Source organism: Pipistrellus hanaki, assembly GCF_964339955.1.
Source record: "Pipistrellus hanaki genome assembly, chromosome: 6".
Taxonomy (NCBI): domain Eukaryota; kingdom Metazoa; phylum Chordata; class Mammalia; order Chiroptera; family Vespertilionidae; genus Pipistrellus; species Pipistrellus hanaki.
The window spans coordinates 30,619,540-30,762,195 of record NC_140508.1 but is presented as its reverse complement, the minus strand read 5'-3'; the positions used below and the strand labels follow the sequence as shown (position 1 = coordinate 30,762,195).

The following is a 142,656-nucleotide window of genomic DNA, read 5'->3' as shown; positions in this document are numbered from 1 at the left end:
GTACTTTGTGGTAAAGGGAAGGTGACAAAAGGGGCTATCATATAGAATGAAGAAATGGACAGAGGAAACCCTATTTCAGTGGGGGAAAAAAGTTATACATATTTTGTGTGCATGTATAGTGTATGTGTATGTGTACGTGTGTATATGTGCCTGTATGTGCATGCGTGTGTGTGTGTGTGGGGGGGGGGGTGAGATGAAGGAAGTGAGATGAGGGTAATAATGACAAGGCCTGGAAGGAACAGGAGGAACAGTGAGCAGACAGGTAGGGTGGGTCCACCTCTGAGGAAGTGGCCCTGTCTGAGGTGGGGCTGCAGAGAGGCAGCGTGAGGGTGGAGTCTGTGGATTTTCCAGAGAGAATTTTAAAGGCTGCCAAGAATGCGCAAGAGATAAAAATAGAGGAAGGGAGTGTGGCCTGGAGGGTGGGTGGAGCTTTCTCACAGTGTCTAGAATTGCTGGGAGAGAAGAGGAGGCAGGGCTCTGAGATCAGGGAGGAGAAAAAGAAAGAGAAACTGGGTCTGTTATGGGAAATGGGGCCATGGTTTTGTACTTGGAAGTGCCTGTGTAGGGTCACTATAAACATAGGGTTGGCTGCAGGCTGGGGAAGAATGATATATTTGCAACTTCTATAAAGGCTTTCCATGAATTCATGCAATAAACACTGAGCTGCTGCCAGGTACTGGGCAAAGTTCTCTGTGCTGGAGATACAAGAGTGGGCAAACAAGGGGAGTGAATAGAGTTAGAGAATCAGGTGTGATAAAAAAAAAAAAAAGGACAGGGATATAAAGGAACAAGTGCATGAGTAGATGAGGCAGAAAAGACTTTTCTTGGCAGGGGATAATGGATCTTTGTCACCTGCTGAGAGAGGCTTGCCTAGCTCTTTCCTTCCAGCCCACCTGGCCAGGGGAGCAGCTTTGCAGCATATATTCCCCACTCTTCTCCTCCTTGGAGCTTCTCTATTCTTCATTCCTCCTCCTCTGTTTCCCATCTCCTTGCCAATAAACCCTCTCCCAGCCTCCCTTTGTTACCAGAGAGTGGACCTGGCCTTGAGCGGGTCTGCCTGGGACTTGTCGCTAGTGTGTGAGTTCTTGATTTCATGCAGGAAAAAATTTCACAACAGCAGTCCAGGTAAACTTTAGAGGATGTTTGCTAAAGCTTGGGACAGTGAAATAAGGAAGTGCTGGGGAAATGAGCCTTGGCTGGTCTGCTTCGGCTCACTGAAAAGTCAGAGAAGAGGGGGTCTTGGGGACAGGCTCAAGGGGTTTGCCCAGGATGACCTGCCACTGCCCGTTGCTGTCCTGGTTGCAAGCCTTATGGGGACCCCTTGGAGTTTAGGAGATGCATGCCTGTGGGGGAAGAGGAGAGGGGAGAGAAAGACCTGGATGTACCTCTGGGAGGGAGAGCATGAGCTGGGTCCTTGGTCTTAAGACTTTTATCTCTCTCTTACAGGCAGAATCTTAGGGGAAATCTCAGGGGAAGGTTTCAGCAGAATATTCACCAGTGTTCTAGGTGTGCTCCTTCAGGCTCATGATCTCCACTGATTGGTCAGGGTCAGGGCAGAGGCTCATTAGTCATTGCAGCTGGTCCTGGTGTCGCCCACTTCATTTTGATGCTTTTCTGGGCCTGGAGCTGAAATACAACGGATGTTATCTCTAGGGAGGTGACCTTCTGCATTTGCTGTAAATTGCTCTGTCACTCTGTTCAGCTGTCTGTCTGTTTCCCTAGTCCACTTGCCCTGGCTTACTGGCCTGTCTCACCTTTGTCCTGAGACGTGGGAGGGCCACGCTGGAGGAGACAGTGACTGTGGCTTCCTTCTATGACTTCCTTCCTTCTACAGTTTGGATACTTCCATAGTCATTAGGACTGACTATAGTACTTTCCTATGCTCTGCCCCCAGCCTCCACAGAAAAGTTAGCATCTTAGACAGGGGACCAGTGGTCACACTCACAGAAGGATACACCTTTGGAGAGAGCATGGCCCTGCCGACAGCTTAATCTCAGACTTCTAGCTTCCAGAACTAAGGTGCATGGAGAAGGAAGGAAAAAGCAGCGAAGGAGACAGGTCAGAGAGAATCAGAGAAAACTGTGCAGCCCTCACTCAGAAAGCTGCAGGAAGACATGGGGGCGGGCAGCTGTTTGTGGACTGCTGCACAGTGTTCCACTCTGGACCCAGCCTGATGTCTGGGTCTGGCATTCCAGGACAGAGGGAATAGACTCCTGTTTCATTGGTGGACTTTGTCTCAGCCCCAGCTTTTGAGTAGTAGGCGCTGAAAGATCCCGTCCCCTTCATTCCATCTGTTTATCTCTTTGTTTGGCCATCCCTACTCTCTTTTGCTCCCCACAACTGCCTCTTCCTGTGTCTTCTCCAGCCTCCCCCCTCCTTGGGTCCCCACTGCAAGGCGGACCCACAGTGTAGAGGTTCAGATGAGAAGGCAGCCTGGAGCAGAGAAGGCTCTGGGGACTGAGAGTGGGGCAGGGCCAAGGGTGCCACTCTTTGCTCTCTGCTTTGGCCTGAAAAGCTCCCATGTGTCTCATGAAGGGCAGGCAGCCAAAGGCCCTGGGAGAAGGTAGACTTATTTCCTTATAAATTATGTGGTTATGAAGGCGGGAGTTTCACATGTGGCTTTTTGCATAACCAGGTTGTCAGGTAGGTAGCCATTAGAGGGCTCATAAAGTCTCCAGCTGCGCTGACTCATAGCATGAGACATCAGGAGGTGAGCTGGCAGGGATGAGGCTCTGATGAGGAACCTGCCTTTGTGGTGTCAGCCAGGATACTCTTTGGGGCCCAAGTGTCATAACTAGGGCTTTAGAGTCTGAGTTCAAGTCTTGACCCCACGCCCTTGCCAGGTGTGTGAGCTTGGGCAAGTCACTAACCCTCCCTGAGCTTTTGTTTCCACATTAGGGAAATGGTGATGTTTCAAGGTGGAGGATTGGCCTGGGGAAGTGCAGCTGACTACTCTGACAGATCCTTGAGGAGTGCAGTCCATGGGTGTAGCCACCAATTTCCAGAAACTAGTCCTCAGATTTATCTCAGAAATTTGGAAGTTGGCACTTTGGCAAACAGTTGGACAATATCTAGTGAACTCCATGTATTGGTTTCTTAAAAAAAAAAAAAAAAAAAATATATATATATATATATATATATATATATATATATATATATGTAATTGATTTCAGAGAGAAAGGGAGAGGGGGAGAGAAAGAGAGATAGAAACATCAATGATGAGAGAATCATTGATCACCTGTCCCCTGCACACCCCATATTGGGGATCGAGCCTGCAACCTGGGCATGTGCCATGACTGGAAATCAAACTGTGATCTTCTGGTTCATATGTCGACATTCAACCACTGAACCATGCCGGCCAGGCTATATCGGTTTCCTAGGACTGTCATAACAAAGTACCACAAACTAGGTGGCTTAAAGCAACATAAATTATTCTCACAGTCCTGGTAGTTAGAAGTCTGAAATGAAGGTGTCAGCTGGTCCATGCTTTCTAAGGATGTGTCTTTCTATTGGAGGGCTGCCATTGTCCCCTGAAAAGTGCTAACTTTCTGTAGAGGCCAGAGGCAGTGCACAATAATGCATCTGTCAGTTCTCATCGCAGGAAGAAAGGAGGGAACCTTATAAAGCTTATGCTAATTGGAGAGGATATTTGAGGGTCCTCATCTCCCCTCCTGACCCCCTGAAATAGCCCAAGGTCCTCAGCATCCTGGTGAGAGCACCAGCAGTGGATGGAAACAATGAATTCTGGCAAATGATTTTGTACTTATCAATTTATTTTAATTTATTTTTTTTATTGGTTTCAGAGAGGAAGGGAGAGGGAGAGAGAGACAGAAACATCAATGATGAGAGAGAATCATTGACCTGCTGCCTCCTGTATGCCCCACACTGGGGATTGAGCCCACAGCCCAGGCATGTGCCCTGACTGGAATTGAACTGTGACCTACTGGTTCATAGGTTGACGCTCAACCACGGAGCCACAACTGGCCAGGCAAGTGCTGCTCCTTTTAGATCTCCCTCTCCCTTTTCTGAGGACTCATGCCTCCCCCGTGTCTTTGAGGGGTGAGGTGGGGAGAAGCCGGAGGCAGGGCTGGTGGAGATGCCTGGGGAGTGGTGTGCCTCCCTGAAGAGGTTGCTTGGGGAACTGATGCAGTGGATACCAAGCAGGGCAGAGAGTAGAGTGCCTCTATCTTGATTTCCAAGAATTCAGAAGCATCTTGAAATTCCAACAAATATGACTGCATGGCGATAGGGACATGCCCTCGGGATAGTGTCATTGAGCCTTGGTCTGCCTGCCTCCTGCTCTCCTTTCTGTGTGTGTGTGTGTGTGTGTGTGTGTGTGTGTGTGAGAGAGAGAGAGAGAGAGAGAGAGAGAGAGAGAGAGAGAGAGAGATTGAGATTGATTTTTTTTTGGCTCCTGGCATTTTAAAAAAAATTTTTAATTAAATTATTATCTTTGTACATATACCATTGCCCCCCCCCCCCATACATGCCCTCTCTCCCCAGAGTTTTGGGTCCATTGGTTGTACTTATATGCATGTATACAAGTCCTTCGGTTGATCTCTTATCTACCCCAGATCTCCCTCCCCTCCCTGCTGTAATTCTCATCATTTGCAGCAACCTGGATGGAATTGGAGACCATCATGCTGAGTGAAATAAGCCAGTCAATGAAAGAGAAACACCACATCACCTCACTCATTTATGGATGATAAAGAACATTATAACCTGAGGAACCAAAAGATAGATATAGAGACAGTAGAGCAACAAGAGATTGAGATTGATTTTAAAGAATTGACCCACAATTATAGAAGCTGACAAGTACAAAAATCTACAGAGTGAGCCACCACGAGGCTGGAGACTCAAAGAAGAGCTAATGTTATAACAGAATTTGCTTGCAGGATTTCCTTTTGCTTGGCGGAGGTCAGGCTCTTTCTCTAGTCAGGCCTTCAACTGATTAAATGAGGCCTACCCACAGGAAAGAGAACAACCTGCTTTACACAAACTCCACTGATTTGGATGTACTCTCATCCAAAAACACTCTCACAGCAATACCCAGAATAACGTTTGACCAAATGTCTGGGCACCCATGGCCCAGCCAAGTTGACACACAGAATTAGCCTCCTCACTGAAATGACTTCAACAGCAATAGGAATGGTAGCTTCCCATCACCGAGGACTTACCTTATGTTAGGGGCCTTAGGCTCACTTCCCAACACACCTGTGTGGTAAGTTTTATGCTCATTTTGTAACAGCATAGTAAGAAGCTAGGAAAATTCCTGGGCCAGTGGAATAGGGGAATCAAGACCAGAAAGTTGAATAAGGCCAAACAGTTTGGGCAGCTTGCAGCCAGTTTGCAGCAGCACCTTATCTTCCCTAAGCAGTTTACAGAGGAGTTAGCGGAATCTTGCCCAGTGTGATAGCTGATGTTAGTCCCTACCTGGTCTCTTCCCAGGTGCTGCGGTGTGGTGGTTAAAAGCTGATGCCCTTGTCCAGCAACTTCTGGGAACTTAGTTCCCCCACTTTTTATTCTTCATCCTCTGTTCTCTGAGGGCGGGGGGTGGGGGTGGGGCAGATTACTGAATGATACAGAGGGATGAGATCCTGGCCTGCTTACCTCAAGGGAGAGCACCATAAGGGATCAGGCTGAGGTCAGACTTGACATCCTTGGAGAGCATCTTTCCCCTTCCCTGTCCTGCTTCTTTCTCTCCCTTCTCCCTAAGACAATTTCCTCAGGAAATCATGTGTACATGAATCCCCATCTCTGATTCTAGAAAATGTGATCTAAGACATTGGTTAGTGAGGAATTTAAAGTCAGGTCTTGGTGACTTTAAGGTCAGCCTGATGCCCCCCATGCCTGATGTCCATAGCTTGGTGGCTTTGTCATCCTCTTTTTGGCTTGTGCACCCTTTGCTGCTGCCTAATTCCACAAAGCCAGGCACCAGCAACAAGCTGCTCTGTTAGGCATCTCCACAGGGGCAGGGAGGGGCAAGTTAAAGTGTGTGCTTGTGAGTAGAGAGGCCATGGGTCTGAGAGTCCCATCCCCCAGGCTCCTCAGAGCACAGTTGCTGGCTTTCAGGAGCAGGAGGCCAGATGTGCTGCAACAGGAATGTATTCAAAGTCCTGAGCTGCAGCTTGGGAGAGAGCATGAGCCAAACCCCATAGGCTGGCCGCCTGGTCAGCAGGCTCCAGGCCTAGGCTGTGGTCCGAAGCCCCCATTCACAGCCCCCCTGCCTGTGGGACTGCTGAGTCACCACCCTGGGAGGGCCTCTGCTGGATTTTTCCATAACATGGAGGTTTGGATGTGTCCCAGTCATGCCTGCTCCAGTTAGAATTTCTCCTCTGCTTTCCCAGGCAGCTTCCAGCCCTCTATGAGAGATAGCAGCTCAAGGACAATAAATGTGTGAGAACTAATATTCCCCCTCTAATACTCTCCCTTCCCTGTGGGAATGAGAGTCTGGACCCGAGAAGGTGGAGTCAAAGCCTGGCAGAGGAATGGCTGTATGTGTGTGTGTGTGTGTGTGTGTGTGTGTGTGTGTGTGTGTCTGGGGATGGGGGAAGGGCCCCAAAGAGCCTCTACTCCATCTGACTGGAGAAGACAACAAAGGATGGGAGTACCAGTACACAGAAGACCTCTCTTAAGAAAAAGAGGAATGTTGGGCTGTTCTCTTTGGTTAAAGACCTTTACTTCTATCCTCTCTATGAAAGAATATAGTGTGGGGACTTTGGTGTCACGTAGACCTGATTAAAAACCACTGTTCTATGCCCTGGCTGGTATGAATCAATGGTTGGCATGCCAGCCTGCACACCAAAGGGTTGAAGAAGGGTTGATTCCTGGTCAAGGGCACATACCTGGGTTGTGGGTTCACTCTCCAGCCCCTATTGGGCATGTGCAGGAGGCAACCAGTCAATGTGTCTCTCTTACATAGATGTTTCTCTCCCTCTTTTTCTCCCCCTCCATCCCTCTTTCCCTTCCTTCCACTCGCTCTGAAAAAAGCAATGGGAAAAATATCCTCTGGTGAGGATTAACAAAACAAAAAAACAAACAAACACACACACACACACACACACACACACACACACACAAATCTCTGTTCTGTGAGGCTGGGAAAGTCACTTAATATTTCAGAGCCTTGCCCTAGCCAGTTTGGCTTCATGGATAGAGCGTTGGCCTGTGGACTGAAGGGTCCCGGGTTCGATTCTGGTCAAGGGCACATGCTCAGGTTGCTGACTCGATCCCCAGTAGGGGGCGTGCAGGAGGCAGCCCATCCATGATTCTCTCCACTGATATTTCTATCTCTCTCCCTTTCCCTTTCTGAAATCAATAAAAATATATTTTAAAAAATATTTCGGAGCCTTTGTTTCCTCATTCAGAAAATGGGTGGCCATGCTTAGTGCACAGGCTTGCTGACTGGGATGAGGCAAGTCAGCCGAAGAAAGTAGCTCAGCCAGAGGCAGAGACAGCCTTGGAGGGCTAGGACTGTTAAAGAAACATTTGGCCAACTTCCCCCCGAAGGAGCTAATTTACGTCTAGAGCCAGAGTGGTGACCAGAAGACCATTGCTTACTCATTCCAGTGCTCAAGGCAGACATCAGACATCACTTGGAAAGCATCTTATATCTGCATACTCCACCCCTGGATAGAGCCTCCAGATAGCTTCTACTCAATGATTAGAGGTGGCACTCCAGCTAGAACCACATCCCTCCCCTCAGGTCAACATGGTCTTGACAGTCATCACGGAGGAGTCCCTGAGTCTGTGAAGAGGGATTTAAAGGAGAGAAAGTTTGCCTTTAAGATGTCTCTAGCTTGAGTACCTGGGAATAGGATGGTTTCTGATAGAGCAGCCCCAAGGGTCTCATTTTCAGGCAGTCCGAGCTGCTGAACAGAGGTCAGGCTTGGAGTGACCCTTACAGATGACCACTAATTAGCGTGGCATGGCTGGCCTCACCAGAGGCGGACTCTTAGTCTGCTTCTCCACAGGAGCACATCCTGATCCAAAGATTCAGTGCAAGAAGCTTATTTGTGAAGTCGTCCCAAGATCTCTAGTAGGAGATTCAGTAAATGAGATGGAGAGAAGGAAGCCTATGCAAGATGCATTTCAGCCACTGGGGGTGGCTGGAGCTTAATCCTGCCCAGGAAGTCTGGGAGATGGTGCAGAGCATGCAGCTGAGTTAAGGCATCTGAGGGGCGAGGGAGCTGATGTAGATATACACCTACTCCCAGCAGTTATTAGTTGGGGCAGCATATAACTTCCTGACTACAGATAAACAGAATGGGACCAAGTGGCCAGAGAAAGCTCTCAGGCAAAAGAAATCACAGGTACTGGTGGTTGGAAGTGGTAAAATCCAAAAGCAGTATCAGCTTTCCATGTAGTTCCCAAACTAAGTTTTTTTTTTTATTGAAAGTCCGGGCAGCCTAACCTTTCCCAGTGTGGAGTTCTCTTTATAATGTCAGCAGCCTCACCCTGCCTTGCCCCTAGGGGCTTAGGGTGTGTAGTCCCTGTTCTAGGCAGAATGATTGGGAACCTAATGTTTAAAATAGTAAACACTTATTTCATACTTGCTATTGTAATTGCTTTATAAGCATGATCTCATTTAATGTTCACAACCCTGTGAATATCATCTCTGAAGTTCAGAGAGATTAAGTAGTTTGCCTAAGATCACAGCGACAGAGTCATAGACTGTTTATGTCCCTCTAAAATTCATATGTTGAAATCCTAACCCCTATGAGATGGTATGAGGAGATAGGGTCTTTGGGGATAATTAGCTCATTAGAAGGAGCCCACATGAATGGGATTAGTGACTTTATAAGAAAAGACACAAGAGAAATTCATTGGCCAAAACTGCCCTGACCCTAAGACAGATAGGCTTTGTCAGATTTATTCCTCTGCAGCAGCTAGAAAGAGTGGGAGTGAGGGGAAGAGCTGTGGAAAGCTAGAAGTTGGGGTAATTTGAGAGGGGTTGGATTTGGAGCGTAGGTCCTACCAGGAGGAAGACTAGATGATGAGTCAGGAGGATTGGTGGGAGCTTGGTGTCCAGGAGAGGCTGACAAGAGAGGAGATGGGATGAGAGGTACTAAAATTGTCCCCTGTTCCTTATCTTCTGTGGGTAGGCTCTTGTTGCCAGAAAGGGCATGTCCAGTATCCTAGTTCTTCCTTTCATTTGGCCTTCCTCCTGCCTCATCGTTGCTTGTAGTACCACTCAAAATCTGAGACAGGACTGGCCTCCAGGTCTCCCAGGGGCTTGTCTCCATGTTCCTCCCTGGTCTAAACTTGGGGAGGGAGGGACTTTGCGGAGAAGGGCCAGAAGCTGTTCTTAAAGCAGCCAGTGAGTGGTTAAAGGTTTTGCTTGAAAACCTGGGGTTTGACATATTCTATGCCAGGATTGCCTTTGCCCTATGTAGTAGATGATTTTAAAGAAATGGCCCCAGTTTTCCATCACTCCCTGAATCCACAGCCTTTATGATCTGATCTCATAGCTCATCCCATTGAAAGGAGGAGTCTGTTTCCTGACCCATTAAATCTGGTCTGAACTTGCAGCTTGCTCTGGCTGATGAGAGGTGGTAGAAGCTGTTGAGCCCTTTCTGAGCCTTTCCTGATTCTGCTTGCTCTCTTGAACGCTGCCATGTCCATGTGAACATACTCAGGCTAGCCTACAGGAGGACAAGAGACCACATGGAGCAGAGACAATCTTCCTATTAGGTCTAGTAATAATTAATGTCGTTTTCTAATACTTTTTTAAATCGAATTTATTTAAACAATACAACAAAATTTAATCAACAATATAGTTGCCGTTGTTTTCTACTACTTGTGCCCAACGCTCAGGAAGCATTTTAATCCCTCTGTTGTAAAATTCTTGTGATTTTGATGCAAAAAATTCGGTCCATGCATTTTTGAGGCATTCTTCATTATTAAATTTTTTTCCAAGAAGAAAGTTTTGCAAAGAACGAAACAAATGGTAATCGGAAGGGGCAATATCAGGAGAATATGCAGGTTGAGGGAGAACTTCCCATTCCAACTGGCACAGTTTTTCAGCAGTGATTCTTGCAGTATGCGGTCGTGCGTTATCGTGGTGAAGAATTACGCCCTTCCGATTAATCAGCGCGGGTTCTTTTTCTCTTAAAGCTTGGGCTAACCTTTCCAATTGGGCACTATACACTGCACTTGTAATGGTTTGGTTAGATGGTAAAAGTTCATAATGAAGAATTCCTTTAAAATTCCACCAGACAAACACACAACATCACTTTTTTCGCATGCAAGTCAGGTTTTGGCATGGGCTGTGGAGCCTCATTTTTGTCCAACCATTGAGGCCGCCTTTTCAAATTAACATACAGCACCCATTCTTCATCTCCGGTAACAATTTGCTCTAAAAACGGCAAACGGTTTTGATGAGAGAGGAGCGAACTGCAAATTGTGACTCTTTGATTACGGTTGTTGTCTGTCAACTCATGAGGAACCCATTTTCCAAACTTTTGGACTTTGCCAAGTGCACGCAATTGATTGGAAATTGTTTTTTGTGAACAATTTAAAGTTGTCGCAAGCTCTTGTTGGGTAATTTGAGGATTTTGCACCAAAAGAGCTTGAAGAGCTTCTTTTATTTATTTATTTATTTATTTATTTATTTATTTATTTATTTTTTACATATTTTCTTGATTTTTTTTTATTGCCCCCCTCCCTCCCTCCCACACATCCCCTCCCTCCCCATAGTTTTATGTCCATTGGTTGTACTTATATGCATTTATACAAGTCCTTCGGTTGATCTATTATCTCCCCCTGATATCCCTACCCTCCCCACTGTAATTTGACAGTCTGCCTGTTGCTTTACTTTCTCTATATCTGTCTCTTGGTTCATCAGTTTATAAAGATCTTTATCATCCACCGATGTGTGAGGTCATGTGGTGTTTCTCTTTCGTTGATTGGATTATTTCACTCAGCATGATGCTCTCCAATTCCATCCAGGTTGCTGCAAATGATGAGAATTCCTTCTTCTTTATGGCAGCATAGTATTCCATTGTGTAGATGTACCATAGTTTTTGGATCCAATCATCTGCTGACGGGCACCTAGGCTGTTTCCAAATTCTGGCTATTGTAGATTGTGCTGCTATGAACATAGGGGTGCATATATCCTTTCTGATTGGTGTTTCTAGTTTCTTGGGATATATTCCTAGAAGTGGGATTACTGGGTCAAATGGGAGTTCCATTTTCAGTTTTTTGAGGAAACTCCACACTGTTCTCCACAGTGGTTGCACCAGTCTGCATTCCCACCAGCAGTGCACGAGGGTTCCTTTTTCTCCGCAACCTCGCCAACACTTGTCGTTTGTTGATTTGTTGATGTTGGCCATTCTGACAGGTGTGAGATGGTACCACATTGTTGTTTTGATTTGCACCTCTCGGATAATTAGTGACTTTGAGCATGTTTTCATGTGCCTTTTGGCCTTCCTTCTGTCTTCTTTTGAAAATATTCTGTTTAGGTCCATTGCCCATTTTTTAATTGGATCATTCATCTTCCTTTTATTTAGTTGTATAAGCTGTCTGTAAATGTTGGAGATTAAACCTTTATCAGTGGTAATATTTGCAAATATGATCTCCCACACCGTGGGCTTTCTTGTTGTTTTATTGATGGTTTCTTTTGCTGTAAAAAAGCTTTTTATTTTGAAGTAGTCCCATTTGTTTATTTTCTCTTTAGCTTCCATTGCCCTAGGGGCAGTATCAGTGAAGAAGTTATTTTGGCATACGTCTGAGATTTTGCTACCTGTGGATGCTTCTAGTATTTTTATGGTTTCCCGTCTGATGTTTAAGTCCTGTATCCATTTTGAGTTTATCCTTGTGAATGGTGTAAGTTGGTGATCTAGTTTCATTCTTTTGCATGTGTCTGTCCAATTTTCCCAACACCATTTATTGAAGAGACTGTCTTGACTCCATTGTATATTCGTGCCTCCTTTGTCAAATATTAATTGAGCATAGTGATTTGGGTTGATATCTGGGTTCTCAATTCTATTCCATTGATCTATTTGTCTGTTCTTGTGCCAGTACCAGGCTGTTTTGAGAACAGTGGCTTTGTAGTATAGTTTGAAGTCTGGTATTGAGATCCCTCCTACTTTACTCTTCTTTCTCATAATCGCTGTGGCTATTCGGGGTCTTTTATTGTTCCAAATGAACTTTTGGAGAGTTCTTTCTAGGTCAGTGAAATATGTCGTTGGTATTTTAATGGGGAGTGCATTGAACCTATAGATTGCTTTAGGAAGTATGGACATTTTGATGATGTTGATTCTACCAATCCATGAACATGGTATGTTCTTCCATCTCCTTACATCTTCCTCTATCTCTTTTTTCAGTGTCGTGTAGTTTTCCACAAATAGGTCCTTTATTTCTTTAGTTAAATTTATTCCTAGGTATCTTAATTTTTTTGGTGCGATGGTGAATGGAATTGCTTTTTTAGCCTCTGTTTCTGTAGTTTCACTGTTGGTGTATAGAAATGCCATGGATTTCTTGGCATTAATTTTATATCCTGCTACGTTGCCAAATTCATTTATTAAGTCAATTAGTTTTTTAATGGAGTCTTTTGGGTTTTTTATGTACAATATCATGTCATCTGCAAATAAGGATAACTTTACTTCTTCTTTTCCAATTTGGATGCCTTTTATTTCCTCCTCTTGTCTAATTGCAATGGCTAGTACTTCCAGAACTATGTCAAACAGGAGTGGCGAGAGTGGGCATCCCTGTCTTGTTCCTGTTCTTAGAGGGAATGGTTTTAGTTTTTGCCCATTGAGTATAATGTTGGCTGTGGGTTTATCATATATAGCTTTTATTATGTTGAGGTATGATCCTTGTACTCCCACCTTTTTAAGAGTTTTTAACAGGAAAGGGTGTTGGATTTTGTCAAATGCTTTTTCTGCGTCAATTGATATGACTATATGATTTTTATCTTTCAATTTGTTTATGTGATGTATCACGTTTATTGATTTGCGGATATTGTACCATCCTTGCATTCCTGGAATAAATCCTACTTGGTCATGGTGTATGATCTTTGTGATGTTCTTCTGGAGTCGATTTGCTAGAATTTTGTTGAGGATTTTGGCATCTATGTTCATGAGGGATATTGGCCTGTAATTCTCTTTCATTGAGTTGTCTTTATCTGGTTTTGGTATTAGGGTGATGTTGGCTTCATAGAAGGAGTTCGGAAGTGTTCCTTCCTCTTGGATTTTTTGGAATAGTCTGAGGAGGATAGGTTTTAGTTCTTCCTTGAATGTTTGGTAAAACTCTCCTGTGAAGCCATCTGGCCCTGGGCTTTTGTTTGCTGGAAGCTTTTTGATGACGGTTTCAATTTCTTCCCACGTCACTGGTCTATTGAGATTTTTAGATTCTTCCTGATTGAGTTTTGGCAGTTTGTATTTTTCTAGGAATATGTCCATTTCCTCCAGGTTGTTTAGTTTGTTGGAGTAGAGTTGTTCGTAGTATTTTGTAACAATCTGTTGTATTTCGGTGGGGTCTGTTGTTATTTCACCTCTTTCATTTCTGATTTTGTTTATTTGGGTCCTCTCTCTTTGTTTCTTGGTTAGCCTGGCTAGAGGTCCATCAATCTTGTTTATCCTTTCGAAGAACCAGCTCTTGGTTTTGTTGATCTTATGTATTGTTTCTTTGGTCTCTATGTCATTTATCTGTGCTCTGATTTTTGTTATTTCCTTCCTTCTGCTTACACTGGGCTTTTCTTGTTGCTCTTTTTCTAACTCTTTGAGTTGTAGAGTTAGTTCATCTGTTACCATTTTTTCTAGTTTTTTGCAATAGGCTTGTAAGGATATGAACTTCCCTCTCAAAACTGCTTTTGCTGTGTCCCATAAATTTTGGATTGTTGTGTTTTCATTGTCATTTGTTGCCAGGATGTTTTTAATTTCTTCCTTGATTTCTCTGGTAACCCAGTCCTTGTTTAATAGCATGTTGTTTAGTCTCCATGTATTTGATTTCTTTGGATTATTTTTATTGTAATTAATTTCCAGTTTTATGCCACTATGGTCTGAGAAGATGCTTGATATGATTACTATCTTCTTGAATTTGAATAGACTTTGCCTATGTCCCAAAATGTGGTCTATCTTTGAGAATGTCCCATGTGCACTTGAGAAGAATGTATATTCTGTGGCTTTGGGGTGGAATGTTCTAAAGATGTCAATTAATTCCATCTGGTCTAGTGAGTCGTTTAGGATTGATATTTCTTTGCTGATTTTTTGTTTAGATGATTTGTCGAAGGGTGACAGTGGGGTATTAAAATCTCCTACTATGATTGTATTGCTATTAATCTCTCCCTTAATGTCCTCCAGCAGTTTTTTTTTTATGTATTTGGGTGCTCCTGTATTGGGTGCATATATATTTACCAGGGTTATTTCTTCTTGTTGGATTGTACCCTTTAGTATTATGAAGTGACCTTCATTATCTCTTGTTATGTCCTTCACTCTGAGATCTAATTTGTCAGATATAAGTATTGCTACCCCAGCTTTTCTTTCCTTTCCATTTGCCTGGAACACTTTTTTCCATCCCTTCACCCTCAGTCTGTGTGCATCTTTTTTTCTGAGGTGGGTTTCTTGTAGGCAACAGATGTAAGGGTCTTGTTTTCTTATCCAATCTGACACCCTATGTCTTTTGATTGGAGCATTTAATCCATTTACATTTAAGGTTATTATTGATAGGTACTCATTTGATGGCATTTTTATTCTATACCCATGTTCCTTCTTCAATTCCTATTTCTTTATTTTTACAGTAGACCCTTTAGCATTTCTTGCATTGCTGGTTTGGTGGAGATAAATTCCTTCAGTCTTTTTTTGTCTGTGAAGCTCCTGATTTCCCCTTCAATTTTGATTGATAGTCTTGCTGGGTACAGTATTCTTGGATTCAAACCCTTCCTTTGCATGACTTTGTATATTTCATCCCATTCCCTTCTGGCCTGATATGTTTCTGTTGAGAAATCAGTTGCTAGTCTGATGGGGGTTCCTTTGTAAGTAACTTTCTGTCTCTCTCTGGCTGCTTTTAAGATTCTTACTTTGTCGTTGTTGTTTGCCACTTTAATTATAATGTGCCTTGGCGTCTGTCTTCTGGGATTCATTTTGCTTGGGACTCTGCGAGCATCTTGGATTTGTGTGGGTTTTTTCTTCTCTATCTCAGGAAAGTTTTCTGTCATTATTTCTTGAAATACTTTTTCCACGTCTACCTCAGTTTCCTTTCCTTCTGGAACCCCTATTATTCGAATATTATTTTGTTTTGTAATGTCCCAAAGCTCCCGTAGGCTCTCCTCCTGCTTTTTAATCTTTTTTTCTAGAAGCTGCTCTAATTGGGTATTTTTTTCCATCTTGTCTTCTAGCTCACTGATGCGGTCTTCCGCTTCATCTAGTCTACTCTTGATGCTTTCTATTGAGTTCTTCATGGTAGCGATGTCATTTTTCATTTCTTCTTGGTTCTTCCTCAATTCCTGATGGTTCTTCCTCATTTCTTCTTGGTTATTGTCAAATTTCTCTTCCATTCTTTTTAGCCAACCAATAATCATTATTCTGAACTCTTGCTCTGGTAGGCTGCTTGCCTCTGGCTCGTTTACTTCCTTTTCTGGTGATGCCTGCTTTTCTTTCATTTGTGGGGTGTTTCTTTGTCTTCCCATGGTATCTCTTTTCAGGATGTCTGGTTATGTGGTGTTCTTTCTCTTGCGTTAATTTATAGGTGCAAAATACAACACTACCATGTACAACACGAGAGGCACTTAACAGGAATGTATTTACAATATTAATAACCTCTAATAAAGGTAACCCCTAGCGATAGGCAAATTAGGGTATAGGAGAGAAGGAAGGAAGGAAAGTAAAAATAAAATAAAGAAAAATTAAAAAAAAAAAAAGTCAAAGAAGAAATAAAGTAATGACAAAATGCAGTTAGAAAACAGGGAGAAAAAGAAGAGAGAGAGAGAAAGAGAGAGAGAGAGAGAGAGAGAGAGAGAAGAAGCAAACTAAAAAAATGGGAAACAAACTATATATATGTGGAGAAAATTGCCATAGATCAACCACTGAGCCCAGCCAATGCCGGTAACAATACTTGGAGATTAATACAAACTACAATACAATATCCACTATTATTAAGTAAGGTTATGATATACAGAAGTCAAAGAAACAAACAAAAACAGAGGATTTAAAAAAAAATACAAAGCAACAATAACAACACTGGAATAAGCATAACAATTTCACTGAAAAGCACCAATATTCACAATAATCAACCTTCACTCAAACAATGAGAAAAGGATAGAAAGTAGAACCGTTTTTTTGTGTGTTTTTTTTTTTTTTTTTTTTTTAACTAGTTAATATAGTGCAGAGAGTGATATTTATACACTTGTATCAGGGGTTGGAACTTAGGTCTATGAGTATAGTGAGAGCTTTAGCAGGGGGTATACAGAAAGAATAGAGGAAAAACTAAAGCCGGAAAGGGATAGGATAAACTGGAGACTAAAAGGTTAAAGTTTAGTAAGAGAGTGATGGGGTAAAGGTCGAATTGAAATAGGGTTGAATGATGCTATAGTAGAGATTAAAATAGAATGAAGGTTACTCCCAATGTAAAATAAAGACGAAGTAAAATGGTACTAGGGAGGAAAAGAAAAAGAGAAAAAAAAAATTGCAAAATAGCAGTAGTAATAGTGAAGATAGAGATTGAAAAATGTAATAATTGAAAAGGTAAAATCAAGTAAGGAAAAAAGAAAAAAAATCGTTTCTGAAGTAAAAGATGTAAAAAATGAAAATTAAATAAAAAATGTAAAAAATGAAAATAAAATAAAGAATAGTATAATTAGCATAAAATTGTCCAGTAGAGTTCAATCACTTCCTCTGTTATTGTATTTGGTATGCCTGGTTCTTGGATCAGAGAGACTTGCAGTTCCCAGCTTTCCACTGCACCTCAGTTTTGTAAGGTAGTCCTTAATTTTAGGTAGGCTATATCTTAGTTATTTGTGTCCATTTATTTTTGATTAATTAAAAGAAAAAGAAAAAGAAAAAAGAAAAAAAAAAAAAAAAAAAAAAAAGGCAGTTTGTAGTTCAGCCCTTAGGTGTCAGTGTTACCGGTTTGACCTCCCAGACTTTGGTTGCTCTGGCCTTCTTTCTCTCTGGAGGCGGGCCCTCGCAGCTCTCCTGGGCTACAATATGGGCGGGGCCGCGGCCGCACTGGGGGCGGGGCCTCGCAGCGCTCCGGGGCGCAGCGCTCAGGGCCGCACTGGGGGCAGGGCCTCACGGCGCTCAGGGGCGCAGCGCTCAGGGCCGCACTGGGGGCGGGGCCTCGCTGCGCTCCGGGGGCCGTGGAGCTCAGGGCCGCACTGGGGGCGGGGCCTCGCTGCGCTCCGGGGCCGTGGAGCTCAGGGCCGCTCTGGGGGCGGGGCCTTGCGGCGCTCCTGGTGTCGCGCTCAGGGCCGCTCTGGGGGCGGGGCCTCGCTGGAGCAATGGCGCTATCGCAGCCTGAACTCTCAGCCTAGCCACGCAAACTCTGACCTTTCTGTGTGTGGTTGAAGAGCTTCCTTGAATCCACCCGCTTGCTCCGATCGGGGCGCCACAGGTGCTCGATGGACTCCTCGGCTGTGGGTTTTCCAGGCCTCAGAGAAGCTGCTCCCTTCCTGGTAGGGTGGCGCCGCCTTTGCGCTGAGCCCGGAGCTCCGGGAGAAGTCGGGAGTGCTGGCCGCTTGGTCAGGAAAAATTGTCCAGCGGACACTTCCTTACCTTCCTAGAGTGATCCGCTGCCCCTTAGCTGCTAATCAACATTCCCTGAGCGACTCAGATGTTGCTTCTATCTGTTTTGGGACCGGGGTCAGAACAAGTCCATCTGTTCGGTCGCCATCTTCAAGCTCCGCCTCGAAAACATTTTCTATATACTGGTAGGTAGGTTGGTAATCCTGTTGGCTTTCTCCATTTTTAACATATGAAGGTTGCCCCAAAATTAGAAGTGGCCCAGGCCTTGCTTACTTCCGAAAAGGTCCTGCTTAGGATGGCTCTGAGGAGCTACTCTACATCTGGACAGGGTGGGTGCTGCCAACACAACCTTAACTCCTTATTGCCGACCATCCATGAGCTGCCAAATTCATCAGAATTATTCCACTGAGGTGGAGGCTGTGGTCAACCGTCTGGCCAACTGCATCTGCAGGCCTCCCACCTTGAAGAGCTTCTTGATCAAAATTGGACACACGGCCTCGACCACTCTTGTCATCTAACGAAAAATTTCCCTCGCGAAATTTCTCAAACCAACGCTGGCATTTTCTGGCGCTAACTGCATCTTGACCAAGAGCACTACAGATGTTTTTTGCAGCCTCACTTGCTTTTCTTCCTAATTGGAACTTGTAAAGCATGCAGTGCAGAATATGCTCTTCATCCGCCATCTTCTTAGCCCTAGTTCTGCAACAAAAACCAAACCAAACACAAACTTTTTCAAGCAAAACTTGTTAATTGCACTTCACACGTTCTGTAGATACCACGTGTTTGAAGGTTATGTCAATACAAGTCAACGCCAAGCAAGATTTTAAACAAATGTTAAAAAATGACATTAATTATTACTAGACCCGATAGCTGAGGCCATCTTACACCAGCCACTAGCTGGCACCCAAATGCCCAGCCAGGGTCAGCAAAGACACCTACTTGACCCATAGTTGACCAGAGACACAAAAGTGATTCTGGTCAATACAAGACTGCCTAGCTGATCCATAGACTCATGAATAATAACAAATGTTTTTATTTTCAACCTCCAAATTATATATATATTATTGATTTTTTACAGGGAGGTAGGGAGAGAGATAGAGAGCTAGAAACATTGATGAGAGAGAGTCATCGATCAGCTGCCTCTTGCACAACCCCCACTGGGGATATGCCCGCAACCAAGGTACATGCCCCTGACCGGAATCGAACCTGGGACCCTTCAGTCCGCAGGCTGACGCTCTATCCACTGAGCCAAACCAGTTTCGGCTCAACCACCAAGTTTTGGAGAAATCTGTTACTCTACACTAGCTAGTCGATACACTAAAATCTTAGTGGTCAATCCTCCTTCCCTTGCCTCAGGTGGACACTCAGTCTGGCCCAAAACATAGCAGCCTCCAACCTAGATCAAGGCATCCACAGAAGCTGCCTTGTGGCCACAGCCAGCTCTCTCTTTGGTTCCTCGTCAGTGGAACTGCACTGGAATTCTCCCATCTTTTTTCTTGTGTTCCTCTTTGAGGGAGCTAATCCGTATGTGCATGATGTATGTGGTGTGTGTGTGTGTGTGTGTGTGTGTGTGAACATATGCATTTGTACATGTGCACCTGTGAGCTATAAAGCACATTCCACACCTCGTGTTCAGTCTCTTTTCCTGGCTGAGGACTCCCTGAAGTCCAGGCTGTCTTCAGCCCTAGAAGACATTCCCTACACAGGGACCTCATTCCTGGAAAGCTGCTCCTGCCTAGCGCTCAGCCTAGGTCAGTGGTCGGCAAACTCATTAGTCAACAGAGCCAACAGTACAATGATTGAAATTTCTTTTGAGAGTCAAAAATTTTAAACTTAAACTTCTCCTAACGTCACTTCTTCAAAATAGACTCACCCAGGCTGTGGTATTTTGTGGAAGAGCCGCACTCAAGGGGCCAAAGAGCCATATGTGGCTTGAGAGCCGCAGTTTGTCGACCTCGGGCCTAGGTTGTGAGGATCCACCTCTGTGGGTTTAGGTCAATTCCATGAACTTCCCTACCCTGCTATTAAGTCCAGCAAGGCTGGTTTGCCACAACTCCCACCTACCCAGCTGAAATTAGATCCCTGGCTGGGTTGGCTTGCCCTGCAGCTGCCCTCAACAGCTCTTCTCATCCTTCCAAAGGCTCTTCCTGCCTCATTGCTTTTCCTTGTGAACTGGGCTGGTCATGGGACAAGCTCCCTCAGGCTGTCTAATCACCGATGTGGTGAGACTTGATGAACCAGAGTGACTTAGGACACTGTCCAGGTCTCTCTGACACTGAGTCCCGGGCTCTTTCCACACAGTGTTTACCAGCCAGGGAGTTTGGTTTCAACCATAGAAATGGCTCTGAGAGGCCTAAGCAGAGAAGGGATTTATTAGGAGATTACAGGATGATTGATGGGATTGATTAGAAGGACTGGCCACGGGAGGAATGTGGCTGGGCACTACTGCTGCTGGCATCATTGTCTCTGACTGTGGCCATGTTCTCAGCTGTCTGCTTTCTGTGGCCTCACCCCAGACTCAGAGTTCTGGGAAGTATTCCCAAGAGGCTGAGCTTGGTTCTGGTCCTGTGTGTATTCCCGGAAGAAAGGACTGTTCTGATGTTAGCTTAGTTCTTCCTGTTCTGGCATGTCACATGAAAGAATCATACAGTTTGCACTCTTTTGTGTAGGTTAAGTTTGCTTAGCATAATACATTGGGGAGTCATCCAGGTTGTTGTGTATATTAGTAGTTTGTTCCTTATTTTACTAAATATTATTTCATTATGTGGATAGACCTTAATTTGCTTATGAATATTTGCTGTTTCTCTTGTTGGTAGACATTTAAGTTGTCTCTAGTTTTCAGTTCTTATGAATAGAACTATGAACATTCATGTACAAGTCTTTCTGTGATCAAGTGTCATTTTCTCCCAGAGTGTTTTTTTTTTTTTTTTTGTGTGTGTGTGTGTGTGTGTGTGTGTGTGTGCTTTGTTTTGTTTTTGGAACAGAAACACTGTTGTTTTATTATTATTGAATTCGCTGTTTATAAAAGTCAGAATAGCTATTACTCTCAAAGTCCTAGAGGAGAGGAACAATTATTATTAGGACTGTGAAGTCTCCCAGAGTTTTGATTTGTTCTCCTGCCCCAATGGAAAACTTTCCTGCCAAGTTAGCCATAAACCTCAGCTAGAAAAACAGATGAGTTGAGTTTTCCCCATGAAGTTTTAATTCATATCCAAGACAGAACTCACCATATTCCTAAACGCTCTCTTTCTGCAGTTTTTCCCATCTCATTGTGTTTCTGGACTAGTTACCTGGAACAGAAACCTTGACACCTCTCTTTGCTCACATCCTTCAACTAAGCCAGTGTTTCCCAAACTTCTCTCATGATGAGAATCACCTGGTGGAGTTGTTAAAACACAGATTCCTGAATCCCAACTAAGAAGTGCTAAACTAGAATTTTTGAGAACATATAGGTAAAATTGCATACCTAACTTAGTGCTCTGTATATAAAATCTGTCTTAGAGCACTAGTTAAGTATACAATTTTACCTATATGTTCCCAAAAATTCTAGTTTAGCACTTCTTAGTTGGGATTCAGGAATCTGTGTTTTAACAACTCCACCAGGTGATTCTCATCATGAGAGAAGTTTGGGAAACACTGAACTAAGCCACCAGCAATCCCATCATATGTACCTCCAAAACACCTGACCACTTATTTCCTCCATGGCTACCAGCTGATCTGGACCACCATCACCTGTGACCTGAATCTTTGCAGCATCCTTTCCTCTGCTCCTACCCTGGTTTCTCTGCCCCTCCAACCTTCCTGCCCCAGTGATTCTCACCACAGCAGCCAGAGTAACCCTTCTGAGGCTAAGTGAGACTGTGTTCTGCCTTTGCTTGAAACCCTCCTATGGCTCCCACCTCCCTCTAAGTAAAAGCCTCAATCCTTAACAATATCTACAAGCCCCAAATGATCTTCCCCTGCTACTTCTCTCCTATCATTTCCCTTCCAGTTCTCTTTCTCTCTTTATTTTTAAATATATTTTTACTGATTTCAGAGAGGAAAGGCGAGGAAGAGAGAGAGAAACATCAATGATGGGAGAGAGAGAATGATTGATCAGCTGCCTACTACATGAGCCCTATTGGGGATCGAGCCCACAACCAGGGCATATGCCCTTGACCGGAATCGAACCCAGGACCCTGCAGTCCGAAGGCTGATGCTCTATCCACTGAGCCAAATCAGCTAGGGCCGGCTCTCCTCTTTGGTCACACTGTTCTATTTTTAAACAAATCTTTATTGTTCAGATTATTACAGTTGTTCCTCTTCCCCCCTCCCCCCAATATCTCCCCTCCACCTGATTCTCACCCCACCCTCTGCCCTTACCCCCTCCCCACCTACTGTCCTCATCCATAGGTGTATGATTTTTGTCCAGTCTCTTCCCACACCCCCAAACCCCTTTCCCCCCGAGAATTGTCAGTCCACTCCCTTTCTATGCCCCTGATTCTATTATATACACCAGTTTATTCTGTTCATCAGATTTTTTTATCACTTGATTATTTTTAGATTCACTTGTTGATAATATGTATTTGTTGTTCATAATTTTTATCTTTTCCTTCTTCTTCCTCTTCTTAAAGAATACCTTTCAGCATTTCAAATAATGTTGATGTGGTGGTGATGAACTCCATTAGCTTTTTCTTGTCTGTGGAGCTCTTTATCTGACCTTCAATTCTGAATGATAGCTTTGCTGGGTAGAATAATCTTGGTTGTAGGTTCTCGCTATTTAAAACTTTGAATATTTCTTGCCTCTAAACTTTGAATATTTTTTGTGTGGGCCATTTCCCTCTGAATAGAGAGATCCACGTGACTTCTTCCTTTACGTTCTGTCAAGCCTATAGACTTTACCAGCACTTACCATTATCTGACACAGTCTATTTACCGATTGATGTGTTTGTGGTCTGTCTGTCTGTCTATCTGTCTCCAGCATGATAGCTCCATGAAAGCAGGGATTTTGTTAGTTTGCACTTGTGACCCCAGTGCCAGAATAGCATTGATCATGTGATAGGCACCAAATAGGAGACACAGAGGGCCTATAGCACACTTAACAGGGAGAATCAAGTCTGGTATCTACCATCTTGAGCTTATTATTTAGGTGTTGGATTCTTTAAAAAAATTTTTTTAAATTAAATTTATTCGGTTGACATTAATTAATAGGTGTTGGGTTATTCAGGAGACTGCTAAGAGCATCTCTTGGGCTCTATCTCTCTCTGCCCTGTCAGTAATTTAGCTCACTTTGGCTCAAGTCCCCAATCTCACAGCCTATGTGAGTCCAGTGCAGGTTTGGGGATTGGAAGAGGCTTTGGGAAATGGTGAGGTGGAGCTGGGCCTGGGATGGTAGTTGGAGTTTGGGTAGCAGAGGACAGAAGGGCAGCATATGCCTTCAAAATATCTGACCACTTATTTTCTCCATGGCTACCAGCTTGTCTGGACCACTTAGGTAAGAAACAAGGAGCTCTTATCCCCTGTCAGTCAAGGGAAACCCCACAGACTCTTAGTTTCCCACATTTCTGGGCTGTTCATGCATGAAGGCCAGATAGGCTCCCTTGGGGATCCCACCAGATTGCATTGGAGAAGCCCCAGGAAAGATTGAAGCCTTCCCAGAAAAGCTCAGTCAGTACTGGCTGGAGAAAGGGTTTTTTTGAGATACTGTTCAAAGACTGCCCAACACACTCATTTTTACAATGAGGAGGTCTCCACTCCACAGAGATGGTGCAAGGATTGGGCTGAATTTTAGACCTAGATGCTAAAGGACCTGGGTTTGGGTTTCTGAGGCCCCTGCAAGGGCAAGGGCTTGGCCCCAGAGTGTAGGGCTAAGGGAGGGCCAAGGCCCAGGGAAAGCCTAGAAAGTAGCCAAGCAAAAAGGGCTCTTTGATATTGGTTCATTGAAGCTGGGCAGAGAAGAATAAGCAAGATAGCAGGAAAGATAAAGGGTTCTAAAAGACAAAGAGGAAGGAGCCTGCAGGGATCTCCTAGGTACCTGGAGTGAAAGGAACGGGCTCACAAGGCCTTGCTCTTATGAGAGGAAGAAAATGATGAAGCCACTAAGACAGGGCAGAAAAGATATAATGGAATCCTGACAGTACTCTGCTCAGCCTGGTGTTAGGCACCCTGGAGGTCCTGCATGATAATAGCAGTCATGTTCCTTTATACCATTGTTGATCATCCACTGTGGGTCTAGCCTTGACATTACTAATCAACCATGCAGTGTTTTCATCAGAAAACACTGATGCTTTACAGGCATCTTCTACTGATTGATCTGTGCAGAGATATGAGGTCAAGCGTATTTGCACTTTGTGGTCGATAATGAACTATATGTATCAATGCATTATAAAGCAAGGTAGGATAAAGATATGATTCAGTGCTTCTTTGGCCAGTACAACAAACTAGAACAAAGAGTGAGACTAACAGTGCCAAGGGCATTAGAACAACAACACATACTATCATGGAAGACTCCAAAGTGAGATATTGAAGGAAGGACATAATTTTAAGAGATGGAAGAAGGAGGGTAAAATGGTATTCCAGGTGCAGGGGAGGGACAATGGTGGGAAGGAAGACGGTATAAGCAGAGGTTCAAGGATGGAAAAAGCAAGAAATATCAGAGGACATCATGAAGACTAGGATTTGGAAATTTGTGGTTAAATGAAGCTGAAGTAGCAACTTCTAAGAAGGCTTTAACCACTTGGGATGAGAAGTTTGGTCTGGGAAGTCCCTGACAGTCAGTGAGCAGAGGACAAAGGGGATATCAGTTCACTTTTGCTTTCTGACAAAGAAGAATTTAGTGATTTAAAACCACAATGATTTATTATTTCTCATTAATTTATGAATTGGGTGGTTCTTCTGGTCTGGTCTGGGCTGGCATGACTGAGTATAGTGGCTCCCTCATGCATCTTTGGTCAGTGATGGGTTGGCTGGAGGAAGGTTGACTCAAGATGACCTCATCACATAGTAGATATGTGGCTGGCTACTGGCTGGGCCAACGTGGGTGCCTGGGTCATATGGTTTCCCATCCTTCAGAAGGCAAGCCTAGGCTTGTTTACCTGGTGGCTGGACGGGTTTCCAAAACAAGTGGAAATATATATAGCCTCCTGAAAACCTAGGCTCAGAATTGGCACTTTATCACTTCTATCATATTTTGTTGGCCAAAGTGATTCACCAGGCTAGCACAGATTCTAGGGGTAGGGGAATAGATTCCATTTCTTGATGGGAGGAGATAGGAAGTCATATTGCAAAGGGTGTGGATACAGGAAGAGGAATAACTGTGGCCAGGTTTGCAATTAATCTACCACAGAAGGTTTGAGGGCAGTTGGTGACACATGAATTAGTAAGAGAATGGCATCCAGGATAGGGGGATTGGCTGGGAAGAATCACAGAAGTGATTGGGTAAAGAGGGATAGGCTATTTGTCCAGACTCTAAGATCGGGAGACCTGGGGTCAGAGACAATAGAAGCAATGGGGAGGAAATGAGTCTCTGAATTTGGAGCCTGACAAGGGACTGGCAAGGGGCATAACCATGCACAGAGCTAGGATGTCAATAGGTGGCTGGTGGAGAAAGACCTGTCTGATTTGGAGCCCTGCACTGGAAGGGCCTTGAGGCCTTGGGAGATGGCAGCTTTGAGCCCTGAGGTCTCGACTACTTACAGGCTGGGAGATCTTGTCAAACCCTTTAACATTTCCTGCACTTGGTGTTTGCCTCAGTGGAGTAGGGGTGGGAATTCTAACATCGCAGAGCTGTTAGATGACAAACTGAGGCACAATATGTAGAAGCATTTTGTAAACTCTTTTGGGCTGAACACTTTTTAGAGGTTTTATGGCTTGGCTTTGTTTTTATTTTAAGAGACATTAGCTGCCTAGGGATGGTGGTTAGGAGGCACCTAGGAGGGATAGTGAAGGGGGGAGGGGAGGACTCAGGGTTCTCCTTTCAGGCAAGGGATGCAGTTAGGAGGTGGGAGGAGTAGGAGGGTCCAGGAAGGAGAGAGAGGGCTTGGCCTGTACAGAGTCTTTCCAGCTTGGGGTGGGGGTGAGGCTCAGCAGCGCCACAGTGTGGGGCATTCACTCATGGCTGTTCTGTGTTTCCATGGATGCGATCAGAGAGTTGGGAGACGGAGAGGTGGGCAGCGTGGTGGGACAAGTTTGTCTCCCTGCTTAGTTCTCCAACTTCAAAATCCTGGGTGGTCTGGCCTGAAGTCAGCATAGTCCCCCCTTCTCTCTCTCTCCTCCTTGCTGCTCTAAAAAGCCCCGTGGCATCACGATTCCAGATGTGGCCTCCAGATGTGGCCTGGAGCAATTCCAGGTGGATCAAGGATCCAGAGGCAACAGCCAAGTTCCTAGTGTTTCCTTCTCCCTCCTTCTCCACTGGGGCCTGCCTGATGCTTTCCCTCCCCTGCCTTCCTCCCACCACTAGGTCAGTGTACCAGGTACCCAGAGGCACTGGTGGATGGGTACATACCAGTTATGAATAAACTTGAGGCGGACAGATGTATCTTCTGTATCCATGTTGGAAAGAGCTTATGATTGAGGCAGTGGAGAACTCTCAAATGTTTCCGTTCTAAGCAGTCCCAATGGCTGCAGGAGAAGGAAGTGAGCTGTTTCCTTGGCTGGGGACCCACCAGGGCACTGGGCTCCTGGCCAGCCAGGGCCTGGGAGGAGCTGCCGAAAACCTCCCCCATAATGGGAACAGCCTGGGTTCTGGTGTCTCACCAGGACGGAGTCCCAAATAAGAGGGGGTAAGGGAGGCAATGCAGCTGTTTTATCAGTAGCAGACTGTGAAAACCAGGTGGTGCCACTAAGGAGCCAGTACTCTCGTTGCCCGGACCAGCGAGCATCAAAGTGTACCGAGTGCTTTAAATCCCTAGGACTTTAGTTAACACGCAGATTATGAGTCAGTCCATTTGGGATGGGTGGGGCTTGGGATCCTGTGTTTCTCAGTAGCTCTCAGGTGATCCTATGTTGCCTGTCTGTGGACCACATTTTGAGTAGCAAGATTCTAGCTTGGACATCTAAAACATATCTATACTTTCTGACACTTCTCTATTTTTTTTTCTTCAGTTTTTCTGTGTTGTTGTTATTGTTTTTTTTGTTGTTTGTTTGTTTTAATTAAAAAAGTTCCAAAGGTTAGACAGTGAAAAATCTCCTGTTTTTGTCTGCAGCAACCCAGTGATCGCTTACCCCAACAGACAAATGTTATTAGTTTTTACATATGTCCTCCCAGAGATACTTTATGATTTACAAACAAATATATCTATTCTTTTATTTCCCCCTGCCCTGTTTTGGGTATTATCTTATATCTATTATTTTGCATTTTGCTTTTTTTCACTTAACAACATACCTTGGCCATGGCTCAAGTTCCTTCTTTCTCTCTGAAAGTTACACAGTTTCATTATATACTATAACTCACCGAGCAAATCCTGATGGATACTTACTTGTGTCCAATCTCTTGTTCTTGAGGACAGTGGTGCAATTAATATCTTAACTAGTGGCCCGATGCACGAAGATTTGTGCAAGAATGGGCCTTCCTTCCCCTGGCTGCTGGCACTGCCTTCGCTCCAGCCCAGAGCCACCTTTTCTCCTACCCACGCTGCCCAGAGGCCCGGAGTGGCTGGGGCAGTTGGGAACCATGGCTATGATGCAAGTGTCTTGCCCTGTTCCATCTCAGTGCCTGTGTATGCAAATTAACCCACCATTTTTGTTGGGTTAATTTGCATACTCACTCCTGATTATCTGGTGGGTGTCACGAAGGTATGGTCAATTTGCATCTTACTCTTTTATTAGTGTAGATATCTTATCATTTCCTGTAGGTGTGAGTCTTTCTGAAAGGTAAAAGCCTGCATGAATGGAAATGCATGGTCAAAGGCTACATGCATTTGTAATTTTGATGACAATTGGCAAAGTGACTTTCCTACAGAGATTGTGCAATGTGATAGAGGGCCTATTTCCCTAGTCTCCCAATGCCACATGTTTACAAATTCCTGATCTTTGCCAATTTGAGATGTAAAAAAATGATAACTGCTCTTTTGAAACTCCTCCCTTAGTTTCCATGGTTCTCTTTAACTATTTACTTGTCAGAGAGTCATTCATCTTTTCTGGCAAGCCACCTTTTTTTTTTTTTTTTTTTTTTTAAATATATTTTATTGATTTTCCACAGAGAGGAAGGGAGAGGGTTAGAGAGCTAGAAACATCAATGAGAGAGAAACATCGACCAGCTGCCTCCTACACACCCCCTACCAGGGATGTACCCGCAACCAATGTACATGCCCTTGACCGGAATCGAACCTGGGACCTTTCAATCTGCAGACCAATGCTCTATCCACTGAACCAAACTGGTTTTTGCTGGCCAGCCACCTTATCAGATGCCTGGGATCCAGGGGAAAACAACACATGCTTTCTTCTAGTAGAGAAGACAAACAATTTCTTAGTAATTCCTGATGAGCATAAAGAGTGTTATGATAAGCAGGTTACTTCTTTTTTAAAGAAAACATTATAATGGGTTTGTTTATTTGCTTTTTATTCTTTTAAAAATATATATATTTTATTGATTTTTTACAGAGAAGAAGAGAGAGGGATAGAGAGTTAGAAACATCCATCAGCTGCCTCCTGCACGCCCCCAACTCCCTCCCAACACCCCCCCCCCCCGCCCCCCGGAGATGTGCCTGCAACCAAGGTACATATCCTTGACCAGAATTGAACCTGGGACCATTCAGTCCACAGGCTGATGCTCTATCCACTGAGCAAACCGAATAGGGCAGGTGACTTCTTAAGACAGTGCCTCTCAAACTTCAATGAGGACCTTGTTAAGAGGCAGATTCTGCTTCAGGGGGCTGGTGTGAGGTGTGAGATCTCTGGAGCTCTAACAAGCTCCCAAGTGAAGCTGGGCTGCTGGTCCTGAGACTATATTTTGAGTAACAAGGGCCTACCTAGAGTAGAGGTTGGCAAACTTTTTCTGTAAAGGCCATATGGTAAATATTTGGCTTTGTGGAACACATGGTCTCTGTTGGAGCTACTGAACTCTGCCTTTGAAGGCAGCCATAAACAATAGGTAAATGAGTGGGTGTGGCAGTGTTCCAATAAAGATTTGTTTACAAACTAAGCAGTGGGAGGGATTTGGACAGTAGGTCATGGTTTGCTGACCCCAATGTCACCAGCATCCAATAATTGCTTGTTGAAGTGACTGGGAAGGATGACATTCGAGCAGTTACAGGTGCTGAGCTCACCTAGGTGTCTGGTCACAGTCTTACCAGGAACAGAAACCAGGGTTTAATTACAGGTAATTAAATTCAGGGAATTGGTCACACAGGTAATGGAAGAGCTGTTTTTACTCAGAGGGATTAACAACAGTGAAGAGAAGAAGGGAGGAGGTGGTGTTACTGGTGCTCAGGTCTCCCAGTAGGAGCTGGAACCATGGTCCAGTAGGTGGGTATATCTACTCAGAGCCCTAACCATGGATGAGACCCAGCCATGGTCAGAGACCCTGGGAATAAATACCCTGGAATTTTAGTTCTTTTTGCTCTTTGTCTCCCATCCATTGCCAAACCCAGCTGTGATCCAACCTATTCAGGAACCTGCAGGGAACAGCCTATCATAGAGAGCTGAGCAGGGGAAGTCCACGCATGGCCAACAGGCCAAGCCCAGCCAAAAGGGTATTTAGAATGAGACCTGAAGTACAGGTAGTTGACCAGGCATACGAGGGAGGATGGGTGGGCATTTCAGGCACAGAGAGCAGGCGTAGGGTGTGAAGGGATGAATGTGTGGGATGCGGCTGGCAGGGAGGCCACTCCCATAAACAGGATGGAATTTATACTTTAAAACAAGGACTTGGCAAAAGTCTTTGTCACATAATTTTCTTTGTTTTGATTAAAAACACAATGTAAAAAAAAAAAAAGTAAAAACCATCCTTAGCTTGCAGGCTGCACAAAAACAGGCCATAGGCCTGTTTGCCGTAGTAGTTTGCTGGTCTGGTTTATTTATTTATTATTATTAATTTAATTTAATTTATTGTTTTGTTAATTCTCACTCAAGGATATTTTTCCATTGATTTTAGAGTGCTGGCCTGTTTTAGAAAGATCCACTTTTAGAAGGACAAATTAGAGTGACGGGAAGCAGAGAGAGGACACAGAGAAGCCAGCTAAAGGAGGCTGCTGAACATACCAGGAGATAGTGCGAGTCCAAATGGGGATCCTCGTGGTGGAGAGAGGGGTGAGCTAGAGATGTAGAGTGGACAGGATGTGGATGCAGGGTGGAATGGCTGGTCCGAGCTGATGGCCTGGGCTGGGTATGGAGGAATATGCAAACTGACACTGAATATTCCCCATTAGCTTGGAAGCTCTGCCTCACGTGTTTCAGGAAGCAAGAGGGTCCTGTTGTCTTGTCAGTGGTGCATTTCAATTCTCTCTCTTCCTTCCACTTCTCCCCTCCTGCCCCCCTGACCTTTTAGGTAAGCTGGTGGAGGAGCAGGTTAATGCTGTTCTCAGTAGGCCAGGAGTCAAGGCCACTCAGCTGTTGGTGACTCACTGGTTGCTCATTGTGGGACGTGGGTGTCTGGGTACTGAGCATCTCCTGTTCTGTTTCACTTCTTCTTATTTTTTAAAAAATATATTTTATTGATTTTTTACAAAGAGGAAGAGAGAGGGATAGAGAGTTAGAAATATCGATGAGAGAGAATCATAGATCAGCTGCCTCTTGCACACTCCGCACTGGGGATGTGTCCGCAACCAAGGTACACGCCCTTGACCTGAATTGAACCCGGGACCCTCCAGTCTGCAGGTCGATGCTCTATCCACTGAGCCAAACCGGTTTCAGCTCTTGTTCTGTTTCAGGCTGTAGCTGTCATTTCAGGACAATACAGGAAGTACCACCAACATCCACTACTTCCCTGTGGCCTCTGGGGTGGGAAGTCCCAGGCCCAGCCCTGGGCTCAGACACCTGCTGGAAGCCCTGACGTCATTCTGATCACAGGCTAACTGTGGCATAGACAGGGCTGGTTATGTCTTACTTGGGTTTCCCCCAGTAGCAAAGACAAGGGTTTCAGTGAAAGTAGTCCCTTCCACTGAAAGGGAGTAGGAAAATAAGACAGGAGGGGAAGCAGCCCAATACAGGGTGCATTTTGGAGCCAGTACCACTGTGGGCAACTGGAACTTAGTCCTCCTGGGGAGCTCTGGACCACAGTAGAACACAGGTTCCAGAGCTGTCCTGTGAGTTACTGATAAAGCGCTTTCCAAGGGATGCTAACTCCATGGCACTTACAGTCTGTTCTGAAGCTCAGGAGAGAAAGCTCTCAGGTGCAGATGATGTGCAGACAGAGTAAGAAGGCAGCTGGAAGTTCCTGGAATGCTGGGGCCCCAAGGAGATGGGAGGGTGGCTGCAGAACATGCTGTAAGCATGGTTGCCATCTTGTCAACCGATGGGGAAACGGAAGCCAAGTGACAATCCCAAATCACACAGCAGGATTGAGAAACATGAGGGCTGCAGCGCAGAGCTTGTGAATTCAGTGTCTTCCACTATTATTTAATCAGCCCATGCTTTAGGGCCTTCTGGGCAGGAGAGGCCCTGCCCTCAGAGTCTCATAGGCTGAGTCCAGTTGCCCCATCTACCCGCCTGCTACATTCTCTCCCCTGAATACTCCCCAACTCCTGAGCCTACCCAAAGCCCAGAGCCGTGTCTGGGAGAAGGACAAGTCTGCAGGATGTGTGGCAAGGCTTGGCTTCCTTACCTGCATGGGGCTTACAGAGTCTGGAGAGGAGGGTAGGCAGGAGGCAGAGTGGGGCTGGGAGTTGAGAGGTATCTAACTGGTCAAACAGACGCAGAGACAGAACGAAACAGATCAACATGTAGGGTACTCAAGGGGATCGTTGAATGGGCTGGGCATGTCTGAGCCCCTTGTCCTGATTACTTGGGACCTGGGACCCCTTGTGTAGCTGGGAGCAGATGGCACAAGCCTCAGCACTAAAAACTCTGTGTGAGCCAACCACTCAGTTGTTTCTTCATTTGGGGAGAACTTATGGGGGACCAGTATATCCCGATCATTGTGCCAGCTCCCCTGGGGAACACATGGACGAATCAGGCTATTGGCTGCCCTCAGACTCACTGTGTCCGATAGGAGTAGGACAGCAGTCTTCCACCTGAACTCTCCATTCTGCATGGAGTCCTGAGTTGGAAGACAGCACAGCCCTCAGGGAGCCCCTAGTCTGGTGTGGAGTTCCTCCCTGCTTAGGGAGGCTTAGAAATAGTTTTGTTTCTGAAGTCTTTGAAACCAAACAGGGAGTGGGAGTGACTGGAATCTCCACGTGATCGGCCCAGCATAACCTCCATGAAATCCCATCCCATTCCTCAACCCAGCCTGCGATAGATCCTTAGCAAACATGGCTCCAACATTTCCCTCCCTGTGCCTCACCCTTTGCAATGTGGCTTTGTAGCTCCTCTCATCAGGAATCTATTTATTTCTCAACCCTTTGATTTGGGCTAGTTCTCCAAATTAATCAAGTTTCTCCAGAAAAACAGAATTAAAAGGAAGGAGGAAAAAAAATGTGCATATAGCTGTGTGTGAATGTGTGTGTAAAGAGAAGATCTGTCTGTCCATCCATCCGCTCATCCATCCGTAGAAAGAATTTTAAGGAATTGGTTTATGTTGCTGTGGAGATTTGGTGAGTCCAAAAGTCTGATGGGGGAGGATGGCATGCTGGAGACTCAAGGAAGAGTTATAGTTCAAGTTTAAAGACAGTCTCCTGGCAGACTTATTTCTTGCTTGGGGGTGGGGGGAAGAGGAGGCATGTAAGGAGAGTTGGGGGGAAATGAGTATTTATCCTATTAAGGCCTTCAATGGATTAGATGAAGTCCACCCACATTATGAAGAGCAATCTGCTTTACTCAAAGTCCAATGATTTAAATTATAATCTCATCCAAAAGCACAGAATAATATTCAACTAAATATCTGTGCACTGTGGCTTAGCCAAGTTGACACAAAAATGAACCCTTCTAGTTCGCCTATCACCTGCTTTGGGCCATAGAATGTGGTGAAAGTGGTGAGTCTCAACAGGCCTTGCTCAGTTCCATTCACTTTCTTGGAATTTATCCCAGCCACCTGTGAACAATCTTGGACTAGCCACTGGAGGATGAGAGACCATGTGGAACAGAAATGATTCATGCCAGCTGATGCCAGTTACCACCCACCCTGGCAGCTGACTGCATATGTTCAAGGATCCCAGCCAAGACTGAATGCCCAGCAGAGCCCAGCCCAAATTGCTAATAGAATTGTGAATTCAATAAATAGTGCTTGTTTTAGACCACAACGTTTTGGAGGGTGGTTTGTTATACAGCAAAAGCTAACTGATACATTCTGTATTGCCCCTCAGGTACCCTATCAGCCTGCCACCTTAGATGGTGGAGAGGACACAGGCAAATAGAAGGTCTATTTCAGGTTATAATAAGGCCCGTGGGTGTCTGCATTCATTGAGGGCATCTATGCAGCCACTGTTCCACCCTGATATTTAAATATAGCTCTGCTCAAGCCCTCTGGCCTGGCAGGCTCCCATAATAACGTGTCAGAGCAGTGGAGGGACAATTGGCAGCCAGAGGGCCGAATGTTGGGGATTGAGAGAGGCCAAGGGGTGGGTGCTGGGTCCACCTGTGTGTGCCTGGGGGAGCTTTAAGGGTGCACTGTAGGATGGATAACAGGAAAAGAACTTGGGAGGTAGTAACCTTGGGTCAAGCTCTGCTTCTGTTGCTCATCATATTTGTGTCCTGGGCACCATTTTTTCATCTTTTCAAGAGCAGAGTTAGGCCGAAACCAGTTTGGCTCAGTGGATATAGCATCAGCCTGCGGACTGAAGGGTCCTGGGTTCAATTCTGGTCAAGGGCATGCACCTTTGTTGCGGGCATATCCCCAGTAGGGGGTGTGCAGGAGGCAGCTGGTCGATGTTTCTCTCTCATCACTGTTTCTGGCTTTCTGTCCCTCTCCCTTCCTCTCTGTAAAAAAAATCAATAAAATATATTTAAAAAAAAAATAAGAGTAGAGTTAGGCTTTGCGGGATCTGAAGTTGATACAAGTTAGGGGCTTTCTTTAAGTAGGAGAACATAAAACTATGATTACAAAATTGCAGGACTTTGGAAAGGGCCCAGGCAAGTGAGCTTAAGCTTCATTAACTTTGCAGTAAATCGCTTCTGGCTTCCTCACCGGCAAAATAAGAGAGTTAATAATAGCAATGGAATAGGATTGTTTTGAAGGTCATATGAATACATCACTCTAGTAGGTGGCATCTAGCAGGAAGACAGTTTTGCATGGAGTGACTTGCACAGGGGAGAAGGGGCTCATTGGTGGATGAGCTCCTGGGGTGGGGGTGGGGGATTTGGAGCAGGATAAGGAGGATTGGAGAAGAATGGTGTGGTATCTATGCTCCCATTCGGCCTATGGACTGCCCCTGAGGCTAGCAGAGAGGGGCTACAGGCATATGCAGGAGCTGATTCCAGGAGGATCTTTGCTAAGTCCTGGGGCCTAAGTAAGATTGTGACACAAAGTTGGCAGAAGTGTGTGTTTTCTTCCCTAGAGTGAGAGGCTAAAATGAGGATTTGTGAGCAAGTGACTTATTAGGGGTGCTGTCCCACTGTGTCAATCAGTTGTTGGGAGGCAGGTGTGGAGTATATCTTTCAGGGTCACCCATCAGCCATGGGCAATTATCAGGAGCAGGTCTCAGCAGCTGGTGGGTGGGTGCTCTGGCTTGGGAAAGGGGATCTAAACAGTGCACCAACGGAATCTACTACAAGCTTCTCCCCCCATTTCTGCATGATACTCAAGACCTAGTGGTTTGGAGTTGGCTGCTTGGGGAGTGCAGAGGGATGAATGGATGGAATTCAGGAAGGAACACAATGCTGATCTTCAAGGCACTCTGGCAGGGGCAGTGGTGATGTGCTGCCCCCAAGTGGTTTCTAAGGACTTGTCGTTCTATGAGCCCTGTACTAAGCTCATGTGACTTCCAGAAATAACTAGGGCGAGTTAGGGACTCTGGAACACCCATGGTCTGCAGATGGGGGTAAAAACCCATGACATGTGTGTGTTTTCTATTAATGCAGTCTCATCTGTGACTATGGGCTGATAAGGCCTGGAGGAACTCTGGGCACATATGGGAAAGGAGTTTGTCAATTCTAAACTTCAGGATGTCCAAGGCCATGTAAGTGATCAGTTGGAAAGAAGTTCTCCACCTTGTGGCAGGACCAGAGATTCACCCCAATACTGGCAATAGCCAATTGATCAGTTCATAAAGAAGAGGGGGAGGGGGATAGGGAGGAAGGCATAATATGGCAGTTTTGTGCAACGGGGGTCCTGTCATGTCCTATATTCAAAGGCAAAGCTATTTATCTTTTGTGAGATGGGTCTTAGGAAAAAGCAGCCATAACTGGTCTATGGTGTAGGCAGGAATGTAAAATAGGATGAAAACTACTTTGGCATCTTCTTATGAAGTTGAATGTACACTTATCCTATGACCTAGCAATTCTGCTCCTAAGTATTTACCCGACAGAAAAATGAAAACACATTGTATTAGTTATCTATCATTGTGTACTAAGTTGCACCAAAACTTAGCAACTGGAGAGAACAATAAATGTTTATCATCTTTACAGTGTCTGCGGTCAGGGATCCAGCAACAGCTTAACTGTGTGGTTCTGGCTGGAGGCGTTTCATACAGTTGCAGTCAGTATGGTGGCTGGCCAAGAGGAGGGCTCGATGGAGCTGGAAGATCCATGCTCAAGACACCTTGCTTACCTGGAGAGTTAGTCCTGATGAGAGACCTCCGGTCTTCTCCACTTGGACTCTCCATAGGGCTGCTCGGGTGTCCTTACGACATGACAGCCAGCTTCCCCAGAACAAGTGATGTGAGAGAGCAAGGAGAAGCTACAATGCCTTTTATGTCTTAGCCTTGGAAGACACATAACAGATCGACATTTCTGTAATATCCTACCGACTGCTTGGTCAGCTTTATCCAACATTGGGGAGACTACATGAGGTCATGAATGCTAAGAGTGGAGGATCATTGGAAGAAATCTTGAAGGCTGATGACCACAGGGTTAATGTACCTGTGCCTCCTCTAGTCTACACAGAGCAACACACATTACACACCCCCTTCCCGTGGCCCCTTGAGATGCTAGTGCATTGAGTCCCGGTATCCCTGGGGGGATTTGTGAGGGGGCTTTGGTTCCAGTGGAGCTATAGCTGCAGCAGTGGCATCAGAAGACTGCAGTGCTCAGCAAGAGGCTGTGCAGAGGAGTGATGGGCTGGCTGAAGTGTATGGGTTCCTGAATGAACATAGCCTTGCCCCAGGAGCTGGCCCTGCTGTGCAGTGTGGCTTGGAGCAGGCTAATTAGATCCAATGGGAAGGACTGTAAGGGTCACCTGGTCTCTGGTTTTATATGTTCTCAAACAAAGACTCAGGACCTTCAAGACAGCCTTTCAGCTGATGTGTCACATTCAAGCAAAGAATGATCTAGAAGCACTTTGATGACGAGGCTTATGTTTTTGGTTTTTTTTTTCATCCTGGCCTCTCCCTGGCAGGGCAAGGAGTATGGTGAAGAGATGAGATGATGTGGGGAAGAGAGGCACTAGCCCTTTAAGGGGAAGCCAGTGTTCACAGAACAGTGTAAGTCAGCATGCAAATGGCTGTGCAAATGCAGACTTGGGACTCAAGGCCAGTAAACTTGGATGAACCAAAGGGTTTTTGTGTCTGTTTGCCCAGCCCTGAATCATGGTTCCCTGGAGGATGTGAGAAGAAGCACTGCAGCTCTAGAATTTCTATAAAGGAGGCCCTGGGGTGGGGAGAGCAATCTGGCTCAGAAGGAGGGAGGCTGCAGTCACTGAACTGAGCTGGGAACAGCATGTCTGTAATTGAGGGTGTCTTTGACTCTTCATTTTCTATCTCTAATCTGTTAATGGGGCAGCAGGAATCATTGCTATTTAATAACTCCCCTATCCAATTCTTTGAATACCTCTTTCTATTGTACTTGATCATCTAATCTGGTATTTTATAAATCATTCCCTCCCCCACTTCATGTTCCTTTTCCACTCTTTTTTTTTTTTAAATCAATCTTTATTGTTCATATTATTACAAAGGTTCCTCATTTCTTCCCCCCTCCACCAGGTTCCCACCCCACCCTCCGCCCCCTCCCCATCCCCCATTGTCCTCATCCATAGGTGCAGTTTATGTTCAGTCTCTTCCTCCCTTTCCCTGATAGTAAATCCCTTTTCAGATAGTAAATCAGTTACTTAGCATTTTCTCATATCAATAATTCCTCCACATGCCCAATGATACATTTCACACAAAAGACATTTCCAAATAGGTCAACCAGCCTCATCCAGGCCCCACCCAAGGCACTCACAGATCAACACCCCAGCCCTATACTAACTCAACACATCCAGATCTAAGCCTTCATCACTTGATTCAGCAGACCCTCAAGTTCCCAAAAAAGTTTCCAGTCATGTCTGAGAGGCAGCCGTGGGGCAGGGGCAGGCGAGGAGCGAGCTGTTCGGGGCCTGGCTGCTCCGGGCTTGGCCTCTGTTGCTCTGGTTCGCTCCACAACCAACTGCTCTGGGTCTGGTCACTGCCGCTCCCGACCTAGTTGCTCTGGACTTGGCTGCTGCTGCTCCGGGCCTGGCCGCACCTGACCCGGCTGCTCTGGGCCCGGCTGCTCCCAGCCTGGCAGCTGCTGCTCCGGGTCTGGCCGCACCCGACTCCGCTGCTCCGGGCCTGGCCTCTCCCAGCCTGGCAGCCGCTGCTCTGGGCCTGGCCACTCCCAGCCTGGCAGCCGCTGCTCCGGGCCTGGCCGCACCTGACCCGGCTGCTCCGGGCCTGGCCGCTCCCAGCCTGGCAGCCGCTGCTTTGGGCCTGGCCACACCCGACCCGGCTGCTCCGGGCCTGACTGCTCCCAGCCTGGCAGCCGCTGCTCCAGGCCTGGCTGCACCAGACCCGGCTGCTCCGGGCCTGGCCGCTCCCAGCCTGGCAGCCGCTGCTCCGGGCCTGACCGCTCCCAGCCTGGCAGCTGCTGCTCCGGGCCTGGCCACACCTGACCCGGCTGCTCTGGGCCTGGCTTCCCCAGGCCCGGCCGCTCCGAGTCTGGCCGCTCCCAGCCTGGATGCTCCGGGCTTGGCTACGGCTGTTCTGGGCCTGGCTGCTCCCAACCCGGCTGCTCTGGGCCCGGCTTCTCCGGGCCCGGGAACTCCGGGTCTGGGTGTTCCTGGACTGGCCACCCTGAGCTTGGCTGCCTCTGCCTCAGGCCTGGCTGCCACTGCCCCAGGTCTGGCTGCTCCAGTGCTGGCTGTTGTTGCTCTGGTTCTGGTTGCTGCTGCTCTGGGGCCTGGTCCTTGCTGTTCCGGGCCCGGTTGCCACTGCCTTGTGCCTGGGCACTGCAGGCCTGGCCGCTGCTGTTCCAACATTCTGTCCTTTTTTTTTTTTTTTTTTTTTTTTTTTTTTTTTAATGCATATATGTTGCAATGTTGGCTGGTGAGTTGAGTTCTGACTTAGTCTTTGATTTTTCAAGATCTTCTTTGTATTCTTTCTTAAGTAATTTTACTATCTTTTGCTCTCACTTGATTTCTTCACCTTGAGAACTTCTTTGGTTTCTTCCTCCTTGTCCTGGGAGCTCAGCAGGTTGGCCTGTGGCACCCCTTTGTTCTCAGCGGGCTCCCGCGCTGCTCCAGCCTATTGCCGGGGTCGGCGCCGCCCAGGAAGCAGCCCACAGCCTTGGCTCCGCTGCCCGTGCTCAGAGGTTGAAGGCTCAGGGGCACCTCCCCCCTGGGGGTCCCGTTGCCCGGCTCCCTGCCGGCGCCCGGCTGGCCGGTGTCCGGCAGGGGCTCCTGCTCCCTGTAGCATTCCTCCAGTCTGGAGCTTTTTTTTCTCCTTCCTCCTAGGGGAGTCCAGGATCAGAGTCAACAGACTGTCCTCTGCGCGCAGTGCGCGAGACTCTGGGGGCTCCGCTTTTCGCCACTCCCCTGGGATTCCGCCTCACAGCCCCGTCTCCCCCTGCTCGAGCCTGGGTCCCCAGGGTCTGGTCCAGGACTGGGGTTCAGAGCAGTCGAAACTGGGGCCCAACACAGCCGGGACTCCTGTTTCCTTCCCTCCAGGGCAATCCCGCATCAGAGTCAACATTCCTTCCCTTGCAAGCAATGTGCGCGACTCCGGGGGCTCGGCCTTTCGCTGCTCTGCCAGGATTCCACCTCACAGCCCCGTCTCCCTCTGCTTGAGCCTGGGTCCCCAGGGATTGGCCCAGAACTGGGGTTCAGAGCAGTCCGGACTGAGGCTCAGCGCCGCCGGAGGCCCTGTTCCTTCCGGCTAGGGTAATCCAGCATGAGAGTCAACATTCAGTCCTCTGCGCGCAATGTGCGCGCGACTCCGGGGGCCCTGCTTTTCGCTGCTCGCCTGGGATTCCACCTCACAGCCCCGTCTCCCCCTGCAGGAGCCTGGGTCCCCAGGGTCTGGCCCATAACTTGGGGCTCAGCGCTGCCGGTTCGGGGGTTCAGCCCAGGCTGGGGGTTTTATTTTCTTCCTGCTAGGGAACACCGGGCAGCACCCAGCCCTCTCCTCCTCTCTGGCTGTGACCTCTCCGCGCGCGCGCTCGTGCATGCGGGCGCGCAGCATGTCTCCGTACCTTAGGCTTTTTTTCAGCTCCTCTGATTTTCCTTCTGGTTTTCTCTTTCCTTCTTGTTGTAGAATTTTCAGTCAGTCGACTACCTGTAGCTCTGGGCGATGTCCACTCTACATTTTAGTTGTATTCCATTGAAATTGTTGTGTGCTGCTGCTGTTAGGTGTCTACCCGAGCAGCCATCTTGGATCCTCTCCTCCCCTTTTCCACTCTTATTCGCTATTCTTTTTATGCCAGATCAACTTTGATATTTTTTAATGTACTTGCCTGGTGATAAGGTTATTCCAATGACCAGTGCAGACCTCTTCCTGGAGCTCCAGACTCAAGTAACCCAGTGTCCCCTAGACAGCTCTCCTTGGTTGTCTCCCAGGTACCTCAGTTGAAGAGATCTGAGATGAAACTCATAGCCCACCGAAATTTGGTTCTTGCAAGTATTCTGCACCATCTCCATGAAGCTGTAAAATGGTGGTGGCTCCCTCCAATTAGTGCACATGCCAGAAGGCTGAGGTCAGCCTGGAACCTCCCTTACTCTTCTGCATTCCCATGCAATCAGACAAGTCCTGTCTTCTTGTCTGACATCTTGACTATTTTATTATTTTTATTTTTTTAAAGATTAAAAAAAATATATTTTATTGATTTCTTACAGAAAGGAAGAGAGAGGGACAGAGAGTTAGAAATATCAATGAGAGAGAATCATCAATCAGCTGCCTCTTGCACACCCTCCACTGGAGATGTGCCTGCAACCAAGGTACATGCCCTTGACCGGAATTGAACCTGGGACCTTTCAGTCCATAGGCTGACGCTCTGTCCACTGAGCGAAACCAGTTTTGGCTATCTTGGCTATTTTAATGTCCCTTAACTGGTCACCCTCTGTTACTACCCTCCTACCATTGCATCCCTAACTTCTCCAGTCTCAGAAGTCAGAGTTATTTGTGTCTCTACTCTGATGCAATAATGTACAATACCTGTGTGACATGGGGAAGGTTGCTGCCCCTGTCTAAGCCTTAGTTCCCCATTGGTCAACGGAGAAGATGGTCCACATGTGTCAAACACAAGGCCCGCGGGCCAAATCCAGCCCGCCAGGCCTTGCAATGTGGCCCGCACCGCGCTGTCATCACTGCACTCCGCTGTCAGTTTATGACATTGTCAGTTTATGACTGTTCAGTAAACCATTCGGCCCGCGATTTAGGCTGGATTTTAGATTTTGGCCCCTTCTCTGATTGAGTTCGACACCCCTAGTCGCTTGCTAAGGACCACACAGATCATTTTCTGGAGTGTTATATGGCACTGAGGGGCTGGCTGTGTTCTGGATAGAGAGCAACCCCATGGCAGGGTGGGTGACCCTCTAGCATCCAGAAATTACAGTATAAGCAATCCTTGGAGCCTTTAGCCTCCAGGTCTTCTCAGCCTGCCTGCCACTTCCTGCCTCCAAGAGGGAAGAAGTGTCATAAGCCACAGCTGAAACTCATACCTCTGTTTTGGTTTCCCTCCCCACATTCCAAAAATATGTGCTCATTCCTTTCCCATTCCAGAACTTCTAACCCAACTCAGTCTTACCCAGTTTCTCACCACTGTGAACTTTCATATATAAATTTTTGAAAAACCTGTTTTATTTTGAAATTACTATATATTCACAAAGAGTTGAAAAGGCAATACAAGGAGATCTCATATATCCTGTATCTCTCATCTGGATCTCCCCAATGATTACATCCCACCTAACTACAGTACTAAAACCGGGAAATTGACATTGGTACATGTATGTATAGTTCTGTTATATTACCATTGGTATAGATTTGTGTAACCGCCACCTTGTCAAAATATGGAACTATTCCATCACCATAAAAGATCTCTGTCCTGCTACTCCTATATAGTCATACCCACTCCTCTTGCCAACATCCTTAACCCCTGGCAACCACTAATGTTTTCTCCATTTTAATATTTTTGTCATTTTGAGAATGTTATATAAATGGAAGCATATAATATGTGAGTTTTTGCATTTTCCCCACTCAAAATCATGCCCCCAAGATCCATCCGGGTTGTTGCATGTATTAACAGTTCCTTTTTTTTTTTTTCCAGTTGTAAATTGTTGTGTAAATATACCATAATTTGTTCAACCATTCACTTGTAGGACATTTTAATTGTTTCCGTTTTTGTTATCCATCTATCTATCTATCTATATATATAAAAGTTCAAGCGACCATCACAACTGAAACAACTGAACGTACGACCGACCAGGTCAGCAGGGGGGTTAGTGAGGGACCACTGAATGACTGAACAAGAAGGCTATGAGGGGCAACCAGGCCTGTGGGGAGTCGGGGGGGGGGGGCCCTAGAGACAGTTGGGAGTGATCAGGCCAGTAGGGGGGGCAATTAGGGGCAATCAGGCAGGTAGGCAGTAGTTAGGAGCCAGTGGTCCCAGATTGTGAGAAGGATGTCCAACTGCTGGTTTAGGGATGTCCGACTGCCGGTTTAGGTCCAATCCTAAACTGGCAGTCAGACATCCTTTGAGGGGTCCCAGATTGGAGAGGGTATAGGCTGGGCTGAGGGGACTCCGCCCCCTACATGAATTTCATGCACCAGGCCTCTAGTGATAATAAAAGCATAATATGCTAATTAGCCTGGATATCCTTCCGGATGAAGCCAGGGTTGTGAGAGAAGCCCGGGTCCCAGGTGCCAGAGGGAAGCCAGTGCCAGCAGCTAGGGGAAGGAAGGCCTATTCTTGCACAAATTTAGTGCATCGAGCCTCTGTTATAAATAAATTTCTATGAACAATTGATGGCAGATTTTTGTGTGTGGACATAATTCTTTCTCTGGGATAAATGCCCAGGAATGCAATTGCTGGGTTGTATGGTAAGCATATTTCATTTTTAAACAAACTGCCAAACTATTTTCCAGAGTGACTCTACCATTTTATGTTTCTACCAGCAACCTATGAGAGATCCAGTTTCTCTGCATCCTCTTAAGTATTTGGTATTATCATTGTTTTTTATTTTAGCTGTTCTAATAGGTGTGTAGTGATACTCATCGTGGCCTTAATTTGCATTTCCCTGAAAGCTAATGATTTTGAGCATCTTTCCATGTGCTTATTTGCCATTTTATATTTTCTTCGATAAAGTGTCTCTTTATTTTTTTGCTCATTTCCTAATTGGATTGGTTTTTTTTTTTAACTGCTTTGTCAGATATGTGTGGTCTGCAAATATTTTCTCCCAGTGTTTTCAGCATTTTCACAGTGTCTTTTGCAGAGCAAAAGTTATTAATTTTAATAATGTCCAATTTATTGATTTTTATGGCTCATACTTTTGGTGTCAAGTTTAAGAACTCTTAGGTTATCAACCCTAGGAACTGATGATTTTCTCCTCTAAAGGTTTTATAGTTTTACATTTAAATCTGTGATTAATTTTGACTTACTTTTTGTATAAGGTGAGATTCAAATATTTTCCCGGTGGATATTCGACTGCTCTAGCACCATTTGCTGAAAAGACTATCCTTCATTAAATACCACTTGCATCTTTGTCAAAGTTGGCTGTGCTTGTGTGAGGCGCTTTCTGGGTTCTCTATTCTGCTCCATTGACCTATGTGTCTGTCTCTCCACCAATAGCACACTGTTTTGATTTCTGTAGCTACATAGTAGGTCTCAATATTGAGAACTGATTTCTTCCATTTTATTATTCTTTTTCAAAATTATTAGTTCCTTTCCATATAAATTTGAGAATAGTCTTGTTTATGCAAATGTTCTCACTGAGATTTTGATACAAATTATATTAAATTTGTATATCAATTTGGGGAGAATTGACTTCTTTACTATCGTGAGTTTTCTAATCCATGAACACATTATGTCTCTCCACTAATTTAGATTTTCTTTTATTTCTTCTTTAGTTGGCATTTTGTAGCTTTCAACATACCAATCCTGTACAGCTTTTATTAAATGTATATATAAACATCTCATCTATTTTTGAATAACTGTAAATCACACCTCAGCTTATTGAGGTACGATTGACAAATAAAAATTGTCTATACCTATTTAGGTTGTTATAGGCAGGAGATTCACATGCTAGACATTCAGTTGCTCTCAATAGTTATTGTGCTTACTGGGCCCCCAAAGCCATCAGGGGCTGGGTGGGTATCTTAGTTGGCAGGTACTATTTCTGCCTTAATAAGCATTCTTTTAGTTAAAAGTCACAAACCCCTTTTGGTTTAAGTGATAAAGTGGTGAGGATGGAACTTTTGTTTTTTTTTGCAAAACCATAAAGAGGAAAAAGTCAGCCTGGTCCTCTAGAGAGAAAGAAGTAGGTTAAAAGCTGAGAGCTTGACCTAATCTCGTGGTAGGCAGGAAGTAGGAGCCAAAAGCAAATGTGTGCAAGAGAGATTCCCCTGGGCCTACAGAGGAGGAGCTGGCCAGAGGATCCTGGTGGCAGGAGACCCGGCCTCAGGACCCCTTGGAGTGGCACAGACTTTGCCTTGTGAAAACCCTCTCCTAGTGTCTGGACCTGCATGAAGATAGGCCCTCTGGTTCTTACTCTGGAAAGAGCAGGAGAGAGGCTGGACAGGGATGGGTGTAAACTGGACAGGGGACTGAAGTGGTCCCTGTTGGTGCCTCACCCAGGTCCCTTTACCACTGTGGCTGCTGTGCGTGCTGCCCCCTGCTGGCTCACCACTTCCTTCTTCTCTTGCGTTATGCTCAGTCCAAAGGGATCTTCAGGTTTGGGAGGCTATAGGTCCAAGCCCAGCAGCCTGTAGCCAATAGGTGAGTGTTACGTTAAAGACCTGACCCCTTGCCTCCAGGTGAGTCTGACATCTAAGACTAGATTCCAGCTGAAACCACACTTCTGCCTAGCAGGGTAGAGGTTGAAGCGGTCCTCCCTATTGTAGATATGAGAGTAAGGGAGCACTGACATGCTTCTGGGGCCTCTCTTTTCCTCGCTTCCTGCCTTCCCACACACATCCAGAGTCGGGCCTCATCTCTGCTCTCTATTCCCCTCCCTCCCTGGCTTGGGAGCCAGAGAAAGGATCTCAGTAGGTCCGTTGACTCTCTTTTGCTTCCTTGTGGATCAGTTGATAACTTTGATGATTCCCAAATGGGGCTCCCCCCATAGACTATTTGCATTTCCAGAATAATGGGAAAAGACTTGAACAAGTACTTTACCAAAGAAGAGATGCAGTAGTAAATAAACACAAAAAGAAGCTCAGCACTCAATTTCATTAGTCATAAGGAAAATGCAAACTAAACCACCATGAAATCTCACTGCACACCTATTAGAATGGCTGAAATAAAAAGGGAGATCATAACAAGCTTTGTTGAGGTTGAAGGTTAACCCTTATACAGTGTGGTTGGGAATGAAAATGGAAAAACTACCTTGAAAAAAGTTTGGCAGTTCCTTAAAAATATAAACACACACCTACCATATGACCAAGCCATTTTATTCCTAGGTATTTACCAAAAGAAATGAAATGCTCATATAAAGACCTGTATGTGAATATTCATAGCAGTTTTATTTGTAATAGCAAAAAACTATGAATAACACAAAAGTTTATCCATCGGTGAACTGGTAAATTGTGGTATAAAACGAAATGCTGCTCAGGAATAAAAGAGAATAAATTACCGATACTGCAACAATATGGATGAATCTCAGAATAATCATGCTGAGTGAAGGAAGTCATATTAAAAAGGGCATTTTAGTCCAGCCAAAATGGCTCAGTAGTTGAAAGTCAACCTATGAACCAGGAGGCCACAGTTGGATTCCCAGTTAGGGTATATGCCCGGTTGCAGGCTCAATCTCCAGTGTGTGTGTGTGTGTGTGTGGGGGTGGGGGGGGGGGGTGGGGGGGAGAGGGTAAGAGGGGGGTAAGGCAGTGCAGGAGGCAGCTGATTGATGATTCTCTATCATCATTGATGTTTCTATCTCTTCCTCTCCCTTCCCCTCTGAAATTAATAAAAATATATTTTAAAAAAAATCTATATATATATAAAAGGACATTTTGGTTGGGTTCTAAGGTGAAAACCTATGATAGATGGAGAAGGAGGTAAAACATGCAGCTTGAAGGAATAGCCTTGGGTCATGTGTAGAGTTTTCCTTTGTTTTAAAAAAATATATATTTTATTGATTTTTTACAGAGAGGAAGGGAGAGGGATAGAGAGTTAGAAACATTGATCAGCTGCCTCTTTCACAACCCCTATTGGGGATATGCCCACAACCAAGTTACATGCCCTTGACCGAAATCGAACCTGGGACCTTTTAGTCTGTAGGCCGACTACTGAGCCAAACCGGTTTTGGCTAGAGTTTTCCTTTTAAGGGAAGATCCAGGGAAGACATGATGTCTTTAAGGGGAGCTTGGCAGGACAATAATAGAACAAGACCAATTATAGACGTTGGTCCTTTCAGAAGTGATAATAGTTTGCTCACTTTCTGGCTTCATATCTCTTACCAAGAGGACCTCCAGGAGATTGAAGCCAGAGCAGTGATTTTCAAACCTTGCTGTGCAATGGAACTACCCAGAAGTGTTTAGAAAATATTTTTGCCTGGGTCCCATCTGCAGGGATTCTGATGTAATTGGTCTGGGCTGCAGCCTGGGCATCAGGAGTTTTTAAAGCTCCCCAAGGGAACAACAATGTTTGAGACCATGGCCCTGGAGGGTTATGTTAGAAAAACTAATGCCTGGGTCATGAAGGAAAGAGGAAGAAACAGCAGAGAAGGCCCTGGAAACACTGTTGGCCGTCCACACTGCAGAGAAGGAAAGAACATAAGAAGCGGGTTAAAATGTTTGAACTCAGATGAGGGCCTGTTCCCTAACAAACTTTCACACGGGTTGAGTATCCATTGACGATCCTTATTCTATTATTTCATTGGGGGTTGAATAATTGTTTTTTGCTACTTCATCTTCCTTTTCTTTTCTTTTCTTTTTTTTTTTTTTTTTGACTATCACTATGAACTTGTGGATTTTAAATAGAAATATTTTATAATAAATTGTAGTTATTCTTTTTTTAAAAAAATATCTTTTTCTTGATTTCAGAGAGGAAAGGAGAGGGAGAGAGATAGCAACCAATGACGAGAGAGAATCATTATCAGCTGCCTCCTGTACGCCTCCTACTGGGGATTGAACTCTCAACGTGGGCAAGTTCCCTGACCAGGAATTGAACCATCACCTCCTGATTCCTGGGTCGATGCTCAACCACTGAGCCACACCAACTGGGTTAGTTATTATTATTATTATTATTATTATTATTATTATTTTTATATTCAAAATGTTCTAAAGTAGGTCTGCCTGTTCAAGCTAGCTCCTTTATCCTTTCAACATGACCCCTTGGGTATTTGAGCATTTCCTTGCTCTTTGCACTACTAGTTGCCAGGTCCCCCCTGGGGAGCTCTGTAAAGGTGAATTATTTCCCTCTGAAGGAAAAGAAGCTGCTGAGATAGGCCCTGAACAGAACACATTAGCCAAATCTATAATAGGAAAGTATGTCCTAATTGCTGGTTGGATTGAGATGGCAATTTTAATAATATTGGAGACAGGGCTTTTAATGGGTGAGACTGCTGCATTAAGATGGCCATCGTCCACTGTGAGGGACCACTCATTCTTCCTGGCTTTAGGAACAGGCTGTTAAATGGAGAAACGGTGTGAATAATCACTCTTTCTCTAAAATAAGTCTTGTATAATGGATCTTAATCCTTGAAAGCCCTGTTTAATTTATATTGGGCCATATTAATATTTTAAACAAAGGGGAAGAGGGAGGTCTATTGGGTCTCATTTGTCAAACTGATTATTAAGTATAAAGACCTAACTTAATTTTATTACTCATTAGGCAGGAATGTCCATGCCCACTATGGGATATTTCAGGGCAATATGGGGAATTTGGGCCAAGCAATAGTTCTGATGGTTAAGGTGAGGCATATCTGCTTCTCCTCTATTTTATGTTTTTTTAAAAAATATATATTTTATTGATTTTGTACAGAGAGGAAGGGAGAGAGATAGAGAGTTAGAAACATCGATGAGAGAGTCATCGATCAGCTGCCTCTTGCACACCCCCCACCGGGGATGTGCCCGCAACCAAGGTACATGCCCTTGACCGGAATCGAACCCGGGACCTTTCAGTCCCCAAGCTGACGCTCTATCCATTGAGCCAAACCGATTTCGGCTATTTTATGTTTAGTGCTAAGATCAGAAGGGCTATCTTGCTTAAATGTAGTGGGGTTCCCTGCTATAAGTGTAATATGAGTCCCAGTAAGGCCCTGAAAGTTTGACAGTTAGTGCATTTCAGCAGATGTTAAAGCTAATTCAGAAACTGTGCTGCAGAGGGGCAAAGCCAGGGGGCACCCTTTTATCTCTTTGTTGTATACATTCTGTTAACAAAGTTCGGATTTCCAATTGGTTCATCTGTTTTTATTTTCTCCCTCCCTGTATTGAAGTATTTTGGGGAGAGGTGGTTACTGACTCTATTTTAGGGCTGTCCCCTCACCCCTTCTCATATTTATAAGCTTCTTCCTCAGAGAGCCTCAAGTCAGCATTGTCAGGATCAGGGGCCTCCTTCCTGGCAATTGCTACCTTGTTGGCTAAGGGATCCCAGACTGAGCAGGGATCAGAGTAGCTCTTTATCATGTTGCTAAGACTTGGCACTCAATTGATTCCAGGGTCTTTTTGGTCCCTTTTATAATTGTCCAATGGAATCATGGTGCCCTCTGGCCCTTTAAGAAGGCCATGGATAAAGCATTTGGGGCACTTTTTGTAGGAGTCTCTGCCATGAGGTGCCATGGTGCCTTTTTCCTACAGCCCTTTGCATTGGCAGCAGCAGCAGCAGAGGCATTTAAGGCTCCAGGGGTCCTGGTGAACCATCTACTTTTAGGAGTGTAGACCTCAGCAAGGCCACACTCTGTTTTTTAACATGAGTGAGCATTGGGCCTAAATATTGCACAGGACATTGGTCACACACCCAAAGGTCATAGCGTAAATGTTGTGCCCCCAAGCCTAGCATCAGTCATGGTTTATGCAGGAATCCGAGATACACAATTTGATGAGATGTACAGATAGGCAAACTCTTGAGCCCACCCCTGACCTACTGACTCAGAATCTCTGTGTTAATAAGCTTACCAGGTGACGCTGAAGCCAAAACACATGTCCCAGGGCCACTCTAAGGAGGGCCCCAGTTCCATACTTTTGTCCCTCAATGGCAATTATTGAAACTTCCAGCTTTGGCTGGTAGGATCTATACCCTGTGCTCAGTAGGACCAAGCAGCACAGCTCAAAATGCAAGTTAACCAGCAGTCAGCAGAGGCCAGAGAACAAGCCAAAGCAAGAGATGAGACCCCAGTGGTTTGGTCAAAACTTAGATACCCCGCTTGATATGCCAGTTGTTGGAGTTCATCCTGCCTCTCTGGGGTAACATGTGTTGTGGTGTTGAGGAGTGACGTTTCATGATGTCTGCAACTGGCTTTCAAAAGCTTCATCCTGACGGCAGTGAAAAGCCATGAGGGCTTTGGGAAGAGAAGGGACAAGGTTGATTTGGGCTACAGCAAAATCACTGGTGGAAGGCTCTGCTGCAGGAAGGAGGAAGGATTGAAGTGGGAGGGGTGTAGAGGAGATGAGTCCAATGAGAAATGAAGAAGCCCTCCCTCTGTGGAGGGAGCAGGGAGGCTGAGACAGGAGTGGAGAGGGCAAGACTCGCTCACACATCATTGGGAGCACAGTGCTTAGTGACCAAACAAACAAACAAACAAACAAACAGAATGGCTTGAAACCAGACTACTTGGGTTTAAGCATCAACTTGGCACATTACTAAACCTCTGTGTGCCTCAGCTCCCTTATCTATAAAATGGGGACGTATTAATTTTCAAGTGCTGACATAACAAAATACCATAGACTGAGTGGCTTAAGCGACATAAATTTATTTCCTCACAATTCTGGAACTTGAAGTCCAAGATCAAATTGTTGGCAGGCTTGGTTTCTTCTCAGTTCTCTCTCTGGGTTGTAGATGGCTATCTTCACATGGTTTTCCCTCCCGGATTCAAATCTCCTCTTCTTAGAAGGACAGCAGTCTTATTAGAGGAGGCCCACCCTAATGACCTCATTGGAACAGAATAACTTCTTTAAAGACCCTGCCTCCAATACAGTCACAGTATTAGGTATTGGCAGTTAGGACTTCAAATATGATTTTTGGGGGATACAACTCATATTATACAGGAAGATAACAGGATGTACTTCACAGACTTGTAGGGAGAATTAATTGAATTCTGACATGTGAAGTGCTTAGAACACTGAGAGAAATGTTTTCGGTTGTTAAAGATGCAGAGATATATGAAAAGGAGGCAGAAATTTCAGGGAAGTCCCAAAGCTCCTGCCTCCTCTGGAAGCTGGCTCCGTGGAGTCCTAGCAGTTCTCGGGGCCTAGCACCCTCAGAGGCCTCCCCCTTTTGTATCTGGTGTCTCCTTTCTGAGGTCACAGCTCTAAAAGGTCAGGACCAGTCAGATGCGGTGATGCCTTGAAAGATGTGGTTTTCAAAGTGTGATCTCCAGATCATCAACATCACATGGGAACATGCAATAGAAGCCAATTCTTGGCCCCATCCCAGACCTACTGAGTCAGAATCTCTGTTAGTAAACCTCCCAGGTGATGCCGAGGCACACAGAAGATGCAGAACTTCTGAACAAATGTCTGCTCCAAGCCATCTTTTGGCGAAGGAATCCATTTTGCAGAACTACCACTGGGAGGCAGCACAGGACTGCAAGGTAAACAGGGGCTAAGTAAAAGCTCCTGCATAAGCAAAAACCTCTCCTGTTCCTCCTGCCTCCAGCCTTGCCCCAAGCTCCTCCCCGTTCTCCCCACACAGCTTGAACATCCTCCAAACCCCAAACCCAATCCGATCAATCGTGTCACTGGTTTAGAATTCTTCAATGACTTCCAATGGCACAAACTGCTCAGCAGCATCTCCTGTTACATGCACCTTGCACATCCCCTCTTCTCTGTTATCTTCCCTGGAGTCCAGACCCTTCTGGGTGTAACTTGGGTAAGACACATCATTCTGCTCCTCAGTGTCCTCATCTGTGAAATGGGGGCAACCACCAAGACTTTTCTCAGAGGGCTGTTGTTAGCGAGAGCTTGTTTACAAAAGGATTCTGGCCTCGGGTCCTGTGAACAGCGCTCAGTATGCAGTAGCTTTGCTTCCCCCTGTGCCAGGCTAAGCACAGCATATAGCCAGGTGCAGTGAATGCTGTCTAAACCCAACCCATCCCCCAACGTCATGACTTCCAGCAGCCAGCACTGGCATCTCTTTGCAGGGCTTCTTCTAGCTGCTGGGACCCACTGTGATATCAGGACCATAAAACTCCGTTTAACGGGAATGGTAACAGTGCCAACGGATGGTACTGCTGGGAGGGCCTTGTTAGTATCCCACGTAGAATAGGTCCTCAGACTTTTGCTGTTGGGGTTTCCTAGCACTCGTCCTTCTCTTGCCTGTCTCTGTGACTCCCTTATCTGCAGGAGTGGCCATGGCAGGGAGTAGCTATAGGACAGAGAAGACTCACAGTGGCCTGGTTCCCTGGTGGCTCCCTGCTCTACCATTCCTGCCCTCCTGCCCTTGGGCCACCCAAGAAGGCTCCTGCCCACCCCCTTGCAGACACCTAACACGCCTGAGTTGGCGTCATAGGATGTAAGAGGACACTGGCCACTGGGGGCTGCCAAATAACCCTGACACCTTGGCAGGGTACCTGGTGCTGTGTGTGCTCGTGGAACTTGGACCATCTCAGGCCGGAGACACAGAGGTGATGCAGCCCCTGTGCTGCAGCTGCAGGGCCGGGGGCTCAGACCTTGTCCAGCAGTCTCGGGCATCAGGACCCTACTCTCTTTTGTGGCTGCCTGCTCGCTTTACCCTTGGTCTTCATGTTTCCTGTGGGGCTGACCCTGCCCTGGAGGTAGTTGGCATTCATCTAAGTGACCAGATGTAAGGGGCTCCAAAAGCAGAGTCCCCGCCCCAGACTGTCCTGCGGCCTGGCCTGCCTGTGCATGAAGCCTCGGGGTTAAGCATTGCCTTTCCCAGGTACTCTTTGAAAAAGTTAGCAGACTATAGTTAGGACCAGCTACATAATATGTGGAGCTTTGCGCCAAATGAAAATGCAGTGCTTCTTGTTCAAAATTCATGAGGAATTTCAAGTCAGTGACTGCAGAGCATTAAGCCAAGTGTGGGGCCTGGGTGAGTGCACCCTCATGCAGCCGGCTCTGACTGCGGCCCTTCCCTCTCAGCATGATTCAATTTGCCAGCTCCTTCCCAGGCGCCAAGAAGGGGCCCTGGAGCTGCTTGGGGAAGATGCAAGGACACAAAGTGAAAAATGTGTCCTTTAGCTCGGCCAGTGTGGCTCAGTGGTTGAGCATCAACCTATGAACCAGGTAGTCATGGTTCAATTCCTGGTCAGGACACACGCCTGGGTTACGGGCTCAATCCCCAGTGTGGAGCATGCAGGAGGCAGCTGATCAACGATTTTCTCTCATCATGGATGTTTCTGTCTTTCTCTTCCTCTCCCTTACTCTCTGAAATCAATAAAATAAAATAAAAAAATTAAAATAAATGTCCTTTACTCAGCTCAGGACACCCTTTGTCTCAGAGATACTTGAAGCCAGCAGTTTCTGCTCAGCTGGCCGTTCGCACTGGGCCTCCCCCGAGGCTGCTGGAGTCATAGCAGGTATGGGGCCTTTTCTACCGCTGGCCTGGCTGACCCTGGTGGATCTTGACTCATTCACCTCTATTGCTGTGCTTGCCGTGTCTGCTTCGCTCTGGGATGTAGGGCTGATCCCTTGAGGCCCCATTGCTCTCGCCTGGACAGCCACCAGACCTTTGGATTTAAGTCCCTGGGAAACCCCACAGACACACTCCACGGGTACAGGGCCACTCCGGCTCTCTGCAGGCCCGCTCCCAGCATCTCCCCCTAGCGCTGTGTCTGGGAGGCTAGGCTGTGTGGCTATCCCAATGGCCTGTCTGCACTCTGGCTTTTGGTTGGGTGTGACCAATGGGAGCCATAGTAGGAATCCGGAAGGAGGGAGGAATGAGGAGGTTAGACATTTATTTCCCCAGCTCCTTCCTGGAGCCTCCTGCAGCCTTGTCAGGCAGCTATCTCCCCACAGCCCTCTCTGCCTCCGGGCTCCAGTGCTCCAGGCTGACAGCTTCCTCCCCTCAGCCTGCCAGGCCTGGGGTGGCCACAGAATCCAGATGTCACTGCTATTACTTCCCAGGAGATCTCCTGATATGCTGCCCAAACCTTTGTAAAGAAGTCCCTTTAATAAACTCTCCCAGCATTATCCTAATTTGAATTTGTATCTATTTCCTTCTGGGCCCCTGAGTGATATAAGGATCTTTGTTCTCTGTGGCACCCTCAAATCTATCTTTGTAGCCTCCAATCCCTACGCCAGAAAGGCCAGGGGCTGAGTATCCAGAATTCAGGCTGGGGTCCACCCTCTGGCTCCTTGGACAGCACCCACAGGAGATGTGGGGACCCTCCCTTATGTTCCCTTAAGGATGTCCACCTGGCCCTCGATCCTCAGCTAACCGGGAACCAGGGAATTAGTAGTTGTATCATTTCCTTTTCATCTTCAGGGCCTGATGGAGGCAAGATAAGTTTCCTCCACCAGAGCACTCCACCCCCAGATGGGGCCCCTTAGACCCGGAGACCAGGTAACCAGACAAGCAGAGAATACACAACTAGGCCCCCCTGATTCCACAGTGGCTGTACCCAATTACATTCTGAAGTGGGAGGCCGTCTTAACCTGGGGACCTGATGCTATCTCCAGGTAGTGTCAGCGTTGAGTTCAATTATAGGACACGCAGTGGGCGTCTGCCAGCGAGATGGACGGCATTGTTGTGGGAAAACCCACTCATCGGCTGCCTGAAGTGTCCTCCGAGAGAGTGGAGAGGAAGTTTCCCTAGGCTTTGCAAAGGGAAGAGTCCAGGCTGGCTGGGAGCCCCTGCAACCTGGCCCCAGCGGCCCGCTGCAAACCTGGCTCTGCCTTTACAAGCTGGGTCAATGGATGCATCTGTCCTCTTTGCTCTCAGGGCCCTGGGCTTCTCAGTAGTCATGGGAGCACCTTCCTGCCTGCCTTGCCAGTGCCTGGGGCTGAGTGAGAGCATCATTCTCTGGGAGCCGCTTGTGGGTGTGGAGACTAGGAGCGTGGCCCACTCCAACCTGGCTCTCACAGCTCGTGGCCTGGCTGCCCTGGGGAGAGGAGCCAGAACTCTCCGGCCCCCATTCTTCAGCTCAGGCTCCCAGCCAGGATAGGAGCCTCAGCCATGGCAGCTAAGCCTTCTTGGCTCCTGGCCTCTCCCTCCTCAGTGCTCTTCCCCCACCCCCTGCCCCGAATCAATGTCCTGCCAGGTGCTGAGTACCCGATATTAATAATAATGACTTTCTCAGGAAAGCCCATCTGCTTTTGTAACTTGACCTTTACTTGAGGAGAATTGTGTGTCCCACAGCTTAGGCCTGAGATCCTCAACGTGTGGTGGACTCCAGACCTGCAGCCTGAGCATCACCTGGGAACTGGTTGGGAGTGCAAGTGTGCGGGTCCCATTTCAGACCTATGGAAGCCGAAACCGGTTTGGCTCAGTGGATAGAGCGTCGGCTTGGGGACTGAAGGGTCCTGGGTTCGATTCCGGTTAAGGGCATGTACCTTGGTTGCGGGCATGTCCCCAGTGGGGGGTGTGCAGGAGGCAGCTGATGGATGACTCTCTCTCATCGATGTTTCTAACTCTCTATCTCTCTCCCTTCCTCTCTGTACAAAATCAATAAAATATATTAAAAAACAAAAAAAAAAAAGGAATCAGACTCTCTGGGGGTGCAGCCCAGCGATGTGTGTTTGAAGGAGCCCTCCAGGGGACTCCGATGTTCGCCCAAGTGTGGGGAACAGCTCGGAGCTGTTACTGGTACACGAAGTGCAGAAGGGGATGGTTTGGCGCCTGCCCATATCCCCTTTAGACACAGGTGTGCCATTCCCTGGCTTCTGTGAATGAGTGCTGGCGGCTCGTGGCCTTCGGCTGGCCTTTCCCTTGAGCGTTGCCCTGTGCTGAATCACTGCGCCCAGAAATGCCAGAGGGATTATGTAGGTACACACCCGCCCCCATGGGCCACGGCCAGTGACTGATGGACAGGGCGTAACAGGCTGGCCCTTGTCTCCAGGTGGGACACTCCCGTGGGAATTATGCTCTGGGGCCCCTTGTATTGTAGAATTGGGTCAAGGCTAGACGTGCATGGCTCCAAGCTGCTGCTTATCCCAAATGCCCAGAGCTGTTGTTGGTACAACAGGTGTGAATTAGGCACGGCACCCTGGTGTAAGAGAAAATGTCATTTGGCCTGCTTTGGAAAAACAAAAATAAACCTGGCTCAGAGGCTCTGCCTGCCAAGATGACCGTGCTTGGTCACCTCCTCGGAAGGCTGGTGTGCAGCCAGCTGGGAGGGCCTCTGGCCGTTGGGGGAGCTGGGGAGGCCCCTGGATGGCAGGCCCTGGTGGCACCGCTGCGACAGGTCATTTTCCTCCAGGTCTCAGAGAACCAGCTTGTCCTCCTTTGGTCCGATGTCATGGGGACATGTTTCCCAGGGAGCCCAGGAAATACACAAAAATAATAATGATTCTCCTCCCCTAACGTCCCTTCCTGAAAGGGGGGGGGGGGGAGAGAATGTTTATTTTTTGTCCTCAATAGGAAAAAAACAAAAGAAAGGCAAGATAGGAATTGATTTTTCCAGATAGTTTCTGAGGGTATCAGAGCAGTGGTAAGTGTGTGTGTGTGTAGGGGTATGTTACTGTGTGCATAGAAGCATATTTGTGTGTATGTGTGTAGAGAGATGTGTTTGTGTGTGTAGAGGTATGTTCACATGTTGTGTTCATAGAGGTGTGTTTGTGTACCTGTGTGCAGAGGCATGTTTTCATGGTGCTTGGGGCCTGGGTCCCATTATAGAGAGATAGTAACTGAGGCCAGAGACCCTATCACTTCCCAAGAAGGTGTCAGTCTCTCCCAGCCCCAGTTTTTGGCCGTGGTCTCACAGCTGATTCGAGGTAGCTGTCACCTGCTACTCTCTTGAAACCCATTGACAGCACAAAAGGAGGCACCGGACAGGACAGTAGGATGACCTGAACGAGCTCCAGCCACCTCCCTGCTTTGCACACTTCGAGGGTCTATGGTTCTGAGTTGGCAGCAATACAGCAAAGCTGGGTAATTGTTGTCCCAAATACATCCAGAAGCTCAGGGATTAAGGGAGATGGAGAATCTAGTTAAGCGAGAACATTAAAAGACCAGATGGAAATATAGTGAAACACTGACGCATTTTTATTCCCTGGGAGCTGTGATTATGGATGATTTCTATTTATGCCTTTGCATTTAATTTCACGTTTGAAACGTTTTATAAGCAACATGAATTATGTGTACAATAACTAAAAATAAAACCATAAGAATAATTACAAACACTCCCAACCTCTATCCCTTGAGTGGCAGCTTCCTCTTCCACCCCCATCATCAAAGGAAAGCTTTGATTTCCTCAACTTTGTGTTATGAAAACTTCTTGGCTTACAGATAGAAAAAAAAAAAAAAAAAAAAGGGAAGAACAGAACAATAAACACCTGAACAATATACCCTGCCACCTGCATTAAAAAATGGTAATATTTTTTACGTTTGCTTCATTTACATACATATATTAAAATCTATGCTTTTTTCCTGAAACATTCGGTAGTAAATGGCAGAAAGGACATTGTGCCTTTAAACGCTGAACACACCACTCTGAACACATCTCCTAAGTATAAAGCTTCCCGAGAATCCAGGCCAGTTTCTTGTGGAATGTCCTTCAGCCTGGCTTGGTCAGAATCATTCCTTTCCGTAGGTCCCTTTCCTCCATGGGAAGTTTCTCTGGACTGCCTCACCTGTCCAGATCTGCTGCAGACTCAGAGTTTATTGCAAGTGCCACTTCCTCCGTGAAGCTCTCCCTGACATTATCAAATAATGTTCTTATTTTTATCTGACTCGTCATTCAACATTTATTTCTTTTTTGTGACCTGCAGTAAACCTTAAAATTTCAAGAAAAATGATCTTAAATATAATAATGTTACATGCAATAAACATTAATATCTCAAGAAAAATGATTTTAAATATGATAATGTTACATGCAACAAACACCAATTGTTCTAGAAAAATGATCTTTTACACACATACACACACACACATACACACACACATTTAGAGTAAGGTGACCAGATGTCCCGCCAAAAGCCATCTTTATGTGTTGGAGTGACAGACAATTTGCATGTTACTCTTTTATTAGATATATATACACACATAAACACACACATATGCCTAAGTGACTGGAACGACTGGAATGACTAGAATGACTGGTCACTATGACACACACTGACCACCAGGGGGAGACACTGAATGCAGAAGCTGCCCCCTAGTGGTCAGTGTGCTCCCACGGCCAACCTTCCCAGGCTGACCAACCTCCCTCGGTCCCTTCCCCCAGCCAGCAGGCCCCAATCATCTGACTGGGGCCAGGCGCTGTGCTGGGACAGGAAACTGGGGGTGGGTGGTGGTGGATATGGCTCCTTTCCCAGGGGGCCAAGGATTGGCTCCCTCCTCGGGGATGGCCAACCTCCTGTGCCCTGTCCCTCCCCACTGCCAGCAGGCCCCAATCGTGGTGGGGCGGCAGTGAGGGAAAGAGGAAGGGGGAGGTGGGGAACCGCATGGTGCCGGGGTGCCGACAATGGTAGCGTTGGCATCTGGCATCTGTTCCTTCTGCCCCCTGCCCAGTGATTGTTGCCTCCTCTCTAGCCCCGGCCCCAATTGGCCCTGCTCGCCGGCCAAGCCTAGGGATCCCACCCATGGAAGAATTTCATGCACCAGGCCTCTAGTATAATAATATTACATGCAATAAATATTAATGTTTCGAGGATAAAAGGATTTTAAGTATAATAATAATGTTACCAAAACTGAACATAGTATGATAACATAGTATGATATCACAAAAATTGTAGGAAATATTAAAAATCTGCAAATAATGAGATTGCTTCTACTATATCTAGAATATCTACCCCCTCCCCCAGGCTCTATTTTTGTTCATCAGTTTATGTTGTTCATTATATTGTACAAATGAGTAAGGTCATGTGGTATTTATCTTTCACTGACTGGCTTATTCCACTTAGCATAATACTCTCCAGGTCTATCCATGCTATTACAAATGGTAAGAGTTCCTTTTTTTATTTACTGCAGTGTAGTATTCCATTATGTAGATGTACCACAGTTTTATAATCCATTCATTTACTGATGGGCACTTAGGTTGTTTCCAAATCTTAGCTATTGTAAATTGTTCTGCTATGAACATAGGGGTGCATATATCCTTTCTGATTGGTGTTTCTGATTTCTTGGGATATATTCCTAGAAGTGGGATCACTGGGTCAAATGGGAGCTCAATTTTTAATTTTTTGAGGAAATTCCATACTGTTTTTTTTTTACGGTGGTTCCACCAGTTTTCATTCCTACCAGCAGTGCACAAGGGTTCCTTTTTCTCCGCATCCTTGCCAACACTTGTCGTTTGTTGATTTGTTGATGATAGCCATTCTGACAGGTGTGAGATGTTACTTCATTGTTGTTTTGATTTACATCTCTTGGATGACTAGTGACTGTGAGCATGTTTTCATATATCTCTTAGACTTTTTTATGTCCTCTTTCAAAAAGTTAGGCCCTTTGCCCATTTATTTGATTCATTCAACATTTCTTGAATGACAAGTCCAGGTGTTGGGGCAGAAAGCTCAATGATGCTAAGTGTGTGGCAGATGCTGTGGGAGGCACCAGGACTTGATGCCGGTGGAGGTAGGGGTGGTAAGAGCAGGTATTTCAAAGAGGCAGATGGTATTTGAGTGGAGACCTGATGGATACATGGGAGGACGGGGAACCAGGGGCAGATAAGGATTGGCACAAGGATCATCACGATTATGCTCAGAAAAAATTGTTTGAATGAATGAACTACTGAGTAGTGAATGGACTAGAGAAGGACAGAACTGGAGTCACAGACACCAGCTGGGAGTGGTGGCAGTCATCCAGGCGGTAATCACATCATGAACTTGAATAGATAGATATGAGGGATATGAGGGAGATGCAATCAGTGGGGTTTGGCTCTTAATTAGATATGGGAAGATGAGCAGTGAGTAAGTGAAAACTGGATACACCATCCAAATTCCTGGCACGAGTGGCTGGATTGACATTAGTGCCTTCAGTCTACGGCCATACCACCCTGAACGTGCCCGATCTCATCTGATCTCGGAAGCTAAGCAGGGTCAGGCCTGGTTAGTACTTGGATGGGAGACATTAGTGCCTTCAAGGAGGCAGGTAATTTAAAAAAAGAAACAGGATTTTATGGGTGGGTGGGGGAAATGCACTTCCTTTTGCACATGTTTGTTTGAGCGCCCGTGCGTGGCTCATCCAAGTGGAGACGTGATAGTGGGGGGTTTATATGGAAGGACAGGGGACTCATGTAGATGGAGATACAGATTTTTAGGACTTCAGCAAATCCATGGCCAAGGGAGCCATACCTAGGAACCGAGTGTGGCTTGAGAAAAGTGGGCTAAGCCCCAAACCTGCCACATTTAAGAGTTAGAAGAAGGAAGCTGAGAAGGAGTGGCCAGAGAGGTGAGTGGAAAACCAAGACCTGCTGCCAAAGCAACCAAGAACACTGCCAAGGAAGGAGGAAATCGTTAGTGAGTTGAAGGAGGATGTGATCATGGAAGGACAGTTTCAGTGGAGTGACGAGGGCAGAAGCAAGATTCCGGGGGCTTGAGAGCTAGGCAGAACACAATGCCGGGAGGTACAAATTAGGGTTTGTTGTGAACGACAGGAAGGAATTGAAAACAGGTGGGGTGTGTGTGTGTGTGTGGAGGGGGGGTGGACGGATGGACGGATGGACGGATGGAGGAAGGTAGAGCTCTTTGAAGCGGTGTCCCCCTTCTCTGCTGTCCCTCAGTATCCAACTGGAGAGGAGGAAAGCTGTGATGGGACATGGGGTGAAGGAGGAACGGGGCAACTGCCAAACAAACACACTATCCAGGGAAGCCCGCCAAGGCTGGGCCCAGAATACCTGGAACGGAACCCATCTTCCTTCTGCAGCAGGAAGTGGTGGTGGGAGCCGAGTTGACTGGAATTTCCGAGCTGTGAGGATGTCCCCGGTGAATGCTTTTTATATATTTATTTTTTCATTCATAAAAAAAGAGTTGGAATTAAGTGACACCCCCTCCCTCCAAACATTCCCTCCCACAGAGGAAGCGCTTAATTTAGCCTCATGTTCCCAGTTGAAAAATATCCCCGAGGTTTGCAGGCTCCTGCTGGGCTGTTTGTCACCCTTTCTCGAATGTGGCAGGATGTTAACGAATATAGCAAGATCAGACTCTTTGAATCTTGATTTCAGCTGAGGTCCTAGGATAATAAGGTTGCTCCATCTCAACCTCAGCACCAAGAGGAAGTTCTGTTAGGCCACCTACACAGGATGTGGGAAGAGCTGGCGAAAACCGGCTTTGGGAACCTCAGATGACCTTCCCCACTCTGGCCCATAAAAGACGTTGGTGAGGCAGAGAGACTGAGTCGAAAATCAGAGACTTTCTTTGTAGAGGGGCACGTCCCTATCGAGCGCCAAGGTAGAGGGACTTCAATGGCACCACTCGGAAAGCTTGATATGTTTCCCCCGGAGCTCGCAGAACTTAGTAGACTGGTATCGGACTCACCTGAGAAATTTGACTTGTGAAAGATGGTGCCTAGAACTGATTGTCTGGGATCTACATAGAAATGTGACTGTGTTTGGGAAGTAACTGCAATCCATGAGGTGGTGAGTCAAAGGGGCTAGTCTTCTTGTAGCAGATGTGGCCACACACAAGAGGCAAAGAGAGTTGTTTAGAACCTTCCCCAAAGGGCTACCAGGCCTGAGGGGGTGGTCCCAGCACAAGGACGCTGGAGGTAAAATATCCCAGGCATCAGGGCATTCAAGAGGTGGCTTTGAAAGGGCAACCGAAGTGAGAGATAAGACTCAGACCCCAGGCTTCCTCAGGCGTTTACAGGAAAGAGTCTTGGCTGTACAATGGGCACCTGTCCAGCAGCAAAGATCAGAGCACAACTGTTACCTTCATGTCTGGGATACTGTGACTTATCATAAGAAATATATTTTTTTGGTCTTTGTCACCAGTTTCTGGCACATAGCTCCTGGAGCCCTTGGTATTTCCTAAGTGATAAAAGCAATAAAGGTGTCTTGGTATTCAACCACAATGAGTTTGTGTGAATGAGGTGACTTTTGGAAAGCACCTAGGGATGGGGGCTCGTTGCCAAGGAAGCCAATCCTGTGATTAGAGAGATGGAACTTTCCACCCTCTTCCCCACCCAGGGATGGGAAAGGGGCTGTTGATTGAGTTCAATAATCTAATCAATCATGCTTATGCAATGAAGCTTTTATAAAACCTGAAAGGGCCCTAGATGGTATGGCTTAGAGGTTAGAGAAGTGTTTCCCAAACCTTTGACATATGTGTATCCCTTCTATAATTTTCGTAACACTGAGTACCCCTTGTACTCATGAGAACGTAGAATTAGGTGCAGCTAAGCACGATGCAGTGCATATCCCCACCAAACTCCGGTGCAACGTGTACTCCCACCAAACTTTTCCCGTACCCCTGGGGGTACGCGTACCACACTTTGGGAAACACTGGATTAGAGCACTGGCCTGCTCACCAAAGGGTCTTGGGCCAGTTCACAGTCAAGGATATGTACCCGGGTTGTGGATTCACTCTCTACCCCTGGTCAGGTAGCATTTTTGAGGCAACCAATTGATGTGTCTCTCTCACATTGATGTTTCCCACACTCTGTCTCCCCCTCCCTCCGTCCCTTCCATTCTCTCTCTGAAAAGCAATGGGAAAATATCCTGAGGTGAGGATTAACAACAAAAGCCCAAAAGGATGGGGTTCAAAGAGCTCTTTGGTTGGTGAGCACATGGAGATGCTGGAAGAGTGCCATGCTGGAGCGGGCATGGGAGCTCCATGCCCCTTGCTCCATATTCTGCCTTATGCACCTCTTCCACCTGACTGTTCTAGTGGCTAAAATGTTTTTCTGAGTTCTGTGAGCCACTCAAGCAAATTAATCAAACACAAGGAGGGGATTGCAGGGACCGATAATCTATAGCCAGTAGGTCAGAAGCACAGGTTGCTGTCTGGATTTGTGATTGGTGCCTGTAGTTGGGGGGAGGGAAGTCTTGTGGGATCTGCCACTATCTTTAGGTAGACGGTGTCAGATTTGAGTTGAATTGTAGGATACTCAGTCAGTGTCTGCTGAGAATTGGAGAATTGCTTGCTGGTGTTGGAAAATACTCATACATTGGAATATCCAAGTCTATTATTTTATACTAGAGGCCTGGTGCATGAATTCGTGCACAGGCTGGCCCAGGGAGGGGGTCACAGGAGGTTGGCCAGCCAGCCCCACCCTCATTCAGGGTTGGGGTGAGGGAGGGGGGAGAGAAGGGAGCAGCGATTGGGGCCTCAGTGCTCATCAAAGCAACCAGTCATTTTAGTCATTCTGGCGTTCTGGTCGGTTGGCATATATATATATATATATATATATATATATATATATATATATATATAGATGCCCTCAAGATGCTATCATTAAGCTGAATTTATAGATGATGTCATAGCCCTGCCGGTTTGGCTCAGTTGGTTGGAGTGTTGGCTCATGCACCAAAAGGTTGTGAGTTCAATCCCCAGTTGGTCTGGGCACTTACAGAAAGCAGCCAATCAATGTTTCTCACATCGGTGTCCATCCCCCTGCTATTTCCTTATCTCTAAACATGTCCTTGGGTGAGGATTAAAATTATATTCTCTTCTTAAAAAAGAGAAGATGTTATAGTATAGAGGTCAATGAATGAAAGTCAAAAGTTTAAAAGAAAAGAAAATATGTTCTTTGAGTAAGGTTACTTAAACATAAAATGGAGTGCAAGGGTTTAAAAGAGCTGGATTGCTATAGAAACTCTAAGCCTGGTCTGCAACCCTTTAAGGCACCCCCAGATCTGGACCAGTGAAAACCAGCAGTGAAAGCTGTGCAGAACCCAGGGAGGGCACATGGTGTAGAACCCATTTTAAATTGAGAAGAACGAAATTGGCAATGCCACTGCCAAAAAGAGAATGAGCAGAACCGAGTAGGCCAACCAAAAAACTCACTCCGTTGTTAGGGCCGCGAGTTCCATGATTTCTGCCCACGGATTGATCATAGCTTGGACCACTGTTGGGCAGATTTCACATTTTTCCAATTTTTTCAGCATTGCACACATCCCCATGTGTAGTGGGGGCTGGATTTCTTGCCTCTTATTTTATTGGTCACTGAACACAGAGAAGTTTATCTAGATCCGATGGAGAGAACCCCACATCTTCCATAGACCTGAACTGGAATCATTTATTGGGTAAGACTTTAGGGTCATCTCCCTTGGAGAAGGGAAAGGGTTTTTCTATGAAAGGTCAGAAAGGTTTGCATTGCCAAAGTGGTGGATTAAAAAGATTATTAAATTTACTCTACTTTCTCTATTTTCCTTTTGTTGTGTAGCAATGGGAGTTTTTGCTAGGTATTTGATTGCCCAGCTCTGACCCTTTCTCAGGTTCCCCGGTAGCTAGATGTGGCCATGTATTCAGGACAATGCGATAGGAGCGGAATTGATGTGTACAGTGCCTTGGATGTATTCTTAAAAGGAAGTTCACTTGTGTTCCTTCTAGTTTAGCCCTCATATCTGAAATGATTTTTAATTTTATTTAAACTTTTTTTCTTGAGTGCTGGCATCTTCTTTCCAAGTTTTTCTATTCTGACCTGTGTTGCTATTTCTTATCATATAAACTTCTCATTATTGTTGAGCTTATTTGGATGTAGGAGATTACATTTTTAGTCTGTTTCTTGGCACATCTCTCTGGCTTATGTTTCTTATCTGTAGGGATGTTATTTTGCTCCTTATTCTCTTTCTTTCTTACAAAAACATTGTATGGGATTTGGCCTTGATAATTTTCTATTGCATATTTCTATGTGAAGTGAGTTTTCTTGACTTTTAGGAGGCTGGTCATGACTTCTAGTACAAGGTGAATAGGAGCAGTTTTATTCTAGAATTTTTAAGGGTAAAAATTTAATGTTGCTCCATTAAATATTAGTATGACTTTTCAAAAGATTTTGGTGGCTGTCTTTTACCAGGTATAGGAAATTCTATTTCTAGATACCTAAGAATTTTTATTTTTAATAGGTGTGATTAAAAATATATTTTAAAATTTGAGATAATCTTGTACACTGCTAAAACTAATGATGAGGTTAATTATTTAATGTATTTTAATGCTGAACTATTTCTGATTCTAAATCCAAATAGGATATGAGATATTGCTGTAAATACATCTCTTGGTACAGTTTGTAGAATTTTAAAAACATGTATATTTATTTTATTTTAATTATATATTTTTATATAATGTGCTGACTTTCTGAATGGATTTAAAAGGATAATAGTCCTTTCAGTGCAGAGGAAAAGAACAGACATTGCTCTAGCACACAGTCAAAGCCAGGGGATTTAGAAAGCACACTTCGGTGTTCACTGTGCAACAGTTCCTAGAATTTTATTTTGAATCCTCGTATCTATGTTTATAAGTGATGTTGCTCTGATATATTTCTTTCTCATTTGTTCTTGTTTGGTTTGAGCATCAAGGTTTTTCTAATCTCATAAAATGAATTAGTCATGTTCTCTTCCTATTTCTGGGACAGTTCTCATGAGAATGGAATGATCTGTTCCTTGAATGCTTTCAAGAAACTGCTTATAAAATTATCAGAGACATCCTGGCCTGTTGTTCAATGGTTAGAGCATTGGCCTGTGGACCAAAGGGTTCGGGTTCGATTCCTGGTCAAGGGCATGTACCCCAGTTGCAGGTTTACTTCCTGCTTTCCCTGTGGCTGTATCCAGCAACCAGATTGATGTTTTCTTCCTCTTCCTCCTCCCTCCCTTTCATTCTCTCAGAAAATCAATGGAAAAAATGTCCTTGGGTGAGGTTCAAAAACAACAACATCAAAGCCTATGTTTTAAAGGGTAGATTAAAAAAAAAAAAAATCCCTACCTGAATATATTTTTTTCACTGAATTTTTTTTTTTTTTTTTTTTTTTTTTTTTAGAAAGATTGGAAGGGAGGGAGAAGGGGAGAGAGAGAGAGAGAGAAGAGAGAGAGAGAGAGAGAGAGAGAGAGAGAGAGAGAGAGAGAGAGAGAGAGAGAGAGGGAGAGAGGGAGAGAGAGAAACATCAATGTGTCTCTTCCATTGGCTGGTGGAGGGTGGGGGGAGGGCGGGAGGAGGGCAGGGAGCAAACCTGCAACCAAGGTACATGCCCTTGACCTAGAATTGAACCCATAACCTTTTGGTTCTTGGGCTAATGCTCTAACCATTAGGCAACCGGCCAGGGTAAAGGGTGGATTTTTAAACTTCTGATTTAATTTATCAAATGGTTATAAAATTATTTCGCTTTTAAATTTCTTATGTCAATTTTGAATATATGTATTTTCCAGGAATTTACCCATTTCATCTAAGCTTTTAAGTTTAGTAGCAATAAGTTGTTCATACTTTATAGTTGTTTATAATTTAAATTTCTGAATTTTTTTCTCTCATTATGCATCTTCTTTAATTTTTACATTGCTATGTTATGTCTTCTTTCTTATACATTGTATATATACTTAATTTCTAAATTTTATTTAATTACTCTGCTTTCTTTGGATTTGTTTTATTATTCTTTTCCTCATGTCTAATGTTGGCGCTTTAACTCAACCATTTCCAGCCTTTCTGTTTTTCTAATATTATCATTTATGGCTGTGAGTCAGTTGTGCGTCATGTTTCCTAGAAGTAGAGCCTAAGATGGGGATTCTTGTGTACATGATTTATTGAGAGGGCTCTCAGAGTAAGGGAGCTGAGAGAAGCTGGATGAGGTAGAAGAAAGAGCTCAGAAAGGACGTGGTCCCTGGACCTGATCCATATGCTCTGGACCAAGAAAGGCCACAGAATTAGTCCCACCTTGAGGCAGGGGGAATGGACTTTGGCAACCCTATTTGAGTCAAATATTGGCTATAGACTGCCGTGGAGTGGTAGGTGGAGGCATACTCTCCAGGTCAGATGGTACCCATTAGACGAGAGCAGGTCTCTGGAGAAGGGCAGCCATGAGCTGCTAGCTGACAACACTCATAGAAGCTGGAGGTGCACTCATTGACCTGTTAAAGGACTAGTGGTTAAAAAAAAAAGAAATATGGTTGGAGCACCCACAGCAGCTACTATGAATATAGTTTTTTATTATTTCATATTTGTAGTATTTCATGATTTTATATACATTTATTATTTTATCTGTAACTGATTTAGAAATGTGTTTAAATTAAGTTTTTTTTTAATTATCTTTTTTTTCTGACTGAAAAGTAACAATAAAAAATAAAAGGCAGGCCCTGGCTGGGTAGTTCAGTTGGTTAGAGCCTTGTCCTAATATGCCAAAGTTGTGGGTTTAATCCCCAGTCTCTGCCCATACAAACATCAACCAATGAATGCATAAGTAAGTGGAACAACAAATGGGTGTTTCTCTCTCCCTTAAACCATTAATTGTTTAATTAAAAATACATAAATAAATTAAAGTCTTATATAGAACCTTGCACCAAGCAAGAGGGGAAAAAAGCATCATTCTTCTCAAACACATATATAATATTTACAAAAGTTGACCATAGAGTAATTCACAACCAATGGCAAAGTACCATTAATTATCTCTTGGTCATAGTTGTCAACATTTCATTTGAGTGGTGAAGGTACATCAAGTGTGGAAGTTAATGACCATTTTATATTTCTTAACATCTCTTAACTCAGCATTGAAATGAATTTGTATACATTTTATGTATATAGAGAGAGCAACAAGACAACAACACCTAGATGGTATTGAAGGAATTTCTGAAATTCTTTTTTTTTTTTTTAATGCAACTACCAGGAATCTTATGAAATAACACACACACACACACACACACACACACACACACACACACCTATACCTATAAACAGAAGAAGCTGTGATATGGCTAAAAAGCTTGCCTGTCACTCAGCAATACAACTAAAAGCAGGAGAAATTCCCAAAACTTTTAAATTGGATGGAAGGCATTTCAAAACATTAAGAAGCTGATTATCATTGATGTGTTATGTGGGAACCATTGCGGAAGCTTTGAAAGTCAGTTTCCTAGAAGCTTTCTGCTAATTTTGAATTGAACAGAAGCTATTTAACTTCTAGAATTGTGATTCAATTGGGGGCAAAATAAAACACACATTTAGGCAAATAGAGAACGGTGACAAAATCACACTCCCCCCCCAATTCCTCAATTGTACTGTCAATTATAAAAGCACTAAATAATTATTATAGTAAGAACATGCTGCCAAAGGAAGCAAAACACTGAGATGTTATATGAAGCTGCTGTTAGCCAAAAGATGCTATGATATTTAATATGAATAAGGTGTTCATATAGTTTAATTTCCAAAACAAAATACTAATGAGAGTGAAAGAGGGAGTCATGGATACTTGTGTAAGGATAGTAAGGTAATGTCCACAGTAAACTCAGGTCATCCTAATTTTAAATTATAAAGCAATTTCTGAGAATGAGAGTTTTCTCAGAAATGTTAGTGTGACTTCTAACATTAACTGATGGATGCCAGCTCTGTCATTCAAGGATTAGGTAAAAGTCACATAGAATATGTATAGAGGAGTCATGGGCAACCAATGCACCCAGTACAAGTATCTTAATGCATTTTGTGAACATTTGTTTGAACAATAAGAGAATAAGTTCAAGAGACAAAAGGAAGGAAAATACAGACAAGAGGGCTAGAGATAGAAAACAGTGAGGAGTTCTAATATATATTTAGCCAAAGTTCTGGAAGTTGAAGAGCACAACGGAAGATAAGGATAGGGGAAGTATTTGAAGAAAAAATATCTGAAAAGTATCTGAACTTCTCAGAGAATAGCTAAAACGATTGAAAGATGCCAATTTACAGTTATAGAAGCTCAGTTCTCAATAGTCTGCATAAAAAGAAACCTGTACCTTGATGCATCACTACAGAGAAAAATCTTAAGAACAGCCAGGAAAGAAAAAGAGAGATTACACTTAATTAGATTGCAACAGAAGGGAGAAGAAAGTGGAATGATATTGTCAGTGTGTTGGGAAAAAAACTACTAGAATTTTATACCCAGCTAAATCATCTTTCCATTAAAAACAAAGTAAATATATTCCCGTGTTTTTCCATTGCATTCATTTTCCAGCACCAAACCACACTCCCTTGTAATGGCTCTGCCATTGGACCAGTGCTCAGGAGCTTCTACAGTAGAAATAAAACCACAGCTACCAAATCCTTTAGGGCCTTGGTTGGCAAACTGTGGCTCGAGAGCCACATGTGACTCTTTGGTCCGTTGAGTGCGGCTCTTCCACAAAATATTACAGCCTGGGCGAGTCTATTTTGAAGAAGTGGCATTAGAAGAAGTTTAAGTTTAAAAATTTGGCTCTCAAAAGAAATTTCAATTGTTGGCTCTGTTGACTAATGAGTTTGCCTACCACTGCTTTAGGGTGTTAGTAAAAAAATAACTTCAAGCCAGAGTATGTGCTGTCACCAGAAAGATGATGACTTTTTTTTTGTTTTGTTTTGTTTTTGTTTTTGAATGTGTGATGGAAACCACAGAGAGAAAAAACAAAGAACATTTTGACAGTTACCAGATGGGAGGGGGGTTGGGGAAATAGGTGAAAAAGGTGAAGAGATTAAGAAGCACAAACTGGTTGTTACAGAATAGTCATGGGATGTAAAGAAACATAGGGAATATAGTCAATAATATTTTAAAAACTGTGTATGGTGTTGGATGGGTAAGAGATTTAGTGGGACCATAACTTAGTAAATTATATATGTAATGTTTAATCACTGGGCTGTACACCTGAAACTAATATAATATTATATGTCAACTGTAATTGAAAAAAATGAATGATTTTTAAAACACAAATAAAAAAATAAAATAAACAAAACCTGAAATTTAAAAATACATTGACATCAATATTGGCTCATCAATTATAGAAAATGTACTACAATAATTCAAGATGTTAAAAATCGGGAAAGTTGGGAGAGAGAGTGAAAGAGTACATGAGAACTCTGTACTTTTTGCTCAAATTTTCTGTAAACCTAAAAGTATTTTAAGAAGCCTATTATTATTAATAATAATTTAAAAAAGCCTAGCCAGTGTGACTCAGTTGGTTGAGTGCTGTCCCATGCACCAAGAGGGACAACAGTTTGATTCCTGGTCAGGGCACATGTTTAGGTTGCGGGCTTGATACCCAGTAGGGGGCGTGCAGGAGGCAGCTTATGAATGTTTTTTTCTCATTGATGTTTCTATCTCTCTCTCCCTCTCTTCCTCTCTCTAAAATCAATAAAAAAAAAACAACATAAAAAAATAAAATCAATAAACACATATATATTTTAAAGTAATGCAGTAGATGAATTTTAGGTGAGAAATTTAGTTAACCAATTTTATGTTGCTTGAACTTTCTTTCTTATGTGGGCACAAAAATGATAAGACATAACTCATTGATCCTAAGTCACACTTAAAAAAATACCTGAATAAGGATGCATCTTACAATAGATAGCATTTTAGATTTGATGAAATGTAATGTTAAAATACATATGTCTAAATAAGCCTCAAGAAATTCCTTCAATAACTATTAAATAAAATCTAAGATTAGAAAATATGGTGTATTAATTTAATTAGTGGTGTTTTTATTTTTCAAATGGAGCTTAAAGCATTAAAAATAAATGCTTTATTTTTTTGTATTTAAAAGTGAAACCTTAACAATGATTAAATCTGAGAAGCAGGAGCATGCTGTTATATATTTTTTGTCTACTTTATTTTCTATATTAAAATTTTTTTAAATTGAGAGTACATTTATTAAAGCTGGGGTCAGTTAATAAGAAAGGGCCTAGGTTAGAGAAGCAATAAGAGAGACTAGGCGGCCGAAACTGATTTGGCTCAGTGGATAGAGCGTCAGCCTGCAGACTAAAGGGTCCCGAGTTCGATTCTGGTCAAGGGCATGTACCTTGGTTGCAGGCACATCCTCAGTAGGGGGTGTGCAAGAACAGCTGATTGATGATTCTCTCTCATCGATGTTTCTAACTCTCTATCGCTCTCTCTTTCTCTCTGTAAAAAAAAAAAAAAATCAATAAAGTATATTAGAGAGAGAGAGAGAGAGAGAGAGAGAGAGAGAGAGAGAGAGAGTAGGCAGTTGCTTTGGCCCTCTAGAAATGCTATAGAAATGTTATAAGAAAGAAATGAGCCAAGGCAAGGCTACTTTAGCTCACTGAGCAGTCAGAGAAAAAGGGGCCTTGGAGACAGGGTTTAGGGGGTTAGCCTGGGATGAGCTGATGCTGTTTATCGCTTCCCTGGTTGTAAGTCTGTGGGGCCCTCAGAGTTTAGAAGATGCATGCCTGTGGGGTCAATATTTAAATTAAAAATATTTTTATTGATTTCAGAGAGGAAGGGGGAGAGAGGGAGAGATAGAAACATCAATGATGAGAGAGAATAATTGATTGACTGCCTCCTGCACATCCCCCACTGGGGATCGAGCCTGCAACCTGGGCATATGCCCTGACCAAAAATTGAACCGTGACCTCCTGGCTCATAGGTTGATGTTCAACCACTGAGCCATGCCAGTCGGGCTATATTTAATTTTTTAAAACAACAAAACATAAATATTTGAAAAAAAATAAAATTGAAGAACAATAGCTCAGAAACTTATTTTTTGGGGACTATTATTGAGCAATTGGGTATTGGGGGAACTTGGGGGAGGAAAAAGTCAGGCAGGCAGGCAGACACAAAAAGACAAATATTACCAGATTTGATTTATATGAGATGCATACAATCGTTAAGTTTATAGGGACAGAAAGCAGAATAGTGGTTATCAGGCACTGAGGGTTGAGGGTGGGGGCAAAGTGGTGTTTTTATTGAGTGGGTACAGCGTTTCAGTTTGGGAGAAAGAAAAAGTTCTGGAAATGCATACTGTGATTGTACACATTGTGTGAATGTACTTAATGTTATTGTGAACTGTACATTTACACTTGGTAAAATGGTAAATTTCTGTTATATATATTTTTTAACACACACACACACACACACACACACACACACACACACATGCTGGACCGGGGAAATCAATCGTCTTATTTTGGGCATGTTGAGTTTGAGATGTTCAGAGGTAGTTGGATAAAAATCCCACCTCAGGTAAGTGATTATGGGCTGTAGATGGGAATTTAACAGACACCATGTTGGAGCCAAGAGGCCAGAGAGAGAGTATGGGGAAAGGGGGGTGGTTGGTTTCAAGACCAGGGGCTTCCAACACTCAGAAAAGGCCCATCAAGTGAGGTAGGAGGAAAACCAGGAGAGGTGGGTGGAGGAAGCCAAGCACAGAAACCCTTCTCAGCAGGAGACAGTGGTCAGCAGTGTAGACTGCTTCTGAGAGACTGAGTGAAGTGAGCACCACCAGATTTGACAGTGAGAGAACCATTAAGGTTTTTGCAGCGTGTGAAGGAAGAAAGGCAGGGTGGGAAAGAAAGAAGTAGTGATGGGAACTATCCACATACTTTGAAGAAGTTTTGTTATGAATATGGGTGAGCAATGGTGTGGTAGTAGGAGGCAGATAAGGAGGATTGGGCAGCCTCTTTTGTTTTTTAAAGATGAGAGATATTGGAAGAAGTTTGTATGCTGGTGGTAGAAAATCCTATCTAATAATCCTATCTAATAAAGAGGGAATATGCAAATTGACCATCACACTGTAAAAAGATGGCTGCACCCACAGCAGAGGCTGAGTTCCACAGCAGAGGCTGAGTTCCCATAACGAGCCTTAATGAGCAATCAGCAGGGTCCTGAGGCTGCGTGGCACTGGGCCAGGGCAGGGGTCCTGAGGCTGTGTCCCCTGCCTGGTGAGCCTTGACAGGGCACCTCAGGCCACACACCCTGCCCAGTGGGGCTTGACGAGGGACCTCAGGGTGCATCCTCTGCCCACATGGCTTGATGGGGGACCTCAAAATGCACCCCCTACCCTGGCCCGGGCCAGGGGACCTCAGGCCATGCACTCGACCTAGTGGGGCTTGACAGGGGTAGTGCCGGCCAGGTCTGGATCTAGCCCAATGGGGGTGGGGCTGGTCGGGGCTGGGTCTTGCTCAATTTTGAGGTGCACGTGGATGGGCAGGGACTTGACTCTGGTTCCTGTGGCACGCCCCAGACTCTGACAGGAGGAAGATTTTCATATACATTTTACTGATTTTCTTTCATCTCTGACATTTCTATTATAAAGGGTAAATAGCAATATTAAAATATTTCCTCTAATGAATTCCCTTTTAATGTGCACAAATTTTGTGCACCAGGCCTCTGGTATTTTTATGAGAGAGAGCGAGGGCAGAAAAAGGAGAGAAGAGAGAACTGGAGGAGAGGCACATGAGTGGTGTGCGTGGCTGTGTATGGGAGCAGGGTGCCTCCTCCATCTGAGAATGGGCAGAGCCAGTGGGCCTCGGTGGGTGGGCCTAACGATTTGGCGGTGGGAAGATGACGGCATCTGTTTCTTCAATGAGGAATGAAGCAATGAAAGGATGGTTTCTGCTTCCTCACCGCTGAGCTGGGCACAGGAGTGGGTGTTTGAGAACAGAGGAGAAATGCAAATAAGTCATAGCAAAGGGTGGGAAAGCTCCACAGTGGGTCTGTGGAGCCCTGTGGCCCTGATTATAAAAGGAGGCCAGTGACAAGGTTGAGTGACTTCCCTAGCAGCAAGCACAGGCAGGTGGGCCTGACTCAATTGTGATTCTTTTTTCTTTTCTTTCTTTTTCATTTGTGATTTTTAAAGTGTGCTTCAAAGACCAGCGGCATGAGCTTCACCTGGGAACTTGTGAAGAATAAAAATCATCAGTTACCACCCTAAACCGATTGAATCAGAAACTCCAGGGTGGGGCCCATCCACCGGTGTTTTTCACAAGCTCTCCAGGAATGAAGGGCACAGGGACAACCTGCAACCTGTAGGTACCAACTGGTGCCATTCTCTGGGGTGGAAGTTCCCAGTACTGTAAGCTCTGGGTGTGTCTTCTCTCTTGATTAGTGACTGATCTATAAGCAAACTCTGGAAATTGCCAAGAAAGAAAGGCCATTTAAAGGAACTTCGAGTTTTCAAATAAGATATTATTTTGCAAGGCAAACACCATCTTTCAAATATATTTTTATTTTCTGAGTCTGAATTTGAATATTGAGTTTCCTGCGTCTTGATCTTCACACCTGCCCACAGTTTTGTGAAAGGACCCTGGACTTTCCTGGCCCTCTCCATGCCTTCCAGGGTTGTCAAGAAGCCTTCTGGAGTCCTGTTCGGTCTTTCCACATGGCTCACTTCCAGGATTCAAGTCTTTGGGGAAACGTGGTTGAACTGGTCATTCTCCTACATGTGAGGACTTCTCCATCCTGAGCTGAAATAAAGACAAAGATGAGTCAGCCTCTCCCAGCCTCTAGGATCTCCCAGTGACTCAGAGGATGGGCTGTTTAGTGGATAAGAGCTCCTCCCAGGAAGTTGGCAGCTCCAGCCTCCCACTACCTGAGTCATTGGCCCTGGGTGCTCTCCACCACGTATTGCCACAAAGACCTAGGGAAATATGCCAAGAAAGATCAGCAATAAGTGGACCAGGAAAGAGGATGGAGTTGAAAGTCTAGCATGCAGGAAGGTAAATTTGTTCTTCATTTGCTGGTTGCCTTGGGTGAACCCACCAAGGGCTCAGTGTCCCTTTTGGAAAATGGGAGAAATCATGTACCCTGCAATGTGAGCTACCCCGTAGCGGCCCCAGAGGAGAGAAGATGAGTTCTCTGGGAATATATCTGCCTGGTGGAGACACGCTATGGAAGTTTTCTCTAACAAAGGAAGGGAGCCGGGGGGTGGTTCATCCTTGAGGATTTCTAGGATAAGCTGTAGCCTGAACAGGGCCTGCAGGAGAGTAGGGAGGCCTTCCTAGGAGGAGAGGCAGGAGGACAGATGTGGGGAGGCTGGCCTGAGGCAGGGGAGCTTGGCAAGTAAGGGCTCAGAACAGCTGGTGGAAACATACAGTCCAAGACTGCCGTCTCCTTCACAGTCTGTCTCTGTCCATCTCTGTTTTTTTTTTTTTTCTTGTCTATTTGTCTCCTCCCTTCTCTCCTACATCACAGAGAGTAGTGAGGGCTCCACTCCTCGTGGTTGTCTGTTTTCTTTCCTGTTTAGATGGTGACTGGCATCTGCTTATGGAGGCAGCAATCAACCCATCCTGTTTACTTACTGCTGACACAGAGGGCTGTCTGCCACAGCCTCCCGGGGTGGGGTGGGGACCAGGAGGCTAACACACACAGGCACACACACTCAGCCATTACCAGGTCAGCCTGCCCCACAGAACCAGTGGGTCCTGAGCTTCCCATCTGTTGTCTCCGATGCTGTGGAACAGTCAGCTGGGCTGAGGTCACCTCCTCTGCTGCTGACGTCGATGGCCCTGCGTGCTTGGCACAGACTCAGGGCTCAGAAAAGATCTCCTGACTGAAGCTGAGTGCACAGTGCACAGTTCCACGGAGGGTGGGGAGGTCTCCTAAGGGTCAAGTGCAGCGCCCAGAATGTTAGAAGGCATCTTGCACAGGGTTCCCAGTTCTACACGCGGGAGTTAGGACCACAAAATAGGCAAAGGACTTTCAGGTTTGGTCACCCTTTTACCACATCCTCTTTCTGCTCTGCTTCTCAGGATCGGGCCCCTCCTCCCTTAATTCACGTGTTTTGAAACACTTCTCAGTTTGTTTTTCTTGTTTTCCCCAAATTTTGTGCAGTTGCTGCTGTTCAGTGTTAGGTGGAGATTGACAAGGTTTCCAGGGTTTGGTGATATGAATGGGAAAAGAGATGGGAGCAAGGCCAGTTCTGTGGGGGAACAGATGGCGGTGGTGTTGGGCATTTTCATAGAGACAAAGAGGAACCGAGGCTGAGAAGATAGTGCTCTATGTTTTCAAAGTGTTTGACTGGGACCTAACTCCTAAACTCAAAGCATAGGGGCCCAAGCAGAGAAAGATTGTCTATCAAAAAGGCCAAGGAACACAGAAAATTCACATAAGCTGAGAGTCTGGGTGGTTCTCAGAATTCCTGTGGCCATCTGGAGCTTGCCAGGGTCTGCCTCATGGCTTGATTGTAGACCAACTGTGATGGTGAAGAGCCAGTAGACCAGGGCTTGGTGGGCAACTCTACCACTCACAGCTGGGTGGCGTGGGCCATGGTCCTGCTGGGAAATTATTCATTGTCTGAAATTCAGATTGAACTGGGTGTCCTGCATTTTCTATTTGTTAGATCCAGCAACCTTTCCAAGCCTTCCAAAGGTCAACCCCAACCTCCAAACTAAGGCCATCGCAGCAAACCCTAAGTTACTTAGAAGTCTGGGATTTCATCTCAAAACTTCACATAAAGTTTAGGGTTTTCTCCATGTTTCTATCCTTGTTTTGATGTAAGCAGGCATTAAATGATCATTTTTGAAAGGCAAACATCTCCCACCTATTTATACCTGGTTGTGGATTAGTTAAGGCCCTGCTTATCTGGATGGTCATCACATCAATAGGAGGTGCCGTCTAGTCACATTTACTCAATTAAAAAAAAAAAAAAAAAATATATATATATATATATATATATATATATATATATATATATATATATATATAATTGAATTCAGAGAGGAAGGGAGAGGGAGAGATAGAAACATCAATGATGAGAAAGAATCATTGATCAGCTGCCTCCTGCATGCTCACCTTTAGGATCAAGTCCAAAACCCAGGCATGTGCCCTTGACCAGGAATTGAACTGTGACCTTTGTGTTCATAGGTCAAAGCTCAACCACCGAGCCATGCTGGGCCACATTTGCTCGATTTAAAGGATTCCATTTGCCTTTTTGATAAATGTTTAATTGTCTCTTCTTTCACAAAATGGGGATTTTTTAGTTAAAAAATGCAAATTCCCTTACGTGGTAAAATAAAGGGTGGGCAGGCAGAGAGAGCCAGAGCTTCCGGAAAAAAGTAGGAAGGAGGCAGGAGGGTAAAATCCCTGAAAACAGCAAAAGGTGCTTTGAGAGCAGTGGCTACACATTGGAATAACGAGGAGGCCCACGTAGCATCTCAGACCCCCTGCATCAAAACCTTGGGGGTGGCACCCAGGCAGCAGTGCCTTTTGAAGCTTCCCAGGTTATTCCAATGGGCAGATGAGAGTGATGTCATTGCTTTGGAGCTTTTCTACTCAAAGTCTGGCCCGAGGACCAGGGGCTTCAGCCTGCCCTGGGAGCTTGTTAGAAATGCAGAGTCTTAGGCCATACCCCAGACCTGCCGAATCAGGATTTGAATTTTAACAAGGTCCTCAGGTGCTTCATATGCATGCTGAGAAGCCCTGCTTTAGTGGACCTGTCAGGAGCCTCACCTCCATGGGGGGAAGGGGGGAAGCGTGGATGTCTCAGCAGGAGCTGGCCTCCTTCAATGGGGACCTGAAGGTCACAGGTGCTGGTGTCTCCATCAGAGCCTGCTATGGTATCTCCCACTCCCGGGTGTATGAAGTTGGAGCCTTGCCCACAGTCATGGACCTTGTATCTTTTGTCTGGGTCTGTCAGTGTCTTTTCACTGATACATCATTGTTCCATCAGGACAGCCGTACAGTAACCAAGGATGTTGGCTGAGGATCAGGGAGTCTTGTGCTGGTGGAGAAGCCTAAGGACACCATTCAGGACACGTGGAAAGGCAAGAGGAAGTATACAGTGTGGCCTTGACTTCAGATGCAATCTTCATTTGTTGCCTGGCCATGCAGACCTGGTTTTGAGCCACGTACTCTCTTGTTTTCTAACTCTTTCCTCAACCAGATGGACTCAATATAACTTATGAAAAAATCTGGGTGAGCAAGGATACTTTTTATTTGTGTTTCTCTATCAGTCAGATAGAGAAATTTACATCCTCCAACTAGGAACAACACTCCCTTGGGGATTTGTGACCCATCCCTTCTAGAACTTTATAAACACCCTATGGCAGAGTCTGCTACCTTTTACCCCCAAATCATTCCCCCCCCCAAAAAAAAAAAATTATTTTTCCACCCTTCCCCAGACTCACAGCTGGAATGCATTTCCCAGCTTCCCTTGAGTAAGGTGTGATCATGTGGCTGTTTTGTCCAATAGAATGCATGTAGAAGTAATGCCATTTTTCAGGCTAAGGCTTTCCTCTGCTGCTGCTTTGTTGCTGCTAATGGTTGCTGGAGGCACAGGTTGGAATGAACCTTGATTGCTGAGTGTACAGGAAAGCCATCATGAGATGGGAACACCTCTTTGTTGTGTGGATAAGTCTTGAATTTATATTACAATTAAAGCACTGTATTCTTGGATCTCTTTGTTATAGCAGCCAGCATTACTGTAACTAACACTTCTTATTTTTTAAAAATATATTTTTATGGATTTCAGAGAGGAAGGGAGAAGGAGAGAGAGATAGAAACATCAATGATGAGAGAGAGAATCACTGATCCGCTGCCTCCTGTACACACCACACTGAGGATCACAACCTGGGAACTGTGACCTCCTGGTTCATAGGTCAACGCTCAACCACTGAGCCGTATCAGCTGGGCTGGAACTAACACTTCTTAAAGTCCTTCTTTGTTACTCTGCCCTCATAGCACAGGGCATCCTGCTCCCTGTGATGGGAGTGCCGAAGTGCTTTGTAAGTTGTGAAGTGCTCTACACGTGAGAAATAGGACTGTGATCATATTTGCTAATGTTTCAACACAAGACAGGGTCTAAGTCAGCTGTAACAATATATAGCTAATAATTACTGACATTTCAGAAGGAGCCTGATGGTTTAGAAATCACTTCTTATACCCTTTATTACTTGTAATACCTACAATGATCCTGAGAGACGGGCTTTTATCTTAGGCCCATTTTAAGGATGACAAGAGGGAACGTGTTGAACTTACTCAAGGACTCACAGCTGTCAGGTGCCTGAGCCTGACCTTATCCGCTTTGCTGTTCTGGGAGGAAACAATGAAGAACTGTTTTTGTCTCTAATCCATTCTGCTTCAATGAAGCTCTCCAAAGGCCACCTTGAGAGGATAGTAAAACAGGTTATAGCCAAGACTGTGGATGCAGGAATTCAAGTAGTGTTTGAATTCAGGTTCATTCCTAGTTGAAACTGTCTACCACAGGAATATGTTCTTAAAAATAAAGGAGAGGTATTATTTTTGAGTTTCTGCTTTGCGGTAGATGATCTACAATGATGGCTACCAAGGAGTCCTTCCATTCCTGTAGGTGCATTTATTATGGGTTGCATCATGTACCACCCCCATAAATTGGTTGAATATATTGGAGTATGTTGGAGTCCTAGCATCCATTACCTTATCTGAAGGTTGGGTCTTTACAAAGGTAATCAAATGAAAATGAAGTCATTAGAGTAGACGCTAATTCGATCATGTCTGTATAAGAAGGGGAAATACGGACACAGAGGTAAGGACAAGCACACAAGGGGAACTCATGTGAAGATGAAAACATGAAGGCAGAGATCAAAGTGATGCATCTACAAGCCAGTGGACATAAAAGGTTGCCAGCAAACCACCAGAGCCAGGAGAGAGGAATGGAACAGATTGCCCCTCATGAAAGGAACAACCCTGACTGACAGTTTGACCTTGGACTTCCAGCCTCTAGAACTGCGAGATAGTAAATTTATGCGGAATAAGCCACTCAATTTGTAGGACCTTGTCGTAGAAGCCCTAGCAAACAAATACAACATTTCACTCTTCCTAGCAAGATGTGGAGTCAACTTACCCTCTCCTTAAACTTGGGCTGGCTTCATGACTTTTTGTAGCTAATAGTATATGGCAGAACTTATGAATTGGCCTAGGTGTTAAGATGCTTGGCAGCTTCCATTTTTATCCTCTGAGAAGCCAGGCTGCCATGTTGTAGGAAAGTGGAGGCTATCCTGTGGAGAGGTCACCTGGAGAGAGAAGCCGTTTACATTGTCCTAGGCCAGTGGTTGGCAAACTGTGGCTAGTGAGCCGCAGTTTGCCACTCTGTAGACTAATAAGTTTGCCAACCACTGTCCTAGGCCCACCCAAGCTTCCAGCTGATGTCCCTAGTTAACATCACATGCAGCAGAAGACTGTCTAGCTGAGCCCAGTAAACACAATATGTATATATTTATGGGGGTGGGGCGGGGGAGAGAAGGAGGGGGGACCAAAAGTATGTTTACAGTTGTGAATATGCAAAACACAGAGTTTATTCTTTACTAGAGGCCTGGTGCATGAAATTTGTGCATGGATAGGGTCCGTAGGCCTGACTGGTGATCAGGGCTGATCAGAGCCTTCAAGTTGCCTCCTGGAGCCTTCCTTTGTTCCACCTCCTTGTGGTCAGTGCACATCATAGTGAGTGATCAAACTCCTGGTCTCCTGGTCAAACTCCTGCAGGGACAATTTGCAGATTAGGCTTTTATATATACAATAGAGGCCCAGTGCACAAAAATTTATGCACTGGGGGAGGGTTCCCTCAGCCCAGCCTGCGCCCCTCAGGGGATGTCCCCAGGGATCAGGCCTAAACCAGCAGTTGGACATTCCTCTCATAATTGGGGACTGTTGGCTAGCAACCACTCACCTGTCTGCCTGCCTGATTGCCCCTAACTGATTCTGCCTGCCAGCCTGATCACCCCCTAACCACTCCTCTGCCAGCCTGATTGATGTCTAACTGCTCCCCTGACAGCCTGATTGCCCACAACTGTCCTCCCTGCTGACTTGATTGCCCCCAACTGCCCTTTCCTTATGGCCCAAGCTACATGCATCATTGATGGTAGGAGAAGAGGTGCATATTTTCAGATCTTCTGGAGACACTCTGACTGCAATCAGACCATATAGAGAGCTGCTTCTTCCACTTATGTGTATGTGTGAAGATCACCTGAATGTTTATTTTAAATCCCTAAGTGCCCTCCCCTGCCAGCCTGGTCACTCCTAACTGCCCTCTCCTGCTGGCTCAGTTGCCCCTAACTGCCCTCTCCAACAGGCCCACTTGTCCCTAACTGCCCTCCTCTGCCATACAGGTCACCCCTAACTGCCCTTCCCAGCAGACCTGGTCCCCCAACAACAGCCCTCCCCAACAGGCCTGGTCCTCCCCAACTGCTCTCCCCAGCAGGTCTGGTGCCCTCCAACTGCCCTCCTCTGCTGGCCTGGTCCCCCCACAACTGCTCTCCCTCCCCTGCTGATCTGTTCACCCCTAACTGCCCTCCCCTGATGGCCTGATCACCCACAACAACCCTCCCCTGCTGGCCATCTTGTAGCAGCCATCTTTGACCACATGGGGGTGGCCATCTTGTTCAAGGGCATGAGGGTCAATTTGCATATCATCTCTTTATTATATAGGATAGATTAAAAAAAAAATCCTCACCCAAGGATATTTTTCCATTGGTTTTTAGAGAGAGTGGGAGAGAGAGGAAAAGACAGAAATATCGATGTGAGAGAAACACATTGATTGGTTGCCCCCTTCACACACCCTGACCAGGGCCCAGGCCAGAAAGGATCCTGCAACCGAGGTATGTGCCCTTGACTAGAACCTAATTCAGGACCCTTCAGTCCACAGGTCGATGCTCTATCCACTTAGCCAAATTGGCTAGGGTGAGTTTATTCATGTATTATTATTTATTTTTTGTATGCATTTTGTATTTATTTGTATTTCTCTTATTATTACTGTATTTCCCCGAAAATAAGACATCCTCCGAAAATAAGACTTACTTACAGATTTCCGTCTGAGTGAAATATAAGGCATCCCTCGAAAATAAGGCCCCCCTAGGGTCTGTCTCAGAATGCTATTGCTAAACATGAGAAATTTGGTCCACTGATTCTGAAAGAAATGGAGTCACAAGAAATTCACCAGGAAATTCAGGAATTGGATTGTTATGATGATGTTCCAGAAGATGATGACATGATTGTCATTGAATAAATGAGTAAATTCTTGATACTGTAGGATTCACAGTTTGTCTGGTTTGTGTTGACAACTACCGTACTACCGTACCGTAGACAGGTAATAAATTTCCTTTATTTTCATTTAACAATAAATGTGTACCGTATTCTTCTTCATGGAAAAATAAGACATCCCCTGAAAATAAGACCCAGCGCATCTTTGGGAGCAAAAATTAATATAAGACACTGTCTTATTTTCGGGAAAACAGGGTAGTTACCAGAGGTCCGATGCATGAAAATTCGTGCAAGAGTAGGCCTTCCTTCCCCTGGCTGCCAGCCCTGGCTTCCCTCGGCACCTGGGACATGGGCTGCCTCACCAGCTTCCTTCTGGCATCTGGGATCAGGTCTTCCCTCCCCCAGCAGCCCGCAGGCACCGAGGACCTGGGCTGGCTTCCCTGTGGCCCCGACTTCATCAGGAAGGATGTCCAGAATGATGTCCGGTCTAATTAGCATCTTACCCTTTTATGATTATAGATTATTTTGTATCCTTACTTATGATTTATCTTTTAGGTAATGATGGTAGTAATTTAACCCACTCTTGCCCAAGTGTTTATGTGTGTGTGTGTGTGTGTGTGTGTACAATTAAAAAAAAAAGATTTTTAAAATTAATTTTGAGAGAAAGCAGATATGAGAGAAAAATTGATGGGCTGCCTCCTGCATGCCCTTTACCGGATCAAGACCCAAACCCGGGCATGTGCCCTGACCTGAAATTGAACCGGCAACCACTCAGTGCACAGGATGATGCCCAACTAACTGAGCCACACTGGCCAGGGCTAAATTAAAAAAAATATATATATATATTTTATTGATTTTCCACAGAGAGGAAGGGAGAGGGATAGAGAGCTAGAAACGTCGATGAGAGAGAAACATCGATCAGCTGCCTCCTGCACACACCCCACCGGGGATGTGCCCGCAACCAATGTACATGCCTCTGACCGGAATCGAACCCGGGACCTTTCAGTCTGCAGACTGACGCTCTATCCACTGAGCTAAACCGGTTTCAGCAAGGCTAAATTTTAGTGTGTGTCTGTATGTGAACTTACTGTGTGCTTGCTTAGCACACAGTTCCGGGTCCATTTACCTTCTAATTGTAAACAGTTCTCTGACATCACCCCTCCTCACTCTCCATCCCTGTGGTGGAGAGTGGTTTGGATGCCAGGGTTGGGCACCTGATTGGATCACATATCACTGGATCACAATAATATGTGCTCTAATCACGACCAACTTGGTGTAACCTTGAATATTTTGCTGGGACAGTTGAAGAAAGGGAGGTCTTGGGCTGTGAGTATGGAGCTTAGAGCTGCCAGCAGCTATCTTGCTGCTGCAAGAAACAGAGATGAGAGGTGAAGAGAGGAAGACTAAGTTTTGATATTTTTTTGTTCCTCTTGGTGCCCAAATAAGTTATACCATTGGAGTCTTCTGTTATGTGAACGTATAAATTTCCTATTTGCTTACACCAAGTCAACTTGAGTAGATTCTCATTATTTGTAAACTGTCAAGTCCATATGTGTGTGTGTGTGTGTGTGTGTGTGTGTGTATGTTATTTTTTTTTAATTGAATTAAGAGAGGAAGAGAGAGATAGAAACATCAATGATGAGAAAGAATCATTGATCAGTTATCTCCTGCACAACCCCTACTGGGGATCAAGCCCACAACCCAGGCATGTACCCTGGACTGGAATTAAACCAGGAACCCTTCAGGCCCATGCTTTATCCACTAAGCCAAGCAAGCTAGGACTATATTAATTTTCTCATTGAATATTCATAACAGATCTTTGGATTAGGTACTATTTATTAACCCCATTTTATAGATGAGGAAACTGACACACACACAGAGGCCACATGAAGGCAGAATTCAAACCCAGGAAATCTAATCCTGAGAGCCCACTCATAAACATTCTGTTCTCCTTGGTGATGGAAAAGGACTCACAGAGCGATGTGTGACTTCTAACATTTAACTCCAAGAGGACACAGGGGTTTGTCAAGAGCAAGGGGGAAAGACTTCTAGGTGGAGGGGATAGCTTGGACAGTGACAAGACCTTTTCTGCGAAGAAGAAACCTCACCTGAAATTCACCATGTACATGCCCTGCAGCCTGTAACGGAGGACAGATTGTTCCATGATGTGATCGCTGCCATCATGGGCTGGGACCAGCTAGATCCTGGCCAGAGCAGGGATTGATTCCTCAAATCTCCCCAGACTGTTTAATCCACCCCTTCCCAACAGCCCAGGTGTGCTGGTTCATGGAACAGGCCCTCACCTTAGCAAGCACGTAAGGCATTTGCCCACTATTTGGAGTCAGTCACGAACCAGTATCCTTACCCTTCCTGCTGGGTCCTATATAATTCTTTAGGGCCTGCCATGAGGCGAGCAGGTATCCATGTCTTCTTGTCACCCCGGGAGATCAACCTGGCACAGTGGTCGGCAAACTCATTAGTCAACAGAGCCAAATATCAACAGTATAACGATTGAGATTTCTTTTGAGAGCCAAATATTTTAAACTTAAACTTCTTCTAACGCCACTTCTTCAAAATAGACTCTCCCAGACGGTGATATTTTGTGGAAGAGCCACACTCAAGGGGCCAAAGAGCCACATGTGGCTTGCGAGCCGCGGTTTGCTGACCACTGGCCTGGCATGTAAATTACCTTACTCTCACCTGGGAAATTTTCCCAATACCTGTATACCCAATCAGTTCCTCCTGCAGAGGAGCATCAAAACCCCTTACTGGGTGGGGGGTGCTATGCTCGGCATTGGGGCCTGGTGGGTTCATTGTGGGGTCTGAGTTAGGTGAGGCACACTCCTCACTCTGAAAGAGTTCCCTGAAGGCTTGCACCCCTTGGACTGGGTCTCTATCGGCCCTGAAAATGCTTCCAGGGCTAAACAGAATGAAACTGTCAGAGCCCCTGCTCCGCCCCTCCTCCAACTGAGCAAATGAAAATCTGCAAGGAACCAGCATCTCAAACAGAAAACAAACAAATAAATTTCCAAATTTCTGATTTAAAAGCAAAAGTGACCCTGACATTTGTATTAGATTCTTTTTTTTTTTTTTAATAAAATCAAGGATGAGGTAGTGGGCAAAGGATATTTTTCTTAAAGAGGCCACTTCCGCTCACAATCCTGCGCTGCAAAAGGACAGGCTGTGGCGTTTTGAGTGCCCCATCTCCCACTGCTGTTGCGGGTCTGAGATCGATTCTCGGAGGCTGGGGGATGGGGTGGAGGGGAGAAGATGAGATTCGGGGTGGCTCTCTGGGACGAGCCCTCGGACCCCAGGGGAGTGTCTGCGGGGGTGAAGGCAGCTCCAGGAGGACAGAGGTTCCCTTTCTTTCCGAAAGGTCAACTCCCCGGGTAAACTGAGGTCCGCGAGCCGGCTCTGCGGGTCGCCTCGCAGACAGCCTGGGCCCTGGGTTCGGCCCAGCCCCGGGCCGGTCCGGCTGCCTTTCTTTCGGGGCTGGGTGGGGACTTCTGGAGCTCAGCTTGGCCAGGGGGACTGATCGTGGGGTCCCGACGGGATGCGCTGGGCCCGGAATCGGAGGCAGGGGCCCCGGCCTCCCCTCCCCGCGGCCGCCAGGTCCCCGCCCCCGGCGGGCCGGGCCGGGGCGGAGCCGCGCGTCCCCGCCCAGAGGCGGAGCGGGAGCCGGGCCGGAGCGGAGCGGAGCGGGCGGGGTGGGCCGGGGACGCGAGGCGGAGCGGGGCCCCACACAGGCCGCGGCGGCTGGCTCGGGCCCCTACGGTCCCGGTGGCGGCGGGAGGAGGAAGCCCGGCGGCTGGAGCGGAGGGGAGGCGGAGGAGGACGAGGCTGGCTGGAGCGCCGCTCGCCGCAGACTCACTTCCCCGGCTCCGCAGGGAAAGGTATGGAGAGCCCGCTCCCCGCGCCCGGCCCCCGGCGCCCGGCTCTCGCTCCGGGCGGGCGGGCGGGCAGGGGCTGCGGCCGCCGCGGGCGGGCGGAGGGCCGGGAGCACCCTGGGACGCGATCCGTGCGGGGCTCCGGCGGGCGGGCTGGGGGCGCGGCATCCCCCGAGGCTCGCGGGGAGCGGTGGGCGCCGCGCCCCCTTCGCCCGCGTCGGGGGCGGCGGGGATCGGGGCCGGGGGACGGGGGTTTGGAGCGGGGGCTGCCTGGCCGGGCGAGCGCGCCGGGCTGGAGGGCAGGCCGGCTCCGCGGGCTGCACGCTGCCGGGGAGCCCGGGGCGCCTGGCGGGCGCGCTTTGTGGGCGCAGACAAAGCCGGGCGCCGACGCTCCGCTCCGCCAACTGGGGCCGCCGGAGGGTGGTCGCTGGGGAGAGCAGCCAAGGCTCTGGGGCGCCGGCCGGGACGAGGGGGGAGGCCGGGCCGCCCTCCCTGCGGGCGCCCGGCTGGTCTGCTCGGGGGCAGGGGCCGGGGGGGACCCAGACGGGGTGGGAGCAGCTCCCGGGCTGCTCTGGAAGGGGAGTGTGCTGGAGGGCTCGCTCCGGGGGAGGGGCTGAGGGACGGTGCTGTCCTGGGGCGGGGGCTGGGCTTTGGTGGAGCCGGTGACGGGGCCCGTGGACCCCCTCCAAGCTAGCACCTGGAAAGGGAACGGCTTGATAGGATAAGCCCCGTGTCTGACACGTATGGTGAGATATGGCCACAGGTTGTTTGCAGGACCTGCTGGTGGGGGCACATCCGTGCCAGTTCTCGGGAGGGCCACTTGTCCTAGCAGTGAAACAAGGCCGGCGCCCCAGGGGCCATTGCGGTGAGCACGAATGGGGGTGTGTGTATGGAGGGGTGTGTAGGCGTGCACCTGAAAGTGAGTGCAGGGAAGGTCCCACATCTGTGTTCAGCTGCGTTTCCTCCCCCCTCCCCTCCCCTTCTCTCTCAGAGGCATGAAGCATCCCAATTCCTGCCACAGGCCTATGCCTCCACTTGGGGCTCCAAGGTGCTCTGTCCCTGCCCCCCATTCTTCAATTACTTCCCCTCTCCACAGTTTTAGAAGTGGCCTCTCCCCCGCTGGGTTATTCATACAGTGTAAGAGCACGCTTTGGCACCCTCTTCCATCACACCCCACATCTCATAGTCCCCTTTTTGCCTTCATCCCTCCTTCTCCCTCAGCCACAGACCCGCCTCTCACAGTAAAGTTTCTGCAGGGGAGCTTCTGCCCCACCAATGACTGAAACTGCCCTGGCACCCCCTCCCCCCACACCAGTCAATGTCTCCAGTGATTTCCATATTCCCACAAGCAGGTGTTCCTTAACCTCCCTTGGTCTTGTGGATCATTCTTTCCTTCTAGAACCAATGGTTCCTCTTGGCTTCTCTTGGTTTTCTTCTCTTTCACTGGCTAGCCCTTCCTAAGTCGTTTTTGGGGACAGCGTCTCTCAGCTTTGAATGTTGGAGGATCTCAGGGTTCTGTCCTCATTCCCCTCCTCTTCCCCAGTATCCTTCTATTGACATACACCCACCACCCCCAGCTTTCATTCATTCTTTTTTATATATATAAATATATTTTATTGATTTTTTTACAGAGAGAAGAAGGGAGAGGGATAGAGAGTTAGAAACATTAATGAGAGAGAAACATCCATCAGCTGCCTCCTGCACACCCCTTACTGGGGGATGTGCCCACAACCAAGGTACATGCCCTTGACTGGAATTGAACCTGAGACCCTTGAGTCTACAGGCCGACACTCTCTCCACTGAGCCCAACCGGTCAGGGCTAGCTCTCATTTTTTCTTGGGATTTTTAAATCAAGCATCGATTTATAAACAAAGATCTTAAATGTACATAGTTTTCATTCTCATGATTTTAAGTAGCAAGTTTTATCTCTAGCCTCTCTATCCAACCACCCATGTGATGATTTATGATGTCCTGATTGTGTCACAGGTATGAAAAACTTCACATGGATGAGACGGAGCCCTCACTGTACTCCCCAAACATGACCCTCCCCAGGCCGTCCCATCTCAGTAAACCCCTCTTTAAAGACAGGAAACCAGGTGGCATCCACTTTCCCCTTTGCCTCCATCCCCACAACCAATCCAGCAGCATATCCTTTTCGTCCTTTCTTCAAATTCTGTCTCAGGCATGCTCTTTAAGCTCTGAACGCCACTGCTACCATCCTAGGCTTCTGCCATAGGACTTTTATGTCATACCTGAATGCTGCTCTAATCCATTTTAACAGAGACGTATTTAGGAAAATACTAAGATAATCTTGTTCTCTAAAATCCCCAATAGCTCCCTATTGCATTTGGAATAAAATCCCCAGGTTTTCCCTGGCCCATGAAACCCTTTTTGATCTGGCCATCTCTGACTTCCTCCAGCCTTATCTTGTTCCTGTGTGTTCTTCCCGACATCCACACCTGAATCACTTTGCCTGGAACATCCCAAGCTTTTTTTCTGTCCTGGTGCCTTTGCGTATGCTGTGTTCTCTCTGCCTATAATGTCCTTCCAGGGTTGGCTCCTAATTTTTCAGCTCTCAAACTCAAATGTCTCCCCAGTCCATAATTCACCAAGGCTCCTGTTTTACTTTCTTCATCGTGTTTATCACAGTCCATAACTGTTGGTTACAATGATCTTTCTTCTTTGCCTGGCTGGAACCTTGACTGAATGGCCCACTGCTGTATTTGGAGCATCGACACAGTGCCTGGCACACAGCTGCTGCTCAGGAAGTCTTGAGTCAGGTGGGAAGGTGGGGATTGGGCTAGGCAGAAAGAGGAGGGTATTGCAGTCAGCATAGGAGCCCCTTTTAAATCTCAAGGGACTCCTAACACTTTACTTTCTTTCCATAAAAGCAAATGGCTGTAATGATCTCAGGGGGAAAAGGGAAATGGAAAAGGCCCAGTGTCTCGAAGGTGGGCCTGTGAGCCCCGGGGGGAGATTCGTGAGTCTGGGGGATGTGGAGTGAGTGAGGGCCGCTGTGGGTTAGGGATAAATGACTTCCCTTGCTCTCTTTGGTGGGCATCCAGGCTAGGTTAACAGAGGGGTGTGTGTGTGTTCTCTAACTCAGGGGATGGGAAGCTGGGGATTTACTTCAGGCTGCTCTCTGGCTGTTGGGTGCCCATCCTCAGAGGACAGAGGGTTGGAAGAAAGGTGGGACAAATGGGTTGGGGGTCTCACTCTTAGACCTTTGCCTTTCCACTCACAGTCTCCTCTTTGCACAGAGGAGCCAGCTGAGAATTGAATTGTGTGGCTGGTGCTCCCAGATTGCAGGGCCAAGAGCCAGGGGACCTCAGATCTAGGAGGGAGGGGAGCAGAGCCCTGGACAGGCAGACTGGTGAGGAACCAAAGTAACACTGTGAGAAGAGCGCTGGAAATAGGGGCTAGAGGTCCAGGTGTAGAGCTGGGCTGGCATGTCTCAGAAAGGCCTGGAGCAGAGGTAGCTGGGATCAAGGAGGGTGTCCTGGGTGTTAAAATCAGGCAGAGGGCAAGAGGCTGGGCCAGGGCCCTGCTGTGCTAGTATACTCTGGGATGCCTGGCAATTTTTAAGGACTTTGTAAATATTAACTCCTTTAATTCTTTTCTCTAGCTTATAAGGTAAGTCTTTAAAAAAATTAAAAAAAATTGATTTCAGAGAGAAAGGGAGTGGGAGAAAAAGATAGAAACATCAGCTGAAACTGGTTTGGCTCAGTGGATAGTGTTGGCCCGCAGACTCAAGGGTCCTGGGTTCGATTTCGGTCAAAGGCATGTACCTTGGTTGCAGGCACATCCCCAGTAGAGGGTGTGCAGGAGGCAGCTGATGGATGTTTCTCTCTCATCAGTGTTTCTAACTATCTGTCCCTCTCCCACTGTAAAAAATCAATAAAATATATATTTTTTTAAAAGTTAGAAACATCAGTGATGAGAGAGAATCATTGATGGGCTGCCTCCTGCACGCCCCCTACTGGGGATCGAGTCCGCCACCCAGGCATTGCTCTTGACTGGAATCGAACTCGGGTTCCTTTAGTCTGCAGGCCCACGTTCTATCCAGTGAGCCAAACCAGCTAGGGCATATAAGGTAGGTCTTATTGCATTTAACAGATGGGAGGACTGAGGCGCAGTCATACAACACAATAGTGACAGAATAAGGATACGAGCCCAGGCAACCTGGCTCTAGAATCCATGCTATAAACCATCCCACTCTAGCAACTTTTCTCAGGCCTCTCAGCTAGGCACCAGCTGAAGGCTTCTTAATAAGCAAATGGTTTTTCCAGGCTTCCAGATGTGCAGGATGACACGCAGGCTGCGTATCTTGGAGACTGGGGAGGGTGGAAAGGAATCATAACCTCCAAGGGAGAAGAGATCCTTGCTCAGCGAGTTTCTCTGCTTCATGTCCTACCTTTCCTTCCAGGAGAGGCTCCGGCCCAGGCTGAGTGGTTGGCCATCGTACACACTGTGATATTAGGGTGCTGGGGAGATCAGCTTCTGGCACTAAAACAGCTCCCTGCTTGAGGTGCCACCGTTAGAATGCCACCCCTCTGGGCTCAGCATTGACCTCTTCTTCTGCCTCCGGAGAGCCCGTGTGGAATGTTGTGAGGTAGAGCTTCAGACTTGGCCTTGGAAAGCTGGATGGGGGTCAGAGGAGGGCTGGGTCAAACATGGGAGCTGAGCTGGGGGAACAGAGAAATAGGAATGGAAGAGAGCTTAATCCACTTCATGGTTGGGCCTGCCCTTACCTCTTTTTGTCTACCTGTAAAATGGGATTAGAGAGTTTTATTCCTTTGCTCCCCAGAGGTTTTGGAAGCCAGGAACACCTTAAGGTTACACGTTTGAATGCCTTCTTGGGGGCCCATTGTGAAGGGGGACTTCCCATAGGACCAGCCCTGAGGACCTGGGCCAGGAAGGAGGGAGTCAGGAGGAGGGCGTGGCAGCCCTGTCCTGCAAGGCTTTCCTGTTTGGTCATGAAAAGATGCCTTACCCCAAGCTGGTTTGACTCAGTGGATAGAGCATTGGCCTGTAGACTGAAGGGTCTTGGGTTCTATCTGGTCAAGGGCATGTGCCCAGGTTGCAGGCTCAATTCCCAGTAGGGAGCATGCAGGAGGCAGCCGATCAATGATTCTCTCTCACTGATGTTTCTATCTCTCTCTTTTTCTTGCCTTCTCTCTCTGAAGTCAATAAAATTATATATTAAAAAAAAAATGATGCCTCTGGACTGGTGACTTGGCCTCCCAGGGGCCTGGCTGGTTGGCTGAGCAGAGGTTTGCTGACCACATAGGGATGGCGTCCCTTTTCTTCAGTTTTTGAGCCCCAGAGTTTAAGGCATCTGCTCATCTATCTTGGCAGATTCTGCCAGCCTACCAGGAAAAGAGGGAGGGAAAGTTGGTGGCATTCTCTTCTGTATTTTGGGAAATTGAGGCACAGGGCAAGCACACTGCTTGCTGGGAGCTCCTCAGGCCCATGGTTTTGGGAAGCATCCCTTCTCTGGCAGGGAGTATGCAGGAGGCTCATGCACACTGCCCGAGTCCTTGTCTGCCTGGGTTGAGGTGAAAGTTGAGACAGAGCCAGAGGCTGGCGGGCTGGAGCTGAGGGTGGACTTCTTGACAACTGGACATGGGGCCTTGTTTCTTTCAGGCGTCATTTGACATCTGTGCCCCAGCCCAGTGTTCACAGCCACTGGGCACACAGGACAGGATCCTCACTCTCCAGGAAATGAGCGAGAGCCACGCCAGGTGTGATGTAACGAGGTGCAGCTCAGACCAGCTTCCTCGAGGAGGTGGTGCTTATTCAGGGTGCTGGCGTCCTGGGTGACTTGGGCCAACAGAGGAGGAGCTGGCATTCCCAAGGTGGAGGGGGAGCCCAAGCCCGGAGTGGTGGGTGGAAGGCTGGTTGGGGAAGGCCCTGTCTGCCAAGCTGCTGAGTCTGGACTTGATTCACGAGGCCCCTGGGGGCCACTGAAGGTGATAGGTGCAGTGGCTTGATTAGAATAGTGCTCGATAAAAGTGCTTCTCAAACTTCAACATGCAGATTCTAACTCAGTAGGTCTAGGGCAGGGCCTGAGACTCTGCATTTCTACCAAGGTGGTGTGAAGTGGCCCATGAGGGGAGGGGAGTTTCCATGGGCCATCTTTGTGCAGTAGGGTTGAGATTATGGACTCGGGCCAGGCAGGTGCAGGGATGAGTGTAGGTCTAGTGAGACCTAGGACAGGGAAAGGGACCATCCAGGCTCCTGTGGATTGTGTTGGGGGTGTGTGTGGGGACTGCCTCTGTGGGGGTTGAGGTGGAGGTAGGTGATAGGGTAGAGCAGTGGTCAGCAAACTCATTGGTCAACAGAGCGGCATACCGCGGCTCACGAGCAGCAGTTTGCCGACCACTGGTGTAGAGGGTTCAGGATGCAGGGTGCTGGGAAGTGGGGCTGGGTGAGAGGGGGTGTCTGGGGGCTTGAGTCTCAGGCCAGGAACCAGGACTGGTCTCCAGGGTGTCTGGCAGTGATGAGTTCCCAAGACTACAATAAGGTGTCTTAGGTGACTGCCCCAGGGCAGGGTGACATGCAGGCGGCACGTAGGCATCTTATCTTTGCCCACAGCTGAGCCCAGCCCTGTGGGTAGCCAATCTGGGGTGAGCATTCTTCCTCCATCCAGGCTTGGCCCAAGGAGATTGGGGAAATATCGATAGCTGGCTTCAGCCCCAGACACAGGATCTTCTCCTAGAAGCCCCCAGAGTCTCCCCAGCTTTCCAGCCATTCCCTCCAGCAGGGGCAGTGCCCCTTCTCCTGGCCCGCATTCTTGCAGCCAACACCAATGGTTACATGAGCTGCTGCTGTTGGGGTCTTCTCCCTCCGGGCCCCCGCCCCGGTGCACCTGGACGTGGGGAGGCCTAGATGCTTCTCTCTGCTCCGACCCTGGCGGGGCCGCTAAAGGCAAGTGTCTGCTCCTCCCTGAGGCCTCGGTTTTCCGTAAATGGAGGGATTCCACCCTCTTCCTGGGGAGCAGGGGAGAGGGTCACAGGATTTGTTGGATGCGGGTACGGCTTCTTCCTAGAATGGCAGCTGAATACATTTTAATTTTGGTTTAATACTAAAATTTGAATGCTAATGATGGAGTAATTTGCATGAAAGAATTGCCCAGTGTGCTTTGGGGGCGTCTCCCAGGCCCTTTGCTCTCTGGGCTTGGCATGGCCCGGGGTTCAGTGTTTTGGGGCTCTGGTCCGGTGAGGTCTCTAGACCCTGGCAGGGGGTAGACAGTCACCTCACCCAAAGGAAGGTGGGACGCTTCTGCTGCCCTGGGCAATGCCAAGAGGGGCTGTCAAGCTGAATTCCTCAAATATTTCACACACTTCCTAAAAGGACTGCAGGCTCTCCTGAGGGGGTAGGAGGGGGCTGCATTTTTCAAAGACTGCTTTGGGAAACTTCAAACAAAGGTAGAAACTGGCAAATTCACTCCACCACACAGTGGTGGAAGATTCACAGAGCTCTTTAAGAGAATTAAAGGCTCTGACAAGTCCTGCAGAGAAGAAGCCATCTGGTGTTTCCAAAAATGATTTGACCACGGGGGAATATATATATATATATATATATATATATATATATATATATATATATATATACACACACACACACACACACACACACACACACACACTTTCTAATACCTGCCAACCTGAAAACACCCCGTGGGAGGGGCTGATGTGGAAATGTGCTGCTCCATGAACGACTACAAACAGGCAGGGTCCAAGTCCCGAAGTGCCGGGGAGGGAGGGAAGGGTGGATGGGTAACTTCCTAGGGGAGGTGGGCTTGGTGAGACGGGCACCATTTGGACAGTCAGTGGAAGAAAAGGGCACTGCAGAGGGAGGGATGGCGTGGAGGGACATGGGGCCAGCGCTGGGTTCTCATGGCAACCGTTCTGCTTCCCTGGGAGGGTGAGGAAGAGCCCTGGGAGGACCTGTCTGGTGCCTACGACCCAACAGTTGCCGGGCCTGGGTCTTTGGGATCCTGGGACTGCCTCCCACCCCACTGCTCCTGCCATCTCTTCGCCCTACCAGTTCTCTCCCAGCTGTTCATCTCAGAGCGGGCTGTGTCCTCTGGGTGCCTCCGTTTCCTCATTGGTTCTGTGGGACTAGCATTATTTCCCTTGTAGGGCTGTTGTGATCATTGAATGCATATCTGTTCTTCCTGTGGCCTAGGAAAGGGGACAGTGGTCAGGGACGTGAGAAGCACAAAGGCCGGCAGAGAGCATGGTGAGGCTTGGGGTCCTGATTAGACCAGAGGAGGGGTCTTCTGTAGAGGAGGGGAAGGTGGGGGTGAGGGTAGCCAGGGCTGACTTCCGGGAGGAGTGGCTGGCAGGGTAAGGAGATTTGGGCAGAATGAGGAGAGTTCACAGGCCACGATGGGCCCTAGGGAACTAGTCTGGGTGTGGGAGTCAGAGGATCTGGTGGGAATGGTGGGTGGGTATAGGGGACAGGGCAGCTGAGGTCAGGGAGGAGATGCCAGGCACCTGCCTTCATTCATTAGACCATGGGAACCATGGAAGGTTTGTGTTTATTTTTTATTATTTATTTATTTATTTATTTATTTTTAAACATATTTTATTGATTTTTGTACAGAGAGGAAGGGAGAGATAGTCAGAAACATCGATGAGAGTCATCGATCAGCTGCCTCTTGCACACCCCCTACTGGGGATATGCCCGCAACCAAGGTACATGCCCTTGACCGGAATCGAACCCGGGCCCTTCAGTCCCCAAGCCGACGCTCTATCCACTGAGCCAAACCGGTCCCGGCTTATTTATTTTTTTTAATCCTCACCTGAGGGAGTGCGCAGGTGCGTGTGTGAAAATTATATATATGTAATTGATTTTAGAGAGAGAGGAATGGGTAGGTGGAGAGAGAAAAAATTGATAGAGAAACAGCAACCGGTTGCTTCCCATATGCTCCATATGAACCCTGACTGGGGAATCAAACCTGCCACCTAGATGTGTGCCCTCACCGGGAATCGAACCAGGAACCTTTGTGTTGTACAAAATGACGACGCTCCAGTCAGCTGCGCCACCTGGCCAGGGCCTGCCATCGAAGGCTTTTGAGCAGGACAGGGGTTTGATCAGAATAGAGGTTCAGTGAGAGACACGATAGAGGTGTGATGGGTTGAAGGAACAGACATCCCCCTCTCCCCTGGCGTTGGACCTCCTCACGGAGCAGCTGTGCCCCTTTACATCTCAGCATGGGGAGGGGTCAGCTTGCTTATATGACCCTTCTCCTTAGATTCTCAGAGCTCTGAGTCATTTTCCCCAAAAGGTTGGGAATCTCATCCTGCTGCCTTCCTGGAAGGGGTGTTGCAAGGACAGGAAAGGGGGAGGGGGAGTCCCAGGGCCCTGCTCCCTTCTCCTCCTCCCCTGTGGCTGGTGGGGACCGTCCTGCCTTGCTCCTTGCTACACCTCATTTCCTCTGAAGTGTGAGGACTGTTTGTGCAGCAGCTCAGGGGCGGGGGATGGGGTGTGGCATTTCAACCAGTGACCCAGGAGAAGTTGCTTTCATGGTACAGAGTCGGGCAGACCGGAGGGCCCTGCCAGAGGAGGCTCAGTGAGCCTGCCCGCCCTGCCCCGCCACTCTCTGCTGTCCTGCTTTGCCCTTCTCTTTCTTCTCAAACAAGCAGAGCCCGGGGCTTTTCTGGCTCTCTCTGAACCTGCTGGGCGGGTGGAGGAGGGGGAAAGCCTCTGGGGGCAGCCAAAGCAGGGTGGCTTGGCAGGGGGAGGGCAGCCCCCTTTTATCCCAGCCCAGATTCCTGTGTCCTCTAGCTACTTCTTGGAGGAGGGTGTAAAGGAAGGTGTGAGTGTGCCCGGGAGGAGAAGCCTTCGGAAATGAGTTGTAATTTATTAGAAACAGAACAAAGAACCTAGCCATCCCCTGCCAGCTGTGCGCCGGGCCCTGGCAGACCCAGCGCGCCTGTCCTCCCCGCACGCCGCCACACCGGCAGGGCCGGCAAACGGTACGCCTGGGCCTCTGACCCAGGTTCCTGGACATCCGATCCTGTGTCCATTCTTCCTCTCAGGCCCCTCAGAGCCTGTCCACAAACCTTTAACCATGCCTTCTCACCACACCAGACTCGCCTCCTCACCCCAAGCTAGGCTCACCCAGCTCCCCGACTTCCTGACCCCAGGGAGGGGGGGCTGCTGGATGCTTTCGGAACTGCAGAAAACTAGACCTTGAGTCAGCTGGATTTTAAGATGACTCAGGCAGAGACACTCAGGACCATCCATGAGCAAACATTGTTGAGAAAGCTTTTTGAATGAGGCCTTTACATACAGATCCCCTTTTACTCTCTTTTATTGGGAAAACTAATTTTAAAAAATCATACACAATTAATGGGAAACTTTTGGTTTAATATGAAAAAGTAACGCAAGACAATGAAATCGACTCACTCTTTGGTTTTTAAAAAGGAGTAAAACCTGAGCCTTAGTGTCTTACTAAGTGCAGTTTGGAGTTTCTTGTTTTAGAGGGCAGGTGTGGGACTTCTCTGGGCCTCAGTTTCCTCTTCTGTAGAATGGGGGTATTGATTGAGCTTTCACTTATATATCCCATGCGAAATGCTAAAAATAGCGATAACGGTGACGATCTATAATAAAAAAAGTGTAATATGCAAATTGACTGAACGGCCGAATAGCAGAACAACCGTCCAAACGGCCTTCCAGACGAAGCAGGGGCTGCGAGGGCTGAGCCCCTTGCAAGAATTTCATGCATCGGGCCTCTAGTAGAATTACTAGTATAAGAACAGGTATTTCTGGTTTTTAAAAATGTTTTTATTGATTTTTTAGAGAGAGAGAGAGAGAGAGGGAGAAAGAACAATGGAGATTTTTTTTAGAGTGAGAGAAAGGGAGAGGGAGAAACATGGAACAGTTACCTCCCATGAAGCCCCTCTCCCCGAGGATTACGCCCTTTACCTGAGCAGGTGCCCTGACCGGGAATCAGACTGGTGACCTTTTGGTGCATGGGATGACGTTCAACCAACTGAGCCACACAGGCCAGGGCAAGCATTTCTTGATTTCAAAAGCTGGTAAGTTATTAAGTCTCTCTTTGAATTCAAGAAAAGGACTTAAAGAATATGTTTAGTATCCAAGCTCAGTGTCTTAACTCCGTAGGTGTTTTATGGACTGAATCCTGGGTTAAGGGCCAACGTGAGCATTTTGAAATGAACACCATTGTCTTTTCAGACCCGGTTCCAGCTCTTGCTGGGGTCCTGCTTCATTGTTGAACTTAATGGAGAGCCATTTATTGATGATCCTGGGTTAGGACTTGTTGGAAGAGCAAGTTACACCGCCCTGTAGTTACCATGCAAGGAAAACCTCGGGCCATTGAGAGGAGGGGACTATCTAAAACAGAGGTGGGGGCCACTCGGCCTGTGGGCCATATAAGGCCTGTAAATCATTTGACCCTGCCACAGTTAATTAAAAGTTTCACCCACGATAGCAGGCTAATTTTTATTTATTATTTTTTAAAAATATATATTTCTTTATTGATTTCAGAGAGGAAGGAAGAGAGAGAGATAGAAACATCAATGGTGAGTGAGAATCATTGATTGGCTGCCTCCTGCATGCTCCCCACTGGGGATCGAACCCGCAACCCAGGCATGTGCCCTTGGCCGGAATCCAACTTGGGACCTTTTAGTCCGCAGGCTGACGCTCTATCCACTGGGCCAAACCGGCTAGGCGAGGCTAATTTTTAAGTTGATAATTTTGTATGGCCTGCAAATGATGTTATAAATATCCAAATGGCTCTTGGCAGAAAAAAGTTCCCCCACCCCTGGCCTAGAGGGAAGCAGGAGTTAGTTGCTCTTAGAATTTTTTTTGTGTGTGTAGGCACAGCAATTAGACCAGCATCCCTGTCCCTGTTTTTGGAGGATAGAACCAAGGGTCAAAGGCTTGTGGGCTAGTGTAGTGCCTGGCAGACCTTGAGCCAGCCTTTGTGGGACAGGGAGACTCAGGTGCCCGGTGACCACTCCACCGTCACCCTGGGCGGGAGGCAGCCCTGGTTTCTGGCTGTGCAGCCAGGGTGAGCCGTTAGGCTTGGGGGTGCCTCCTGCCAGGCATCCCTGAGGGCCTGGCACAGTGTGTGCAGTGTCAGTCTGTGGGGAGGGGTGAGGCAGGAGAAGTGCCAGGCGGAGGGCTATCCTCAGGCCTGCTGCCCCCTGAGGCCACTGGGGACCTGAGAACTGAGCGAGCGTCGGGCAGAAAGAGATGAGCTCAGTGTTGTCAAGCCCTGCTCTGCCCTCACTTTATCTGTGTGACCCCTGTCCCATCAGTGAACCTCTCTGAGCCTCTTCCCTCATCTGCAACGTGGGCACCCGGGTGTTTGGAAGTATTAAGTGATGCCACTAATGGAGAGTGCCCAGCTCAGGGCCTCATAGTGAGGATTCAATAAAGAGGGGTTTACTGTGTGATTCATCTGGTGGCTGGATTTTTGGGGGATGTTTTCCTTTTGTGCTCTTGCATGCCACCCTCACTCTGTGATCTGTGCTGAGTGGGGGCCATAGGAGAGGGAGCTTTGTGGGAAAGGAGTTCACAGTGAAGGGGGACCCCCTCCCTCCTGCAAGCCTTGGACACTTAGCTCTGCCCTGTGGGCTGCTGTGTCTCTTCGGGGGCAGAGAGCTGGCAGAGGGAGGAGCCGGTGGCTCTGGAGAGAGGATAGGCTTGCCGGAGACCCCCTCCTCCCGGGGGCTGGAGCTGAAGCACAGTCAGGCTTTGTGCAGAGTCACGAGGGGCCTGCAGGGGGGTACTGTGCCCGGGCTTGGGCTTGTCTCACAAGCCTCAGTTCTTGTCAGTGGTTTTGAAAGAGTCAGTGGAAAGTGCTGACGAGGCAGTCCTCCTTCACCCCAGAACCGTGGGGCTGCGGCTTCTGGCAGAGAGAGGGTAGAAACCTGGCAGGGAAGCCACCTCTTCTGCCAGCTCATACCTCCCAGGCTTCAAGTGCCCCAGGTGCAGAATGGGTGGGTCTCTGTGTGGAGACACTGACCCTGGTGAGGAGCTGGGCAGGACAGTGCCCGCAGGTGCTGCCTGATGAAGTGTGACTGGCAGAGGGACCCGAGGTTGTGTGTTTTGGGGTGTGCTGGGCCCTGCCTGGGGCAGTGTTCCCAGTGCTGGTGCAGCCTTGAGAAGAGAACTGAGTTCCGGGATGAGACCATGTGGGCTCCCCTCCCACCTGCAGGTCCTGCGCTAAGTTGTTTGGCCTCAGTTTCTTGTCTGTCTTACCCCACAGGCTTGTTGACAAGGGGAGAGGGATGACCAGATGACATAGAACTTGTCACGGTTTGTTCCTGCGGTGTCACGACTGGTTGGCCAAGTCATCCTCGCCATCATCCCCACATCCTGTCATGTAGCAAGTTCCCAGAAGGCCACCATAGACTTCTCCCTCTGATCCCCTACGGTCACTTCCTCTGCTCCCGGAGCCGCAGCCCACAGCTCTGGGGTCACCTCTTCAGAGAGGCTTCCCTGGCCTCCCCACACAGAGCAGCTGCGTCTCCCCGCACCCTACTTTGCTTTTCTTGGGGCACCTGTCACCTCTGATTGGTTAGATCCTCGAAGGGGAAGCTGTTGTTGTGCCTGAGTGCCTGGCACAGAGTAGGGCTTGCTAAGCTTTTTGTTGTTCTTGTTTTTATTTTGGTAAAATATTATACATGATATAAAATTTACCATTTTAACCATTTTTAAGTAGTCCCTCCTTGCCCACAGGGGATATGTTCCAAGACCCCCGGTGTTTGCCTGAAACTGTCATTACACTACATATATTGATACATTATGATTTTTAGTATACATACACACCCATGATAAAGATTATACAGTAGACACAGTAAGATTAACAACAATAACTCACAGTGAAATAGATTATAATATTATACTATAATAAAAGTTATGTGAATGGGGTCTTTCTCCCTGCCAAACATCTTATTGTTCTGTATGTACAGTGTGGACTCACTGGACAAAGGGGTGTTTCACATCCCAGGCAGGATGGACTGGAGCGGTGTGAGATTTATCATGCTACTCAGAAGGGCACACAACTTCAAACTTACAAATAGTTCATTTCTGGAATGTTTCATCCAATATTTTTGGATTGCAATTGAACGTGGGTCACTGAAACCTGGGAGAGTAAAACTGTGGGTAAGGGGGACCCCCAGGATGTCCTGTGCCCAGCCCAGACTTCTTGCGGCAGCATGCATTGGCTCTGCCGCGCCTGTACTGTTGCTGAGTGACCGTCCTGCCCTCCCCCCTCCCCCACCTTGGGGCAAGATGGTGGCTGGGCTGGCAGTCATCTGGAGGTTTGACTGGGGCTGGAGGGTTTGCTTCTGGGTGGTTCACTCACATGGCAGCATCGTTTGGCTATTGGTAGGAGGACTCACTCAGTTCCTTGCCTCATGGGCCTCTCCATAGGGTTGCTTTAGTGGCCTCATGATGTGATGGCTGGCGTCCCCTTGAGGAAGCAGTCCAGGAGAGCAAGGTGGAAGCTACAATGTGTTTTTTTAATTTAATTTTATTTTATTGAGTTCTTACAGAGAGGAAGAGAGAGGGATAGAAAGCTAGAAACATCAATCAGTTGCCTCTTACACACCCCCTCCTGGGCATGTGCCCGCAAACCAAGGTACATGCCCTTGACCGGAATCAAACCTGGGACTTTTCAGTCCGCAGGCCGAGGCTCTATCCACTGAGCCAAACCGGTTTCGGCCACAATGTGTTTTTTAATATTTATTTATTTATTTATTTATTTATTTATTTATTTATTTAATTTGTTGAGCTCAGGGTGACATTGGTTAATAAAATTATATGGGTTTCAGGTGTACAATCTATAATACATCACCTGTATATATTGTATTGTGTGTTCATCACCCCAAGTCTCCTTCCATCACCATTTATCTCCTCTATACCTTCTACCTTCCTCCTCCCCCCTCAACCCCTTTCTCTCTGGTAATCACTATACTGTTGTCTGTGTCTGAGCTGTCTTTTTTTTTTTTTTTTTAACTCCACCTTTTCTACCCAGCCCCTCATCCCCCTTCTCCTCTGACAGCTGTCAATCTGTTTTCTATTTGAGTCTGTTTCTAATTTGTTTGCTTATTTTATTCATTAGATTCCACACATGAGTGAAATCATATGGTACTTGCACAAGGTGTTTTATGACCAAGTCTCAGAAGTTACACTCATCATTTCTACAGCATCCTATTGGTTATGTAGGTCAGTTTGGGAGGAGACTATGTTAGGGCACAAGTACTAGGAGGCAAGGATCATTGAGGGCCATCTTGGAGGCTGGTGACCACACAGATGGTCCTGTCACTACACTTGCAGCCTCATAGACCTTGTCTGAGAGGGCCAAGCATCCCGAGTAAGTGGGGGGGGGGGGGTGCCTTCTCTCCTAAGCCTCTATTTCTCCCCTGTCATCAGATCACAGCAATGTCACTGCGGAGTGAGGCGGTTTCTCTGAGGCCTGGAGGTCATGAATCATCATACAGTCTAATGGCTGGACTCCCCCTGCTCTTAGCACATTTGGTGTCCTGGCCCAGCCCTCCCAGTGATCACCCCGCCAGTGTGCACACTCGGGCCTGGAGGAATATAAATATACCATTGCTGTTACATGCCTGGTTGTGGGCTAAGCACTGCATTGTCACACTCAACCCTGTAGGCAGGTATTCTTTATACCCATTCTGCTGATGAGGAAACTGAAGCTCGTCTAATAAGTTGTAGAGATTCAAACCACCAGTATTAAAAAACAAGTTATCTGGCCTGGCAGGTGTGGCTCAGTGGTTGAGCATTGACCTATGAACCAGGAGATTGCTATTTGATTCCCAGTCGTGGCACATGCCTGGGTTGCCAGCTTGATCCCCAGTGGGGGGCATGCAGGAGGCAGCCGATCAATGATTCTCTCTCATCATTGATGTTTCTATCTCTCTCTCCCTCTCCCATCCTCTCTGGGGGAAAAAAAAAATGTATTAAAGAACAAGAGATCTGACCCCAGACCTGTATGAAAACCATGGTGCTATAAGGTGTCCCCTAAGAAGGGGACTATTTATCAAGTTACATCATCAAGTGAAACACAGTAAAGTATGTTTTTATGATTGTGTTTGTATATATCTGAGATTCCTCCAGGGCTATGGTGACTTGGGGGCTTCAGAATAGGGTTTGTGTCTTTTTTTTAAACTTTGCTGGTGGGGGGAGGGGGGCGGGGGTGCAGTTAGGGGCTATCAGGCAGGCCAGTAGGTGAGCAGTTAGGAGCCAGCAGTCCCGGATTGTGAGAGGAATATCTGACTGCCAGTTTAGGTCCTGGGACTGGGCCTAAACCGGCAGTTGGACGTCCCCTGAAGGGTCCTGGATTGGAGAGGGTACAGGCTGGACTGCGGGGACCCCACATGCATGAATTTCATGCACTGGCCTCTAGTAAGTATATAAGTTTTTATGGTTTATCTCTCCCCATCCCCTCTGAGATATGTTGTTCATGCCTCCATGCCTTGGGACTTATTTTGTTTGTCAATTTATTTTGTGCATTAGATTCCACAAAATCCTGTGATCTTTGTCTTTTTCTGACTGGCTTATTTCACTTAGCACAATGATCTCCAGATTCATCTATGCTCTCTCAAAGGGTAAGAGATCCTTCTTTTTTTTATAGTCCCAGAGTATTCTATTGTGTAGATGTACCACAATTTTTTTATCCACTCATCTACTGATGGGTACTTGGGGTGTTTCCAGATCTTAGCTATTGTAAATTGTGCTGCTATGAACTATAGGGGTGCATATATTCTTTCTGATTGTTTCTTAGGATATGTTCCTAGAAGTGGGATCACTGAATCAAATGGAAGTTCCATATTTAATTTTTTGAGGAAACTCCATACTGTTTTCCACAGTGACTACACCAGTCTGCATTCCCATTACCAGTACATGAGGGTTCCCTTTTTTCCACATCCTCATCAGGCCTTGCTGTTTGTTGATTTATTGATTGTAGCTATTCTGACAGATGTGAGGTGATACCTCATTATTGTTTTTATTTGCATCTCTCTAATGATTAATGCCCTTGAGCATTTTTTCACAAGTCTATTGGCCATCTGTATGTTCTTTTTGAAGAAATGTCTATTCAGTTCCTTGGCCCAGTTTTTAATTGGGTTTTTCTCTTCCTTTTGTTGAGTTGTATGAGTTCTTTATGTATTTTGGAAATTAACCCCTTATCAGATATATCACTGACAATTATGTTCTTCCATACGTGGGTTCCCTTTTCATTTTGATGTTGGTTTCTTTTGTTGTGCAGAAGCCTTTTAGTTTGATATAGTCCCAATTACTGGTATTTCTTTTTTCCCTTGTTTCTCTTGCCCAAAGAGATGTATTGGTGAAGATTCTTCTACATGAGCTGTCTGAGATTTTGTTGCCTATTTATTTATTTATTTATTTATTTATTTTTAGGATTTTTATAGTTTCTTTAGTTATAACATTTAAGTCATTTATCCATTTTGAGTTTATTCTTGTGTATGGTGTGAGTTGGTGGTCTAGTTTCATTTTCTTGTCCAATTTTCCCAGCAACATTTGTTGAAGAGACTGCCTTTGTTCCATTGCATATTCTTGCCTCCTTTATCAAATATGAATAGGCTAATGGTGTGGCTTGATTTCTGGGGTCTCTGTTCTGTTCCTTTAATCTGTATGCCTGTTCTTGTGCCAGTAACCAGGCTGTTTTGATTACAGTCGCTTTGTAGTATAGTTTGATATTGTGATCCCTCCAATTTTGTTCTTCTTTCTTAAGATCGCTGGGGCTGTTTGGGTGGTGCTGTGGATTTGAGGCTGGTTCTCTCTCCGGGATCAGCCTTCTAGGAGAACTTCCTCCCAGGAAGTCCTCTTGTGCCTACAGCCTAGTGTGCTTCCCCAAGGGCAGTCTGGCACCAATATAGTTAACCAGAATAGTGACCAACTTTGTGGTTCCTTACAATCCTGTGGGTGCTGACTTCCTGGTTGGGGGGGGGGTCCCAAGTTGGGGTGTCAGGTACTGCTTAGACGGAGGGAACCTAGGCTATGGGTGTTTCATCCTAAAGTTTGCTTAAGGGAGCCACAGTGAAACCTGTGCCTTTAGGACTTTTCTCAGAGACACAGGAGGCTGGTTAATAGAATCTGGGGTCAGGGCCAGCCTTGTTAAGGGTAGGAGTGATTATTCCCATTTTACAGATGGGGAAACCAAGGCTTAAGCCAATGGACTCTCCAAAGGCCACACTGGTTAGGGGCAGAAGTTACTGTCTGGACAATTTTGTCTCTTCCAGGCGTGTCCAGAGGTGGTGTAGTCATCATATAAAACTCTGACCTGTCTCTGGGCTGAGGGGAAATGGGATTTGCCTGCCTCTGTGAGGCCTGGGATCTTAGTGGAAGAATGTGGTCCCTGCTGGCAGACAGGTGACTGCCTACCCTGCCAGATAGGACATCTACCGGTAGATACACACAAAGATAGGAAACTAGGGCATGAAGTGTGAGGAGCTGGGGTTGGAGATGGAAGCTGAGCTCACATTTCCAGGGTGTCTGGCCCAGATTTTGAAAGTTCATAGGAGATGTTTAGAAGCCACCAAGACCAGCACTTGATCTGCTCTATTGTCAGAGCGTGATCCATTCACATGCTTTTGCGGAAGGCAGGATCTCCAGGGTGGAGTTTGGGATAAAGCTGTTTGGGTTGGTATGGGAGCAGGAATTCAGTCTTAGGCTCTGTCCTGGCCCATCCCCACCTCTGTTTCTCTTTCTAGCCATCAAGACTGCCAGCTGAACGTTATGCCCGTCAGAGAACTTACCCGTTCTCTGGCTTTTTTCCATGTTTGCTTCCCCCCCTCTGTCCCCAAGTAGGCTTCTAGCCAGAGGCTGGTGGTCTTCAGGATCTGTCTCTGCAAGGCAGCGATAAGCTGAGGTCTTGGAACAATCCACCTGGTCTCTCTGGCCTTGCAGAGCATCATGGGAAATAGTGACTGGCCAGAGTGCTCACCTCTTCAAGAATAACAATAGTGCTTATGAGGGCCATGCTGTTGGCTTTGTCTGCGCCCCCCAACCCCCAACCTCCAAATATATAGCTGAAGGCTGCCTCTCTCCATGTAGTACAGGCTTCCCACTTCAGAAAAGGCTTACAAAGACTTTCAAAGTTGTTCTTTTAGGGACTTTACACATCTGGCTGTGGGGAAGAGATGTGGCCCACAAAGACGCTGTGCTTGGAGAGAAGTGTGAGTGCCAGGAAGGATGATGGGCACTTCCCAGAGCCTCTTCCTCATCGCGGTCTTGAGGGGGCATAGCTGGTGGGAGGGCTCTACGGAATGAGGCACCCACGCCTTGTTCCTTTTATGATCCCATCTCTGATACCGACCCCCAGAGCTGGGTCGATTGAGACAATGTTGAGGGTAGTCTGATTGATGTCAGGATCAAGAGTTGGAGCCAAGGCGGAGGCAGGGGTCTGTGCTCAGGTGAAGGCTGGGGTTTCTTCACTGAAATGGAACTCTGGTTCCTAGGAGAGTGGCTCCCACCTCTGTACTAGTCTCTTTGGGAGCTTTTTCCTTTCGTCCTCTCTCTGAGTCCCACCAGGTAGCCGAACCTGTCCCCGTTTTATAGATGGGAAAGCTTGAAGACTAAAGGAGGCAGGTAAACATCCGATGGGACTTAGACATGTGTGTCCAGGAGGCGGGGTACAGATGCTGTGTCTTTGGGGTGAGTTCAGATGGGCTGGCCAGGCATTTCCCAGAGAAGGTGTCACCTGGCAAGAGAGACACTGAGCTGGGGCCTGGGTCTCTGGGCGCCCAGGCCTGTGTTCTCTTCCTCTCCTTGTCTCCTGCGCTCATAGGCTGTCCTTGTCCTGTGTCTGCCCCTCCCACCCCCCATCAGTCGCTGGCCTAGCCTGGCTCAGCCATCCTGCCTCTTTCACTTCCTGGCTGGCTGGGCAGGGTGAGGAGGACTGGGGAGGGTCTGGCTAGGAGGAGCTCAGGCCCAGCCCCTTCCTGGGGTTGAGGGGTAGGAGGAGCCTCGCAGGCAGACACAGAGCCCCTTTGTCTGGGCCTCTGTGCAAAGCAGCTGGTCTGGGATTTCTGGGTGTTTTTACATCTGAAGAATAATTGCATTGTCTGGGGGCCCCTCGAGAATCCAAATCCCTCCCAGACCTGCCAGGCCGTCCAAAGAGATTCCCTTAAAAGCCCCCCTCCCCTTCTGTTGGAAGCTGAGGCAGAGGGTTCCCTCCAGGGAAACTGAGGTAGGGCTGCTGCCCTCGAGCACTGAGCACTGGGAGTGTCCGTTGAGAGGAGAGACTTGGACGTCCCCAAGGTTGGTCGGGAGGGTGCAGGTGGCCCCCAGAGCCCTGGGAGGGCAGGGCCCCCAGGAGCTATGGGACTCAGAAGAGGGAAGGAGCCTGCTGGTTGGAGGGGTGGGCCGGTTTGGAGTGAGGAGCCAGGTGGGCTAACTGCCTTGGCCATGCTCTTCTCCTCTGGGAAATGGGTTTTGCACTTGGGTGACCTTGAGGAAAGGACAGGAGGCAGACACATTTGGGAGTAGCCCGTGTTCAGAAGGGAGCCCAGGAAGGGTAGACATTTTTTGTATTTTTGAGGGGTGACCTTGGAAAGGTGTGGGGCACTTGGGAAGATGGCCCTCTGTGGCATTGTCTTTGTTGTCGACGCCACTGATGGGGCGGGAAGTGGACTCCAACGCTAAGGAGAAGGGGCACCTTGTGCTGAGCTGGACCTCGGAACCTCCCTGTAGCTCACTCCTGGGACTGCGGTCCTGCTCAGTGGCTGTGGCCCTGCTCAGCGATCATGGGGCTCAGCCTCCCTCCAGAATAGCAGGCGACAGACAGCATGTCCCGGGGTGAGACTTTGGGAACATGCAGGGGGCGGGTAGTGGTGGTTGCAGAGCAGAACCAGTGTAAGAAGCTCACATTTCCAGGGTGTCTGTTGCTTTAGGAAACATCAATGGAGCAGGCCTTGCGGGCGGTTCAAGCGATAGACAACCGTGCAGCTACACAGCTGCACAGCCACAGCGCTCCGCACAAGGGTGCGCCCAGAAGGGAACCGAGAGCCAGGTTCTCTGATGTGTGCAGGAGGGATGTCTCCCATAGGCCTTCAGCTGGGCTGCCCTGGGGATGTTCAACTTCAGTGAAGTTGGGGTATGTGTGTATGTTTGAGGGGGTGGGGTGCACACTGAAGCCACAAAGGTCAGCTAGGTCCAGAGGGTCAAGAGCTAAGGCCTTCCTTATGCCTGGTTCAGGTGGAGGAGGCAGGCCCCTCCCCTCCCCCGGGGAAGTTGAGTGTAGAGGCAAAGTTATCTGGACTGTGGGGTTGACATGGTTTGACCCGATGGATAAGGGTGGGTTTTCCATGAAGGATGCCTTCAGTTTTGAGCCTGGGAGTGCTTTAACTCCAGAAGCTTTAACTGCCACGGGGAAAGTGTAAGGCGATGTGTGATGACCCCAGTTCCGAGAGGGGCTGGGCAGGGCCATGTGTGGGAGGCCAGGACTAAGACATGCCTCTGGTATTTGGTGACTGGGAGGCAGTTCCTGGAGGGTAAATCTCAGGGTGACATGAAACCGGTGAGGCTACTGAGAGAAGGTGGGTGGGGAAGTTGACACATGCTTGGCTGCGAGTGCCCATTCCCGTTGGGTGGCCTCCTAGTGTTCCTTCATCCTTGTTTTGTTCCCTGTGTCCTCTCTCCTCCCCCTGCTGCCCTCTTCTCCCCAGTTCGGCTCCTTGGGCAGGTCAGTCAGGGCAATATGGGCCCTGGGCAGCAGGGGGAGGTGGCGGCCTGCAGGCTGGAATGGGATGGAGGATGGGGGTGGGCAGCAGGGCATCTTGAATGGCGGTGAGACACTCATGCAGTGTCTGGCCTGATTCCTTGAAGCTGCCAGTCTTGGCCTGCTTGTGGACTTGGGGACGCAGGCTCCCACCCCCATTTTGGCATGTAAGCAGGAACAAGAAGGCAAGTGCTATTGTCCTGAGCCCCTGCCCATCTCCTCCTCCTCCTCCTCCTCTTTCTCCTCCTCCTCCTTCTCCTCCTCCTCCCTCTCCCCCTCCTCTTCCCTGCCTGGCTGAGCCAGCACTTTTTTCTTCTCTCCTTTATCTGCTTGGAAAGTACAGGGTGTTCTGTTTCTCCTGTGCATACAGATCAAGGAGCGGATGTTATTTATTTATTTAATTCCCCAAATCTAGAGAAGGGCAGGTGGGCACTGAGGAGCATTAAGTGATTCTTCCTCAATAAGGCATTTTCTCTTAAAATTAAAAAAAAAAATTCAAAAGGGAAAGATGACACAAACCAATGGGAAATAAATTGTTCTCCCCACTCCCAACCAGATCACAGAGCACCTGAAAGTCCAGTTCAGCATTTAGCGGGGGCCCAGCACGGAGTAGGTGTCCCTGGACATAATTTTCTCTCTCCCTTTCAGTTTGGACCCCGAGGTGTGTTGGCCACAAAGGCTGATTCGGGGGACACGGGGCACTAACTCCTTATCTGTCTGCCGTCAGTGGACTGTGTGAGTCGCCTCTCTGGCTTCTTGGGGTGCTCAGGGTTGACTTGGGGGCCCATCTGGGATTAGCTGTGAAGGTCAGGGGTGCAGGTGACCTCTGTGGCCCACTTACCTGCTTCTACTGTGGCACCCCAGGTGTGATGTCTGAGTTCAAGGCCTCTGACACTTGGGAACTCAGGATTCTTTCTGTGTTCATCTTGAAGGCAAGCTGCTGGCCTGTACTTCCCACAATCCATCCCTGAACCTGGTCACAACGACAGTCTGCTCATAATTTCGCTACGGAACTTTACAAGTAATTTTCACCCATGAGGCTCTTGAGAATCTTGTGACATCCACACAGCGCCTTATTGGACTGTCACGACAGTGTGGCGGGGGTTCTGTGATGAGACCAGCTTCACCCCAGCCACACCCTGAACTCCACAGGAGCTTTTTGAGAAGGGGTTCCACCAGTAAGATTTGAGAACCACTTCGTTGATCCCATCCCTTTATTGAATAAAAGCATTTTGTTGTTGTTGTTTTTTTTTTTTGGGGGGGGGGGGAGTGGCCTAGGGCTGGGGATGGGGGTGGAGGCCAAGAACAAGCATGTAGGCAGAGCACCCCCAGCCCTGGGGAGCGGGCGTGGGAGCAGGGAGGGCAGCAGAGCCACATCGCATGGCGTCATTGGGTGCCCGGCAGTGGTGATGTATGTCAGTGGCAGCTGGCAGCTAGGAGCCGGTATGTTTACAGACCTGCTGCCGAGCAGGTTCCTTGTCTGCATCGAATCTCTGACCCTTTCTCCCTGCTGGCTGCCCTGGCAGGAGCCATACTTCACCTCTATCTACATTTACTTCCCTGTTAGAACCTGGAGGGGGGGAGGAAAGGGGAGGAAAGGAGTCCAGGCAGCCCTGACCCCCCATGTGGCTAGATAGAGCACCAGGAGGGGGTGGGGGAGGGGGTGTGGAGGGACAGAAGCAGGAGGAGGGAGGAGGAATGGGAAAACCCGATACAGTCTGAGCTGGGGAGTCCCCTCCCAGGAGCTCTGGGCCATGGCACCACCTTCCGGCCCCCTGAGGAATCATTTCTGCACTGAGCTGGCTGAGCCTGGGAGTTTAGGTGGCATTTGGAGGCCGTCCATGCCCAGGTGTGGTGTGGGCAGGTGGAGTGGGTGGGGGAGGGTGAGGAGCAGTTTCTTAGCCGGAGTAGATTGAGAAAAAGACGGCTTTGCTACCCCTTGAGATGTGTGGAGAAGGAAGTCTGTGTGCTGGTATTATTATTTTTTATAGGGAGCCAGGAATGGATATCTGAATGGTTACTGAGGTGTGCACACACACGTACATTGAATGGCACAAACCTTAAATACCCAACGCTGTGGGTTCTTGTATATAATTGTAACCACCATCCACACCAAGGTACACATTCTTCCACCCCAGAGAGTTCCCTCCTGGCCCTGCTCCCATCCCATCGCGCCTCTGTCATCACAGATTGATTTGACCTCTTTGTGAACTTTGCATGACTGGAGTCATCCAGAATGAACTCTTGTATCTCTGGCGTCTTTCGCTCCATGCAGAGTTGTTGAGATTATTGCTGAGCACTATTTCCTTGTGTGGCTATGCTGTACACAGCATGATAGATTTATTCATTCTCCTGTGGCTGGACCTTTGGGTTGCTCCTGACTTTTACGAATAAAGCTGCTATGCACACTCTTTAGCATATCTAGGTGGGATATGCCTATCAGGTACAGGTGGCAGCTTTTTAGATGATTCCTGTCTGCTGCCCCTTAACTGCCTTCCACCTGTATTTGCTCCCTGTTGTTACGTCCCGGATACCATTGGAGTCTGCAACTCCTGCCGCTGAAACCTCAGCAAAGGCCCCTGGAATCTAAGTTGCTTGGGCCAGGGAAGCAGCCCACGGACACCTTCAGACCTTTGTGGTCACTCTGGGAAGAGGGAGGTGGCCTCTCCCAGCCCTCGGGCCAGATTCAGGGACCCCTTCGCCTCCTAGCCGTCAGCTCCCGCGCCTGGCGTCTCCGAGCAAGCTGGCTCAGTGTAACTGTCAATTTGATGTCTGGCCTCTGGTGCCACGGGTCCTCACGGTTCACTGTTTCCTGGGCTCCTTGGTGCTTTGTGGTGACGGAGGGGCTGGATGGCTGGGGGAAAACACCCAGAGGTCTACCCGGAATAGCAGAGGCTCATCCAGGACCGGCCTCGTGGCATTTTTGGGGGGAGGCGGGACTAGGTCCTGCCCACCAAATTGCCACCTCCCTGAGGCTGTGAAAAGAGCAACAGAAATCCAGAGGAGAGGAGAAGGGGCAAGAAAGAGAGAGTGCAAGGGATGAACTAGGAAGGGAGGGAGAGTAGAGGGAGAGTGTCTGGGGTTGGAGTGAGCATCCGGAAGTCCATGCGAGCATCCTGGGGTCAGTGTGAGCATCCTCGGTTTGGTGGAGGCTGGACCACAGCAGCTGTGCTGGCCTAGTTGGTCCAGTGCCAGGCAGTTTCTCTTGACTTTGACCTTCTGGGTCATTCTCTCTGCGACGGGCTCTTGTTTCTCAGCTTTGAGGTCGTGCCTGACAGGTTTTGGATGGGATTGATGGCTTTCAGGGGCTCCAGGTGGGCCCCTAGCTCTCCTGCTTGCTGGTGAGGGCCCACAACGCACCCCTTCCTTCTTCTTTCCCTCTCCGTGTCTCTTCTTCCCTGTCCACATCCTTTGGAGATGGCTTTTATTTCCAGGTCCTTGAGGAGGACAGGGAGGGCTTGAGGTCTCCCCTTGAGAGCAGAGCCGGTGAATGCCCCTTGGGGCAGGTGGGGAGTGAAGGGATAGTAGGTGACTGTGACATTCCTGTTCCCTGCAGGTTCCTAGGAGGCGAGTGCGGACGGTATGCAAAGTTGTGAATCCAGTGGCGACAGTGCGGATGACCCTCTCAGTCGTGGCCTACGGAGAAGGGGACAGCCTCGCGTGGTAGTGATCGGTGCCGGTTTGGCTGGCCTGGCTGCAGCCAAAGCCCTTCTGGAGCAGGGCTTCACGGATGTCACTGTGCTTGAGGCTTCTAGCCGCATTGGAGGCCGTGTGGAGAGTGTGAAACTCGGTGAGTGCCACCTCGGCCCTGCTACCTCCCAAAGTCACTTCTTTTCCCCCAGTGCCTTGGCCTTGCCTGAAATCTCATTCATTTAGCAGCTTCTCTGGGGGTAGTTATTTCACCATGCATGCTGTCCGGATGTTTTCCAAAAGCTCCCTTTGTCCTCTGCGTAGCCCTCTGAGGTAGGCAGGACAGGGTTCTGGCCTCCATTTTTGGAACAGGACCTAGGATTCAGTGTTTAGGAGGGAGGGGATGCCCAGAACCAAGCGCTCTTTAGCAGTGGATGGACCAGTTTCTGTTTCACAAAAAAGGAGAATTCTCTGAGCTTCTATTTATTAACTTTTGAGTGTGAATTAGTGTATCAGGACCGAGAGTTAGCTGGGACAACAGAAACTCAGGGCAGTGGAGGTGCAGGGGGATTTTGGACCTCCTTGTGGGTTATGGCAGGTCTCTGGGAAAAGGGTCTGTCCAGGATGCAGAGTAATGAAAACTCTGGAGAAAGCAGCCAGGTAAGAGACTTACGCCATGGATTCTAAAAGATGGGGACTTGCCTGAAATGCCATTGGAGGCCAGGGCTTCCCAGCCAGGGGGTCTGGCCATGGAGAGATTGAGCAGGTAGGGACCATGCACCGTGGGCTGTATTGACCATAGGATTTTGTGTCTGTGACTGTTCCCTCATGGGCAGCAAGACCAAGAAGATTCTGTGTGTCCACTTCTGATGGATGGGCGAGAGAAATAGGTGGCCAGGCTTAGAATAAGCAGAGGTTGAAGACACCTGGGTACTTTCTTCTTTCGGAGACTCTGACCACATTAGGAGACTTTCCCTATAGCATTTACTGGATAGTGCACATGAGGTTGCATCCGTTGTCCCCTGGCACACACAGGAGAGGATGTTAGCAGTAAGGATGAAAGTGCATCCAAGGCACTTGTAAATGTGGGGATAGCCAGCAGGGAAGGGTGGGACTCTTTGCTTAACATCTGATTGGCTGGCCTAGAGTCTTAGAGAAGGGGCTGCTGCATTTGTGGTTCTTGAGTCCTGATAAGACATTCAGAGTCTGAGATGGAAGCAGAAGAAGGGAGGGCAGACAGCCCAGTCTCAGTGGTAGCTGACAGCTGGGAGCAGTGAAATGATGGTACAGGGAGTGAGGAGGGAGTGAGAAGGGAGAGACGGGCTTCAGGAGCCTGAGGGCGGGAAGCCTTCCCTGCGAGAGGGAGGTTGGGTGGGTCTCAGGTGTTGGGGGAAGTTGGATAGCAGTGAGAAGAATGAGGTGACACTTGTGGAATGATATATGTGAGGAACACCAAGACAGACCTGCCAGGAGAGGGGACCGTGTGTCCAGGCAAGGGCAAATGTGCATGTGTTGTGTGTGCTGACTCCCAGGGCAGAAAGCCAGGCTGCAGTTGGGCTAGCTGCGGTGTGAGACGGTAGCTGTGAATCTCAGTGATAAGAGCGGGGGTCAAGGACGAGAGGCCCCGGGGACACTGTGTGTAGACTTGGCGATAGTAACTGGAACTCTTTGGATGCAGCGGTGTAGCAAGGATGACACAGGCGGAGAAGCACGTGGGAGAGGATGGGACATACCTTCAGACTGGGACCTGCTTTGGGCTGCGCCACCTGCTGGCAGAGCCTGGTGGATAGGGCTGTGGCACTGACCTTGCAGCTGACCTCAAGCTACTCCCCTTGTTCCTGTTTTTGCTGAGTGTCTGGAGCCAGGAAGGGTACCATATTCCTGGGCATCACCTCCCAGTGGCTGAGTGACTTGGAGCTCCCTGCTCTGCCCTGAGGAGGGTCTCCAGGTTTAGCGGGATATCCAGGATGCTGGCTCCATTCTGTCCCTATTGGGAGCTAATACCAGGCAAGATTCTTAGGGAGCCTCAAGCCTGAGGCTCTAAAGGTTGATTAGTGAAAAATGCCCTCAGTGCCCACCAGGAACCCATAGAAGCAGGACACTGAGTTTTCAGCCTTTGGTGTCCTCTGGTCTACCCACTTCTAATTAGTCCAGTGTGGTGACTCTGGGGCACATCACTGAGTCATTTAGTAGCAGTTAGCTATAAAGTGGAATCCATTTTGTGCCACATACAGTTTCGCTGGGATATTTTCACTGAAAACTTGGGTTGGTTGCCAGAGGGGGACCCTAATCCCCAACTTGCCTTTTGTGGGGAGGGGGGGGGTGGGAGGGGGAGATTCTCCTGGAGGAAGGAGGGTGAGGCAGTGTTCTGGCCCTCCCTGAAGAAATCCCTGCCGCTCTGAGGTCTTCCTGTTGTCACCGCCAGGACACGCGACCTTTGAGCTGGGAGCCACCTGGATCCATGGCTCCCAGGGGAACCCCATCTATCATCTAGCAGAAGCCAATGGCCTTCTGGAAGAGACAACGGATGGGGAGCGCAGCGTGGGCCGCATCAGCCTCTACTCCAAGAATGGCGTGGCCTGCTACCTTACCAACCATGGCCGCAGGATCCCCAAGGACGTGGTTGAGGAATTCAGCGATTTATACAACGAGGTGAGGTGTTAACAGGCCAGCTAGGCACAGAGTGTGGGGGCAGGGAATCCCCTGGCAGTGTGCAGGAAGTCTTTTAAGATCCTGGCCATGTCCTTGCACACTCTCTGGGCCCTGCGTTTGGAATATCAGGACAATTTGTGGATAGAATGAAGATGATGAGCGGAGAACTACTAGTTAAGAGATTATTGGTACACATGATTAAATATTTCTCCAGAAAGGCCTTAAACATCTTTTATTAGATTTGTTACTAGGTACTTAGGCAGTGATTGTTGTTATTGCTTTTGGATACTCTTGTAAATGGTAATTTAATTTTATTTTCTAGTTGTTCCTGGCATTTAGAACTATAACTGATTTTACATATTGATTTCAACTGCCTTGGTAAATTATTATTTTCATTCTAATGCTATATCTGTTAATGTGCTATATTAATTTGTATTCTAATAATGTTTTGGAATTTTATGTATATAATTCTATACAAAAGTAGATGAGAATTTTATTTTTTCCTTTCTAATCCTCAGACCCGCATTGCCTAATAGAACTTTCTACAATAATGGAGATGTTTTATACCTGTACTATCCAGTATTGTAGTCACTAGCCACATGTGGCTCTTGGGCTTTTGCAATGTAGTAGTAAAACTGAGTAAGTAAATATTTAATTATTTAGTGGCTACTGTATTGAACAGCACAGACTGAGACTATTTATTTTTCTTGCCATATTGCACTGGCCAGTGTCTCCAGTCTAGTGTTGGATAGAAGTGACACACATCGTTGTCTTATCAGGTTTTTAAAAATATGTCAATATTTTTAGTATCTTTCAGTGGTGCTGTGAACTGCACTGGACAAGCAAGTAACAAGTAGGCCTTGTTTTCTGATACCTTGTGTTTATTATAGTATAATAACCCTTCACTCTAGGTCCATAAATTGGCCAACAAACACCTATTGTACATTTTCTATGGGCATGGGAAAGGAGATGTCACCTTTGTTTTGGGGTAGTTCCTGCTCAGGGAGGCTGGCTCAGTGTGTGTGCACCCACAAGGTATGTTGTGTGCAATCCCATGGTATTATGTGTTTTCACTCATGTGCAAAGAGACTGAATTATTAACGAGTAGATAAGAACTAGTATTCTTCAAAATGGAACTTCCTGGTCTACCGGGAATCAGTCATGCTCTGATTGTGAGCATTTCAAGCATGGATGCCTTTTGAGAATGACCTTCAGGGTCCGTGACTGACTTGTTCTTTAAACCCTTAAAAAAATAGATCACCATCCATTTCTGCTGTGGGCTTGATTTTTGAAAACCAGGAGTGTAAGTTGTAGAAAGTAAGATGGATAAGGTGGGTTATTAGTCTGGGTGGTGCTGCTTTCTGTGAGAAGGAAAGGGTGCTAACCATGAGGTCTGGAGATAGGTTTCCCGGTGTGGTTGTTATTCAGTGCTAGAGGCTGTTCTAGAATAGTGTGCTCTAAGCACGTGAAGCCCTGCCTGAGGGTGGGTTCCTAGCAGACAGGCAGCCTCCCTCCAAAGGTGATGACTTGGAAGGGCTTCTCATTGGAGTGCATTATATTTGTTAACAAATAAGTGAGTTGCAGTAGTAGAGCGCTCACTCTCTGGAGCGAGACTCCCTTGGTTCAAATACCAGTTCAACCGTTCATTAGCTGTATAATCTCAGGCAAGTTAGTGAGCCTCTCTGAGCCTTACTTTCCTCATCTGTAAAATGGACATAGTTATACCTACTTTATAGTGTCATGAGGACTCAATGAGATTCCGATGAAAAGTGCTTAATGAGAATTGGGGTGAGTATTAGTTATTATATGCTTGTCTCATTTCCCTTGGGTGACATTTGACCCCAGGTCAGGAGACTGTACCCATATGAAAAACCCATATTCAGTTAAGGCCGTCCTCGCTGGAGAAAAGTCACGTAGAGAGACTGAATTTGTTACTCAGCTGGCATTTTGGCCTCTAGTCAACGTAAGGTAAGGCCTGGGTGGGTACCATGTTGGTTATCACCCACAGGACAAACCCAGGGAGGAGGAGGCAAGTTGAGAGCCTGACCCCTTGGCAGTAGTACTGGGTGAGGAATTTGCTGAGAACTCTAGTTAAGGCCAAACACCCAGTATCTTGTGACTGAAGGGAGGAAAAATAAACAATTCAACTCATTTACTTCTTTATATGTTATACTTCAGAGGCATTTAATTCGTGTTTATGTCTCATGTGGAGATATATAGTTGGGAGTGGGCAATGCCACCTTCCTTCCTCCCCCTGCTGCCCGGCAGTCTATGCCAGGGCTGCGTTCAAGGGCAGACTCATCCCCATGGATGTGTGTTTGGCCGGGAAGCCTGCATTTCCAGTGTTCCGGGAGGGAGAGTGGGCGTGTGGTTATGCTCACAACCCGTCAGTGATGCCAGGGCCTTGGATAAAGTCCAGAGTCCTGGACAAGCCCCTTAGGCCCTCATGCTGAGCTCCTGCCTGCCTTTCCACAGTTCTCTCTTTCCGTGCTGTTCACTCCGGCAGCACGGAACCACTTTTAGCACCATGCATCTTAAGTTCTCTCCCCCTTCTTCCTCCCTTTCTCTTTGAATATGCTGTTTCTTTGGTCCCGAAATGCCTTTCCTTTCCCTCCCACTGCCAGCCTGACTTGATCCGGACTGTCCACGATTGTCTGGGTTGATCTCACAGATCCTGGGCTCTTTCCTGTCACAGCACATTTTATGACGTCTCTCCAGCGTTAGGGCAGGGGTTTAGGACTGTGTCTGTCTAGTTCACGTTTACAACCTGTGTCTGGCAAAGAGCCCAGTGAACGTTTGCTGATGAATGTTGGGGCTGAAGCCTTGCCTTTTGGGGAATCCCATGCCAGCTCCAGGCCTGGCTTCCTTTCCTCAGGGAGACCTGCCCCGTGTTGGATGGGGGTGATACACCACCAAGGCAGGAAGGCAGAAGGCCAGGGTTGTTCATTTCTTTCTGTTGATGAGATGTGGGTTGACGTTCTTGACAAAATATGCCCGTGAAATGCATTTCCATTCCTTGGCACCCTGGGGCCTCCCTGCCCTCCACATGCCCCGGCCCAGCATGGCATCTTCCTTACCTGAGTCTGAGGCCCACAGTAAAGAGAGCACCTTGAGTGGCTCTGAGCAGAGCCAGGCAGACTTCAGAGCCCCTTCTGCTCCCTCTCCTTCAAAACACTGGCCAGGCCACTGCCCCAGACTGCCTGCCCTCTTGGGAGAGAGCGAAGCAGACACGCTTGGGCAGGGGTGTCAGGGAAGCGGTTTGTGCATTTGGTTCTTGGAAAAGAGAAAAGTGTGCAGGTCTAGGTTCTAAAGTGGGTTGTCGGCGTAGCCATGTAGAACCCACGAGGGGTGGGTCCTTTCCCGCACACTGTACAGGCACCGGACACTTCACTGTACTAAGTAGGGGCCCAGCAACAGAGCCTCCGGGGCCCACTCAGCGCCCTCACGAGCCCAGGCGGCCTTAGAGGGCGGCGTCTGGAGGAGGCTGGCTGCCCACGGGAGCTTGCCGTCCCTGCACCAGGAGCCTGTTGAGTCTCAGTGCAGTATGAGCACCCCCTTGAGGCATCAAGGGAAGAGGGGTCGTGGGCGTGGCCTATCTGGGGGCATCTGGGCAAGTGTTGGGCCTTTGGGTCTGAGATGGAGGGGAGGCGAGGGGGTGTGTCTTCAGCCCGGTCGGGTCTCTCCGGCAGGTCTATAACTTGACCCAGGAGTTCTTCCGGCATGGTAAACCAGTCAATGCTGAGAGTCAGAACAGCGTGGGGGTGTTCACCCGGGAGGAGGTGCGCAACCGCATCAGGAATGACCCTGAGGACACGGAGGCCACCAAGCGCCTGAAGCTCGCCATGATCCAGCAGTACCTGAAGGTACCTTTGCCCGGCGGCGGGAGCTCAGTTGAGTGTAGGTGCCAAGAGCGAGGAAGACCATTCTGGGGGGAATCTGGGTCCGAGGAGGGCACGCCACCCGGAGCTCCAGCCCTGACCTCCCCTTGCCCAGCCCTGGGAGTCACCTGGCTCCTCTCTGGCTCTTCCCGCAGGTGGAGAGCTGCGAGAGCAGCTCGCACAGCATGGACGAGGTGTCCCTGAGCGCCTTCGGGGAGTGGACGGAGATCCCGGGCGCCCACCACATCATCCCCTCGGGCTTCATGCGGGTTGTGGAGCTGCTGGCCGAGGGCATCCCGGCCCACGTCATCCAGCTGGGCAAGGCCGTCCGCTGCGTGCACTGGGACCAGGCCTTGGGCCGCCCCCGGGGCCCCGAGATAGAGCCCCGCGGAGAGGGTGACCACAACCAGGACGCGGGCGAGGGCGGCCCGGGCGGCGGGGAGCCGCAGGGGCGCGGGCCGGACGAGGACGCGCGCTGGCCGGTGCTGGTGGAGTGCGAGGACTGCGAGGTGATCCCGGCGGACCACGTCATCGTGACCGTGTCGCTGGGCGTGCTCAAGAAGCAGCACGCCAGCCTCTTCCGCCCGGCGCTGCCCGCCGAGAAGGTGGCCGCCATCCACCGCCTGGGCATCGGCACCACCGACAAGATCTTCCTGGAGTTCGAGGAGCCCTTCTGGGGCCCCGAGTGCAACAGCCTCCAGTTCGTGTGGGAGGACGAGGCGGAGAGCCGCACCCTCACCTACCCGCCCGAGCTCTGGTACCGCAAGATCTGCGGCTTCGACGTGCTCTACCCGCCCGAGCGCTACGGCCACGTGCTGAGCGGCTGGATCTGCGGGGAGGAAGCCCTCGTCATGGAGAAGTTCGACGACGAGGCGGTGGCCGAGATCTGCACCGAGATGCTGCGGCAGTTCACAGGTGCGGCCCGGGTCCCGCTGCCCCGCTGCCTACCCTCCAGCCCCCGCCTGTCCCCAGCCGCCCGCCTCTCCTCACCCACCCATCCTGCCCCCAGCCACCCATCCTGCCCCCACTCACACATCCTGCCCCCAGCCACCCATCCTGCCCCAGCCACCCGTCTGTCCCCAGCCATCCATCCTGCCCCAGCCACCCGCTTGCCCCTCCAGCCACCCACTTGCCCCTCCAGCCATCCGCCCCCCCCCCAGCCACCCGCCCGTCCCAAGCCACCCGCCTCTCCCAAGCCATCTGCCTGTCCCCAGCCATCCGCCTGTCCCCAGCCACCCGCCTGTCCCAAGCCACCCGCCTGTCCCAAGCTATCTGCCTGTCCCCAGCCATCCGCCTGTCCCAGCCATCTACTTGCCCCTGCAGCCACCCGCCACCCCCTACCAGACCCTTTGCATCCCATGAACCCTGTGGCCGCTCTCCTCTCCACAGATTGTGAAACTGAGGTGGCACGGCCACTGGGAGAGCTGCCACCGGCTGCCACGTCTCAGCCTTGGGCTCCTAAATTGTGGGCTCTCTCCCCCTGGCTGGAGCCTGAACCACTCAAAACCATAGGCTCTGTGTTTCTTCTAAGGGCTGATGGTAAAAACTGGGATGTCACCGCAAAACCTCAGATTGCCCGCATCCCATTCGCTGCCTTGCTAAGAGGTGGATTTGTGTTTTGCTGTCGGATTCTTTTAGAAGGACATCTTTCAGCCACTGTCCTGGGAAAGCCCCACAAGAACCCCTGCAGCTGGAAGGAAACATGATTATCTAGAATGTTTCTCGGGTAGGAAAATTAAGGCCCGGGGAGATGAGGTGTTTGCCGGGGTCACAAGGAGGTGAGGGGTGCACAGCTTGAACTCAGCCTCCCTCCTCCACCCCCCAGGCCTCTCCACAGCAGCCCGGCCCGCCTGGCCCCCGAGGGTGGGCGGGAGTGGCCTACTCAGGGTGTCTGTGTGGCGGTTTCTTATCCTCCTTCCTCTCTGCTCTTCTGACTCTCCAACAGGGAACCCCAACATTCCCAAGCCTCGGCGAATCCTGCGCTCCGCCTGGGGCAGCAACCCTTACTTCCGAGGCTCCTATTCGTACACGCAGGTGGGCTCAACTGGGACTGACGTGGAGAAGCTGGCCAAGCCCCTGCCCTACACGGAGAGCTCCAAGACGGCGGTGAGTGCGGGGGGCGGGCCAGGAGGGTCTGGGAGGGCTGGTGGCGTATCCTGCTTGTGTGTTTGTCCAGGTGGGGGAGGGGGAAGTGTGTTCACGAAGGGGTGCCAGGTGAGCCAGGGGTGGAACCCCTCGTATAATGGAAGAGAAAACAAGAGATTGTGCACTTAACATCTGGAAGAAAAGATGGAATCAGACACTTTCTTGAGATTATAAAAATAGCCATTTAAATGCTGCGCTGTCCAATATGGTAGGCATTAGTCACTCCACTTGATTAATTAAAATTTAAATTAGTAAATTAAAATTTTAGGCCCTCAGTTGCATTATCTACATTTCAGGTTCGGTAGCCACTTGTGGCTGGTGGCTACCATGTTAGATTATGCAGCTACAGACTATTTCTTTCATCACGGGAAGCTCTGTGGGAGTGCACTGATTCGATGAAAGTAGGTTTCCCCAGCATGTTTTCCCTCCACCTGCCAAGATGTTTTAGTATATAAAATTGAGAACACTTCTTCCCCAAATGATATCAACTATATAATAAATAATACATAGAGAAAGATAACAAGTAGGAGAGAAAGAATTATATCTATTTCTGTTCCCATAGAGTAGTTCTTATAAGTACCGCGCGCTAACCGATTGCGCCACTGGAGCCCTTGTTCCCATAAAGTATTTCTGAGTCCCTCTCTGCACACACAATAAATGCTAAAACCCCCACAGAATGACATGTAAAACAATTTTTTTTGGTGGAATTGGTGCTTCCACTGGCCTCTCTCCATCCGCCAATGTGGAGCCAACCAACCAGCAAAGTGCGTTGTGCCCGCCCTGGCTGTGCTCCCGGGAGAAAGGACAAGGCCCTCACTGCTGCAGCAGCCACCCTCCTAAGAAGCAAAGCAAAACAAAAATAGCTGTGGCTTAACCAAGACAGAAGTTTACTTCCGTCACACAAAAGGAAATCCGAAGTAGGTGTCAGGACCTCAAACCATTAGCAACCTGCCTCCTCCTCAAGGCCTCCTCATGGTCCTCTGCATTTCAGGTTGCAAGGTGGGGGCCTGGCGGGGAGACACTTGGGGCTGAATCAGTGTCTCTAAGCAACAGGACACTGAAGCTGATTGGCCAGAACTTAGCCACGTGACTATACCAGCTGCAAGAGAGGCTAGGATACATCATTTTTATTCTGGATGGCAGCGGACCCCGTTAAAAATCAGGGCTTTGTTACTGAAGAGAAAGGAGAATGGCTGTGGGAGTAGGCGGCTTGCCCTCTGCCATAGTGAGTCCCCCGCCCCCTTTCAGTTCCACCCGCTCTGTGAGCTCCTTGTTGGTGGGCTGAAGCTGCGCTGCTCAAAGTGGGTGGCCTGTGGACCACGTGGGAATGTGTTAGAAATTCAGACTCAGTCCCCTCCAGACCTGCTGAGTTGAAAACTTGACTCCGCCAGAATCCCCAGTTGGTGCTTTTGCACATCCAGTTTGAAAAGCCCTGGGAAAGTCCAAATTCAAGCTTAAGATGTGAGCACTTGTGTTTTGCCTGGAGCCCAGCTTTCTCGAGGTTGAGGCCTAGCTATACCAAAATTGTCCCTGTCCCCTGCACAAGGTCTGCTTTGGTGTGTTTTTTGTCCCCCTTTCCTCCTTCCTGCCGCCCTTTGCCTGTTTATTTGCCCGGCGTTTTCCAAGAAGCAGTCCGAAGGTCCTGTCTTTGGGAAGCTTTGTGTGTCCCCCGAACCATGAGCCTCTTTTCTAGGCTCTCAGCGCCTCACTCAGACACCCATCACGTCACATATGACACCGTTAATAATTGGGTTTCGTGTCTGGCTTCCCCACCAGCAAGGAAGCTCCTCAGAGCAGCAGCCTGGTCACCTTTTATCTTCCAAGTGCCCAGAACAGTCCCTGGATCCTTACAGGGGCTCCATAAAGGTTTGTTAAATTACCACCTAACTTTATCGAGTGCTTATGTTCTTCCAGGTTCTAAGTGCTTTAGATACATTATTTCACTTAATCCTTCCAACCACCCTCAGAAGCAGTGGTGTGAACCCATTTTACAGATGAGAACACCAAGACGTAGGGAGGTTAAACTGCTTTCCCTGAGTTCACTGGTAAAGAGGCAGAGTGAACCTCTGAGACTGCAGAGCCAGAATTTCTAAAAGCCCCAGGGCAGACAGAACCGAGGCCTGGTGTTTGGGGCAGAAGCAGGGGAAGGTGGCCAGGTGGGGTGGGCAACTCCTCATCCTGTGGAAGCAGCAATACCTGCATACTCATACCTCTGACTTACAGTGTGGATGGGGATTTTTGGAGCAGATAGGTAGACCCTTGGCGTCTCTTGCTCCTCCACCCTCATCTCCCCATCTCCCTCCCAGCCCATGCAGGTGCTGTTCTCAGGGGAGGCCACCCACCGCAAGTACTACTCTACCACCCATGGTGCTCTGCTCTCTGGACAGCGTGAAGCTGCTCGTCTCATCGAGATGTACAGAGACCTCTTCCAGCAGGGGACCTGAGGTCCCTTGTTCCTGCTGAGTGTGTTCCTTACAGAACCACTAACTCGTGACTGCCAGTCCTGCCTCTTGATGCCATTGCCCCTAATTTCCTAATCCTCTGTAGAATGATTTGTATCTTTTGTAGAGCTAGACACCCTGACTGGCTTCAGACCTGGTCCTGTAGCTTTTCCTTCTCTCCATGCCGGGTGCTGACCAGGGCGGGGCCTGTTGATTTACCTCTGTGCTCTGACCTCCCCTCCTACCTTATTATTGTAAGTGCCTTCAATACTTTGCATTTTGGGATAATAAAAGAGGCTTGTCCTTCCTGTGCTCCTCAGCTCCTCCTGTTTTTTTTCTCTCAGACGTGTGTGTGTGTGTGTGTGGTGTGTGAGTGTGTGTGTGAATGTGTGTGATGTATGTGAGAGAGAGAGTGTGTGTGTGTGTGTGAGTGTGTGTGTTTGTGTGTGTGTGGTGTGAGAGTGTGTGTGTGTGTGGTGTATGTGAGGGTGTGTGTGTATGTTTGTTTGCATGTGGTTTGTGTGTGTGTGGTGTGTGAGTGTGTGTGTGTTTGTGTGTGGTGTGTGAGTGTGTGTGTTTGTGTGTGGTGTGTGAGTGTGTGTGTGAGTGTGTGTGTGAGAGTGTGTGTGTGTGTGAGTGTGTGTGTGTGTGTGTGTGTGTGTGTGGTTTATTACACTTTTTTTGAGTGAGAGGATGGTGGGGGGAGTGGTGGTGTGGCTTGGCTGTGCCTGCCTTGACGGGAAGGGATGTCCCCTCACTCCTTTGTGGTGGTTTGCCTTCGTCCTGGAGAGACCCCTTGGGGATTAGGGCCCCTCACTGCCCAGCCCCAGCTCCTCCAGGATAGGCCTGGAACTGCCTCTGGCTCTTTGCTGGGCTTCTCAGAGCTTAATTGGATGACATGGCCACATGGATGAAGGTGTGTTCCGTAGGAGAGGACAGCTGTCGTGGCTCCATGCCAAGCTCAGCTATGTGAATTATTAATCAGTATCACCTGGCTCTGGGGCCCTGGGTCAGGCCCTCGGGCGGCCTCTGTTGACTTCTGGGAAGGTGTTAGTCTGACCATTTGGGGGCAAGAGGCTGTCCCTAAGTGTTTCCCACCTATTGTGTTCAAAGGGCCTACTCCTTACTGGGGGTAGTCTTTTCTGCTCTATTTGCAGATATAGACAAACATACCCCTTACATACTTGCTCTCCCCCTCCCCCCACACACAAATACACTATCTCACACCCTTCCAGCTACACACAGCTGCCTCTACACACATATGCATTGAACCTAAAAGGACATTTAGTCATATTTTTACTCCATATTTCTATTGATAGAGTTTGAATGCTATAGAATGGAGGGGTTGGGTGGTGGGGGAAGTTGGGAAAAGCCAAGAGGGTCCATGGTTTAACTCTGTATGAGCTTAGATTGGGTCTTATTCTTGGACGTTTAGGGCACTGCCCTTGACATGACTCTACATTAGGGGTGTCGAACTCAATCAGAGAAGGGGCCAAAATCTAAAATCCAGCCTAAATCGTGGGCCGAATGGTTTACTGAACAGTCATAAACTGACAATGTCATAAACTGACAGCGGAGTGCAGTGATGACAGCGTGGTGCGGGCCACATTGCAAGGCCTGGAGGGCTGGATTTGGCCCGCGGGCCTTGTGTTTGACACATGTGCTCTACATCCTCTCCCCCATCCCCGCAGGCTATGATGGGACAGTACAATGTGCAGACAGACACACCTGTGCACATGCCCACCTGCACCCACCTACATGCACACTCACCTGCACGCACATGTCTAACAGGCATCTTGCTCTGCCAGGCAAGGTGTCAGTTTTAAATGCTGGACATCTCAGGCTGGGGAGGGCGACACATCCCCATGGGGAAGCAAAACCTCCCAGAGTTTGTAATGCCACTCAGGGAGGTGTCACTCAGGCAGGTGGTGATGCTGAAACTTGAACCGCAGTCTGTCTGGTTCCGTAGTGCACGTTCATTCTATTGCACAATGAAAAGAACAGGCTTGTGCCATCCAAAAGGAAATGGAACAAAACAAACAAAACAAAAATGCCAGCCCCCTTCCTACGTCATTGCTGCAGAGAGTGGAAATGGGTACAGCCACACAGAGACCGTGTGGCAGATTCTACTAAAGCTGACGCATGCCCACCAGCCTTTCCACTCCTGAGAAATGATGAGTGCATGCGTCTACCCAAAACATGCACTAAATGTTCATAGCAAAGCAGTTTGTAATAGCTAAAAACTGGAAACAGCTCAGATGCCCACCAATAGCAGCACGGATAAACTGCAGTACATCCGTCCAGTGGCATGCTAACATACCGATAGAATAAAATGAGTTGCTATCTATGACATGTATTGATCTCAAAAATATGTTGTGTGAAAGAAGCCAGACACAAGGCTGCAGGCATACCTTGTTTTGTTGCACCTCACGTCATTGTGCTTTGTAGATGGTAAGTTTTTACCCATTGAAGACAAGCCCTCCACCAGCAAAAAGATTATGATTTGCTTTATTGTGACACTCACTTTATTGTGGTGCTCTGAGATCAAACCACCATATCTCTTAGTAGGTATGCTTGTATATACCATATATTTTCTTTCTTTTTTTTTTTAAAAAAATATATTTTTTATTGATTTTTCACAGAGAGGAAGGAAGGTGATAGAGAGTTAGAAACATCTATGAGAGAAGCATCCATCAGCTGTCTCCTGCACACCCTCCACTGGGGATGTGCCCGAATCCAAGGTACATGCCCTTGACTGGATCAAACCTGGGATCCCTAAGCCCACAGGCCAACTCTTTATCCACTGAGCCAAACTGGTTAGGGCCATATATTTTCTTTTATATTAAGTTTAAGAATGTACAAAACTAATCCATGATGTTAGAATTAGGGCCATCTATTTTCTTTTATATTAAGTTTAAGAATGTACAAAACTAATCCATGATGTTAGGGGAGGGGGGTGGGTAATGCCTGGAAGGGAGTGTGGGGGTGCTTCAGTGTTTCCCAAACTTTTGACATATGGGTACCCCTTCTATAATTTTCGTAACGCTGAGTACCCCTCGTACTCATGAGAACGTAGAATTAGGCGCAGCTAAGCACGGTGCAGTGCATATCCCCACCAAACTCCGGTGCAACGTGTACCCCCACCAAACTCTTCCCATACCCCTGGGGGTACGCGTACCACACTTCGGGAAACACTGAAAATATAATAATAACCGTTAGAGAAATGTTCCATATCTTGATCTAGATGGTGATTGCATTTATACCTTGGTATAAATGCATTGGCTTATATACTGAAGATTTATGTACTTTTCTGTGTGCATGATATAACTCAATTTAAAAAGTTTAAAAAAGAATCTGAGGATACTCTTCTCTGGCTCCTCCCGTGCCAAAACATAGTGTTGTGTTAGCCCAGAACAGTGGTTGGCAAACTGCGGCTCTCAAGCCAAATGCGGCTTGTCTTTGGCCCCTTGAGTGTGGCTCTTCCACAAAATACCACGTGCGGGCGCGAACATACAGTGTGATGATTGAAACTTCGTGGCCCATGAGCAGAAGTCGGTTTTTGGCTCTCAAAAGAAATTTCAATCTTTGTACTGTTATTTGGCTCTGTTGATTAATGAGTTTGCCGACCACTGGCCCAGAGAATTTCTTCCTAGCAGCAGAGATGATGCATTGTGAGAACGGATAAGGGAGGAAGGACCTGCTGATGCCCTCCTGTCTGCTGGTAGGGACTGGCCTTGCATTTACATAGGATGCCACTGTTTACCAGACCCCTTGCCTGCGTCCCCGCCTCTGGGCATCTGGGGCCTCATGAGGGAGGTGGGGTTGTTTGCCAGCAGAGGACATCCAGGTTCCCAGAAGGACTTGTGTGAGGTTGTGTCAACTCAAGGGGAAGGAAGTGACCCTGGGAGGAAAGTGGGGGTTCCTCGGGGACACAGGTGGGTATCAGTGTGGGAGAGATGGCCCGGAGAGTTTGCCAAAGAGGCCTCCCTAGAAAATACTTGTGTAATGTGGGTAGCACTTATGGGCTGCAATTTTTTAAAAATATATATTTTATTGATTTTTTACAGAGGAAGGGAGAAGGATAGAGAGTTAGAAACACCGATGAGAGACGTTGATTAGTTGCCTCCTGCACACCCCTCCCCACCTCCACTGGGGATGTGCCTGCAACCAAGGTACGTGCCCTTGACCGGAATCGAACCCGGGACCCTTCAATCCGCAGGCCGATGCTCTATCCGCTGAGCCAAACCAGTTTTGGTGGGTTGCAACTTTAAAATCAGATTCAGCCCAGCCAGCATGGCTCAGTGGTTGAGCATCGACCTCTGAACCAGGAAATCATGGTTTGATTCCTGGTCAGGGTATGTGCTCGGGTTGCGGGCTCGATCCCCCAGTGTGGGGCCTGCAGGAGGTAGCCAATCAATGATTCTCTCTCATCATTGATGTTTCTATCTCTCTCTTTCTCTCCCTTCCTCTCTGAAATCAATAAAAAATTTTTAAAAAAGCAGATTCAAAGCAGATAAAGAAAAGCAAGTCTTTGAAAAGGGAGGGGAGATGAGTTCCTCGCTGGGACTGTTTCTGAAATCGCTTAGGCCTTGATTGAAACACAGAGGACTCGATCAGGGGTGGAAAATGTGTCACACTCAGGCCAACACCAAGGCCAGCACCTGCTCTCCAATTCCTATCACCTGCGGAAGGTCAGTTGAAAGGAAAGTTCTTTCCTGGCACTGGGTTCTATGTAGAATTGTTTGCATTATTTCTTGTGCTATCAGCATCAGTAAATCCACGGGCAAGGCGTTCAGTTGCGGTTTTGCGGAAGCCTCAGAAATGTTCCCTCCAGGGGCCCGGGGCACTTGGCAGATAGGATCTTTGCTGCTACCTGAAAGGTGAGCAGTCTGTTAACTCCCACTTCATGAGAGCCATCTGGACTGTCTGCCCTGCCCACAAACGTAGGTAGGAGTGAAGCGTCTCTGGTTTGAGTCACCCTGCATGCACGGGCGCCTGTCGGGATGAGCCCCAGGGTGACCCTAAGGCGCAGAGTGAGGTGGGCTGCTTGTGCAGTTCTCCAGAGCTGCCTGTCTAATGAACGGTCTGCCGAACAGAATGGTGGTGTTTATGAGAGGCAGCGCTTTTTCATAATGACTGGCTGGGCTGCTTGTGGGGGCTGCTTGTGATTTGTGTAGGAAAATCAAACGGAAGGATTTGTGACCCTACCAAGGTGGCATCGAGGACATCTAAGCTCATGTTAGGTATTTCATATAACAGAGGAAGGGTTGGTCCTGGCTAGTGTGGCTTAGTTGGTTGAGGGTCATTCCATGCACTGAGAGGCTCCCAGGCAGCACACATGCTTGTGTTGTGGGCTCCATACCCAGTAGAGGGTGTGCAAGGAGGCAGCCAATCTATGTTTCTCTCTCATTGATGTTTCTGCCTCTCCCTCCCTCTCCCTTCCTCTCTCTTTCTAAAATAAATAAAAACATTTTAAAAAAGGAAAGGGTTGGTCACAGCCCTGCTTCATCCTATGTAATAGAGTGGATATGCTAATTGACCATCACACCCTCACAAAGAGGGTGGTACCCACAGCCAATAAGGAGGGAATATGCTAATTGACCACCATGCCCTCAAAAGATGGTGGCACCCATAACCACATGATGGTGGTGTTCAGTCCCCTCAGCCCTGCCAGGCATGGCTGGGCCTGCCCCCAGGCAGGCCTAGCTGCTCCTCTCACCTGTCTTCATAGTCCCCCAGTTCCCTCAGCCCCCAGTCGCCCAGGGCTGGCCCAAGGCACAGGCAAGCCTCAGATGGTGGTTGCCCCCTTTATCTGGAATGCTTGTCCCCAGGTATTGGCAAGTCTTTTTTCCTCACTGTGTCCAGCTGTCACTCCTCTGGGAAGACTTCTTTAAGCACAACATTTTCACAGCACTTCCGGGACACTGTTTCATCCCCTGATCCATTTCTTAGCCCTTCTCTTTCCCTCTGTCATTTTGCTGTTGATTAGATTTCTTTTTCACCAGGCCGGCCGAGGCTCACGCTGCCGACAGTGGCAGCAGCAGGGGTATGATGGAGCCATTGCCAGGTTGCCTCCTGCCCCTGAGGGCTCCCGGACTGTGAGAGGGGGCAGGCTGGGCTGAGGGATGGCCCCCCCAGTGCATGAATTCTCATGCACCAGACCTCTAGTATTATATAACTGGAGATGATGGATACAAAAGCTGTTCTTGCCTCCCATTTCTAGTGGTGATTGTTGAACACCGATTTTGCAAGTAAGTTCAAGATTTGGATCTCTGTTAGGGGATCATGCCAGGCATATTTTATTTCAGTATGAGCTCAGTATGTGAGCGGTTTTGATCTGTTGGATTGGGTGTTCCCACTCCATTTCACTGCAGAGCCCATTACTGCTTTTTGTCTCGGGTCTGTTATCTTCCTCCTCTCATCTGGGGCTTATGGGGTCACACAGTCATCTGTCCATGCCTGGTTCAAGGCTATGATCAAGACCGGATGTTTCACAGCTTTTCCTTCCCATTTCTGAGCCACTTGAGTGCCCTTCCCAGCAACACCAGCTATTGGTTCCCCTTTTGCTTAATTAGCTTGAGTTAGGCTTTTGTAACCAGTGTTAAATTAATTCAATTAGTCCTGGTTAATTAAATTTGGTTCCAGGAGTGGGGTTTTCAATTACCTATCATTTCACTAGATCTCTTTCCGATATCCTCAACTCTCTCGCCATTTGTTCTGTGAGAGCCTGGTTGTGGGTCTGCTGTCTGCCTTCTCCACAGTTATGTCTGAGTTGCCAGCAGGTACAGCTGGAGAAAAACATGAAGCCACACCTGCTGGCCGCAAACACAGCAAAGCAAAGCAACCAACACAACACTGCCTACAGGAGCTTTCACAGACTTCACATGTCCAAAGCAGACCTCTTGATCTGCTCCTTCCCAAATCTACTGTACTTGATTTGAGTAAGGCAAATACCTTAGTCGTTGACTTTTTTTTTCCCCTTTCCATTCCACACCTGATCATTAGATTTGTCATCAGCAAATGTTGGCTTTACCTACAACACATCCTGAATCCGATCACTTGAAACTTTCTGCCCTGCCCCTCTCATCTCTGCCATCGATGCCTGCTGTAGCCTCCTGTGTGGTGTTCCTTCTTCCACACTCGCCCTTAGCCTGCTCTCCACATAGCACCCAGTATGAGCTTTTTATAATAGGAATCCAGTGCTTCCCTGGTTTCCAATGGCTCCTATGGCCGGATGGTCTTTATCCAGCATCTAGAAGGGGTTCAGGAATCTGGAGAAGGCGCTGTGTGTAAATTAAGTAAGAATCCAGAGAGGAAACATAATTTTGGAAGGCATTATGGGGAGCCAGAGAAGACTTAGCTAAAGGAACTAAGTTCTTCCTTGTCTCAGGACCCCTTGCTTTTTATTAACCCAAACTGTCCTAAGGCAAGGTAGATACACACCTCAAAGGCCAGGGTTTGGTATATAGAATCCATTGTCAGATTGGAGGAACTACCTCCAGTTGTTCAGGTGTTTGGCGGAGGCAATAGCATGTAGATTGAAATGCCCTCAGCTGTCTGGCAGCAAGCAATCATTTATGCATGTTTTTCAGGTTTGGGGAAATGCCCTCAGCCATTCCAGATGATTCAGCCCTGCTGGCATGCTGGAATTGGCTTCCGGCAACCTACCATACTAAGCATAGAAGGTGGTTTCCAATACCCACTCTAGGGGATCTGTTCCCTGGCTCTCATTTCCTGTCTCCCTCCCCACCCCTCCCTTGGCCCTGGTTGTCCCCTTTATCTGGAATGCTTGTCCCCAGGTATTGGCAAGTCTTTTTTCCTCACTGTGTTCAGATATCTACTCAGCTATCACTTCTCTGGGAAGACTTCTTTAAGCACCCCATTTTCACAGCACTTCCGGTACACTGTTTCACCCCCTTATCCATTTTTTAGCCCTTCTCTTTCCCTCTGTCATTTTGTATTGTTTATTTATTTGTCTGTATCCCTCGGTCCCCTTCCCACTCCCCCACCAAAATGTAAGTTACAGGTATAATAGTAGGTTATCAAATATTTGCAGAATGAATGAACAAGTGAAGAAAGAAGTCAACCTGAATGGTGCCAACTTCTGCACCCACTCACGGTGTTGGCTGGCAACCTGCCTGGGTTTTCCATACCGACCTCTGCCTCTCCTGCCTCTTCATTGTCAGCAGGCAACATGGTCTCCTGTGTCATAGGCAAAGTAGAAGTCAACTAGAGGCAACTTGCTCATCAAATCTACAGAGCCAGCCTTTTCCCCAGCCCTTTTAGACTTCTCTCATTCCACCCCCCCACCCCACCCATGACTCAAACTCAGAAACTTGCCTTATCCTTTCCTCTCCCCCTTTTCTCTAGGACATCCTTCCAACCACATTTCAACATGTTCATGTGTTTCCCATCATCCCCCTCCTCTTGCTACCACCTTCCCTTGCCTCTCCTTCATAGTCAAAATCCACACTGGCATTTGCTACACATGCTCTCTCTGCATCCTCACTTTCCTCATCCTCATGTTGTTGGTGGGGAGTCTCAGGTTGCTGAGGGAGACAGGAAGGGCTGGGCTGGCTCCCCTTCTCACCATGGCTGGGAGAGGTAGGGAAGAGCTGCATCGGTTGAACTATGTCCTCTGGCGCCATCTGCTGGCCATATTAGACTACAGCCCTTTTGGTGCAGGGAGAACTTTTTTTTTGGTTTTATGTGAGCTTTTCTGAATTAAAAAATATATGTCATAGAAAGTACTTTTAATTAATATTAAATAAAAGAATTAAATAAGATTGTAACTTATTCTAGAGTATTATTTTCTATTCTTAACAGAAAAAACGGGCCTTGGTCCCCAAGATGAGACAGCTAGTTCATTCATTCATTCATTCATTTATTCATTTGTTCACTCACCAGACTTTTAGTGATTTCCTTATGTATGCAATACTCTGTGCTAAAAAAATTAATTATGCTTTAATGAATAAGTTTACTCAATAAATAACAAATGTGAACTTATTTTGTTCCCCAAGTGAAGCTGGATTGTATGATTTTAATTTTTACATTTATTGATGTTTGTTTTATGGCTGAGGATGTGGTTGATTTTGGTATCTGATCTATGGCACTTGCAAAGGGTATTCTGCTATTGTGGGGTGGAGTGTGCTATAGCTGTTGATTAGATCTTGTTGGTTAATGGTGTAGTTGTCCTCTTCTATGTCCAGGCTGATTGTCTCTCTAGTTGTATCAACTGCTGAAAGAATAGTGTTGAATTGTCCAACTATACTTGTGTATTTGTTTATTTAGTTTTATCAATTCTATCAGTTTTTTGTATCAATAAACATTTTTTTAGAATAACTTTAGACTTACAGAAAATGTAAGTATATATATTTTCCCTATTATTAACATACATTAATCTATAATAGTACATTGGTTACAACTAATGAGCCAATAGTGGAACATTATTGTTTATTCAGATTTCCTTATTTTTTACTTAATGTCGCTGTTCTGTTCCCGAATCCCATCCAGGATTCCACGTTGCATTTACAATAGTTATCATGTTTCCTTCGGGTTGTTCTCTCTTGGTTGTGACATTTTCTCAGGCTCTCCTTGTTTTTTATCTCAAGTAATAAAGATGGTATTATATGTTTAAAAATAACTCTTAAACTTTAGTGGACTTGTGGTAGGGATCCAGGTTTATTCTTATTCCTCATTGTTGGCTGGTCATCCCAATGCTATTTGTTGGATAATCTACCCTTTCCCCAAGGATTTAAAATGGCATCTAGTGATAATTGCTGGGAAATAGGAAGAATTTAGTTTTTGAATATTGATTTAGACTCAGCTAAATTATAAACTCTTTTATTAGTTTTTTTTTTTTTTATCAGTTACTTTTCTTGAGTTTCCTAGTTAGTCAAGTTTGATAGTCAAGTTTCTTTACTGTCAATATGCCTGTTATTGTTATTGCATAAAGTATAACTACTGGTGCAATGTTGAGTAAAAGAGTGATATGGAGATTGTAGCCTTATTCCTGATTTAATGGAAATGTGGATAATGTTTCTAATAAGTATACTGTTTGCTCTGCTTCTGGATACTTTTTTTTTTAAATCAGGTTAAAGAAATTCCTTTCTATATTAGCTTATGAATGTTTTATTATGAATGGCTATTGAATATTATCAAATGTCTTATACATATATTGAGATGATCATAGTGTTTTTCTCCTATTACCTGTTAATGTGCTATTTACAATGATAAAATTTCTAATGTTTTTCTTGTATTTTGGGGACAGTCTATGCCTTGTTGTATCAGTCAGTTTAGGCTAAGTTCGACTCTGGTAACAAACACCCCCCAAACCTTAGTGAATTACAACAGAAGTTCATTTCTTGTTCATCATGAGCCCAAAGGGATTGATTTTACGTCCTCTTAATTCTAGGATCCACTGCGATGGAGCATCTTACTGGTATTTGATAGAAAAGAGAGATAATGGAACATCTTAATGTTTCTGATCAGAAGTAGCATGTGTTACTTCTATCCACATTTCATTGGTCAAACGAAGTCAGTGCCTGAGTTTGATGTGTGTGAATAGGCATATAATCCTTTTCCAGGAAAGTATCCAGCAAGTTTGGGGCAGCAAATGTTTTGTCAATAATACAGTCTGCTACACTGGCCTTGCTGGATTTCATGTGCTCATATTTATTTATTTATTTATTTATTTATTTATTTATTATTTATTTTTTAAAATATATTTTATTGATTTTTTTTTTTTTTTTTTTACAGAGAGGAAGGGAGAGGGAGAGAGAGTTAGAAACATCGATTAGCTGCCTCCTGCAAACCTCCTACTGGGATGTGCCTGCAACCAAGGTACATGCCCTTGACTGGAATCAAACCTGGGGCCCTTCAGTCTGCAGGCTGATGCTCTATCCACTGAACCAAACCAGTCAGGGCTCATGTGCTTATATTTATTTAGGCTTTTGTATCTATGTTCACAAGTGGCCTAATATTTTTTTTTTCTTGGCCTTTCTAGGGCTTTCACCCCTCCCTCTTGGGCTTTTAAAACAATTTGGGTAGTTTTACATCTTTTTACTATGTACATTGAGAAAGTATGTATAAAATGTTAATTATCCATTCCCTGGAGACTTAAAGAACTTGCCAAACTGGCTGGACTTAGTGCATTTTTTTTTTTTTTCTGAAGTAGATCTTTGACTATTGTTTTAATTTCTTTCATGGTTAATGTTCTGTTATGATTTCCTACTTTGGGGGTGAGATGCAATTTTGGCAATTGAAATTTTACTAGAAAGTTGGCCTTTTAATGTTGTTTAAACATTTAGTGGTCTAAAGTTGTTCAAGTATGTATTCTCTCTTGTTATATCCCTGTTTGTTTCAGATTTGTTGTTTTCATTGTATTTTCATTGACTTGGCTTCGTTGGAGGGTCCTTTTTTCAACGAAGAGTTCATGCATATTTGGGAACATCTGTCTTTTGCCTCTTTGTGTATAAATGACACCCTACTTAGCTTAGGAAACTACAGTTTCTTCTTAGAGCTCCCTCTATTCTTTAAAAAAAAAAACCAAAATATTCACAACAGGATCTCATTTGATTCTTGCAAAAAAAGTGTGAGCTGGGCCCCAGTGATAGGGGAGGAAACCTAGGGCTGGGCAGGGTGAGGTCTTTGTTCCATGTCACTGGAGTGGGTAGTCCAGTCTAGACCAGTGCTAGCTCAGGGCAAGAGCTAGACTGGTGTTGCTACATACGGTAGGTGATGGCAGAAGTGACCTCAGTTCTTCCCTCCTCCTGTGACTGCATACTTTGCCATGTGACCTTGCATCTCCTCCCACTAAAGAGGCTGTTATTTCCCCTCTCCCCCAATTCATATGTTGAAGTCCTAACCAGGCTTTTTGAGCTAGACTAGAAGATTATTCGGCAAATATTCAGTCACTTTCCTATCCCTCTGGAACAGAGTATATTTTCCTGCTCCATTGACTTTGGGCTTGGCCATCTCACTTGTTTTGGCCAAAGAGTGTAAACAGCCATGATGCAATATGAGCAAAAGCTTTAAACACGTTTGCATAGTTGGGTTTGGCATCTCATGTACTCATCATTGGTAATGAGAATAATATGCCCCTGATAGCTGATGTTTCAAAGAAAATATAGAGAAAAGGGGAATATATTTCACTGAGCCTCTAAAAGCCTGAAACCAAACCTAGGACTTGCAGACAGAAACATAAGTAAATTTTGGGGTGGCTTGTTTTGCAGCATTATCATAGCAATAGCTGACTGATACACCTCTACTTCAGGGAGTCATCCAGCCCAAAAGGGATATTTCTAAGCACTGGATCAATGGGCCCACAGACAAGGAAGACACCCAGAATACAAAGGTGGCTCATTCACAGCAATGGAGGCCTTGTAAGGATGGGCCAAGGGATTCAGGCCCCTGGAAGATGCTCTTCATGGATTGACTCTGGCTTCAGGAGCTGGAGGAGACAGAAACCAGTGGGCATCCTTTTAGTTCTGCTCTACCAGACTGAGGGAAATCTTCTCACTGCCAAGTTTTCAGCAAATGAGGAAAAATTTTATCTAGAAATTCAGAGATGCTGGCTATTTCTTTTCTGTCAAATAGAGCACCCGAGAAATGATACTGTTCTACTCTGCTCTCAGGGTCCCTTCTGACCTCAGACCTACAAGACAGGACAGTCCCGGGAGCAAGTAGAAAGTTCCTGCAGGGAACTGTGTCCTCAGCTACTCAGATAGCAATTGTTGGGCAGTGGGATGTGGATGGAGATTAGATGACTGGGTAGGCCCTTCTTGGAGTTAGGGGTGGGGTGGGAGGTGGGAGATATGCAGTGGAAAGGGTAGAGCCTTTAATGTAGAGGCAAAATTCTGGCTGGGCCCCTGAATCTGTCCTTCAATGCAGCTCCCTCAGCACTGGAGTCCCCCCTCTTTGCAAATGGTTGACTGGTATCCTTATTTTTCCGACCTGTTTTTAATTTCTATCCTCTTCTTAGTTCTTTGTTGGTGTTTTAAGGGGAGGGGTCTTATAAATGGCTTGGTAGGAAGCCACCTTAAGATAGGAAGTAAAACAAATATTCCTATAGCAATAGTGTGTATGACCTTCGGTATTGCAGTCAGGAGGAAATTTGTGTATGGACAATCAGAGTCAACCCTATAAGTTTTGCCAAAGTAAGTAGTAGGTAGTGAAGACAGTGTTGGAGCTGGAAATGTGGATTTGGGACATGGATGCTCCTACCCATGGCATTGGAGGAAAGAAAAGAAAAATCGAAAGAAAAAAGTAGAACTTTAGGAAATGCTTAAATTTAGAGGGAGGTGAAAGAGGGGCAGGAAAAAAAAAAAACTTTCCTGAGGTGGTAAGTCAGGCATGTGCAGAGCAGGAATGATAGGCAAAACTTGGAAAATAGTATTATGGGGTAGGACCTTACCCTCAGGGTGACCTTTTCTCCCCTGGCATGTGACTTCATGCTGTTTAGATCCGTGTCCTTTTGTATCGCTAGTCATGTGGCTTAGATCCCCTTAGAGGATGAATAAGGGGGCCAGAGAATAGGCTCCTGTGCAAGCCCTTGCACGACCAGTCCCTTAAGGAGTAAGCCCTCAGGACAATGAGGTTCTGACCTCCATTAAAAAATCTTCGGACCAAAGCCTCAGGTCTGTTGACCAAAGAGACAGAGTTTTAGTCAAACTAGAGATGACATTTAGACCTCAGTTGTGTTTCAGCTTCAGGCCCAGAAAAGAAGCAAAAGCAGATGCAATGCCATGGCTGACATCAGGACCAGATGCAAGGATTAGTGCTGACCAATCGATCAGTAGAGACCATGACTCTGAAAGGATGCAGCTGGAAAGCTGATGAATATTCTATTGAGATCGACCTTAAGGCAAGGGATCCAATGTTCCCTTCCCTTCCCTTCCCTTCCTTTCCCTTCCTCTCTCTCTCTCATAGCCCCAGCCTTTCCCCCCTTCTCTCAGGAGTATTATCTTTGCATTCTCCTTCTAAGCATTAAGGGCCCCTCTTTTGCATCTGTAACTTGTTTCCTTCTACCTCTGCGACTTTCTAAATAAACTTTCGCTAGTATTTGAGTTTTTGGCTCTGAGTTCTTTCTTAGCTGAATGCAAGGACTGGGGTCTAACATCTAACTCCACCAGTAACAGGACTTCCACAAATATCAGTGTCAAGGTTCCTGGAACTGCCTCCAATGCATCTCTCATTCTGGCTCCTGGCTCTGGAGGCTCAGACTTTTGTGCCCCCAGTTTCTGGATTTTTTCTCGATTCCAAATTCTTCTGCAGTTTCCACTTCTTTTTCACCCAGACCAGAGCAACTTAAGAATACACTAGTAGGCTGGGCCCTATTCAATATTCCCTTTGTTTCCCTTTTTCTGCCATGAGGTGGGTTGGAAAGGGAAGAAATGTCAGCCCAGCCTAGCAGGAGAGTGTGTGCAGCACCCGCTCCCCCAAAGTCCCACTTCCAGTACCACCTGGGCCCACCAGGCGCCCTAGAGAGCTATTCTGAGCAGAGAGCCTGAGGGACTGGCTTAGCCTTTACGAGCATCTGGTTTTGTGCTTTGCTGAAGCCACGGGAAGGGAAGAAAAAAAAAATTTTTTTTCCAAGTAGATGGTGAACATGTAACCCCTTGGGGTGCAACAGGATGGGAATAGAAACAGGGTCAGGGGGCACTGAGGAGTCGGAGTTATGACAGGCCACTGAAGGGAGGGCCACCAGGGTCCCAACCTTTCCCCAGTGTCTGTCACCACCTGGAGCAGTGGTGGTGGAGGGGAGGTGAGGCTCCAGGTGGGAGGGTTGGGTGGCCTGGAGGGCACATGGAGCAGGTGGTCCTGCAGAGGTTCAGGGTGTAGCTGGCTCTCCAGCTGGGAGCGGGCTAGGCTTTAGCTCCTGAGTATTGATGGGACCAGATGGGGTGAAGGCCTTATGAAAATGGTGATGTAGAGCCAGATACCAGGTGGACAATGGTGCAGTGTCCCAGGGAGGGATCAGTGGACCCATAAATTCAATCTATATATATAAAAGCCTAATATGCAAATTGTCCCTGTGGGTGTTTGACTGAGAGATTGATTACTCACTATGACGCGATGACCACCAGGGGGCGGTGCGGAATGAAGGAAGGCCCCAGCCAGCAGCCAGCAGCCAGGGAAGGGAGGCCCCAGCTGGCAGCTGGAAGGACCCGATCAGCCTTCTAGTATTTCATGCACTGGGCTTCTAGTATTTAATAAAAACTCTTATGCAGTCCTGAACAGCCCTGGGAACAGACAGCTCTCACCCTGATGGACACAGATATGGATTCTATCAGTGGACTCTAAGCCAGGGTGATCTTGATGTGAGCTAACAGGAAGACTGAGAAATGCTCAGGGATTAGTTCCAGGCAAGGCCTCTGGGAAGGAGGTCTTGGGAAGATGATGAGGTGTGGAAACAACAGGCAGGCTCAGGGCCTTGGGGAGCTTGAAGCCTCAGCACCAGTGGCCTTGTCATGCCTGAGCGGAGCAGATGAGATGCTTTGCAGAAGGTGAGTGGGCTTGCATCTGAGGTGTCTGGGGGCCATCTGGGGGAGAATAAGCACACACCTCTGGATCCAGAGAGAGACCCTGGGGGACATTTATGGACACAATTGAGGTGATTTTGAATGGATGAGATTGTGTGGAGAGTTGAGAAAAGGAAGAAGAAAACCCTGGGGGACATTTGAGGACAGAGCGGGGCGCCTGCGCAGGAGAGTGAGTGTGGTCAGGGGACCAGAAGAGATCCCAGGGGCGTGGCTCAGCAGCGGAGGAACATTTCAGGAAGCAGGAGTGGCCACTAGTGTGAACTGCAGCCCAGACAGATGATGGGAGGAGGTTAGGGAAATGAAAGGTCCCAGGTGACTTGCAAAAGTGATCCCGTGGAATGCTGGGGACAGAGGTCCTGGAGAGTGTGGGAAGCAAGGCAAGATGGGTGGCAAGAGCCCAGCTCGAGCGGGAGGGTGGACTGGAGCTCCAGGTTTTGGGTGGGAACAGGAGTGAGGCTTTCTAAGGTGGGGGAGGGGGGAGGTCATTGGACAAATGCCAGTGTCTTCCTAGACTTGCTTTTTCCCCTGTCACAGCTCACAGGACCATGCCCTTCTCACTAACAAACTCCCTCGTTTCTCGAGGCTTGTGCAAAGGACCCTTATTCCCATTTTGATGGGTACTGATTCTTCCCTATTTCCCCAATCACCTTGGCATTTCAAGGTGATTTAAAAAAAGAGACTGCCGAAACCGGTTTGGCTCAGTGGATAGAGCGTCAGCCTGCAGACTGAAAGGTCCCAGGTTCAATTCTGGGCAAGGGCATGTACCTTGGTTGTGGGCACATCCCCAGTGATCGATGTTTCTCTCTTATCAATGTTTCTAGCTCTCTGTCCTTCTCCCTTCCTCTCTGTAAGAAATCAATAATATATATATATATATATATATATATATATATATATATATATATATATATATTTTTTTTTTAAAGAGAGAGACAATGGCTTTTTTATATGCACTTCAGGGACAGTCTTTAAGAAGTTGTGTGGGCCAGGCTGGGGGCGGAGGGGGGGTGGTAGCGGAGAGGGGGGAGGGGGAGTTGGGGCACCTGAGGTCTCAGGAAATGGTGCAGTGAATGCACTTCTTCCAAATGCTCCAAAATCACTGGCAAGAGGCTCCCTCCTCCGGAAGGGCTGTTGCTACTCCCTCCATTCTCTTGGCCACTTTACAACGTTCTGGCATGTCCCGAGACCAAGGTGAGTGGCTCGGTGCTTTGTTGGTGATCAGAACTGGGTCCCTGGATGCCCTTGTTGGAGCACAGCCTCTCTGGGGCCTCTGGGGCCCTCCCCCTTCCCCCGAAGGCTGGGTACCTGGTATGGGGGGCACAGGAGGAGGCAGCTGGTGCAGAGCGCTGCTGTGCCCAGGAGATGGCTGAGGCTTGAACATCGGACATGTTTGCTGATTGATCATCGTGGTGACAGAAAGTACTGGCCAAGCTGCCCACACTGCCTGCCTCCATGTCCACTGTTATGGGGACACGAGGGCCCCCTCCCCCACTAAAAATCCTGCTGACGGACTCCCTTCCCACCTCGCTCCCTTGTCCCCACTATTGACCTCCGGTGGCTTACCTGCCCTAACGTGTGGGAACTAATGTTCACTCTGCTCAGGGACCCTCCCCTGCCACCGACGACCCCCGCCCAGGAGCCCAGTGTTCAATCCCCTGATACTGGACCCCTGATTTGAACAACAGTCTCCACTCCTGTGAGACCATAGGGCTGTCCCCCATTGCCCCCAGCTTTAGGGGGCCAAGGTGCTGCAAAGTGTGGCCCTCTTGGGATGTCAAGCATGGTTCCGGGTAGGTGTTCTCTCTCTCACCACACCACGCACACCTGTCTACTCGGGCTTGTATATATATTTTTTGTAACGTTCCACCCATTTAACTGACGACTGCATCACAGGTACATCTGGGGAGACTGACAAAGCGAACATTTGTGTTTATGGTTACTGTTTGTTTCCCAAGACTGGTCACATGACTTTAAATCCTCCTCCTCCTCCAAAGTCCTTTGGTCATGCTACAAGCCCCAACAGGACAGGCAGTTAAAGAGCCAGTTAAGATGAAACTAGAAAGGTGCACAAATACCCAATCTGTCCTGTTGTGGGCCTTTAAAACTTGAAGAATTTTAGGAAAAAAACAAGTTCTTTATAGGTTATAAGCTACAGAGGGACAGTTTGCACAGTTTGGACAAAATAGAAGTACTCTTGCCAATAAATATGTCTCAAAACGACAAATAAAGCTCTCCCCATTTGACAGCTCCGGATCCCAGCGGGAGGTGATGGGCACAGGCACAGGGGGCTATGTACAGAGTGTAAACAGTAAGGCCCTGGGGGAGGGGGGTACTGGGGGACAGGGGCAGGTGATGCGGTGTGCAAGGAGGAATACCGGCAGGGTCCACGGGTAAATACAACAGGCTCGTAGAAACAGTCATCCCATCTACCACCAAAGCTGGTGGGTGGCTGTAGCGGTGACGGATCTCAAGGTTCCTCCAGTTGGCAGTAAGGAGAAACTTGTTCACCGAGAAGCCCTGGTCCCAGGGACGTTTTCCTAGGGAGGCAGTGGGGCAGCCATGCAGGGCCTCCCTGCCCCGTTCCCCCCAAGAGGAGGGGCAGGCCTGTCTGGCCAGACTTGGGGCTGTCTACCCAGGGTTCAAGGCATGGATGGGGCAGTGCTTCTCAAATAGGGATTGGGAACAAATGGCACCCCTCCCTCCCGAAGTCCGCACCCCCTTCCTCCCAAAGGAGGAGCTTGGGCATTTGTGTCTGGTGCGGCCCCATAGCCTTCCACCCCTCCAGGGCAGCGCTCTGCCTCCCTTCCTCCTGGAGGCTAGAGAGCAGCTGTCCTGATCAGTTTCGAATCCCGGATCCACAGGGGCCTCTGGAACCAGGCTAGCTTCTCCTCCCGTCCTCGCCCCACCCCACCTTATCCGCCTCCCCTAGTGCCCCCGCCCCCACCCAGGCCTGGCTCTGGGGGTCCTTAGATATCAGTCTCCCTGTCAGTCTCCCGGAGGTCGCCGCAGTCCGCCAGTTCGTAGGCGCCTTCCACGACGTTGGGGGGAACACCGAGGGACACCGCCTCCACCTCGGGGCGCAGGGCGCAGGCGGCCTCGGTGCGCGGCGCGCTCCCGGCGCGGAGCCGGAGCGACAGGCTGGAGACCTTGGCGCGCAGCTGGGTGCTGGGCCTCCGGAGCGGCCCGGGCAGCCTCCACTCGCGGAAAGCGCGCGGCTTCGCCTCGGCTGCGCCGGGGGAGCCCGGGGCGGCGAGCTCGGCCAGGGCCAGCGGGGCCCCGGGGAGCGCAGCCCCCGGGCCGGGGGCGCAGTCGGGGCGCGGGCCGCCCGCGGAGACCCGCCAGTGGTGGCCGTAGACCCGCCAGAGGGGGCGGCGGCGCCGGCGGCGCCGGCACTGGCAGCGCAGCAGGCGAAGGAAGGCGCGCTTGAACTCGCGGCTGGAGCAGGGGTAGATGAGCGGGTTCACGCAGCTGTTGAAGTAGCCGAGCCAGAAGATGACCTTGAAGACGCTCTCCGAGGGCTTCAGCTCCGGGAACAGGGAACCTGCAGGGAGCAGAGACCTGCGAGGGTTAGATGCTCAGGAGGAGGGAGGTCCAGGCAAGCCCCTGGACGATACGGGGCGACCCTCCCTGATCTCCAGGGGCCCTTACTGAGTCTCTCAAACTACTTCTCCCCAGGGGGTCCCTCATATAACTCCAGGGGGTCCATGAACTTAATTGGGGAAAGAGTCATCCTTGGTTGTACTCACAATCATGAGACCTGCTGCATTTCCCCCTTCTTCCCAAAGAAATAAGAGCAGGGTCCCCTACTGGGGCAGGGCACCATGTCCCCCTCTTGAACGGGGGGCACTTGCGTATCACCTACCCCACCATTTAGAGAAGTGCTGGTGCTAAGAAACACCATGGAGGAAGGGGAAGGGCACACAGCACTGTGCAGAGGATATTGGCCATTCAAACCTTGGTCAAGTAGCCCTGAGCCAGTTGTTTGCTAAGTCTCACTTTCCCTTTCTGCGAAATACAGTCAATAATATTTCTGTGGCTCAGCCGGCATGGCTCAGTGGTTGAGCATTGACCTACGAACCAGGAGGTCATGGTTTGATTCCTGGTCAGGGCACATGCCCGGGTTGTGGGCACAATCCCCAGTGGGGGGCATGCAGGAGACAGCCGATCAATGATTCTCTCTCATCATTGATGTTTCTATCTCTCTCTCCCTATTCTTTCCTCTCTGAAGTCAATAATATATATATATATAATATTTGTCTGGCAGGGATTTTATGAAGATTCATAAATTTCAGGGTCTAGCACTTAACAGATTCTTAATAAATACGTCTGTTACTCACGCCCCCACCCCCTTTCCTTATTTCTGTGGCTTTTGAGAGAGGAGACCTCAGACCTGGAAGGAACCCACTTCCAGCTCTGGAGAGTGGCCAGAAACAGAAGCCTCGACCTGGTAGATGTGGGGGAGGCTGGGATATCGGTCAGGGTGTGTTGAGGAGACACTATCCCCTGGGAGAGGAGATGGATCTTTGTCTTTGGAATACGGGGTCCACCAGGGCTGCCCTCAACCTCCAGGCAACAGCCCTCCGAACACCATCCCTCAGGGGCTGAAAGTAAGACCGAGTGCTGAAAATAACGCTCTGACTCAGGCCACAATTTTTTATATTTAGCCCAGGATGACAAATCGGTGGACTATGCTTTCAGCAACGAGTCTGAAGCTGGCCAAAGGGCATTGTTATCAGTGTAGTTTTGATTCGGATTAGAAGGCGACATGGCATACTGTATAGCCTGGGCCTTGTTGTAGACATTAAGATGCTAATTTATTCTCAGCCAGCCTGTACAGAAGCCTGCCACCAGATGGGGATTCCTTACACAAAAGGAGCTGGGATTCAAAGGGCCATGCAGCCCCCATCTTTCCTGCTGTGTCCCGCTGACATCTTACGTTAGGCTCCCCCAGGAGCAGGCCCGGAGACAAGTTGTTAATTTGGGAGGCAAGTGAGTCCCGGGTAGTGGAGTGGGAAATAAGAAAAAAGACAAGAAAGCCGATAAAAGCTTGGGAGCTTTGGGAGGCAGTGGAGAATAGGAACCTCAGAGTTACCACCCCCTTCCCGCCCCCCTTCTGGGGAAAGGGAGGTGAGGTATCTATATACCCACTCCCATAGTTATTCCATACTTCCTGCCCACTGTGTGGGTGGGCAAGGAGGATTCGGGTAGGCAGAGGAAGCCCCCAGGCAGAGAGGCGAAGGCAGGTGCTGGGATGGAAGTTAGCCTAGTAGTGCACTGAAGGTCTAGGGCCGTGGTGGGCAAAGTGCGGCTCTCGACTCACATGCGGCTCTTTGGCCCCTTGAGTGTGGCCCTTCCACAAAATACCACGGCCTGGGCGAGTCTATTTTGAAGAAGTGGCATTAGAAGAAGTTTAAGTTTAAAAAATTTGACTCTCTTTCTCTTTCTCTTCCGAAAGAACCCCCTTCAGCAATTCATATAATTCTGGTTTGGTGGTGATGAACTTCTTTAGCTTTTTTTTTTTTTTTTATTAGTAAAGCTCTTTATCTGGCCTTCGATTCTGAGTGATAGCTTTGTTGGGTAGATTATTTTTGGCTGTAGGTTCTCATTATTCATCACTTTGAATATTTCTTGCCATTCATAAAGATAAAAATTATGAACAACAAATAAGCAACTATCAACAAGTGAACCTAAAAACCAAGGGAATTAAAAAAAATCTGATGAACAATATTAACTGGTGAATATAATAGAATCAGAGGTATGAAAGAGGAGTGAACTGACAATTCTCGGGGGAAAAGGGAAGTGGGGGTGTGGGAAGAGACTGAACATAAACTGTGCACCTATGGATGAGGACAATGCGGGGTGGGGAAAGGGCAGAGGGTGGGGTGGGAACTTAGTGGAGGGGAGCAATGGAGGGGGGAATAAAATGAGGAACATTTTTAATAATAGGAACAATAAAGATTAAAAAAAAAATGACTCTCAAAAGAAACTTCAATCGTTGTACTGTTGATATTTGGCTCTGTTGACTAATAAGTTTGCTGACCACTGGTCTAGGGAGATGGGTGAGGCACCAACAGCATCTGCCACAACTTTGTTTATTTGCTCTCTGCCCACTGTGTGCAGACATCTTGCCTGGAAAATAGACATTGGTGCCTTGGGCTCCAGCTTCCACAAGCAGTAGCTCCCAAGAGACATTTCCTGTTCCCTTCACAGTTGGCAGTTCTGAATCTCACACCCATCTCTGCCCAGAGGCATTGTCAGCAATGTCCCTGCCCTGCTGCCCTGCTGTGGGCACATCAGTGACAAGTGCTTCTCAGCCACTCCCAGTTTTCTCCTCCCTGAGCTGCTCCTGAGTTATGGATACTCAGGTTGACCAGCTGACTCCCCTGTCTTGCCTGCTCACTCCTCCCCAGCTGCCC

General features: G+C 47.6%; 2 protein-coding genes and 1 long non-coding RNA gene across 8 annotated transcripts in view; 2 read left to right on the top strand and 1 right to left on the bottom strand.

Moving 5' to 3' along the window:
• Positions 1-35,322: 35,322 nt before the first annotated feature.
• LOC311624059 lies at positions 35,323-76,445 on the top strand. 2 transcript variants are annotated; one of them, XR_014795241.1, is made up of 3 exons: positions 35,323-36,331; positions 72,225-73,083; positions 76,035-76,445. It is a non-coding gene; the product is annotated as an uncharacterized lncRNA (long non-coding RNA). The 2 variants fall into 2 exon arrangements; XR_014795242.1 differs by lacking the exon at positions 76,035-76,445 and adding an exon at positions 73,611-74,966.
• A 7,567-nt stretch (positions 76,446-84,012) lies between these two features.
• On the top strand, positions 84,013-121,017 carry SMOX (spermine oxidase). Of its 5 annotated transcripts, none has more exons than XM_084886812.1 (8): positions 84,013-84,210; positions 109,509-109,742; positions 112,008-112,234; positions 115,924-116,097; positions 116,268-117,027; positions 118,058-118,218; positions 120,034-120,123; positions 120,564-121,017. In XM_084886812.1, the coding sequence occupies exons 2-8, from the start codon at positions 109,535-109,537 to the stop codon at positions 120,699-120,701; spliced, it is 1,758 nt and encodes a 585-aa protein (XP_084742938.1). In that variant the 5' UTR covers positions 84,013-84,210; positions 109,509-109,534; the 3' UTR covers positions 120,702-121,017. The 5 variants fall into 5 exon arrangements, with proteins under 5 accessions (XP_084742938.1, XP_084742942.1, XP_084742939.1 ...); XM_084886813.1 differs by lacking the exon at positions 84,013-84,210 and adding an exon at positions 89,871-89,992; XM_084886814.1 differs by lacking the exon at positions 84,013-84,210 and adding an exon at positions 95,240-95,258.
• A 17,336-nt stretch (positions 121,018-138,353) lies between these two features.
• Positions 138,354-142,656, bottom strand: part of ADRA1D (adrenoceptor alpha 1D) — a 20,395-nt gene continuing 16,092 nt past the window's right edge. Inside the window, exon 2 of the mRNA XM_084887452.1 lies at positions 138,354-139,781. Coding sequence (XP_084743578.1) covers positions 139,207-139,781 — 575 coding nt within the window. The 3' untranslated portion in view covers positions 138,354-139,206. The remainder of the gene's footprint in view (positions 139,782-142,656) is intronic.

Excerpts from the sequence above, each read along its gene's own strand:
- SMOX (XM_084886812.1), top strand. The coding sequence starts at position 109,535 with ATGCAAAGTTGTGAATCCAGTGGCGACAGTGCGGATGACCCTCTCAGT. Across the intron at positions 112,235-115,923 it reads TCAGCGATTTATACAACGAG|GTCTATAACTTGACCCAGGA; the intron begins GTGAGGTGTTAA and ends TCTCTCCGGCAG. Across the intron at positions 118,219-120,033 it reads CGGAGAGCTCCAAGACGGCG|CAAGGAAGCTCCTCAGAGCA; the intron begins GTGAGTGCGGGG and ends CTTCCCCACCAG.